The following is a 144,179-nucleotide window of genomic DNA, read 5'->3' as shown; positions in this document are numbered from 1 at the left end:
AGACTCCCGAGTAGCTGGGACTACAGGCACCCACCACCACGCCCAGCTAATTTTTGTATTTTTAGTAGAGACGGGGTTTCACCATATTCGTCAGGCTGGTCTCGAACTCCTGACTTCAGGTGATCCGCCAACCTCGACCTCCCAAAGTGCTGAGATGACAGCTGTGAACCACTGCACCCGGTCTAAGCCTTCACTTTCTAGCATAACTCACAAATTGTATAATTTTGAGAAGACAATCAGACATATATACTTAGTTTTCAGCTCAGTGGCTATCCAATCACTAGAAATTTCTTTCCATCTACCCCAGCTCAGATCTGCCCAACACCAGCTCTATTTCCTCTTGAAAGACATACAGATTATTTGAAGAATCTGTATTTCTTTCCATCATATCTCTGTGTCCAGGACTAGGAGAGGGGCCTCCATCTGTGCATGGCTGGTTGATAAGGTGGGAGGCAGCAGTTTCTTGGCTTCTGCCTCAGATTAAGTCTTTAAAGATGAAGATGGCCTAGAGATACATCTGAAAGCCAGAGGATAACCCCAGCTTTGAGCAGTGATGGGTGATCTATATGCTCTATAGAAGTAGCCCAGTGGCCCAGGAATGGACTCAGCTTCCAGATCTAGTGAATGCTCAGAGATGGGCAAGCCCTGAGGTCCAGTCTATGGTTAGCAAGAATGTGGAGAGAAGAGAGCTATTCCCATGGAGACAGTTTGAGAGGCATAGCTGTGGGATCTAAGAAACAGCTGGGAGTTGGGTATTCAATGTCCACAGAAAAAAACATGACTGAGACTTAGAAGTGGGGAGAGGAGGGAAAGACAGGTGACTGGTTTCCATGGCAACAGAAAAGAAAGCAGAACTTCCACCAATCACTTTGGGGGTGAGATTAGTTGAGGGCAAATTGTAAAGCAGGTGACCCATGCCCAGCATGGAATCGGGGGAAGTAGATCACCTAATGGAAATGTAGAATGGTTTCAGCATTGTAAAAATAACAGCAGGGCATGGTCAAAAGGGGAAAGCCAAAATTGGGACTTTCAGGCATACTTGAGATTTATGTGTTCTTGGAAGGAATCCAGGTGTGTCTGGATTCTTTACGGTGCCATGGAAGACAGGTGGCAAAGTAGCCAAGAGGTTGCCACAGCTAGGGTGAAAGGGTGGATCACCCATTCTGAAAGTGGGCCTGAAAGTGCAGGGTGGGTCAAAAGGAGCAAACCACTGGAGATGAACTAAGGCAAGAGAATGTGCCATGAGTTCATGAGTCTTAAACCTCAGCATTAGATATCAACAAGATGGCTAAGGAGAGAGACTGGAAAGACCAGAAAAGCAAGAGAGCTTCTCAAAGAGCCTGTGGATATGTGTTCAAGGACCCTTTTTACCAATCAGACAACTGCAGCTCATCTTGTCCTCAGAGGGCATCCAAAGGGAGTGAAGAAGGAAATCTGAACAATGGGGCATATATCCAAAACAGGTAGAACCAGAGAAGAGATCATTTAAATTTGAAAATATTGAGATAAACTAACTGGCAAATTCAAGATTTGTTTCCATAGTTCCTAGAGGCCAGTAGGGTGCCAGAGCAGGAATAGATCAATTTTAGGGGAGAAAGTGCATTCATTTGAGTCAGGTCTTAGGTGTTCAATTTCAGGACATGTGTTGCCTTTACCAGACATTCAACACTGCAAGAACTGGGACTTTGTTTTCCTCACATAACAGGCACATATCAGGCACTCAACATTTGCTGAATACATAAAATGAATGAATAAATAAATGACTCATTCTAGAATAGCAAAGCCTAGGTTTTAATTATTATGAGTGTGCTATCTCACTGATTTTCCTAAGATTTAAAAATGTGCTCTGAAAATAAATTTTTTTTTGCTTTACACAACATATCTGGGATAATTTAAACTAAGAAACTCTTTGGCAGGGAGAATCAGGAGATCCTGATAGCTCTTTGCTATTCCTCAAGCCAAAGAAGTCAGAAAAGTCCAGTCTAAGCCTAATTTAAAAGAAGGTCTTTGCAAAGACTGCTTAAGTAGAGCTTCCCAAGGACCCTTGGGCAGGTTGCCTCTTTCCCAATACAACATTGTAGCACTTCTCTCTCCATCTTCCGCCAACCATAGGGCAGAAAAAGGATCATCTGTCTCCTTTGATGTTCTAAAAAAGGTTGATGTCTGACTGGAAGTTCTTCTCTGCCCAAACATCAAAATTCTAAACATATTTTCAATTTTCCCACATACAGCCTGATTTACAGGAAAGCTGAAATATGTTCCAGATCTGGAGACATATTTGATTAATGGATATAATGAACATTGTTGGCTGCCATCTATTCTCACCTTTCTCCTTCAGAACAGGACCCAGATTTTATTCAATATCTCACTCTCCCTCATGTAACTCAAGCACCCCTAAAGCAAGCTGGCCTATGCCCTTAGCTCCAGGGTAGATCTGATGGTCTAAGGCAGTGATTCTCAACTTGGGGGTGATTTTTGTTCCCCAGAGATATTTGGCAATGCCTAAAATGTGACATTTTTGAGTGTCACAATGTGGGGTGAGGCATTTAGTGGGTAGAGGTCAGAAATGCTGCTAAGCCTCCTACCGTGCACAAGACAACCCCCAACAAAGAATTATCCAACCCAAAAAGAGAATAGTCCTGAGGTAGAGAAACACTGGTTTAAGGGTTATGGCATCCCCCTGACAAGGGACTGATTTAAGAAGAAGCCTTTTGAGTTAGGAAGAGAAAAAGCAAGATGCCTGCCAAGAGACACCAGACATTCAGAACCCCACCTCAGCAAGAAAGGACCAAGGCAGTAACTACAGAGCTAAGATTTGAATGGAGTGTAGAAGGGAAAGTGCTAGAGTGCAGCGGGGGAGTAGAGGTACAGTTGTGGTGATTAGAAGTGCAGGAGGGCAGCATGGAGGCACCAGGACTCTGCAGCCCCATCTCCTCCACATGGATCACATCTGCCTGGAGTCAGAAGAGACTCCGCATTGTAGGGGAAAGTCAAGGACAAGAGCCCCACCTATCCCCATTGCTGCCACAAACACCCACAAGTCCTTACATCAGAAGAATCTCACAATCCTTGCAAGCCCTGAATCCAGTTTGGAAAGCTGGTGGGAATTCACACAACTGCACTACCCCAGATGAGTAGGATAAGGTGTGCACCACCCAAACACTCACCCACTGTGAGCCAAGCTGCTGTAGCATAGCACTATCTTGAAACCAGAGCCCCCTCTGGAGTGGTCCCTACTCTGGGGTCCAGTAGCCACTGCTGCTCTCCAGCACTGGGGCTCCATCCTCATTCCACCAAGCCCACATAGGTGGCTGAATGTAACAACCCTAGCTGTACAGACCATGGTCCCAAGATCAGCTGTGACTCTGGTTCTGTGCAACAGGGTAACAAAGTCCCCCTACCCTCACCAAACTTCCGGCTGGAGGAACAGTTGGTCGGCACCATCCAGGGCAAATCTACCCTTGAAGTGGCCAAATCACTGCCAGTTACCCAAGCCTCCAAAAATCCAATATATCCTTGGGCCAGAGGGATGCCTATGTACATGTGTGCAGAACCTGGCAAAGCTGCACTGCCATCACCACAAACTCTCTCATCGTAGGCCACTGAGAAACACAAACACTACTAGTGTGGATTACACCTGAGTAAATTACACAGACTACACTACTGGATCAACCTTAGACCAAGGCCAATACACCACACCAAACCAACACTCTAAGACCCATTCGTCTGAACAAGTCTTTTCATACAAAGCCTACTCTGTGAAATACAATGAGGCTTCTTTTCCTTAAGAGGCAAAGAAATCAACGTAAGGGCACATCAACCATGAAAAAGCAAGGAAACATGTCACCACCAAAGGAAAATAATAATTCTCCAGTAACAGGCTCCAATCATAAGGAAATACATGAAATGCCAGAAAAGAATTCCAAATAATAATCTTAAAGAAATTCAATGAGATATAAGAGAATACAGATAGACAGTTCAACAAAATTTGGAAAACAATTTAGTATTTGAATAAGAAATTCAGCAAAGAGATATATATCACGTAAAAGACCCAAACAGAAATCCTGTAGCAAAAGAATTAAATGAATAAGAGAGCTTCAACAATAGACTAGACTGAGAAGAGGAAAGAATTTTTGAACTGGAAGACAAGACTTTTGAAATAACACAGGTATACCAAAAGGAAAAAAAAAATACTAAAAGAATAAAGAAAGCCTACAGGATTTATGCAACACCACTAAGTAAACAAATACACATGTTGTTGACATTCTAGAAGGAGAAGGGAAGGAAAAAGATGAGAAAAACATACTTAATAAAATAATAGCAGAAAACTTCCCAAGTCTTGGGAGTAAGATAGACATCCAGGTTCAAGAAGCTCAAACAACCCCGAATATATTTAATCCAGACAGGTTTTCTCTGAGGCACATTATACTCAAATTGTCAAAAGTCAAAAACATAAAAAGAATTTTAAAAGCAACAAGAGAAAAGCATCAAGTCAAGTATAAGGGAATCTCCACTAGACTAACAGTGAATTTGTCTGCAGAAACCTTTCAGGCCAGGAGAGAACAGGATGATATATTCAAAGTCCTGAAGGATAAACTATTGGCCAAGAATATTATACACAGCAAAGTTTTCCTTCAAAAAGGATGGAGAACTAAAATTTTTCACAGACAAGCAAAATCTAAGGGAATTCATCACCACTAGACCAAACTTACAAGGAATGCTCAAGAGACTCTTACATCTGGAAGTGAAAAGAAGATAACCACTGTCATAAAAACATACAAAACTATAAAATTCACTGGTAAAGCCAATAAGCAAAGGAAAAACAGAAAGGAATCAAACCTTATCAGTACAGAAAATCACCCAACCACAAAAATAAACCACATGAGAAGTAGTTAAGAAAGGATTTACAAAACAACCAGGAAACAATCAATAAAAGGGCAGGATTAAGTCTTTACCTATCAACAATAAGCTTGAATATAATGAATTAAGTTCCCCATTTAAAAGATATAGACTGGCTAAATGTATTTTTTAAAACCCAATGCCCAACCCTATGCTGCTACAGGAAACTCACTTCACTTATAAAGACACACATAGAATAAAAGTGAAGAGATGAAAAAAGATATTCCATGAAAATGAAAACAAAAGTGAGCAAGAGTAGCTACATTTATATCAGACAACATAGACTTAAAGTTAAAAGTTGTAAGAAGAAACAAAGATGACCATTAGATAATAATAGAAACATCAATTCAGCACAATAATATGACAATTTTAAATATACATACACCCAACACTGGAGCACCCAGATATATAAGGGAAATATTATTAGATTTAAAGAGAGAGATAGACTGTAATGCAATAATAGTTGAGGACCTCAACACCCCACACTTAACATTGGAAAGATCATCTAGACAGAAAAGCAACAAAGAAGCGTCAGATTTAAACAGCGCCACAGACCAAATGCACCTGAGAGACATTTACAGTACATTTTACTCAACAGCTGTAGAATACATATTCTTATTAGCACATGGAACATTCTCCAGGATTAACCATATGTTAGGACATAAAACAACAAAAAAGTCTCTTAAAAAATTGTAATCAAAATCATATCAAGGCTGGGCCAGGTGTGGTGGCTCACACCTGTAATCCCAGCACTTTCAGAGGCCAAGGCAGGTGGATCACTTGAGGTCAGGAGTTCAAGACCAGCCTGGCCAACATGGGGAAATCGTGTCTCTACTAAAAATTCAAAAATTAGCCAGGCGTGATGGCAGGCACCTGTAATCTCAGCTTCTAGGAAGGCTGAGGCAGGAGAATTGCTTCAACTCAAGAGGTTGGAGGTTGCGGTGAGCCAAGATCGGGCCACTGTACTCCAGCCTGGGTGACAGAGTGAAACTCTGTCTCAAACAACAACAACAACAAAATCATATAAAAGCTGGGTGCAGTGGCTCACACCTATAATCCCAGTACTTTGGGAGGCCCAGGTGGGCAGATCACCTGAGGTCAGGAGTTCAAGACCAGCCTGGCCAACATGGTGAAATCCAATCTCTACTAAAAAATACAAACATTAGCTGGGCATGGTGGCATACACCTGTAATCCCAGCTATTCAGGAGGCTGAGGCAGGAGAATTGCTTGAACCCCAGAGGCAGAGGTTTCAGTGAGCCAAAATCATGCCACTGCACTGCAGCCTGGGTGCAGAGACCAGCTCAGTTGTGGAGACCCTAATCCAGCGGCGCTAGAGGAATTAAAGACACACACACAGAAATATAGGGTGTGGAGTGGGAAATCAGGGGGCTGACAGCCTTCAGAGCTGAGAGCCACAAACAGAGTTTTACCCACATATTTATTGACAGCAAGCCAGTGATAAGCATTGTTTCTATAGATTATAGATTAACTAAAATGGGAAACAAATGGATAGGCCAAAACAAAGGGATGAGTCTGGCTAGTTATCTGCAGCAGGAACCTGTCCTTAAGGCACAGATCACTCATGCTATTGTTTGTGGCTTAGGAACACTTTAAGTGGTTTTCCACCCTGGGTGGGCCAGGTGTTCCTTGCCCTCATTTTGGTAAACCCACAACCTTCAGCGTGGGCATCATGGCCATCACAAACATGTCACAGTGCTGCAGAGATTTTGTTTATGGCCAGTTTTGGGGGCAGTTTATAGCCAGATTTGGGGGCCTGTTCCCAACACTGGGTGACAGCATAAGACTCTGTGTCAAAAAAAAAAAAAATCATATCAGGTATCTTATCTGACCACACTGTAACAAAACTAGGCATCAACCACAAGGGGAACATTTAAAATTATACAAATATATAAAAATTAAGCCACATGCTCCCAAATGGCCGGTGGATCGAAGAAGAAATTAACCAGGAAATCAAAACAATTCCTTGAAGCAAATAAAACTGGAAACACAACATATCACTCTTTTCCATGGATCCTCAGAGGCATTCAGCTGCTTCAAGATGAAGCTGAGCATCTCCTTCCCAGTCACTGACTGCCAGAAACTCATTGAAAAGAACACAAACTTTGTACTTTTTATGAGAAGCCTATGGCCACAGAAGTTGCTGCTGACTCTCTGGGTGAAGAATGGAAGGGTTATGTGGTCCAAATCAGCAGTGGGAATGACAAACTAGGTTTCCTCATGAAGGACGGTGTCATGACCCATGGCCATGTCCACCTGCTACTGAGTAAGGTCCTGTTACAGATCAAGGAGAACTGGAGAAAGAAAGAAAGAAGATCAGTTTGTGGTTGCATTGTGGATGCCAATCTGAGCATTCTCAACTTGGTTATTGTAAAAAAAAGGAGAAAAAGATATTCCTGGACTGACTGATACTATGGTGTCTCGTCACCTGGGGCTCAAAAGAGCTAGCAGAATCTTCAAACTTTTCAATCTCTCTAAAGAAAATGATGTCTGCCAGTATGTTGTAAGAAAGCCCTTAAACAAAGAAAGTGAGAAACCTAGGATCAAAGCACCCAAGATTCAGCATCTTGTTACTCCACGTGTCCTGCAGCACAAACGGTGGTGTATTGCTCTGAAGAAGCAGCGTACTAAGAAAAATAAGGAAGAGGCTGCAGAATATGCTAAACTTCCGTCCAAGAGTATGAAGGAGGCTAAAGAGAAGCCCCAGGAACAAACTGCCAAGAGACTCAGACTTTCCTGGCTGTGAGCTTCTGCTTCCAAATCTGAATCCAGTCAGAAATAAGATTTTTTGAGTAACAAATAAGATCAGACTCACATCTCTCTTGACTTTTCATTGATGATAGAAAACTACATAAATGAAGAGAGGGAAAGTTAGGTCATAGAAAATGGGGATATGTATATAGAAATCCAGTCGTGGATAAAATCAGATTGACTATTGTGTGGCAGCAGAAGACAAGTTCATGATAAAGGGATTCTTTTGGGGGGATGGGTGGCTCAGGAAGGGATTCTGAGCATAAGACATCTGCCTCTTCAGAAAGGCATGGAACTTAGGGGAAATAAATGAGAAGGACTATTAATCTTTTTTATATAGTTTATTTTGAGGAATATCGCTCTTTTAAAACTAAACACAGTTTAATACATGAAATTGCCCTTGTGAAGATGAACATGTGTTTTTTTAGAAAAGCTAACTTTTAAGGCATAGTTTTAGTGGATAGCATGTTAAAATACTTCAGGAAGCTTTGTAAACTGGTGCAAATTTGCTTTAACAAAGCTTTTCAAGTCAAAAACGAAAGAAAGAAAGAAAGAAAGAAAAAGAAAGAAAGAAAGAGAGAGAGAGAGAAAGAAAGAAAGAAGAAAGAAAGAAAAAGAAGAAAGAGAAAGAAAAAGAAAGAAAGAAAGAAAATAAAAGAAAGAAAAAGAAGAAAAAAGGAAGGAAAGAAGGAAGGAAGGAAGGGGAAGTGAAGGAAGGTAAGAAAGAAGAAAAGGAAAGAAAGAAGAAAAGAAAGGAAAGAAAGAAAGAAAGAAAGAAAGAAAGAAAGAAAGAAAGAAAGAAAGAAGGAAGGAAAGAAAGGCAGGCAGCAGGCAGGCAAGCAACATATCAAAACTTGGCTGCACACAGTGGCTAACACCTGTAATCCCTCACTTTGGGAGTTTGTTGCAGGCGGATCACGGGGTTAGGAGTTCGAGACCAGCCTGGCTAACACGGTGAAACCCCATCTCTACTAAAAACACACACACAAAATTTAGCCAGGTGTGGTGGCAGGTGCTGGTAATTCCAGCTACTTGGGAGGCTGAGGCAGGAGAATTGCTTGAACCTGGGAGGCGGAGGTTGCAGTGAACCGAGATTATGCCACTGCACTCTAGCCTAGGTAACAGAGCAAGATTCCATCTCAAAAAACAAAACAAAACAAAAAAAACAAAAATCAAACAAACAAAAGAAAACCTTATGGGACCCAGCAAAAGCAGTATTAAGAGGCAAGTTTATAGCAGTAATGCCTACATCTAAAAACTAGAAAGATTTCTAAGATTTCTAATAAACCACCTAATGGCACCTCAAGGAACTAGAAAAGCAAGAACCCAAAATTAGTAGAAGGAAAGAAATAACCAAACCCCAAATTAGTAGAAGGAAAGAAATAATAAAGAACAGAGCAGAAATAAACAAAATGGAGACAAAACACACACACACACACACACACACACACACACACAAAAGACAAATGAAACAAAAAGTTTGATTTTTGAAAAGATAACCAAAATCAATAAAATATTAGACTAAGAAAAAAAGAGAGAAGATCCAAATACATAAAATCAAAAGCCAAAAATGAAGATATTGTAATGGATACCACAGAAATACAAAGACTCATTAGCGACAACTATGCACAATGATGTGCCAATAAATTAGAAAGCCTAGAGGAAATGGATAAATTCCTGCACACATACAACCTACCGAGAAGAAATAGAAAACCCGAACAAATCAATAACAAGTAATGAGATTGAATCACTAATAAAAAGTATTTCAACAAAGAAAAGTCCAGGACCAGATGGCTTTACTGCTGAGTTCTACCAAACCTTTAAAGAATTTTTTTTTTTTTGAAACATAGTCTTGCTCTGTTGCCCAGGTCTGAGTGCAATGGTGTGGTCCCAGCTCACTGCAATCTCTGCCTCTCAGATTCAAGTGATTCTCCTGTCTCAGCTTCCTGAGTAGCTGGGACTACAGGCGCATGCCACCACACCCAGCGTATTTTTGTATTTTTAGAAGAGATGGGGTTTTGCCATGTTGGCCAGCCTGGTCTTGAATTCCTGACCTCAGGTGATCTGCCCTTCTCAGCCTCCCAAAGTGCTGGGATTACAGGAGTGAGCCACTGCACCCGGCCAAACCTTTAAATGATTAATACCAATTTTTCTTATACTCCAAAATGTTGAAGCAGAGAGAATTCTTCTTAACTCATTCTATGAGGCCAGCATGACCCTGATTCCAGAATCAACACAATAAACAAAGAAAATTACAGGCCAGTATCTCTGATGACCACAGACACAAACATCTTCAACAAAATACTAGCAAACCAAATCCAATAACATATCAAAAAGATAATATGCAGTGATCACACGGAATGTATTCCAGGAAAGGAAAAATGGTTCAACATATCCATATCAATAAATGTTATATATTGCATCAATAGAATTAAGGACAATAAGCATATTATCATCTCAATAGATGCAAAACAAGCTTCTGATAAAACACAACATCCCTTCAAGATTAAAACGCTTAATAAATTAGGTATAGAAAGAAAGTACCTCAGCATAATGAAGGGTATATAAGGCAACCCTCAGCTAACATCTCACTGAATAGGAAAAGCTAAAAGATTTTCCTCTAAGAATTGGAACAAGTCAAAGTTGCCAGCCGGGCATAGTGGCTCACACCTGTAGTCTCAGCACTTTAGGAGGCTGAGGCAGGCAGATCACTTGAGCCCAGGAGTTTGAGACCAGCCTGGCCAACATGGTGAAATCCTGTCTCTACTAAAAATACAAAAAATTAGCCAGGTGTGCTGGTGCACCTGTAGTCCCAGCTGCTTGGGAGGCTGAGGCACAAGAATTGCTTGAACCCAGGAGGCAGAGGTTGCAGTGAGCTGAGATTGGGCCACTGCACTCCAGCCTGGGTGACAGAGTGAGACTCTATCTCAAAAAAAAATAAAAATAAAAATAAAAGACAAAGTTGCTCACTTTGATCACTGTTATTCAACATAGTACTGGAAGTCCTAGCCAGAGCAATAAGGCAAGAAAAAGAAATAAAGGGCATCCAAGTGGGAAAGGAGAAAATCAGATTGTTCCTGTTTAAAGACACCATGATTTTACATATAGAAAAACCTAAAGATTCTACCAAAAAACTTCGCACTGATAAACAAATTTAGTACAGTTGTAAGATAAAAAATTAATATACAAAAATCAGTGGTGCTCCTATATATGAAAAATTAAATAGTTGATAAAGAAATCAAGAAGGCAATCCAATTTATGACAGCTATAAAATGAAATAAAATACCTGGGTATAAATTTAACCAAGGAAGCAAAAGACCTCTATAAGGAATACAAAGCACTGATGAAAAAAATTGAAGAGGATACCAAAAAAATGGAAAGACAGCCGGGTGCAGTGGCTCACTCCTATAATTCCAGCACTTTGGTAGGCCGAGGCAAGCAGAACACTTGAGTCCAGGAGTTCCAGACCAGTCTGGACAACATAGTAAGAATCTATCTCACAAAAACTACAAAAATTAGCTAAGTATGATGGCACATGCCTGTATTCCCAGCTACTGGAGAGACTGAGGTGGGAGGATCACTTGAGCCCAGGAGGGAGAGATTACAGTGAGCCAAGATTGCACCACTGCACTCCAGACTGCAGCCTAGGTGACAGAGTGTTACCCCATCTCAAAAAAAAAAAAAGGAAAGCTGTCTCAAGCTCATGGATTGAAAGGATTAATATTCTTAAAATGACAGTACTCTCCCAAGTAATCTACAGAATAAGTGCAATTGCTATTAAAATAACAATGACCTTCTTTACAGAAATAGAAAAAAAATCCTAAAATTTGTATGGAACCACAGAAGACCCCAAGTAGCCAAAGCAATCCTGAGCGAAAGAAAAAAGCTGGAGTCATCACACTACCAGACCTCAAAATACACTACAAACCTGGAGTAATCAAAGCAGCATGATACTGGCATGAAACAGACACATAGGCCAACAGAACAAAACTAGAGAACTCCCAAATTAGTCCACATATCTACAGCCAACTGATTTTTAACAGGTGCTAAGAACGCTCATGGGGGAAGGGACAGTCTCTAAAAAATGTGTCTTGATAAACTAGATATGCATATAGAGAAGAATGAAACTAGATCCCCACCTCTCACTCTATACAAAAGTCAACTGAACATGGATCAAAGACCTAAATGTAAAACCCGAAACAATACTACTACTAGAAGAAAACATAGGAAAAATGCTTCATGACATTGGTCTGGGAGAAGATTTTATGAATAAGACCTCAAAAGCATAGGATAAAAAGCAAAAATAAGCAAATAGAATTATATCAAACTAAAAAGCTTCTGCACAGCAAGGGAAACAATCAACAGAGTGAAAAGACAACCTACAGAATGAGAGAAAAGATGTGCACACTACTCATCTGACAGGAAATTAATATGCAGAATATACAAGGAACTGAAATATCACAATAGCAAAATAACAAATAATCTGATTTTAAAATGGGCAAATAATAGATATAGACACTTCTCAGAAGAAGACATACAAATGGCCAAATCCAACACATATATGAAAAATGCTCAATATCACCAATCATCAAGGAAATGTAAATCAAAACCACAGTGAGGTATTCTCTCACCCCAATTAGGATGACAATTTCAAAAAGACAAAAAACAACAAATGCTGGTGAGGATGCAGAGAGGGAATTTTTCTTTCTTTCCTTTTTTTTTTTTTCAGAGATGGAATCTCACTGTGTTGCCCAGGATGGTCTCAAATTCCTGGACTCAAGTGATCCTCCTGCCTCGACCTCCCGAAGTCCTGGGATTATAGGGATGAGTCACCGCACCTAGCCAAGAAAAGGGCACACTGTTGGTGAGAATGCAACCTTTACAGCCACTATGGAGACCAGTATGGAGCTCCCTTTAAAAATGACAAATAGGCCGGGCGAGGTGGCTCAAGCCTGTAATCCCAGCACTTTGGGAGGCCGAGACAGGCGGATCACAAGGTCAGGAGATCGAGACCATCCTGGCTAACATGGTGAAACCCCGTCTCTATTAAAAATACAAAAAACTAGCCGGGCGAGGTGGCGGGCGCCTGTAGTCCCAGCTACTCGGGAGGCTGAGGCAGGAGAATGGCGTGAACCCGGGAGGCGGAGCTTGCAGTGAGCTGAGATCCGGCCACTGCACTCCAGCCTGGGTGACAGAGCGAAACTCCGCCTCAAAAACAAAACAAAACAAAAAAAAATGACAAATAGGACCGGGAATGGTCGCTCACACCTGTAATCCCAGCACTTTGGGAGGCCGAGGTGGGTGGATCACCTGAGGTCAGGAGTTCGAGACCAGCCTGGCCAACAGGGTGAAACCCCATTTCTATTAAAAATACAAAAATTAGCTGGGCATGGTGGTGTGTGCCTGTAATCCCAGCTACTTGAGAGGCTGATACAGGAGAATCGCTTGAACCCAGGAGGCAGAGGTTCCAGGGAGCTGAGATGGCACCATTACATTCCAGCCTGGGTGACAAGAGGGAAATTCTGTCTCAAAAAAAGATAAATGGAACTATTGTATGATCCAGCAATCCTACTACTGGGAAGTTATCCAAGGAAAAGAAAATCTTCACATAGAAGAGAAATTGGCCTCCACCTATTTATTGCAGCACTATTCACAATAGCCAAGATATGGAATCAACCTAGGTGTCCAGTAAAATAAACATATAAAGAAAATGTGGTTTATATACCTCATGAAATACTAGGTTCTGGAGGACATACAGGTTAACCCAATAGGCAAATCTCTGCCCTTGTGGAATTTATATTTTAGTGGAAAATAAAATAAAAGACAGGAAATAAATAACAATAATAAATAGCTAAATGATGTGTCAGGTAACAAGGTATATATAGCTCTATAAAACTGTCAACTTGAAATAACCAAAAGAATTAGAATTCAGTTTGAATGAGTTTATTCCAGCAAAAAAACTGGGAATAGCCATCCTGGAAATACAGACTGCAGAAAAATGAAGTCAGTGCTCCAAAATTAAAAGAAATTTAACAGGATCAAAACTGTTCCTTATAAACTTTATCAAATTAATCAGTGAAAAGGGGAGAGGGAGAAATGAAAACAAACCAAGCTTGCAGCACATTCAGCATTAATTATTAGGTCAGCTTGTTCTCTGACCTGTTTCCTCATAGTTGTTTACTGCCTACTGCACCGGAATCACACAAACTCTGTCACAAGATTATACTTCCCCTTAACTGTACTAGAGATAGCAACTTAAGCATTGTGAAATATTGTTTTCCATTTGAGATATTCTTTCAGACCCTGCATACTGAAACTACTGATGCCAGCTGGTCTGTAGGATTCTATGAGAAGCTGACTCACCAACGAATGAAGTTTCCACATCCTGATGATTTCATCCCCTTACCACAATGAATGAACAGCCACAATTTTCCAGCCCCTTGCCCTCCACAATCTCCTTAAAAATCCCAGTCCAGAACTCCCCAGAGGATATGGATTTGAGGATTCCTCTTGCCTTTCTACTTGGCTGCCCTGCAATCATTAAACTCTTTCTCTGCTGCAAACCATGCTGTCTCAGTGTATTGGTCTATTACTATGTAGCAGGCATACGAACTTGGTGTTCCTGTAACAATATTGTAATATTTTCTTTGTTGAAATTTATTACTGGGCATGGTGGCTCACCCCTGTAATCCCAGCACTTTGGGAGGCAGTGGTGGGTGGATCACCTGAGGTCAAGGGTCTGAGACCAGCCTGGCTAACATGATGACACCCCAGCTCTACTAAAAATACAAAAAAAAAATAACTGGGCATGGTGGTGGGTGCCTGTAATCCCAGCTACTTGGAAGGCTGAGGCAGGAGAATCACTTGAACCTGGGAGGCAGAGGCTGCAGTGGGTGAGATCGTGCCATTGCACTCCAGCCTGGGCAGCAAGAGTGAAACTCTGTCTCAAAAAGAAAAAAGAGAAGACAAGAGAAAGGGGGAGAGAGAGAGAGAGAGAAAGAAAAGAAAGAGAAAGAAAGATTATTTTTATGTATTTTTTTTTAAACAGGATCTCACTCTGTCACCCAGTCTGGAGTTCAGTGGCATAATCAGGTTCACTGCAGCCTTGACCTCCCAGGCTCAAGTGATCCTCCCACCTCAGCTACCCAAAGTGGGACTATGGGTGTATGACACCACACCTGGCTAATTTTTGTATTTTTTGCTAAATTTTGTATTTTGGGGTTTCATCATGTTGGTCTAGAACTCCTGGACTCAAGTGACCTGACTGCCTCAGCCTCCCAAAGTGCTGGGATTACAGATGTGAGCCAGGGCTGTGCCCAGCCAGGATTAAAAGATTTTTCCCTCCCCTCCCTTCCCCTTTCCTTCCCTTCCTTCTCTTCCAGACATAGTCTCACTCTGTTGCCTAGATCTGAGTGCTGTGGCATGACCATAGCCCATTTCAGCCTTGAACTCCTGAGGTGGGAGAGCTCAAGCAATCCTCCCAGTTAAGCCTCCTGAGTAGCTGGTACCACAGGCACATGCCACATCTGGTTAATTTTAGAATTTTTTTGTAGAGACGGGAGTCTTACTGTTAGATATGAGTCCTAAATTTCTTTTCAAAGAATCAATATGTCAGTATGTTCAATTCTTTGCCTTCTACTTTTAAACTTAACTTCCTCATAAAGCAAACTTTTTCAATTACCTGCTCCACCCTGACTCATTCCGATTACTTACTCCACCCTGACTCATTCTGATTACCTGCTCTGTCATAACCGTTTTTCCCACCAAACCAGTCACCCCATCACTCTCTTTAAATTACCCAATTGGAATTAGTTTAGCCTGTGTGGTCTAACCCTAGCCAATTGGGGGAGGACATAGCAGCAGGGGCCACTTGCATCAGGGATAAGAATTCCTTCCCCTCCCTTGTCCAAGTGTGCACTCACCATTGCTCTATCTGTGAGGGTACACCCTTCTATAGAAGTACCTTACCTTCCTGAGAATCAAAAAGAAAATTTTATATTCGAGTGCTATTTCTTTTGTCGCACCAAAACTTTACATATAACAATTTGGGGGCTTGCCTGTGATTACATTCCCCTCCGGGGCTGGCCTCTGGTTCTCTCTCAAGAGGAGGAGCACCCTGCCCACTTGAGATGATTTCAGGGGTGAGAAATCAAGACCCACCCAGTGCAAGGAATAACCCTAGCTCTCAGCAACGCAGGGGACAAAAAAAAAAAGCCAGCCACCAAGCTTAAAGGATCCTCACATACTGCAGCAGTGACTCTGTGCACAGATCAAGGAAGGAGAAGCCACGGGAGCCGGTAAAGTATTTCCTTGGTGGTCAGGACTAAGGTAAGAAAGCCGCGGGGAGTGGGCAGGGGGCAGTGAAGTACTCCTTTGTCAGGGTAGCGTAGAGGTTAAAAAGAGGCAAGACATCCCCGCTGTGGGGGATTGAACCTCACACGAACCTCCAGTAGTACAAAAGGCAAGAAATTTCCAGTGGGGAAATTGAGCCTATCCCAAAAGGCAAGAAATTGCCAGTGGGGGATATTGAGCCTCACCCCACAAGGTGAAAAATTTCCAGCAAGGGAAATTGAAACTTGAACCTTACCCCAAAACCATCAAGATGAGAAATACGCCAAGTAAGACAGGGAGCAAAGGGGATAAAGATGGTAACAAAGATAGCCCCCCAGATAGCCCCCTAGGTCTCATGCTAAAACACTGGAAGGATAATGAAAGGACTGAATATAGAAAAAAGCAACAAATGATAAAATATTGCTGTTTTATTTGGACTCAGGGACCCATCTTCAAACTCTCAATCTTCTGGCCAAAGTTTGTGTCGAATGAGAATGTAACGTGTCAGCTTCTAATCCAATATGTTAATGATAAAGGTCCAGTGTCTCAAGGAGAACTAGGCTATGCCCTTTGTTGGAGGCAAGGACCAGCCCTCCTTTTTCCCTTAAATAGGGAAGAACCCAATCCAGCACCTCAAAATGAAAAGTCAGAGGAACCAGCTGTCATGCCTAAAGACTCCAGTGCATGGGATCCCCTAGACTCAGTGTGCCCCAGTTAGTGTCCCCAATCTTTCCCCTCAGACAGCGCTGCCACCTCAGATCCCATTCCAATTCCCCCTCTACTCACGTTATCCTTCCTTCTTATAACTCTGACTCTTGGGAATTACCATCCCACCAGCCTGTTCCCTCCCAACGTAAAGACCCCTCTCTAAAAGAACCCCAGCCTCCATCTGGAGGACCAAGGTCCTCACCTACCAGACCCTCTAAAGAGTATGGAGGAGCAGGGTTAAGGAATCCCATAACTAAGAGGGAGGAAGGACAAGATAGGTGCTATAGATGTGGAAGAACAGATCACTTCAAATGAGGATGTCCCAAACTAAGAAAGGAAAAAGAAGCCCTTCCACTCATGACTTTGGAGGAAGAATAGGGGGTTCAGAGGCTCTCTCTTTTATCTTGAGTCCCACCAGGAGCCCTTGATAAATTTGGAGGTTGGACCTAAATATGAACTTATCACCTTTTTAGTCAACTCAGGGACTGCCTGCTCCCCTGTTTGTTTCCCTCCCATCTAATGTTGTCTCCTTCTCAGAGGAACTTTTAGTCTCTGGGGTAAAAGGGGAAGGATTTAGAGCAAAAATTTTAGAAAGCACAGAAGTTAGATACCAGGATCATTAGCTTATATTCCGTTCTTGTTAATCCCTGAAGCAAGAACTAATTTACTGGGGAGGGATTTAATGTTCAAGTTAGGCATAGGTCTACAAGTCAGCCCAAGAGGATTCCTCACCTCATTAAACCTACTCACCACTACAGATGAAAGATAGATTAATCCTAATATCTGGTCCAAAGAAGAAAACCGACGGAAACTCCAAGTCCCTCTGATCCACATCAAGCTAAAAATCCTGGGAGAAGTAGTAAGAAGGAAGCAATACCCTATTCCCCTAGAAGGTAGGATAGGGTTAAAACCTATAATCAAAGGGTTTATGAAGGATGGGCTTCTTGAGCCCTGTATGTCCTATAACACCCCAGTACTACCAGTCCATATAATCATCAATGGTTTACTGTAATAGATTTGAAGGATGCTTTTTGGGCATTTCCCCTCGCTGAAGATAGCCGAGATATATTTGCTTTTGAGTGGGAGGACCCCCACTCAGGGCTCCCCTAATCTTTTCGGCCACATTTTAGAACAAGTACTAGAAAAAGCTGTCATCCTAGAACAAATATGCCTTCCAGAACAAATATGCCTTCTTCAGTACACGGACGACATTCTCATATCTGGTGAAGATATAGAGGAGGTGACTTCTCTACACATATTCTTAACCATCTGCAGTTTGAGAGACTACGAGTCTCAAAAAGAAAGCTTCTGTATGTAGAGCCAGAAGTTAAATATTTAGGCCAATTAATAAGTGCCGACAAGTGAAGCATACGGCCTGAACGAATCGAGGAGAATCATGTCAGCAACTTTTTAGGGTTAGTCGGATACTGCCGCTTATGGATTGACTCATATGCACTGCACAGTAAACTGTTATATCAAAAACTTGCCCAGGAGAAGCCTAACCATCTCCCGTGGACTTCTGAGGAAGCTGATCAAGTCAAGAAGCCAAAGGAAAGGCTCATAACTGCCCCTGTTTTAGCCTTACCCTCCCTAGAAAAGCCATTCCACATTTCTGTTAATGTGGACAGTGCGGTAGTTTTAGGAGTGCTCACTCAAGAACACGGAGGCCGCCGGCAGCCCCTAGCCTTCCTATCAAAGGTCTTAGGCCCAGTCACTTATGGATGGCCTCAATGCATCGCGGCTACGGCAATACTAGTCAAGGAAAGCAGAAAGTTAACCTTTGGAGGAAAATTGACAGTAAGCAAGCCTCACCAAGTTAGAACTATCTTAAACCAAAGAGCAGGGAGATGGCTTACTGACGCGAGAATCTTTAAGTATGAGGCCATTCTGTTAGAAAAGGATGATTTAACATTGACCACTGATAATTCACTCAACCCAGCAAGTTTCCTGACAAGAAATCCAAATCTAAGGAAAGAACATACATGTTTAGATTTAATTGATTACCATGCAAAGGTTTGACCAGACGCAGGAGAAACCCCCTTCCAGACTGGACGGCACTTATTCATAGATGGTTCCTCCGGGTGACTGAGGGAAAAAGACACAATGGGTATTCAGTGATTGATGGAGAAACTCCCGTAGAAATGGAGTCAGGAAAATTGCCCAATACTTGGTCTGCTCAAACGTGTGAGCTGTTTGCACTCAGCCAAGCCTTAAAGTACTTACAGAACCATGAAGGAACCATCTGTACCAATTCTGAGTTAATTTGGACTAAACAAGATCTTATTAACAGCAAAGGATAATTGAAATCCCAGACTTACAAGGTTTTCAACAAAAGTAAAGTTTGCTAAAAGTTAACAGTGTCACATGTATTATCCTAACTTCTCATCTTGTGGCCTTAGGCTGTCTAGTCCACAGACATCAAGGAAGTTTGCTTTGGAAAAGAATGGTTATCATCTTTGGGGAAAAAAAGGAGGGAGGGTGGGAGGAGAATTTATGTAAAAAGAATGTTATATGGTAAATTCTTGTCCTAAAATAAATTAACTGGTTGTTTAAAGAAAGGGACATTTGCAACAAGTCAGAAAGTTGAGGCATGTCAACCAATTGTCTGTGAAAGTCGTGAAAAAAAATGTGTGTTATAAAAGGAAATTTATGCAAGAAATGTTGTATAATGTCACAGTAATTAGGCCTCCTGAATGTAAAACTATTGAAGAAACAGTTTATGTTCAAGGTGTATAAGGAAAGTAAAATATACTTTTAGTAAAAGGATTATAAGGAGGCATAAGAATGTGGATTTTTACTTACATTAAAAGGTTAAAAAAAAACAACTTTGTTTTGAAGGTTTAAGCAAGTTTTAAAATGTTAATTATAAAGGAAATTCTGTGTGTAAACATATTGGCTAAAGTTAAAAGGATATCATCCAGTTTTTCTGTGAACTGGATATTAAAATAAAAACACAATAGATTTTTCTTAAAGCACTAACCTGCTCTTTAACAAAAATTATAAAAGGTTAAAAAGAGTCTATAAAAATCTTACCTTATGGTTAGACGTTAAAATTAGATAAATATGTCTACATGATTTTATTAAAATTGATTGCAACATTAATAACACACTAATACAAAGGTGAAATTTAGCTTATCAGGTATAAAAATCATACAGGAAGCGTTGTCAAATATAAAATGGTGTTTGACTTTCTTTGGTCTAAAAACAAATAAAAATAGGTGCCAAAGGAAATTTCTCAGTAAGAAGACACCAAGGACTATAAAATCCACTGCTGATGTCCCCACATTTAAAACAAAAGATGAATTTCTTAGAAATCATTTACTTCGTTTATCTTCCACTTTCCTTTCCCTCAAAACTAAAGTCTTTTAGCACAGGTACCACTCCTGGAATCTCCGGTAAACCAGCACCAGCCTGAGGATCATGTTCTCATCAAAGGGTGGAAAGAAGGAAAACTTGAGCCACCTGGGAAGGACCCTACCTTGTGCTGCTAACCACCGAGACTGCTGTTCGTACAGCAGAAAGAGGAGGGACACATCACACCTGAGTCAAGAAAGCACTGGCTGGGCTCACGCCTGTAATCCCAGCACTTTGGGAGGCCAAGGTGGGCAGATCACGAGGTCAGGAGATCAAGACCATCCTAGCTAACACAGGGAAACCCCATCTCTACTAAAAATACAAAAAAAAAAAAAAAAAATTAGCCAGGTGTGGTGGTGGGTGCCTGCAGTCCTGGCTACTTGGGAGGCTGAGGCAGGAGAATGGTGTGAACCCTGGAGGTGGAGCTTGCAGTGAGCCAAGTTCCTGCCACTGCACTCTAGCCTGGGCAACAGAGCGAGACTCTGTCTCAAAAAAAAAAAAAAAAAAAAGAAAAAAAAAACAAAGCGCCAAAACCCCCTCCAGAGTCGTGGGCCATGGTCCCAGGGGAAAACGCTACCAAACTAAAGCTAAGAACAATTTAACTCCCTCTCATCTATTCAATTACTCTTGCTTCTTTCCTCGCTCTATTGCTGACCATCTAGTTATAACATAAGCAAGTCAATTTTGCCTCAAACTATTGCATTTGATACTTGCTTTGTTATGGGGACTTGCCAAGTCAAAGACAGCTATGAGGACTTGCCAAGTCAAAGACAGCTCTCTACTTCAGAAAAGTACCTCTGTCTCTCCTGACTCTCCCCAGACTGGGTCTTAGTAAATTGGGACCATTTAATCTGGGGAGATTTCAATAAAGACCCCAGTGCCAACCAGGAGTCTTGCCCCCGATGTAGAGCTTTCATGCCATAGTTCATCCAACGTTCTGTGGAACACTGAAGAGCAAGGATGGACTGCCCCAACTGGTTTTTGTAATTTCCTAAAACCATGCATTCATTTTACTAGAGGATCATAAAAGTTAAACACTTAAAACAAACTTTGGCAATTAAGACAGGATACCAAGATGCAAATGCCTAGTTGGACTGGATCAAATATTCCGTCCACACATTAAACAAAAGCAATTGTTATGCTTGTGCGCACGGCAGGCCAGAGGCCCAGACTGTCCCCTTTCCACTAGGGTGATCCTCCAGTCGACCATGAGTAGGCTGCATGGTAGCTCTTTTCCAGGATTCTACAGCCTGGAGTAATAAGTTGTGCCAAGCTCTCTCTCTGCTATACCCCAAAGTCTGGCACCCTGCGGGTCAGCCCCCAAGGGCCATCCAGCTTCCATCTCCCAACACTAAGTTCACTTCATGTCTCTCACGACAGGGAGGAAACTTAGCATTCCTTGGAGACCTGAAGGGATGCAGTGAGCTTAAGAATTTTCAAGAGCTTATCAATCAGTCAGCCCTTATTCATCCCCGAGCAGATGTCTGGTGGTATTGTGATGGACCTTTACTGGACACTCTGCCAATAACTGAAGTGGTACTTGTGCTTTAGTTCAATTGGCTATCCCTTTTGCCAAGGCATTTCATCAACCGGAGGAAGGAAAAATAAGACATCATAAAGCGAGGGAAGCCCCTTATGGGTCTTTCAACTCTCATTTAGACACAATTAGAGTCCCATGGGGAATACCAGATCAATTTAAAGCCTGAAATCAAATAGCTGCAGGATTTGAGTCAATATTTTGGTAGGTGACAATAAAAATGTAGATTGGATAAATTACATCTACTACAACCAACAGCGATTTATTAACTACACTAGAGATGTTGTTAAAGGAATAGCTGAACAATTAGAGGATACTAGCCAGATGGCTTGGGAAAATAGGCTAGCCTTAGACATGATATTAACAGAAAGAGGAGGAGTTTGCATCATGATTAAAACTCAATGTTGCACCTTCCTCCCAAACAACACTGCCCCTAATGGAAGTAGAACAAAGACATTGTAAGGTCTGATTGCTCTATCCAATGAGTTAGCCAGCAACTCAGGGGTAAATGACCCCTTTACAGGACGGCTAGAAAAGTGGTTTGGTAAATGGAAAGCAATAATAGTCTCAATTCTTACTTCCTTCGCAGCCATAATAGGTGTACTTACTTTTGTTGGGTGCTGTGTCACACCATGCATCGGTGGGTTGACGCAGAGGCTCATAAAAATGGCACTTACTTGGCCGGGCGCGGTGGCTCAAGCCTGTAATCCCAGCACTTTGGGAGGCCGAGACAGGCGGATCACGAGGTCAGGAGATCGAGACCATCCTGGCTAACATGGTGAAACCCCGTCTCTACTAAAAATACAAAAAAAACTAGCCGGGCGAGGTGGCGGGCACCTGTAGTCCCAGCTACTCGGGAGGCTGAGGCAGGAGAATGGCGTGAACCCAGGAGGCAGAGCTTGCAGTGAGCCGAGATTGCACCACTGCACTCCAGTCTGGGCGACAGAGCGAGACTCCGCCTAAAAAAAAAAAAAAAAAAAAAAAAAAAAAAATGGCACTTACTAAAACCCCCCTTAACTATCCTCCACCTTATCCAGAGAAGCTTCTTCTTTTGGAAAATCAAGCAAAACAACTAAGCCAAGGCATGTGAAAAAAAGTTTGAAAAGAAAGCTATAAGGAAATACAAGGGGAGGGGTTGTTGGATATGAGTCCTAAATTTCTTTTCAAAGAATCAATATGTCAATATGTTCAATTCTTTGCCTTCTACTTTTAAACTTAACTTCCTCATATAGCAAACTTTTTTGATTACTTACTCCACCCTGACTCATTCCGATTACCTGCTCTGTCGTAACCATTTTTCCCGCCAAACCCCTCACCCCATCACTCTCTTTAAATTAGCCACTCGGAATTAGTTTAGCCTGTGCGGTCTAACCCTAGCCAATAAGAGAACGACACAGCAGCAGGGGCCACGTGCGTCAGGGATAAGAATTCCTTCCCCTCCCTTGTCCACGTGTGCGCTCACCATTGCTCCATCTGTAAGGGCACACCCTTCTATAGAAGTACCTTGCCTTCCTGAGAATCAAAAAGAAAATTTTATATTCAAGTGCTATTTCTTTTGTGGCACCGAAACTTTATATATAACATCACTATGTTACTGAAGCTGGTCTCAAATTCCTGGGCTCAAGAAATCCTCCCACCTTGACCTCCCAAAGTGCTGGGATTATAGGGTAAACCACCATGCCCAGCCTATAAGCCACTGTGATGGCAAAATTTTCCATAGAAGGCTGATTTATGGGTTATAAATTAGTTATGGTTTGTTTTCCTTTCCATACAGCTTGTTTTCATTTTCTTCCCAACTTAAAAGTATATTTAATGTTCCTTCTTAGACAATGTGCTAGTCATAAGCCTTAGTGTGACAGAGTTAAGAGCAAAGGTAATCTATAATGAAGATCAACAGTCAAGAGGAAAGGGGTCTTCTCTGGAGCCCATTAGTCACTTATAACATTTTACAAAACCATATAGGTAAAGAAGAAGGTTAATCTATGATGAGAGAAACAAAGGCTACAGCTGCCTAGGTTATAGCTGCTTAGGTTACAGCTGCCTGTCAAGTGACTCAGGCTCCATAAGCATGTTCCTTTAAGGTTCAAAAAATTTAAAGTTCCAACAGTTTAGATTTTGAATTCTTTTTACAAGACAAAAAAATTCACCAGGTAAAATGTTAGATTACAATTTAAATGGGTGGACAGGGCTAGGTGTGGTGGCTCACGCTTATAATTCCAGAACTTTGGGAGGCAGAGGTGGGCAGATCACCTGAGTTCGGGAGTACAAGACCAGCCTGGCCAACATGGTGAAACCCCATCTCTACTAAAAATTCAAAAAAATTAGCTGGGCGTAGTGATGGGCACCTGTAATCCTAGCTACTCAGGAGGCTGAGGCACAAGAATCGCTTGAACCTGGGAGGTGGAGGTTGCAGTGAGCTGAGATCGCGCCACTGCACTCGAGCCTGGGCAACAGAGCAAGACTCCGTCTCAAAAAGATAAATAAATAATAAATAAATACATACATAAATAAATCGGTAGTCAGAAAAGGCTGCATTGAGAATGTGACCTTTCAGCAAAGACATGAAGGGAAAGAGGAAGTGACAAATATACATATCTAAGGGAACCTGTTTTAGGCTGAGGGAACACCCAGGGCAAAGCCCTGAGGCTTTGTGATGGAAGAATTGCAAGGCTAGCATAGCCAGGGTGCAATGTGCGTGTATGGGAGGGAGTGTAATGAAAAAAATAGTTTCCACTCTATTCTCACATTCAATGCAGCATACTTCTGTGACCAGATAAGTGGAGGTGGGTGATTTCCCCACATACCAAGTGTTGGAGCTTAGAAAATAATGCCCCAAGTTGTGGCACTTTGGCATGGCTGAGTACTTTTAAGGGGGAAATTGAAAGGGCTTAGAAATAAATGTTAGAACCAAGGGCTGTCTGATTTTCTCTTGCCTCACCCCACCACCCTCACCCATCTACAGGCAGGGAGGGACTTTCTCTAAACTTCCTTTACCTGATTAAGGGAAGTTTCTGCAGAAGAAATGCAATTGTCTTAGACCCCCTCCTTGGAATCTATACTAACTAGAGAAGATGAACTTGTGTCTCAGGAGAGCCCAGGACAATGTACCTGGACAGCCTTTTTGTTGTTGTTGTTTGTTTTTTTTCTAGACAGAGTCTCACTTTGTTGCCCAGGCTGGAGTACAGTAGTGCAATCACAGCTCACTGCAGCCTCGACCTCCCTGGTTTCAGGTGATCCTCCCACCTCAGTCTGCCGAGTAGCTGGAACTACAGGTGTGTGCCACCATGCCTGGTTAACCTTTTATATTTTTTGTAGAGATGGGGTTTTGCCGTGTTGCCCAGACATGTCTCAAATTCTTGGGCTCAAGTAATCCTCAGGCCTCAGCCTCCCAAAGTATTGGGGTTATAGGTGTGAGCCACCACATCTGATTGGACAGACTTTTCACCTTTTTTTTAAAACCACTTTTCTAGTCTGAAAGACTTTTTATCTGTATAATAAGAAAACTTTTGCTTGCCACACACTTACTCTACCATCACCTTTCAATGACTTTGGTCACCACCTCCCCATCAGAGGCCCTGGTTTCTTTCTGTATCTCAAGGTCCTACTTAAGCTTCAGCCATCTGGCCCTTCTTTGAGTTTCATACTTTGTTTGGCTCTCGCTAGCTTGCAAGTTGATAAATCGATATGTCTTTTCTCCTGTTAATCTGTCTATTGTCAGTTTGTTTTATAGATTCAAACCATCAAAACTTCTGAGGGTATAAATTTCCTTCTGCCTTTACAGAAGCGATTGTACCAACTTGGTGTCCTATAATTCATTTCAATTCTATCTACCTGGCAATAGTGTCAGATCCCACAGGTGAGGGCTCAGCCCTACAAGCTTGCCCCCACTTCAGATAGCAATCGTGAGTACAAGCCACCCATACTTCTGACTGACTGGTTTCTGAGGTTCCCGTGTCCCCAGTAGCCCAGAGAACTCAGGAAAACACGTTTACTGATTTATTATAAATGATATTATAAGGTATACAGATGACCAGCCAGATGAAGAGGTACACAGGGCAAGGTTGGGCAGCAGGGCACAGAGCTTCCATGCCCTCTCTAGGTGAGCCAATGTCCAGCACCTACATGTGTTCAACTATAGGGACTCTCATCAAATCCTTTTGTTCTTGATCTCCGGCCCCCTCCTCCCCTTCACAGAGGTCAGTTGGTGAAGCTCAAAGTTCTAACCCTCTATTCCTCCAATCACTTGGTCTTTCTGGTGATTAGCCCCCATGCTGAGGCTATGTAGGGCCCCCACCCTAAATCATCTCATTAGCATAAACTCAGGAGTTTAGGGGCTCACTATGAACACGGAAAGACACTTCTATCACTCAGGAAATTTCAAGGATTTTAAGAGCTCTATGACAGAAACTGGGGACAAAGGCCAAATCTATTTTATATTATACCACTGGGGTAAGAGGAATAAGGGCTGAGATCGGTAGGTAAAGGGAAAGGCCTTGAGCCATTGAAGGACTTTGGTTTTTACTCCCAGAGAAATTGGGAGCCAGTGAAGGGTTTTGAGGGGGAGCTCACTCTGGCTTTTAACATGCATTTTCTGGCTACTGTGTCAAGAGTAGATTGGAGGAGCCAGGCACAGTGGCTCATGCCTGTAATCCCAGCAATTTGGAAGGCCAAGGCGAATGCATCACCTGAGGTTGGGAGTTCGAGACCAGCCTGACCAACATGGAGAAACCCCATCTCTACTAAAAATACAAAATTAGCCAGGTGTGGTGGCTCATGCCTGTAATCCCAGCTACTCGGGGGACTGAGGTGGGAGAACTGCTCGAACCCAGGAGGCGGAGGTTGTGGTGAGTCGAGATCATGCCATTGCACTCCATCCTGGGCAACAAGAGCAAAACTCCATCTCAGAAAAAAAAAAAAAAAAGAGTAGATTGGAGGACAAGGTGGAAGCAAGTGATAGTGGTGAGCATCTGGCCGGAAGCAGAGAAAGTGGTGATAAGTTACTGGACTCCGGACAGGTTTGAAGGAGGAACCAACATAACTTGCTAACAACGTGGATAAAAACCACTGGCATTTAAGCATTAGAGCTCTAAAAACTGAAAACCAAACCAAACCAAACAAAATAAACCACTGGGGAAAAAATTAGGCTGATAAAACTATGAATATAATTCCTGTATTTCTGACTCCATGGCTGTATAGAAAAAAAGCACTGAGTTTGTTAAAAGTTGACTTGTCAAGATGTACTACAATGTTAATTTCAAGATAGAATTACAAGAATGTCAAGATATATTACATGTATTACAATGTTAATTTCAAGATAGAATCACAAGAATTTCAAGATGTATTACATGTATTACAATGTTAATTTCAAGATAGAATCACAAGAATATCAAGACGTATTACATGTATTACAATGTAAATTTCAAGATAGAATTACAAGAATGTCAAGATGTATTACATGTAGTACAATGTTAATTTCAAGATAGAATTAGAAGAATGTCAAGATGTAGTACATGTATTACAATGTTAATTTCAAGATAGAATCACAAGAATTTCAAGATGTATTACAATGTTAAGCTCAAGATAGAAAATACATTGTAACATATGGAGCAGTGTTAATGTCCTCTAAGCATAGCTTAACAGTAAAGAGCAGCCTTTGCCACATTTCTGCTCCAGGTTGTTGGAAATATGTCAAGACCATGAAGCAATCACCACAAAGATTCTGAGAAACTCATTAATCCTTCCAGTGACATCCAAAGAAAAATCAAACCAAAATTTCCAACCAGATTGTAAGGATTCCTAGGACCAACTTAAATATCCATTACAGCATAATATGGACAGAAAAAGGTATATTCTGTTGTCAATATATTTTGATTAGCACTGCATCTTATTTTAGAGACCCTGATTTGGCCTCAAGACAAATCTTAAAAGCAACTATTAGAATAAAAGAAGTTGGGCTTTGGGAAAGACGTTGAAGAAAATGCAAATTTAAAACGTTTTATTTTTTAAATTTATTTTTGAGAGAGACGGTATTGCCCTGTTGCCAAGCCTGGAGTGTGGTGGCACCAACATAGTTTACTGCAGCCTCCAACTCTTGGGCTTAAGGTATCGTCCTACCTCAGCCTCCAGGGTTGCTGAGACTACAAGCAGGAGCCAAAGTGCCTGGCAAAAATATTTTAAATCCGACCAGGCGTGGTGGCTTACACCTGTAATCCCAGCACTTTGGGAGGCCGAGGCAGGTGGATCACTTGAGGTCAGGAGTTCAAGACCAGCCTGGCCAACATGGTGATACCCCCCCCCTACTAAAAATACAAAAATTAACCAGGCATGGTGGTGCATGTCTGCTACTAGGGAGGCTGGGGCAGGATAATCACTTGAACCTGGGAGGCAGAGGATGGAGAGAGCCAAGATCGCACCACTGCAGTCCAGCCTGGGCAACACAGTAAGACTCTGTCTCAAAAAAAAAAAAAAAAAAAATTAAATCCTTAGAAAGATGTATCCTCTGCTGCTACTCTAGAACTCTAGGTGGAAGCAGAGGTTGCAGTGAGTGGAGATCATGCCACTGCACTCCAGCCTGGGCAACAGAGTGACACTCCATCTCAAAAAAAATAAATAAATAAAGGTATTTAAATCCTTAAAAAGATGCGTCCTCTAGTGCTACTTTAGAACTCTAGGTGGAGGCAGATTTCTAAACCAGTTCTTTTGTACAGGAATTACTGGTTTGGGTGGGGCGTGGTGACGCTGCTGTCTCAGAATTAATGTAATCATGCATCATCACACTCCCTTTTGGACTCTATATTTTCAAGGCCACTGTCCTGCCTGTTGAAGAGATTATCAGTTTGATCCTCATGTATTTTCAGAATCAAAGTATCTAAGTAAGGAATTATATAAAAGTTGTAGGAATGTGTTTTACATCACTTTTAATATAGCCACATGGTTAATAACAGCCTCATATTCAGGGTTTGGATTGCAGCAGTGCCATTTACTTCACTGCAAGTGCTAAACGTCCTCATCTTTAAAAGTGGGATAATGATATAGTCTTCCTGAAGTTGTGAGGATTGTAGAAGTTAAGGCTGTGTATGGTGGATCACCCCTGTCATCCCACCACTTTGGGAGGCCAAGGTGGGAGGATGCTCGAGGCCAGGAATTGGAAAGCAGCCTGAGCAACATAGGAGACCCCTGTCTCTACAAAAATAAATAAAATAAAGGAGTTAGTATTTGTAAAGCCTTCACAACAGTTACTGGCGCTTTGCGTGTTATTATTTTAAGGCCATTGCCCCATAGGACCTGATAGCTTTCTATTTACATGCTTTAAAAAAGCAGAGAAATGGAAACTCGATTTTCCCAACGCTCCCTAATTTCACTAGTTGCTTGATGCTTTTCAAAGCATTTAGAACACTGCAAACAGCAAGGAAGGTCATACAGTAAAGAAATAAATAAAAAGCAACACCGAGTTCGAGGTGTGCGTTCTTCAAAAATTCGAATTGAACGCTCCCTGGTCACCCCTTGCCATTACACATATTCTTCGAAATGTACTAATTTTTTTTTTTTTTTTTTTTTTTTTAAGTAAAAGTAATCCTTACACAACCTAAGAAAAAAGCAGAGCATTTTCCTTGACCACTTTGAGATCTGGGTGAGCAGTGGATGTTTAAATGCTGGCATTTCTACAAGGTCGGCAATTAAGAATTCACGAAAACATGAATCACTCCGAATTATCAGAAAAACACTAAGAGCGCTAGGAGGCCTCGGAGCCTTTACTCCCCCTAGAAGCAACCGGTGAGCACCCTGGGGCAAAGCCGAGGTCCCGAGCGCTGGGAAGGCGGCTGTGCCCGACCGCCGGCTCCGCGTCCCTCTCTGGGTGCATAAGTCTGGGCTCCCGCGCCTCTCCCGAGCATTCAGCGCCCCGAGCAGAGAGGGTAACCAGAGGAGCGTCGAAGCCCGGAGAGAGAAGGAGCAGGCGCTGCTCTGGTAAGAAGCTCGGGCCTCGCCCCCGCGCGCTGGCGAACCGGCTATCCAGCGAGCCAGTAATCCGCCCGCGCTAAAGGGCGCACCCGGGTCCCAGACCCGAGGCCCGACACCTAGAGGGAGTACGCTGGGGTACCGGACTGGACAGGCCAGGCGGGGCCAGGCGCGGGAGGCGGGGCCAGGCGCGGGAGGCGGGGCCAGGCAGGGAGGCGGGGCCAGGCAGGGAGGCGGGGCCGGAGCGTGGGCGGGGCACCGCGGGGCGGGGCGCGGCGCGGCGCGCGTTTCCGGTGTGCGCGGCGGAGCGCTAGGGCGGGGGCACAGTCGGCTCCCAATCGCGCACAATGAGACAGCGCTGAGCGCCGGAAGTGGGGCCGAAGGAAAACACGGAGAGGGAGCCCGGCCGGGATAGGAAGAAGCTGGGGACCGCGGCGAAGGTGGTGAGTGCTCCTGGGCGCCTTCTCCCAACGTCCCTGCCAGACTCGCCTCCGGGCTGATTCTCCAGTTGGTTTCCTGGACTCCAGAGTAGTGGTCCGGCCTGGCCCCGGAGGTACGTTGGTTCCATCCCCCGCCGGCTTCCTCGCACCAGTTTGGGTGACCGAGGAACCCCCAGGCCGGCAGAGACTGAGCTCTCGGGTTCGAGTCCGTGTTTTCACTTTTTGTCAGACTGCGGGCGCAGAAGATGGGATTTGGGTCAAGACATTCGGCTCTGGCCCCTTGGCTGGCCGGGGGAACCCTGGAACCCCATGGAGACAGCAGGTCACTTCCTGCTTCCTGGTCCCCACGGTGGCTTCTTGGCCAGGAGTGCAGGGACGCCTCCTCTTTCTCCACGTCGGTCTCAAAAGGGTGGAAACTAAGGCAGATCGGTGGTGGAGCGGTCAGATGGGGATTGAAGAGGAGTGTCATTCCTCAGGGAATTGCTGTTCCTGACAAAACCAAACTTGTTTGGGGTTGGAGAATGGGGATTGAGGAGGTTAGCTGGAGTTGTCCCTTGATCGGAAACCCAGCCCCTTTGATTACAGCTGCACCTTGGTCGGAAGCCCAACCCCTCCGTAACCTAAGCGCTCAAAGCCGGTCTGTCCAGAGTAGTGGTGGGGAAGGGACGGAAAATTGGAGTTGAAAGATGTAGTACTCCGTTCACGTAAAGTTTCAGTGTATAACACTTACAAGTAATTGCCAACTTAAAAAAAAAAAAAGACTGTTTCGGTAGTTTAGTAATAATATTGCCTAGGGATGAGGTTTTCTTTGAAGAGAAACGCTTTGTTACAGAGGAAAAAGCCCACCATACTTGGTTTGAGTAATACTCTACTATGCTACCGTTCTGGAACCTATAGACCTTCTCTTAGTCACAGATTTAATCTTCATGCTAAATAGTAAGTATTAATTTTCATGAAGACTTAGAGGACCAAGCCTCCCAACCTCTAGAGTATGGCACTGATTATTAAGAATGTGATAGAATTTTTACTTTAAAAAAATAGGGAAAGAGTTTCACAGGCTTTGGGCATCTGTACGATAAATGTGTTATTTTGTATACTTGTATGATATCTTGTTATACAGTTTGATATTTTCCCACAATGCCTTCTTTCAGGTGCAAAGTAAGAAAATTGAAGTCAAAGACCATGGGAGATACAGCAAAACCTTATTTCGCGAAGCGCACTAAAGACCGGGGGACTATGGATGATGATGACTTCAGAAGGGGTCACCCCCAACAAGATTATTTAATAATAGATGACCATGCTAAAGGCCATGGCAGTAAGATGGAAAAGGGCCTTCAAAAAAAAAAGATAACACCAGGGAACTATGGGAATACCCCCAGAAAAGGACCATGTGCTGTTTCCAGCAATCCATATGCATTTAAAAACCCAATCTACAGTCAACCTGCTTGGATGAATGACAACCACAAAGATCAGAGTAAGAGATGGCTGTCTGATGAACATACTGGTAATTCAGACAACTGGAGAGAATTCAAACCTGGACCTAGAATTCCTATTATAAACCGACAAAGAAAAGACTCCTTTCAGGAAAATGAAGACGGTTATCGGTGGCAAGACACAAGAGGCTGCAGAACTGTGAGACGACTGTTTCATAAAGACCTAACAAGCCTAGAAACCACGTCAGAAATGGAAGCAGGAAGTCCTGGTAATGTTTTCCAACTTGTCAGATCACAGCCTCAGAGTCAGCAATGTCTTATTCTTTTTCATCCAAATGAATTTTGTTACTTTCAGCAATTTTGTTTCAGTTTTTCATAGTTTCTGTTTTAAGAAGTGGTCACTTAGTGTGATTATTTTAAGGATTGTAATCATGATGTTTGGGCAGCTTCAACACATTTCACATGTTGATCCCTTTAAAAGTTTACTTTGCCCCAAGGCTCATTTTACTGAAGTAAACATGTTTTCTGTAACGTGTTTTTTATGGAAGAGGGTAGCTATATGCCCCAGGGGACCATATCGTAATTGCTCAGTGGTTTTTGTGTTTTCAAAATTATGATTATAATTTTGTATTTGAATAATTAATGTGTTCATAATATGACAGAATATAGAGGTTGTTTTTTAAAAAAAACTTACTTGTTGATGTAAAAACACAGTATACACTGTGTATATCTCCTGCCACAGGAGATATATCTTTTGGGTGTAGTGTCAGTGTCCCGAGATGGATAATCTGAGATCTTTGTTTTTCAAAAGGGATCATGACAAACAGGTTGAGAAACAAGTTTAGAAAGTCAGACATAGATTCAAGCTTTGCTGTTTAGTTTCAGTAAGACCAAAACTAATTTCTCAGTGCCCTCACATGCTTGGTTAATTGCCCCAAAGGGATAATAAGGAGGTAATATGTTTTTCTAAAAGTAAAAAGTAGGTTTTGTCCATGTGGCAATGATTTCTACAAACAGGAAGGTTATTTTTATCTAATGGGTAATATTTACTGAAATGAAATAAAGTCACAAATTGGATGGAAAAAAATGAAACTATCATAGTTGGAAACATGGACTTGTAAGTTTATTGACTGAAAGCATTTTTTAGTGGTCGTACAGAATGTGCTTCAAACTGGCCAGCACTGTTAAATAAATTTTTTTAGTTTAAATGCATTCAGGGAATATGGACACTTTCTAGATCGCCCAATGCCTTTTCTCTTCATGTTTTCTCACAGTGGCCAGTTCATACACAGGTTACCTATAAGGCGTTTGAGTTTGTGTCCCATGCATATGAATACTTAAAAGCAAAAAGGTTGTCTTTTATTTTTATAAGGTCTTAGGATAAAAATGAAAGTCTCAAGCACTTACTGATATTAAATGGGGGGAAATGTGCTATTTGATATTTTTTTCTTTTTTCGTAGATTCTTCTAGTTGTCAGATCCATTTATTTATTTTTTATTTTATTTTGTGTTTTGAGATGGAGTCTGGCTGTGTCACCCAGGCTGGAGTACAGTGGCGCGATCTTGGCTCACTGCAACCTCCGCCTCCCGGGTTCAAGCGATTCTCCTGTCTCATCCCCCAGAGTAGCTGGGACTAGAGGGGCATGCCACCACACCCGGCTAATTTTTGTATTTTTTATAGAGACAGGGTTTCACCATGTTGGCCAGACTGGTCTCGAACTCCTAACCTCCGGTAATCTACCCACCTTGGCCTCCCAAAATGCTGGGATTACAGGTGTGAGCCACCGCACTCGGCCTGATTTTTTTTTTTTCTTTGAGACATTCTTGCTGTGTCACCCAGGCTGGAGTGCAGTGATGTGACCTCCTGTCACTACACCCCCTGCCTCCCAGGATCAAGCAATTCTCAAGTCAGCCTCCCGAGTAGCTGGGACTACAGGTGCACACCACCATGCCCAGCTGATTTTTCTATTTTTTAAATAGAGATAGGGTTTCTCCCTGTTGGCCAGGCTGGTCTTGAACTCCTGACCTCGAGTGATCCACCCGCCTCGGCTTTCCAAAGTGCTGGGATTACAGGCGTGAGCTACCGCGCCTGGCCCTCAGATATTTTTAAATTGGAAAATTAAGAGTATATATCAATATCAAGTAGCAGAAACAGAATGAAGTGTTATAAAGGCGTTAAGTAGTAGGGAGACACAAAACTTAAATCTTTAAGCTAGGAATAGCTTAAAAGAATTATCTGATGCAGCACTCTGTTGTGATATATCAAAGATGGAATCACAATTTTACAAATCAGGCAGCTGCAACTCGGAGAGGTTAAATTTACACGGACCTGTTTATGCAGAGCAGTAAATGAGGAAGTAGAACTAAAATTGGGGACTCTGCTACTCTGGCCATTAACTCACCCTCGCTGGACCTGAAATCCTGACGGCGGAGCCGAACATTTCTTGATAATTTCTGGGCTTTTAATTTGTGTTTTTCTTTGTTAAAAATTGTGTCTATTTAAGTGTTTCTGTATTACTGTGTCTAGGTGGGATATGGGCATTTAATTTTGTTACCTGTAGGCGGTCTTGTAGAAGTTGATCTTGAAAACCATTTTACTTTATTATTATCATTATTATTATTTTTGAGACGGAGTCTCACTCTGTCATCCAGGCTGGAGTGCAGTGGTGCAATCTTGGCTCACTGCAGCCTCCATCTCCCAGGTTCAAGCAATTCTCCTGCCTCAGCCTCCTGAGTAGCTGTGACTACAGGCATGCACCACCACACCCGGCTAATTTTTGTGTTTTTAGTAGAGTCAGGGTTTCAGCATGTTGGCCAGGGCTAGTCTCGATCTCCTGACCTCCTGAACTGCCTGCCTTGACCTCCCAAAGTGTTGGGAGTACAGGTGTGAGCCACCGCACCCAGCTGAAAAGCATTTTAAAAAGAAAGTTTATCAAAAATTTGCAGCTACACATTAAAAGGAACTATTTGCTGACCACGGAAACTTATGTTTTCTTATTTTATTTGTATTCTTATAAAAGCAACTAAAGAAGTTGCCTTTAAGTGTATTTGAATAAGAAATTAATTTTGCTATCTTTTTATTGGAGGTAATTCAAAAGCTTGCATGCTTTCCCTGTATGGCACACAGGTATATGCTTTCACAGTTATTAAGTAAAGAGTTATTCAGTTTCTGTCCCTTGAAAATCTTCATATAGGAAGTATTAAGCTTTGGTATAGCATTATTTACTTTAGAGAGATTCAACTGAAAGTATAAACTAAAAAGGATCTCATTAAAAGATTGAAATTTCTTTATCAAAATTGTGTCTTAATAAGGAAGGGTCTTATTCAACAATGTGAGAAGATATAATGGAAATTATAATACATTTGCTTTTTGTTTTCCCCTCAATACAGTACTACCTTCTGTTTTTTTCAGCTCTACATTACTGCCCCTACTTTAGTCCCTCAAATGTCCTAGATTGCCAATTTAATGTATTTGGGACATTGCCATTAATGATCTTAGCTGGAAAGCATCCACTCAAATACACATATCCTTTGTGAACCATATACAAATAAAATATGGGAAACTTGGAATGCTGAATATAGGGAACTCTTATTACAATAAATCTGAGGTAAGCCAGGTAGTCTTCCTCCAAGTAATTATGAGAATTTTTCTTTTTCTCTTTTGTTTTTTTTGAGATGGAGTTTCACTCTTGTCAACCAGGCTGGAGCGCAATAGTGCGATCTTGGCTCACCGCAGCCTCCCAAGTTCAAACAATTCTCCTTTCTTGGCCTCCCAAGTAGCTGGGATTACAGGTGCCTGCCACCACACCCAGCAAATTTTTGTATTTTTAGTAGGGACGGGGTTTCACCATGTTGGCCAGGATGGTCTCGAACTCCCAACCTCAGGTGATCTGCCTGCCTCAGCCTCCCAAAGTGCTGAGATTACAGGCATGAACTGTCACACCTGGCCGACAATTTTTCATCGGTACCTAGCTTTACCCTCCAAGCGTCCCTCTGGTGAGATTTTGACAGTTTTTACCACACATGCCTGTGAAACTAGGTTTAGAAGGTTATATTGCCTTTCAGTGCTAGTCCACTCCAGATGTGAATGCGTATGTTCCAAGAAGGGATTTTAGTAATTTCTCTCCAGTTTTTATGTTGTTAGTTAGAAGGCTGAATTTCAGGATTTCATCCTTATTTTGTTTGTTTGTTTTATAGACAGAGTTTCACTTTGTCACCCCGGCTGAAGTACAATGGTGCAATCATTGACTCACCGCAGCCTCACCTCCTAGGCTTAAGCAGTCCTTCCATCTCAGCCTCCCAAGTAGCTGGGACCACAGGAGTGAGTCATCTTGCCTGGCTAATTTTTTTCATTTTTGCTAGAGATGACATCTCACTGTGTTGCCCAGGCTGGTCTTGAACTCCTGAGCTCAAGCAGTCCCTCCCACCTCAGCCTCCCAAAGCCTCCCAAAGTGGAATTACAGGCATGACCCACTGCACCTGGCCCCATCCATATTTTAATCTGTATTTTCAGTCCCTTTGATTTAGCCATGTGTTCTTGGAGAAGTTATTCTCTTGAATTAGCATTGTCCCCATCTGTACGATGGGGACAATATTAGTATTAGCAGGATTGCTGTAGGGATTAAATGAGGCAGTACATATAAAGTGCTTTACATCTATTGCGTAATAAGATACACCATCGTGGTAGCTGCCGTTATCTGACAGAATTTCTAAAGCCATCCACTTCTGTTTAAAAGCAGTAGGAGTTAATTGTGGTCTTTGGAGGAAGAGAGAAGTTACTCTTTCTAGAAAATGACAGCAAATATAGTTATATGGAGAAGCCTTTGTGACCAGAAGAGAGGAAGAGTTTAAAAAAGGAATTCGGTTCCCTATCACTTACTGGCTTGCGAACTAACAGGGGCTTTTCTAAAGCGTATTGCAATGTTATTTTAAATTTGTAATGAGTTTTTGCCTAAGAAACCTGTAATAAACACTGAAGTTAGATGCAACTTTTTTCGATAATGTTTACTAAATGAGCATGGATATATCTCTAAGTAAAAGAAATGCTTATCTGAAAAAAAAATTGTTTTCGACCAGAAATGCAGGCCCTAAAAGATTATAATAATTTAATTGGGAGTGGGGGGTATTAAAAAGGAAGTATTAAGTTAGCCCAAGGTAGCCTGATTTTCTGTTGAAACGACAACTTAGCTTTTAGTATTTTATTTGTTCAGTGCATTTTGATGGAGTTTTTGAAACTGCTTTTCCAACACTGTAATTTTTGTAATTTTCTCGTATTATGGAAGTTGTTTGCAGAGTTAATTTTGTGATTGTCACCTCAGGTAGTTTTAGCACAGTGCTTGCTTCCTATCCTTTAGAGCTCTCAGCAAGCTTTTTAAAAATTAGAGGTCCTATAAAATTTCCTTTTCAGCCAGCCAGTTCGTTGTAATTGCCATACTAGTAGTCATGAGTTCCTCTGAAAACTTGATGGAGGAATTACTTCATGTAGGGCGTTTCAGTAAGTTTATATTTCCAAGCACTAATGTGTTACTAATAGTTTCATTTTTTAAAGCTCGATATAAGTTATCAGAACTATCTAAAGCAATTTTTTATCGTTTAATCCCACAATCACTTTAACAAGTTGAAAAGTTGTAGCTTTTAAAAAGGAACAGGATTTCTTTTTCATTATAAGGATTATAGAACTAATAGCAGAGTTTATAAACAAATGTACTTAGAGAAAACTTTTGTTTCAATTGCCAGTTGTTTTTTTCCTTTGAAATATGCTCAGCATACAGGCCGTTCAAAGAAGCTAAAATGAAAGTAAAGGTAAAATGAGAGATAGTTGTCCTTAGTAAATAAAATTTTGGCTTGGACTTCTTCATATTAATGGAGGTACCCAGCTTATGTGTTGTCGAAGTCTAAATTTGCAACTAAATGATTGATTTTTCACTCCAGATGAGGATATAATTGATTTCTGAGTTGTCCAGGGGTACATTGTCCATTTTGCCTTATTGAGATTGTTCACTTACAGAAGATGAAAGCAAATGTGGATGGTTTTAATGAGAATAATAGGTGTACTTACAGATGTTATGGAATATATAAGATATATTTACAATATGTATTGTAATATATTAAATATAATAGAATTATACATATACTTGCCTGTAATTTTTCTGTTGCTTTACTATGCTCAGCAGTATACCAGGAAGAGATAATAAAAATCAAATTATATGACTGAAGTAGAATTCTTTTAAGTTTTCCAAAAAGATGATTTTTATGGATTAATGTCTGCAGGTGATGCACTCACTGAATACAGTATTCAAGCATGTTGTCCATGGGACGCTACCTTTCCTTCTGCTCTGCATTCAGATGGGATTTATTCTCTCACATGATTTAATACATATGTAAGGTCTGCTTTTTACTCAGGAGTAGCATTATTTAATATTGCCGATAATATTTCTCCCCCAACTGAAGAAAACAAGAAGCAGAGGTCCAGACCTAGGAAGCCACGGAAGACTAGAAATGAGGAAAATGAGCAGGATGGAGACTTGGAAGGCCCTGTGATCGACGAGTCTGTGCTTTCAACGAAGGAGCTGCTAGGCTTACAGCAGGCTGAGGAGAGACTGAAGAGAGACTGCATTGACAGGCTCAAAAGGGTAACATCCTTATATATATATTTATTGGTTAGAATCCTGGTTTTGGCCTCAATTTTGTTATTAATTGAGTATGCATGCTGTGATCAATTAGATATCCTACTTTGGTTATCAGTATTTAAGCACTACAAGTTAAAAGTGATATCCAGTGTGATTCAATAGGATTAGGAGTCATTGCTATTGTACCTAAAATGACTGTTAGGGTAGTGATAAAGGGAACAATGACAGTAGCAATTTTAAAAGTGAAGAAGCCAGGCACAGTGGCGTTCCTGTAGCCCCAATTACCTGCGAGGCTGAGGTAAGAGGATTGCTTGAGTTCAGGAGTTTGGGGCTGTAGTATGCTCTAATAGCATCTGTGAATAGCCAGTTCACTCCAGCTTGGGCAACATAGTGAAACTCCTGTCTCTTTAGAGAAAAGAAATTGAAGGGGAAATCATTTCCTGGCTGATTTTGTTTATCTGAATATTTGGTTTTACTACTTATGTCTCTCTAAATAAATCTCTTCAAATTATAGCGACCACGAAACTACCCTGCAGCCAAGTACACCTGCAGACTCTGTGATGTTTTAATTGAATCCATTGCATTTGCCCATAAGCATATCAAGGAGAAGAGGCACAAGAAAAACATTAAGGTAAATTGAATGTAACCCAAACAAGTCTGCTTACCTGTGAGTTGTTATTACTTGTCATCTCTGTGGCTTTTTTCTCCTTAAGGCTATGATATTGATAACTTTACTGCTTTATTTATTGGATATATTTGAGCCAAAATACATAATACTGGTCATATGTATTTACTGGTTAATTTTGTGAATTTCCTTAAGGGCAGCATCAGGATATATGAAGTCATTGATAGGACCCAGGTATATGTCCTTATACTAGTATTAAAGCAAACAGTGTTTGTAAGTGCTCTTTTTAATATTCTTTCCTTACACTTTCTCCTTATGCCCGCCTATCCTCTGTTATCACTGATCCACATTATGTGCAAAAGGAAGTATGTATATGTTTGATAGGATGAAAAATAACACAGCTAAGATGAGAAGGGAGGGCTAAGAAAAAGAAAACTCTATAGGGCGTTGTCTTCATGAATGGTAGAAGGTAAAATTACGTGTAAGTCATTTTTAATCTCAACATTTGATCTTAAAAGGAGAAGCAAGAGGAAGAGTTGCTCACTACGTTACCCCCACCAACACCCTCCCAGATAAATGCAGTTGGCATTGCCATTGACAAAGTGGTACAGGAATTTGGCTTACACAATGAGAACTTGGAACAGAGGCTAGAAATTAAACGTATCATGGAAAATGTGTTCCAACACAAGTTACCAGGTATTTTCTAGATTTGTTTTTCTATTTAACTACCTAAATTTATTCATTCATTTCTCCTACCAGTAGTAATTTTCACCAAATAAAAATTTATTTCCCATGTCATGAAGCTCTCATGTTTTCTGTTTTTTTTTGTTTTTTGTTTTCCCTAGCTTTCCCCAAGGTAACAAGGACTTTCATATGCATTGTCATTCCATTATCAATTTTACCCTGTGTGCGAACTTTAAGTTGAATGCCCCGCATTATTGGGACACTATGGGACTCTTGTGTATATATTTGTTTGCCTTTCTACTCATCTAAATTGACACCATATTTTGAGTTAAAATCAAGAGAAGTATCCTGAAGTTATTTTCAGGTTATTCATGTCAAAAAAAAAACAAAGATTTTATTTAACTGTACTTAAAAGAATTGCAGCATCTAAAATGAACTTTGAAAACCAGTTTTAATAAATTTGTATTGGATTTTATGCACTGTTGAGTTGATTTTCCAAGTTATGTTTGTCTTCTGCCTGTTTTTAACTTTAGACCTTTGGCATGATAGGGAGGGGGGACAACTATTTGGAGTGTATTATATGAAAATTTAAGGTCAGATATGCTCAATACCTGACACAACTGCTGTCAATCCTTGATAGCAGCAAACCCCACCCCACATCGTCCCCCAACCCCCACTGGCCATTCGTATTTAGGTAAATGGTTGGAATAGCTTAATCATTCTCAGTCCTTGCTGTGCATCAGAATTACCTGTGAAATCATGGACAACTATTTTTACGAAGCTCGACAAGTGATTCTGATCCACAGCTAGGGTTGGAATCATTATTTGTGTTTTGTCACCTTATAAATCTTGAAACTATTTGTTCTACTGAAAGATCATACATATAGTATTTGTAGCAGATATACTTTCATAAGAATAAGGGAAAATCCTCTTTCCGCCATCTTTCCGCGCAGCCACAATGGTGCGCATGAACGTCCTGGCTGATGCTCTCAAGAGCATCAACAATGCCGAAAAGAGAGGCAAACGCCAGGTGCTTATTAGGCCGTGCTCCAAAGTCATCGTCCGGTTTCTCACTGTGATGATGAAGCATGGTTACATTGGCGAACTTGAAATCATTGATGATCACAGAGCTGGAAAAATTGTTGTGAACCTTACAGGCAGGCTAAACAAGTGTGGAGTGATCAGCCCCAGATTTGATGTGCAACTCAAAGATCTAGAAAAATGGCAGAATAACCTGCTTCCATCCCGCCAGTTTGGTTTCGTTGTACTGACGACCTCAGCTGGCATCATGGACCATGAAGAAGCAAGACGGAAACACACAGGAGGGAAAATCCTGGGATTCTTTTTCTAGGGATGTAACACATACATTTACAAATAAAATGCCTCATGGACTCTGAAAAAAAAAAAAAAGAATAAGGGAAAATAATCTCATTTTATTATATAGGTATTTCCTAAAAAGTCAATCGTAATTTTGATGATTTTTACTGTAAAATTTCATGTAAAAATGAAGGTACTTTGTGTGGAAAACTGCTAAAACCCAGCGAAATCACTCGAAGTTTAGCAAACCTTAAACAAACAAGAAAACCAACCCCTGATGAGAAAGGATACTATTTTGACATCATAGTAAAACATTGAAAATAAATACTATAATATAGATAGTGCACATATACACATACGTCTTCCTCTGAAGAGTGAAGTGCCTGCTGCCTAGCATTTTAAATTATATCAGTGATGTTGTAATTATTATTATTATTATTATTTTTTTTTTTTTTTTTTTTTTTTTTTTTTTGAGACGGAGTCTCGCTCTGTGGCCCAGGCTGGAGTGCAGTGGCCGGATCTCAGCTCACTGCAAGCTCCGCCTCCCGGGTTTACGCCATTCTCCTGCCTCAGCCTCCCACTGTAGCTGGGACTACAGGCGCTTGCCTCGTTGCCCGGCTAGTTTTTTTTTTTTTGTATTTTTTAGTAGAGACGGGTTTCACCCTATTAGCCAGGATGGTCTTGATCTCCTGACCTCGTGATCCGCCCGTCTCGGCCTCCCAAAGTGCTGGGATTACAGGCTTGAGCCACCGCGCCCGGCTGTAATTATTTTTCAAAAGTTTATCTATAGGGATTATGTTGTAGCAAATGCTTTTTGTTCATATTGAGAAATTAATATTAAATATGTCAAAAGATTATTTTTATTATTGTTTTAGTGAAATGTCTTTATAGTAAATTACACCTATGTGTGCATTCTAAAAGGTGAAAAGAAACGTTTGCGTTAGCTCTTGAATATACTATCAGGTTTATAAATTTAAACAAAGGCATTCTTTTTCAACTGGCACATTTTAAAAATTATTTTAAATAGTATTTTCTTCATAAAATGTGACATTTAGATAATAGTATTTTCTTCATAAAATACATGATAATGTAGCAATTTGATGTTTTACAACTGACATGAAGAGTGGCTGTTAAGCTAAATCATAGTTGATGCAGCTTTCCCTGTTAAATTCAGTGAAGAGCAAAGAGCTACCGATTCCTATCCTTTGTTTATGCTAGTCTTGAATACAAGTTTGCTTTTTTGTGTAATTTTAATTGATGCTTCTGTTTCTGAAATAGCAGTGTTTGGTTACAACTTTTGAGAAGTTCTACTGTATTTATGACATTTATTTATTTATTCATTTATTTGTTTATTTTTTAGATTGTTCCCTAAGATTATATGGGTCATCCTGTAGCAGATTGGGTTTCAAAAATTCGGATGTAAACATTGACATCCAATTTCCAGCCATTGTAAGTACAAAATGAAATGCTGGCATTTTCAGAGTGGTATGGAAATTCTTTCTTGCAAATGTAAACTATGAATATATTTTAGATATTTGAAGATATTTTAAGTGTAATGACAGCATCTGCTTGCCTTCAGTTTCAGAGCTTTTTTTTTTAATACTCTGCAAATTATCATACTTATTTTAGTCTGTGGATCTTTTATACATCCAACACTGGTTTTTCAACCACGTGCACCTGATGGGGGTGTTTAGGTTCTGTTACTTAAAAAGAGTAAATCTTCTTGATAAAATCAACTTTCCAGTGGCAGAAAGGGAATTCAGATTTTAAACAGTATAGATATTTAAACATTTATGATCTGAAAGCTTAATTATCTCTGGAGTTTCCTCTTTTTGTATACCTATGTTATTAGAATAATTAGGCTTTTAAAGAATCACACCTAGCCTGGATTTCTGGTTTAAGCATGATTTAAAAGTATGTTGATGAGTTAGAATTTTAAAACTGGAGTGTAGCTGGACACGGCACAGTTCTGTATTCCCAGCTACTCTGGAGGTTGAGGCAGGAGGATCACGAGCCCAGGAGTTCAAAGGTGTAGTTAGCTGTGACTGCACTTGAGAATTGCATGAGCCTGGGCAGCATAGTGAGACCCTATCTCTTTAAAAAAAAAAAAGAAAAGAAAAGAAAAAACCAGAAGGCACTTTAGTAGATTATCCGTTTCTCTACTGGTAGTTCCCACAGGCCTGTTTATAGATGATCTGTTTGCAGTTATTTGGGTTGCTTGTTAAAAGTCCATATTCTGAGCTGGGTGCAGTGGCTTAACCCTCTAATCCCAGCTACTCGGGAGGCTGAGGTCAGAGGATTACTTGAGCCCAGGAGTTCATGAACAGCCTGGCCAGCCCCACCTCTCTCAAAACAAAGTCCAGATTCTGGAGCCCCAGAGATTCTATTTTACAACCTCTTACTTCTTTCTATACCTGACTGCTATAGCTACCTGGTAAACTACCCAGTAGACTGTTTTTTAAGCTTACATTCTGATCAGTGATTTACCAGCCATAGCAGTTATTTTATTTTGATCTGGTGTCATTAATTCATTTAGCAAATATTCACTAATCCCATTTGTATGGCAGACATACTAGGTTATAAAGGACAAAACAGAGATGGTTCCTCTTTATGGAACTCATCTAGTAAAGGAGATTAGTAATTACCTTGTAATTATAGTGAGAGCTGTGCAGGTAAAGGTTCAGGGATAGAAAATGGCAAGGGCTGGGCAGAGATACAGCAGTCATGAAGGCCTCTTTGAAGAGGGAACATTTAAGCTGAGCTCTAAAAGATGAAAAGGAGCCTGCAGGAGAGGGGGAAACAGGGAGGAAAAGAGTTTCGGGCAGAGGGAGCAGCATTTGCAAATACCCGAAATCAATAAAGAACTTGGCATATTCAAGGAGCTAAAAGAAAGGTTGTGTAAGTGTGGTGAGGGGACCGAGAAAAAGAAGAGCAGGAGATGAGGATGGCAAGGTAGGCTGGGCTTGACTTGCAGAATTGTATAGACCGAGGTAATTAAAGAATTTGGTTTTGACCGAAGGGCAGTAAGAAGTCATTGAGAGTTGTAAGGATACAGTTGATGATTTTAAATGGTTCTGGTTCCAATGCAAAACAAGGATTTTAAAAAGAAATGCAAGACTGACTCCAGAACCAGTAAGCTATCTGTTGCAATGGTATTAGAGTGAGAGGTAATATTGTTAGTTTGACAAACTTCCAGCTACCACTTTGAGACTTGTTGAGAGGCAAATTACATCAATAATTAATCAGGAGTTAGTTGTGTAGTAGGTCTCTTGCCCACATTCATCTTCATTTGGTGTTGATCTGTCTGTCTTTGACTGACATATGCAAACAGCATAGTGAGCAATTACTTTGGTAGCAATGTGCATTTCTCATTTAGAAAGGAATTTGGGGAATTTCGGATGAGTCTTATATCAGTGAAGCAAAATCACTTAGGAATAATTTCATGTATTCATTGATTTATTTCCTAGATGTCTCAGCCAGATGTCCTCTTACTTGTTCAAGATTGTTTAAAGAACAGTGGTAAGGCCAAATTCCACATTTTAAAATTTTTATGTTTATAATTTGGATATATCCTATCTCTCAAACTTTGAAAATAGCAAGGCATGCTTTTAAAATTATTTTTATGGGTAATATCCAAAGCAAAAAGCAAAGCAAATGCCCATGAATTATTAACTAAAGTCCTGTTAGTAGTTCTACTATGCAGAATAACCATTTCATAAGTAAAGCTTTTAGCTTGATGACATCGTCACTATTTATAAAGATTAAATGAGTCCTAGATGTGACTAAGAAATGCAAAATATGTAAAATGTACTCTTGAGGGTAAAACTAAAGGATAATCTGTTTTTATCAATGATTAAAATCAATATTCTATCAACAGTGAATAGGTGTAACCCAACCCTGATTAATGAATCCGCAGTTGTGCCCATTTAGGTTTATCAGTTGTCTAATATAATGTCCAGCTTGGGGCTTTATGGCTTTTTGTGTTTTACATAGTCCTCATGAAACTGTGTCATCTCTTGAATTAGTCATCCCCATCTTCCTTGTTTTGGTTAAATTTTGTCTTCAATCAATACATATTTCGACACTGAATATTTTAGTAGCTTTTACAGCAACTTTGTTTTTAAATGTATTACCTTTATTTCTAATTGTTATCCATGTAACATTTGGATTTTCTGATCCGATGATGTAGTCACTTCTAATGAAACATTCACTTTACAAACTAAGGATTTTATATTAATGTGATAACTTGGTTTTTGAATATAATATTTTTTCCTTTTCAAGTTATTTCAGAGCATTATTTAGTAGTGGTCTTTCAAAAGACTCACAGCTAAGGGACAACTGGTACTTGTACTTTATCTGGTTCTGCTTTTAAACAAAGCTTTGATTAACCCACTTAATATTTTTTTTCTTCTTTCCTCAGACTCTTTTATTGATGTCGATGCAGACTTCCATGCTAGGGTGCCAGTGGTGGTGTGCAGAGAAAAGCAAAGGTCTCATTTCTTTAAGATGTTTATTTATTAACTATCAACTCACCAAAAGCACAAGTTCTTTACTACATCCAATTTTTAAAATTATAAGCTTTTTATTTGGTTATCACACATGGTTCCTACTAACATTCTCCCTATACTTTTGGCATTTGATATGAAGGGGGAAAATCCTATTTTAAAAATATTAAAATGACTTAAAAGAAAAAATATAGGAAGGAAGCATTTCAGTCCATTTCAACTTGTTAAAAAACAGCCTTATTAAATGGTTACTTGCTGTAATCACCTGTATTTGCCATCCTTTTTAGCAGCATTTATGGCAGTGCTGAGTAACAGTGTGACCTCTCGGGTTTATCTCTCTCCCTCCCTCTGTTTGAAAGTATTACTGTCACTACTGTAAATGGGTGGTTTATGGGCTGTAATGATTGTTCATTAGGCACATTCCTCCAGCTCTCGGGAAAACACTCTTTTATTGTTACAGAGATGAATCATGCTCCCATTTGAAACATTTTATAATATTTTCCTTATTTGCATTTCCCCCAAAAAAATAATTTTAATATTTGAAAACAGAATTATGGATCTGAAAAATAAAGTTTACTCAGAAAATAGCCACGATATCTTTTTTGTAAAGAAAACTTACTTTACTAAATGACCCATAAAGATGTAGTAAGTTTTTTTCACTTTTAAGCTTTTTCTTTTTGAAGTATTTATTATCCATGTATATTAGTTGTTGGCATAAAAGACACTTTCAGACCTGTATAACACTTTTTTCTTTTTTTCTTTCCCATCCTCATCCCTCACCTCTCACCAGTGGTCTTCTGTGTAAAGTGAGCGCAGGAAATGAAAATGCTTGTCTAACAACAAAGCATTTAACTGCCCTTGGAAAACTAGAACCAAAGCTGGTTCCTTTGGTGATTGCATTTAGGTACTGGGCAAAGGTAGGCTTGAGTTCTTTATGCATGAATATATTCTACATATAGTGTAAGCAGTATGCTTTAATTTTTACTTAATTTAATCTTCAGTGTTCAAATGCAAATTTATAGACATCAAAAGAGAAGGGCATCTGAATTTTGCAATAGAAACATGTACAGACAGAAGATTCAGTGTTTCTATTTCACTTTAACAGTATTGCTCAAAAGATCAAAATGATTTATAGGGCTTATTAAAAATCAGATTTGTGGGTCAAATCTCAGAGGATAAGGCCCAGGAACTTATATTTTAACTAGTTTACCACAGTGGTTGTTAGGCAAAGGAAAGTTGAGCTAAAGCTTCTCATATCATATCCAATAACATACAGAGAGACTGCAAAAAATAGAAGATACTCTCTGATCTTGTTTACATTTCCATAATGTTTTAAATATATTTCAATTAAAATACTCAAACAGAAGATTTAACATTCTCCCAAAATGTAAGGTTGAGTCATGATTATAAAATTGAGATTCTGTCGCTTGAACCTGGGAAGTAGAGGTTGCAGTGAGCCGAGATTGCGCCACTGCACTCCACCCTGGGTGACACAGCAAGACTCTGTCTCAAAAAAAAAAAAAAATTGAGATTCTGTGTATGTGCTTTTAGAGATAAGCAAAAGCTTTACTGATTCAGGTATATCAATAACAATAGATACTTCCTGTTTCTTGGATCCTGAATGAACAAAGGATTTCCCACTCTTCACTGGGTAAATTATAATTATAATATGCTATCCTTTGAAAACCACCACCTGCTTCATCACTAAGTAGAATGTGCCTTTTTAGTTGTTATTTCCATTAGTGATGATGAGTTTGTCCACATTCTCTCCCCACACCAACCTTTGTGACCAAAGCATGCATATGCAAGACGCTATGGGTTAGGGTAAGAGGACCATTCAACTGGTTTACATTTGTAACTGAACAAATATTTTTAATTCATTAACATGTATTCTAACCAAATGAATGAATTGACCATGTATATCAAAAAATAAAATAGGAAATAATATTTTAGGGCCATCCACAAGTGAGTATGGTTAACAGGATTAAATATTTGAAATTGAAACTATCACTTAAAACCACAATATGTGGTTGCTGCAAAAGTATAAGGAAGTTGTATATTTTATAACTGCTATTTTCGTCTGAAGAATTACCGTAAATCATGTAATAAACAAGAATGAGGTTACAGGTTTTAGGCCAAATCGTGTAAATGACAAATTCATACAAAAAGAATGCTTAACTTTCTTTTCTCTTGTTTGTAGCTTTGCAGTATAGATCGCCCTGAAGAAGGAGGTCTGCCACCTTATGTGTTTGCCCTGATGGCCATTTTCTTTCTTCAGCAGAGGAAAGAACCCCTTTTGCCTGTATATCTAGGATCATGGGTATCAAACATTTTTTTGCTTATATATCTGAACTGATTTTATTACAGGTCCACAATTAAATTTTACGTAATTTCAAAATCTAGACACCTAACCAGAACTGATAAGGATTTATTTATTCTACTAGTGTGAATACTCATACCTTTCACTGCTGAAATACTAATGTGTTTGATTTCAGTATGCTGCCCTGTAACCTGCTTAGGGATATTATTACCTTTCTAGACTGCAGAATCTCTTAATTTTTGAAATATGTATGGTCCTGAGACGAACAAGAGACTGTGACCCTGTAAATTTACCATTTGGTACATTCTTTTTTTGGGTACAGTTTTCTAAATTGATACTTGAATTTACATATCACCTCCAGACAGACAGACTGTGGGAAGCATTTGGTACACTGTAACTTACTTTCTAATCTATTTCTCCCCGTAACCTGTAAAAAAAAAAAAAAATATATATATATATATATATATATACACACACACACACATACATATATATATATATATAAACATTGAGATTGCTACCTGTACCACAAGTTGCAGAACCTAATAGTCATCTCTTGAATAATATTTTAACATTATTTTTAAGATGAATTAGAATTCATGTGATCACTCTTTCTTTCTGGATAAATTAATGTTGAGTTGATTTGTTCAAATAAGATTTAAGAAGAGACCATCTGAAAGAGTCAAAATGATATTACCTCATCCTCTTAGAAACCTTATTTTTAATCCCTTGGTATTACCTTGATATACTTTTATGTGTAGAAAGACTCCCATTTTATAGAAAGACCCCTTAGTGAAAAGCTTACTTTGACACATTGGCTATTGTAACTACGTTTCTTAATGCACACAGGTTTCTCTCATCATTTAAGGAGTTCTTAACAATGGGTACACATCAAAAAATATATTTAAAGAGAATTTTTTCCTTATACTTAATAAGCTGAAATTAAGCAGGGACTTTTATCTACCAGGCCCTGGGAGTAAAGACTGAAGTAGAATAACTCACTTGTAAAACTATCCTGGCATAAGGGATTATTGCATGCTGTGTATCCTGGTAACCTAAAGGTAGTTCTCTTTGTGCCTGTAGTATTGAAATGAGAGAATTCAGAGCCATGAGAGGGTATCTCTACCAGACTACTGTCCTGGTAGAAAAAAGAGCAAGAGAACAAAGTCAACCCTTAGTTGATAAATAACTCTTTCCAGCACACCCAAGTAGGAATCTGTGAAAGTCTTTGAAGTTTTCCTTTCACCTTGATCTAGGAGAGACAGAAATTTAGGATAGGATCAAATCAGTTGGACTCCTGCACCTAAAAAAACCCTGAAACAAGTTGGATAAGTTGCCTTACTCGCTACCGTCTTACTGAGTGAGATCTGCTTTTTCATGTGTCTTGATCTTCTGTAAGTAGTCATCTGTCATTAACATGAGAATGCAGGAAAAAGAAAAATCTCTTCTGGTGATGAGATTCTCCTAAGGATACCTCAGGGTAGTATGGATACCCTTTCCTATGGCCAGCATATTATTTCCTTGTCAGTGATACTGGAAACTCTCTAAAGTGATACTCAATTTGATTTTGATTGGATCATTTGTTTATTCATAATTTAATGACAAAAGCAGGTATGTGGTGATCAAACACTGGATTGAAATCGTTGGATCCGTTAAGGCACGCTACCACCTGAACCAAAATGATCCTGTCGTTTTCAGCATTTTAAACTAGTTGGGAAGTGAAGAGAAAGGAACTAATATTTATTAAGTATCTTTATGCTAGATATTTTACATACATTATTTCTGCAGAAAATCCAATGAGGTCCTCATAATTATGTACGTGAAAGTATCTAAAGGTTAATTCCTTCAAAATATTTAAAGCACTGTGTATACTAGTCATTGTAGTAGTCCCTGAAGTACAAAGATAGACAAGACCAAATTCCCTGTCAAGAAGTTTAGTGTATTGTGCATGTGTTTTCTGATCTGTCTTTTCACAGATCTTTTAGTCATTCTGTCCCAGCCTACCCAGATCTCTTCCATGTTGGAGACTCCAAGCCTCTCTGACCTTTATTCCCAATCAAAAATCCCATTTTATTGTCCTTAAATCTTGATATGATTGAGGTTAATCATAGTGAGTTGTGAATGAAGAATAATTTTATATTATACAAACCTAGTCCTTAGCAGATATTCATACTTTAGAGATGCCAGATAATATAGTAGAAAAAAGGGTAATTTTCAGGTTTAACAGCACTGGGACTCATCTCCGTTTTGCCACTCACATCCTTGAGCAAGTTATTTAATCTCTGAGCCTCAGTGTCATACTGAACCTTAAATGAAATAATGAATGTAAAACTCCTGAAACAAGGAAGGAGAACAAATGTTATAGTCCTTTTCTTCTTCAGTAGAAAGTCAAGTTCTACTTATGGTGTGGAAGTGTGAACTCCTAATCAAGTGATCCTTCTGCAGATAACCACTATAAACTCTGGGCAAAACACAGAAACAACAGCATGAATATCCTGCAGGCTGAACAAATGCTAACAGGCTTTAGAGGGGAGTCAAAACTTGGAGCAAATGACCAACACAGAGTGAGTCTCCTGTTTTTCTGTAGCTCTACCCCTCAGGGCAGCTCTGATTTAAAACAAAAATCAGTCCTCTTCCTGGCCAGGTGAACCAGGGCCACCAGCAGATAAGGGGTACAGGAGGAGGAACTGAAAGGAAAGATAACAGAAGTGGAACCCTTAAAACCCTTAAAAAGAACCCTGAGTATAAAAACTCAGGATGTCTCTGGCCAACTCCTGAACCAGTTTAGTTTGGCATGAAAGGAACCCAGAAGTCGTCACTCTCATCCTCATAAGAAAAAAAAGACTGAACAAACAGAAAATCAACAGTCCTTTTTGGATCCATCAGATAGTTGATGTCATGGGCAAACCACTGCCCCCAAAATTAGAGAGCAGGGTAATACAGTGAAGCACAGCTTACCAGAGCAGAAGGCCAGGAGCGGAATCCTGCCACTGAAGCCAATACTAGGGTAGAAAAATTTTAAGTGTAATTGACAAATTTCCCAAGGCTCAGTTTGGACAAGCTTGAGGGTTAAAAATTTGTCCCATGCTTAGGAGGGCCTCCTCAGACTTTTGTGTGAGTTATACCTCCAGGAATCCCACTAAGTTCTGAGGGTAAAGACCTGAGAAAAATCTCCCAGTGCTTCTGGCAGGATGAGAGGAAAGGTAGCCATTTAGAAATAATGTCCAGAGCATTCTTTTATTATTGAAAGCCTGCCCTCCAGAGGTACTATTTCACTGAAGCCTAACCACCTTGGGTTTTACTAGCCAGGAGAAGGGAGGTACCTAACTCCACCCCTCTAGCCTTCCTTTCTCATCTAAGTAGGGGTGGTAGTAGGAGGACTGGGAAATGCTTACGAAGGTCACAGTCTAGGGGCACAGGCTCACTAAAAGACTGAGACCTAATCTTAGGACTGTACAGTGTTTCCCTCTCCAGGAATCACAAGGTCTGAACTGCAAGGCTCAGACCTTTTGTAAGAAGTCTTTAGGGAAACACAAAGGCAACAAGGGAGACGAAACAAGGACACCAGAGGAAGTTGCAGCCACAACAGCTGCAGGAAACAGCAAACATCCTAATTCCTAGCCAGATAAACAAAACCTCGTCCTAAAAGCCTGTTTACCCAGTACATCATGTCCAGCTTTCAACAAAAAATTACAAAGCATGCTAAATGGCAAAAAGCACAGTTTGAAGAGACAGCATGTATCAGAACTTAACTTGGATATGACAGAAATGTTGAAATTGTCAGACCAGTAATTTAAAATAGTAATATGCTAAAAGCTGTAATGGAAAAAATGGACAACATGCAAGAATAAATGGGTAATATAAGCTGAGAAGTGAAAACTCTAAAAAGATTTAAAAGGAAATGCTAGAAATCCAAAAAATTGTAACAGAAATGAATAATGCCTTTGGTCTCATTAGTCGACTAGACATAGCCAGGAAAAATCAGTGAATTTGAAGTGATAGCAACAGAAAATTCTCAAACTGAAAAGTAGAGAGGAAAAAGGAGGAGAATACCTAAGAACTGGGTCAGTTAGTCAAGATTGAAACGTATGTATAATGGGAAGACCAGCAGGAGAAGAAAGAGAAAAAAGAACAGAAGAAATAGTTGAAGGACTAATGACTGAGAATTTTTCAAAATTTTAATGCCAGACTCCTAAACCAGGCCTGTGTGGGGCAGACTGAATATAGTTAGGAGCCAAGGTTTAAAGAACTGATCCAAGATCTGAGCCACAGTGTACTGGAGGTGGGATAATTTCCAGTTTGCCTAAACAAGTTAATCACCTGCTGCTAAAACAAAAACACTTTTTGGAGTAAAATAAATGATTCAAAATTTTAATAATATAATATTTACAATGTCTAAAATACAATCCAAAATTGCTAAAAAAGAGTCAAGAAAGTGAGACCTACTCTCAAAGGAGAAGAAAATGAACAAAGGCAAACTCCAAGATGACCCAGATGCAACCGTCAAAGACGTTAAAGCAGTTATTATAGCTGTGCTTCATGACAGAGGAAATAATGCACTTGGAATAAATGAAGAGATAGGAAATGTCAGCTAGAGAAGTAGGAAATACTCAAAGAACCAAATGGAAATTTTGTCTGAGTGGACAAACAGAAAACACTCAAATGTTAGACCTAAAACCAGTGATATCAGTAATCACCTTAAATGTTGATAGACTAAATATCCCCACTGAGTAGATTACCAGAATTTGTTTATTTATTTTTAACTTTCAGGTTCAAGGTACACGTGCAGGCTTGTTATACAGGTAAACTCATGTCACGGGTTTGTTGGACAGATTATTTTATCACTCAGGTACTAAGCCTAGTTCCCAATAGTTTTTTTTTTTTTTTTTTTGCTCCTCTCCCTCCTTCTACCTTTAACCTTCAAGTAGGCCTCAGTGTCCATTGTTCCCTTCTTTGTGTCCATGAATTCTCATTATTTAGCTCCCATGTATAAGTGAGAACTTGTGATATTTAGTATTTGGTTTTTTGTTCCTGCGTTAGCTTGCTAAGGGTAATGGCCTCCAGCTCCATCCATGTTCCTGCAAAAGACATGATCTTGGTTTTTTTATGGCTGCATAGTATTCCACGGTGTATATGTACCATAGTTTCTTTATCCAGTATATCACTGATAGGCATTTAGGTTGATTCCACATCTTTGCTGTTGTGAATAGTGCTGCAGTCAACATTCGCATGCATGTGTCTTTATGGTAGAATGATTTCTATTTCTCTGGGTATATACTCAGAAATGGGATTCCTGGGTTGAATGGTAGTTCTGCTTTTAGCTCTTTGAGGAAAGTGTTTCCTTTTTGCCACAACCTTGCCAGCATCTGTTTTTTTTTTTTTTTACTTTTTAATAGTAGCCATTCTGACTGGTGTGAGATGATATCTCATTGTGGTTTTGATTTGTGTTTCTGTAATGATTGGTGATGTTGAGCTTTTTGCATATGCTTGTTGGCCGCATGTGTGTCTTCTTCAGAAAAGCGTCTGCTCATGCCCTTAGTGCAAACTTTTTAAAGGGGTTGTTTCTTTTTTCCTTGTAAATTTGTTAAGTTCTTTATAGATGCTGGATATTAGACCTTTGATGTATGGTGTGCAAAAATTGTCTCCCATTCTGTAGGTTATCTGTTTGCTCTGTTGACAGGGCTGTGCAGAAGTTCTTCATTTTAACTAGATCCCTTTCGGAATGAATTTTAAAAGCAAGACTATATTCTGTCTGGAAGAAATAAATTAAAATGTAAAGACTTATAGGTTAAAAGTAAATGGATGGCAAAAGATATAAGTTGTAACCAAACGAGAGAGGCTGTGTTAATATCAGGTGAGATGGATTTCAAGCGAACAAAACATGCCAAAGACAAAAGGGACATTTTATTAGGGTAGGGTCAATTCATTGGGAAGACCAAACAGTCGTAAATGTTTGCACCTATTAAGAGAGCACCAAAATACATGAAGTAAAAACTGGTGGAATCTATTCTACCATGAGACGAGGAGACTTTAACAGCCTTCATCAACTGACTGTGTTAGCTAAACAAAAAATCAGTATAGGCAGTATAAACTGATAGACAATACCGACTGCCTTGACCTAATTGATATTGATAAAATACTACACCCAAAAACTGGATAATACATATTTTTTTCAAGTCCATATGGTACATTCATCAAGGTAGACTACATGCTGGTTCTTTTTGTTTTTTTGATTTAAGAAACAAGATTCCACTGTGTTGCCCAGGCTGGTCTCAAATTCCTGGGCTCAAGTGATCCTTCTGTCTTGGCCTCCCAGAGGAAGGCCTATGCTGGTTCTTAAAATAAGTCATAGTACATTTGAAAGGATTCCATAGATTAAGGAGGAATTCAAGTGGGAAATTATAACATATTTTGAACTAAATAATAATAAAAATATAAGATATCTTAGCTTGGCATAGTGGCACACACCCTAGTCCCAGCTACTCAGGAGGCTGAGGTGAGAGGATTGCTTGAGCCCAGGAGGTCGAGGCTGCAGTGAGCTATGATCACACCACTGCACTCCAGTCTAGACAACAGAGCAAGACCCCATCTCAAAAAAAAAAAAAAAAAAAAATGCAAGATATATAAAATTTGTCAGATGCAGCTAAAATAGTGTGCATAGGGCAAGTTTTAGATTTAAATGCTTAAATTCAAAAAGGAAGGTCTTCAGTGACCTAAAGGTCCACCTCAAAAAGCTGGAAACCAAACTGGGTCAAAGACCTAAATGTAAAAGTTAAAAACTCTGAAACTCCCAGAAGAAAACCTGGGGAAAAACCTTTTCAGAAAGGATTTCTTAAAATACTACAAGCATAAACCATATCAATAAAGAAGAACATTAAGAAATTAAACTTTATCGCATTCTAAAACTGCAGCTCTTCAGAAAACATCACTAAATAAATAAAAGGCAAGCTACCCAGTTGAGAAAAATCTTGAATACATACATCCAACCAAGAAACAATCACTATGCCTAATATTTTCAAAGTGTTTTCTGTGGAAGACTAGTTCAGTCTGTCAACAAATCTTTACTGAGCAGTTACCATGGCCAGGCACTAACAATTCTGGGGGTTACTGTTAAAAGTGGTGAACGGGGCCAGGCATGGTGGCTCATGCCTGTAATCCCAGCACTTTGGGAGGCCAAGGCTGGTGGATCACCTGAGGTCAGGAGTTCGAGACCAGCCTGGCCAACGTGGTGAAACCCCATCTCTAAAAAAGAGATTTATATATCTCTAAAAAAAAATATAAGAATTAGCCAGGCATGGTGGCAGGCACCTGTAATCCCAGCTACTTGGGAGGCTGAGGCAGGAGAATTGCTTCAACCCAGGAGGTAGAGGTTGCAGTGAGCCAAGATCGTGCCACTGCACTCCAGCCTGGGCGACAGAGTGAGACTCTGCCTCAGGAAAAAAAAAGGAAGTGGTGAACAAAACATAATCCTTGCCTTTGAATTTATACATCCACTGGGGGCAAGAGACTAATAAATGTATATGCAGTGGTGGTACTTTCTCTGAGGAAAAATAAACCAGGGTAAGGAGGACAGAGAATTATAAATGTGGAGCTCCTTAGAGAAAATGTTTGAGCAGAGCTGAATCAAGTGAGGAAGAATGAGTCATACTCTCTGTCACTTTGTTAGGGGGAAGAGCATTTTAAGCAGAGGGAATACCAGGTGTCATCTCTGAGTCAAGAAGATAGAAGAATCAGAGAAGTAGAAAAGGGCCAGGTTACTCAGGCCCTGGAAAGGAATGCATGAGTGATTAGAAGGATCACTCTTCTAAACCAATGAAGTAGCCCATTTGGTATAAAAATACATTTGGGAAATGTGATGTCACATCCATACTCCATCCCATATTATTTTGTTCATTAAACTGTTTTTTGTTTGTTGTTTGTTTTTTGTTTTTGTTTTGAGATGGAGTTTCGCTCTTGTTGCCCAGGCTGGAGTGCAATGGCACCATTTCAGCTCACCACAACCTCTGCCTCCCAAGTTCAAGTGATTCTCCTGCCTCAGCCTCCCGAGTAGCTGGGATTACAGGCATGCACCACCACGCCCAGCTAATCTTGTATATTTAGTAGAGATGGGATTTCTCCATGTTGGTCAGGCTGATCTCGAACTCCCAACCTCAGGTGATCCGCCCACTTCGGCCTCCCAAAGTGCTAGGATTACAGGCCTGAGCCACCACACCTGGCCTGTTCATTAACCTGTTTTAAAGGCTGTGATGAATCCCATCATACAATGAAGAAACCTGTTCAGCTCTGTTTGACATTCCACGAGCTTTTTCAGCCGGACCATTTTCTTTTGCATTAACATTCATTAATAGCACATAAAATTTACATTGAAAATGTCCAGCATAACCAGAATTAATAGTATTTAAAATTATTTTCTAATTAACTGGATCTAGTTCTTGTAATTTTCATTTTCTAGCAATATGGTTGTATTTATTAAGCAGTTACTGTGTGCTGTATGCTACAAGCAGATACGTCTATCTGAGTGCCTTATGGTCATTCTTTAAATATCATAACCATCCCATGAAGGAAGTCCTAGTGTTACCCTTTTTAAAGGAACCTGAGGCCTACAGAGAGTAAGTACCTTACCCAAGATCGTACAGCTAGTATATGAAGGAGCTGAGATTTGGGACCAGGCAGTTTTACTTCAGAACCCATGACATCAGCCACTAGGCCATTTTGCCTACTCTTAGAATATTTACTGAGGAATTATTTCACAAAGTCACCATTCCTTTAGCAAATCAAAGCCTTGTTTTTTACTTTTAAAAATATTTTTAAATGTATAGATGCTAATTATATCTTTTGTATTTTTGAGGAGCTCTGAGTATTTTTTTTATTCCAAGATTAGTAGGCTATGTTTGATATAAAATTATTTCTATCTTATTTTAGCATGTGTCTAATTTTTCCTAGATTGAAGGATTCTCATTAAGCAAACTGGGGAATTTCAACCTTAAAGACATTGAAACAGATGTTGTGATCTGGGAATATACGGACAGTGCTGCAGGGGATACAGACACAGCCAAAGAAGAGGCATCGAGAGAAATGCCCATTAAAAGGGGACAGGTCTGTTCTCGTTTGTTTCTAGTTGTCAATTTCAATTGCCAATTGTGAAGTTTGTGGATTAGTCAGCCTTGTCTTCTTTCCTTAACTATCTTAACTATTTCATGGCTCTTTCGTTTGCCAGTCTATTTAGTACCTTGAATCAACAAGTAATGAGAAAAGGTTTAAAAAAAAGTTAGATCACTAAATCCACAGTTACTTATGTAGTTTCTTTGTGCCGGGTCCTTTGAAAGAGACTCAAAATTCAAAGGTAAATCCGTATCTATCCACAAAGAGCTTAGTCTTAGGTGGTATTATGAGGTTTAAATGTATGAAAGGTTAACTAGTTTTCAGTTACTAAAATTACAACGAATGCATATATGATTTAATGTACTGGTCCCATACTGTTGGGGGTGGGCAAGGGAATTTATGCACAAGAAAAGAATAGCCATTAGAATTTCAAACAAAAGTCTCTGCAATGTCATGATCCTAGTAATAAAATAAGATTCTCTCCCAATAGGTGAAAGACCCCTGATCTTCCCATTACCTTTTGGGGTAAATTGACAGTAATATCCACAAAATTCTTGGATTCGAATCCCAGCTCTATACAAACAAGTCATGTCACTCCTCCAGTTCATGTTTTACTCATGCCTAAAATGAGGAGTTAGTGGTGAATCAGATTTTCCAGTTGTGTTTTCTAGAATCCTTGAATACTGGGAGGAGGAGGAGAGTGGTGGTTCCACCCTACCCCTGCTGCCACCGGAACCACTTTTATCTGTTTCTTATTTGGAGTCTCTGTAGTGGAGAAGAGTATAGGCTGTGGAGCCAGAATATGTGAATTTGTATCCCAGCTCTCCCACTTCCCAGCTGTGTGTCCTTGGGCAAGTGACTTAGCCTTTCTGTGCACCAGTTTCCTCCCTACTCATGGGGATAATATTGGTACCCTCTCATAGGGTTACTTACAGAATGCTTAACTCAGTGCCAAGCATGTGGTGAGCACTCAGTAAATGTTAGCTGCTATTCTTACTTTATTTGAAAAAGAAAATGTTCTCTGCTTTAAAGAAAACCAGTTTAAGTTCCTGTAGTCTAGCTATTTCAAAGGTCTCTCCAGTTTCATGTTACGGTATTATCGAGTCATTTCAGTGAGATGCTTAAAAATCCTTTTTAATGCTGCTATGGATAAAGAGGTAAAATGGAATAATGCTTAAAATTTCTGGGGGGTTTATTTGTGTCCTCAAACTGTAGTGTTTGGGACCTAAACAACTTCCATTTTTAATCAGTTCTGCCTTGTAAAACCACCAGATGACTTTATATTACTTGACAGAACCTTTGTGGTTGAGAAAAATATACCACTGGTTTGAAGTTTAATAAAGTATGATTGGAGACAAATTTGTGCACCTTGGAGGAAATTACTTTTCTTCAGTGTGAATTGTAGGAAAAGTTATTGCTGTAAATCCATTTAATGCTTTATTTTTACATTTTTATGTTATTTGGAAAGATTAATCATGCTGCCACTTCTGAAATAAAGTGAGCTCCAGACACTATGGGGTTGCATATGGTGTGCACTGTACTGAGATCAGGAGACATTGAGACATTGTTCTCATTCGGCCGCTACCGGGCAGTGCAACCTTCTGACAAGCCATGGGCACTCGTGGGGCTTCAGTTCCTTCTCTTGTCATATACAGGAGTTGAACTAGATTACCTCTTAAGAGCATCTTACAGTTGTGACATTGTGTTTCAGTGATATATGGATTTCTTGTACTTAAAAAGGCTATACCTACGTGAAAAAATACAGAGAGCAACCAAGTCTGCCAGATGCTTTCCCTTGTTTCTGATTTAATCCTCATAACTATCCTGTGTTATAGGTGGTATCATCCCTACTCTGCAGATAATGATAGCGACCATTTTTTGAACACTGTGTGCCAGGCACTGTGCTAAGCACTTTACAGACACTATCTCACTCAGTCCTCCCAACAACCCTATGAGGTGGGTACTGTTATCCCCATTTTTCAGATGAGGAAACCCAGGCTTAGACAGATTATAGACCTTGACCCGGATCATACACGGCTAGTACATGGCAGAGTTTGGATTTCAAATCTCAGCTTGTCCCAATCCAAAGCCAGTTCTCTTAGCCACTGTGTTGTGCTACCAGTCTGAGAATGAAAAAGCTAAGTCACAGAGCAATTAAGAGATATGACGTGGCAGAATCTCTATTTGGGCCCGTATTTTCCCCTATCCTAAGTAATATGTACTTTCTAATATATTACATCACAGTTATGTTCCAACTTGTCAGAAGTCTGTAACTGTAAAACCAGTGTCAATTTCTGATGGCAAGAGTTATTTGACTTTAAAAATCAGTTGCCACTGACAGAGTCAGTGTGCTTATGTAGCTTCTCAGGGCAGTTAGAGGAGTGTTTTTCCTTTTTCTCTATGCCTTTAGCTACTGTCCATTTTTGTGTGTCTGTGACTATAAAGGTGCCTCCAGCAGCAGTAACAGGAAGAGTTCAGTGCTGAGAATATTAGCAACCTATGCACAGTCCTCTCCACCTGTTATTAACAGTTCAAAATTAGGAGTGCTGTCTGGTTAAATAAAACCCATCTTGTCTATTCCTGTGATAATGACTGGATTATAGCATACTCTAATCCTAATAATGCAGTGAAGTAATGCTGTTTTACCACAAACAAAATAGAAGTTAGGATTGATTTATCTAGATGAATTGTCAGGCTTATATCTTTGTTAAGGTTTTCCAGATTTTTAAAATTTGATACTTGAATGATCTTTAATTTTCCAGATTGTACTTGCATCTGAAATAACCTGTATGTTTCTCTTTGCTATTAATAGGTGTCATTAATATTGGATATGAAACACCAGCCTTCAGTACCAGTTGGGCAGCTCTGGGTGGAATTGCTGCGATTCTATGCTTTAGAATTTAATGTGGCTGATTTAGTGATAAGTATTCGTGTCAAAGAATTGGTATCTCGGGAATTGAAGGATTGGCCCAAAAAGCGCATTGCCATTGAAGGTATCTCAAAATGTTTATCTTATTCCCCCCGACTCTTTTTTTTAAAGGGACCAGTCTAACAGCATGCTTTTTATTTCAGTCTCTTTTCAGCTCCCACAAGTAAGGTAGGCCTGCCCTCAAAGGGAAATAAATAGTTAGAATCTTGCATGTGTTACTGTGGGTCATTTCAAGGAATCAAACTGTTTTCACCCTGGGTTTTTAAAGTATAAACAACTTGAATAATGGCTGGCTGAGTCCTTGCTTTCTTTGTAGATTGCTTAACCACTTAAATGCCTAAAGTGTGTTTTTCACAGTGATGTGTAAATCCCCCTTTCCTCTTTACCATTCTCACCTCTAGATTTTTTAATTCAGTCCATTTGTGGATTGTTGAAGTTGTTTACTTTTGCAAAGGTGAGGACAATACTTTTTCTCGTCAAAAATGTCATTCTCCATTGGATTCCTCTCCAGTAGAGAGAATGAGTAGTTATTTTTGACATATCTACAGTAACATTTAGAACTTACTCATAAAAACACATTTTTAGTGAAGGCTCATTTAACTGAAATCACTTTATCAAAGACACACTGATGTGCCCTGTAGATACCATTAAATGAACTAGCTCTTCTCAGCTTTGCAAAGTCAGGAGGTTGAAACCCCTCTAGAAATCTTAATTCTCCTCCTTTAAATAATTTAAAGAACCTCCTAAATGGAATTCTCTTATTTTTGCTTGATTTTTTTTCAAGCTTTATGTTGCATAAGAGGGTTTTTTGCATTTTGCATAAATTCTGTGTGCAGTCATGGGGATCTCACATTTTTAAACCCTCCCCTGCAGTTTCTGTGGCTCAGCTCTTCTGGCCAATTGCCTAACCTGCTGGAGTTCTAGGGGAGGAGAAAAGATTGAGAGAAGTGGTGTCTCCTCCTGGTGCCTCCCTCTCGCCCCTGAAATTCAGTCCAGCCAATTCAGTGATGGGGCTTCCCAGGGCAGAAGAGTGGAGGTAAGCTCGATAAACCGCAGGGCCTGACTGAGTGGGGAGGCAGAGCACTCAGCAGCAGAGCCTTGTGGGAAGCTCTTCCTTCCCAAGGGCCTGAGAGCCACGCTGATAACATCTTTTCTACCTCCACAGTCACAGAGCACAGTAGGGAGAAGGGGTACTAGTTCTGAACAGAATGGCTTCCCTTCATAGAGCAGATGTTTCAGAAAATATTGCTTTTTGTTCTTAAACTCTATTTTCTTACTCCCCATCCCCAGTTTTTTTTTTTTTAAGCCTGTAAAATACAAGTTAAATTTTACTGTTGTTTGTTGTCTGTTTTTATCTGCAGCAGGCTAAGTTTTAAAACATGAAATACAGTAGTATATGAAGAGATGGATTTTTTCTTTTTTTTTTTTTTTATTACAGATCCCTACTCTGTTAAAAGAAATGTGGCAAGAACCCTAAATAGTCAACCTGTGTTTGAATATATACTTCACTGTTTAAGGACAACATACAAGTATTTTGCTCTTCCACACAAAGTTACAAAATCCAGCCTTCCAAAGCCTCTGAATGCAGTTACATGTGTTTCAGAAGTCATAAATCATGATCCAGATGTGCAAAGAAAAGATGATAAGCTTAAAAACTCAGTTTTGGCTCAAGGTCCTGGTGCTACCAGTTCAGCTGCAAATACCTGTAAGGTACAGCTACTTACTCTTAAAGAGACTGCTGAAAGCTTTGGAAGTCCACCAACAGAAGAAATGGGAAATGAACACATCAGGGTCCACCCTGAAGACTCAGACTGTATCCGAGCAGATGTTAACTATGATGATTACAAGGATGATAAAGTACACCATCAAGAAACAGGAAGGAAAAACGAGAAAGAGAAAGTTGGTAGGAAGGGCAAGCATCTGTTGGCTGTTGATCAGAAACGTGGAGAGCATGTTGTCTGTGGCAGCACACATAATAATGAGTCAGAGATCTCTTTGGATTTAGAAGGCTTCCAAAATCCTACAGCCAAGGAGTGTGAGGGACTTGCTACTTTAGATAACAAGGCTGATCTTGATGGAGAAATTGTAGAAGGTACTGAGGAACTAGAAGGCTCTCTAAACCACTTTACCCACTCAGTACAGGGCCAGATTTCAGAAATGATTCCCTCTGATGAAGAGGAGGAGGAAGACGAAGAAGAGGAGGAGGAAGAAGAACCTAGACTCACCGTTAACCAAAGGGAAGATGAAGATGGCATGGCTAATGAAGATGAATTAGACAACACCTACACGGGATCAGGGGATGAGGATGCCCTATCTGAAGAGGATGATGAGTTAGGCGACCCTGCTAAATATGAAGACGTGAAAGAATGTGGAAAACATGTAGAAGGAGCTCTCCTAGTGGAACTTAATAAAATAAGTCTTAAGGAAGAAAATGTATGTGAAGAAAATTCACCTGTGGATCAGTCTGATTTTTTTTATGAATTCAGTAAACTTATCTTCACCAAAGGAAAGGTAATCAGTACCACCACTAGTCATATATGGAACTAGGAGACTTTAAGGAATTTGAATGCATTTAATTTCAATTTTTATATACTAGGTGTTTTTCTATTTTGGTAGTGTTTAACAGGTTGGCCTTTCATTCTGATATGACTGCTCGCTCTCCTTTCCTCCTTAAGACTCATGAGAATTAGCAGAGGAAGGGAATGCTATTAGTAGTGAAAATAACTACCTCGTTCTCCTAATGATACCATAGGATGTCCCCAACTCTCAGATCATTTGAGTGGACACATGTTACATTTTCATTTCCTTTGGAAAGTGAATAGGAGACTTATGTACTTTTAAAACATGATTCCAGACTCCTTTATTTGGCAAATAAAGTGTTAAGTCTTGTTTTGCTTTGCCATATTCCTGCAGTCTCCTACGGTAGTGTGCAGTTTATGCAAACGAGAGGGTCATCTAAAGAAGGACTGTCCTGAAGACTTCAAAAGAATCCAGCTAGAACCTCTGCCACCGTTAACACCCAAGTTTTTAAATATCTTAGATCAAGTCTGTATCCAGTGTTATAGTAAGTTATTCACATTTCTTTTGATTTGTCAAAATATCAAATTGACATTTACTCGAGTCTTTAGAATCACTATCCTATTTAGGTCTCTAAACATTAATAGGGAACAAGTCTATTCCATTCTCCATTGTATCCACAAGTGTTCCATGTCATGTCTGTTCTGTTTGGGACATGCAATAATTGTCAAAGAAAGATGAGGAAAGATGCAGGGAGGATCTTTTTTATTTTTTATTTTTTTAATTTTTTGAGACAGGATCTCACTCTCTCACCCAGACTGGAGTGTAGCAGAGCAGTCATGAGTCACTGCAGCCTCGACCTCCCAGACTAAAGCGATCCTCTCACCTCAGCCTCCCAAGTAGCTGAGAGCACAGATGCATGCCACTATGCCTGACTAATGTTTTCATTATTTGTAGAGACACAGTTTCCCTGTGTTACCCAGGCTAGTCTTGAACTCCTGGGCTCAAGCAAGTGGAGGATCTTTTATTTTTCTTTTAATGTCAAGTGTCTTCTGTATTTTCTTTTATTAACAGCATAGTTGTTGCATCAAGATACATAGCAATCACAGCAGGTTTCTTTTTTTGGAGGGTGATAGGGAGACAGGGTCTTGCTCTGTCCACCAGACTGGAATGCTGTGGTGTGATATCAGCTCTCCACAGCCTCTAACTCCTGGGTTCAAGCAATTCTTCTGCCTCAGCCACCCAAGTAGCTGGTATTACAGGCGTGCATCACCACACCCAGCTCATTCTTACACTTTTTGTAGATACAGGGTTTCACCATGTTGGTCAGGCTGGTCTCAAACTCCTGACCTCAAGTGATTCACACAGCTCCATCTCCCAAAGAGCTAGGATTACAGACTTGAGCCATGGCACCCGACCAGCAGGTTTCTCTTTAAAGCTTAGTATTAAATATTAAATATCTTTCCCCATTTAAATTTTCCATTACTCTGCCAAGAAAAAAAATTTTTTTTTTTTTTTGTTTTGAGACAAAGTCTAGCCCTGTCACCCAGGCTGGAGTGCAGTGGTGCGATCTCAGCTCACTGCAGCCTCCGCCTCCTGGGTTCAAGCAGTTCTCCTGCCTCAACCTCCTGAGTAGCTGGGATTACAGTCGTGCACCACCATGCCCGGCTAATTTTTTTTTTTTTTTTTCTTTTTTTTAAGTAGAGATAGTGTTTCACCATATTGGCTAGGCAGGTCTCAAACTCCTGACCTCCAGTAATCCGCTCGCCTCGACCTCCCAAAGTGCTGGGATTACAGGCGTGAGCCACTGCGCCCGGCCAAAGTTTAAAATTCAAGTTACTTGAAGCCTGGACACACTTCCCTGGCTAGCTGGGCTGTGTAAAGGTTGGTGGCATTATTCCTCCTGCTGTGTAAGCAGATCCAGGCCCCAGAAAGAAGGGACCAGGTTCTATAATAGTTTTTGAAAAGTTTGCTACAAAAATGGATGGCCTGTTATAAGCCAGGATACAAAGTAAGGATGAGGATAAGGGAGAGACATTTTCTGAAGAGTCTCAGTTCATAATTTACCCAAAATGGTTGGAAGAGAGGGTAGAATCTCAATATGAATTTCAAAATACTGTCTCTGTGAGGGGCCAGAAGTTGCCTTGCTGAGGATCTTTGTAGGTCTTAAAATAAGAGTACTAGCATTTCCCAACTGGCATCCTTTGAAATGTTTTTCTAGATGCAGTGAATAATATTTCATCACCAGAAGTATACCCAGCCCAAGTAGGGAATAATGCTACACACTCCCTTCTCTCTTGGGGACGGTCGATCTCCTTTAGAGATTTCCAGGACACGTTAGCATAATGAAGGTATCTGAGAAATATTATTTCTAAAATTTGAACATAGAATACTTTTTGAGTAACACTAATTAATAGCCTACATAACAGCCCTTTAAGGAACACGAGTTTGGGGAAGCATTGGTGTAGAGAGGCTTAAAGTTTTACAAAAAGAAAACATTTAAAGGAGAGATGTTCAGCTGCTTAAAATGAAGGAGCTTGTTTCACATGGCTTCATCATAAGGTGTTCACCTGTGCCAGAAGACACGTGTTCTTAACCAGTGCTTTTTTTTTTTTTTTTTTGAAACTTTTTTTTTGGATATTATGAGCTGTGAAAAAACTAGGTTCTCCTTAGGGAAAAAAAATACATGCAAATGCTCACAAACTTTTAAATTCCCACTTTAATGGGGTAGGGATCCCTGAAGGCCCTTTCTGTAACCCTGGTGTCTTTCAGGAAGCCCAGGTGGAGATCCCTGTTTAAATTACTTTCCATTTCAAGAGCACTTCTTAGATTCTTTAAAAAGGGATATTTTAAATTTTACATTACTGTTAAAAAATTAGCCAGGTATGGTGGTACATGCCTGTAGTCCCAGCTACTCGGGAGGCTGAGGTGGGAGGATGGTTTGAGCCTGGGAGGCAGAGGTTGCAGTAAGCTAAGATCACACTACTTCACTGCAGCCTGGCCAACAGGGCCAGACCTTGTCTCAAAAATAAAAAACAAATTTTACCTTGTTAATGCTGTCTACTGAGAAGATACAACAATTTAGGAATTTTAAAATTTAAGCTTATAAGTTTTATTTTCTAAAAAATAATTTTTTTCAGCTTTTTCTAAGAGCGTCAAGTCTTATTTTGTCAATATGTCTGTTTATCTTTAAACAGAGGATTTTTCTCCAACAATTATAGAAGAACAGGCTCGTGAACATATTCGGCAAAACCTAGAAAGTTTCATAAGACAAGACTTTCCAGGTAAATGATTTATTTTTTATTTTTAAGAAAAGTACTGTGACTTTTCTTCCAAATGAGCTCTTGTGTTATAAGCACACTGATTTTGAGAATCAGGGTTTCCGTTGTTTTGTGATATACCCAGGATGGTCCTTGGTCTGCCAAATCATCGTTTACCAACAGAAACAGTATAGGGTTTATTCTAGCGAGTGCCTAGTGAGTTTCATTGAATGCTGTGTTTAGAGTCAAAGTTAAGCTTACATTATTAAATGTGTTGAGGTGATCTAACATTTTCCTTGAAATGTCTTTGCATTTAAGAATAAAGAAGCACCTGGTAATCTTTCTTGCCATATACAGCTTGTATGTAAGGGAAGCTTTGAGAGAAAAAGATTTTAGAATAAATGCCCAGTTAATCAGAGAGCGTAAGTGTGAGATTAACATAGGATAGTTAAACAACTGGGTATGTTTGATTCATGAGAGGGCCATTTTGATCAAAAATTAAATGTACTCAGGTAATTAGTTATTACTTTTCATATATCCCTAACAGGAACTAAATTGAGCCTGTTTGGCTCCTCCAAAAATGGATTTGGGTTCAAACAGAGTGACCTTGACGTCTGTATGACAATTAATGGACTTGAAACTGCTGAGGTACAGTGACCACATAAAACTTCCATTTGCTGTGGCAGTGTGATTTAACCAATCTAGACTGACATTACAGCTTGGTATTTTCCAAATTGATCAGGGCATACCATATAGAGTGTGCTGTTTGGCACAGTCTCTGGCCAAATACATTAAGAAGCTTAGAAAGGTTGTGAGGAATGTGAGGAGTAGAAAGGTTATACTTTCACCCTGTAGCAAAAAGTGGATTGGAAAGTGATGCCTGGGAATTCTACATAGCCAAACCAATCTCTCCAGTGTCCCATTGGCTTGGCTACTGTGCTGACTTGGATCACACACCCACATAAGGTTATCTGTAAAGTTTATTACCAGACAGGCAGTGTGGTAAATGATAAGAGTACTTAACCTTATAGTCCAGAGACCTGGATTTGAGACAAACTTGGTTTCATCAGTACCTAAACATGTGGTCTTTGGTAAATAATCGACAAAGTATAATATCTGTTCCTCCTGCCTCTGCTAATTTTTGTACACATTATCATGGATCATGTGGGTCAGGAGTCAACAAACGATGGCCCTTGGGCTAACTTCACCCCCTACTGCCTGTTTTTGTAAATAAAGTTTTATTGGAACAGAATCACACCCATTCAGAAATGTAATGTCTATGGCTGCTTTCACTTTGTAAGTGCAGAGTTTAGTAGTTGTAAGAGACCATATGGCACGCAAAGCAAAACAAGCTTGCCAGCCCCTGGGATATCTGAAGGCATTTATAAAATATAAAATGCTATATAAAGGTATAAAGTCTGGGAAGTGCTGAGTCCCTATTCTTTTAAATCCTTAACAGCAGTCCAAATGCTAGATATCCAAATGAATGATGCTGCTGTTGCTGAAGACCTTTTTGTACCTTTTCTTAGTTTCAAGTCTTTCTATTTTGAGAATGTATCTGATTTGGGAAAATAGTCAAAAGTGACCTAGCCTGAATTTGAATAAAGTATATAAGCAAGATTGGCTCAACATATGGAATGACCCTATCATACATCCTCAAGGTTTATTTATTTATTTACTTTTTTACATGACTTATAAACTAGTTTCGAGAGCATTTCTAAAGTAACATTCTAAGTATGTTTTGGGATTTTTATAACCATCAAAAAGGCATATGTTGATAGAGTCAGCCCAGATGTTTTAAAGAATGATTTATTTGAGATACTATTTGTATTTGCTGTATGACTTTAGTTATATACATTATAATTCTGGCTAGTCCTGTAGGGAAATAATTTGAGCTTAATTACTCTCCACAGCAATTCATCAACTCTTAAACTATAATGAAGGTCTACTTAGAATAAATGAGCTGGGGCACAGAAGCCTCCTCTTGTCTATTCTGGGACATGGGGTACATTCGAGTAATATTATGTGGAGGGGAAGAAATGAAGGTCCTTAGCCATGGTTCAGAGACTTTTTTGGAAGCCCTGGGTCCATAGACTTCCTGACTGAGTTTAGCCTTTGTTGCACACCCAAAAATAATTAGGAAGTAGTGTATTTAGTGGTTTTTGTGCCCTCAGGATATTTCATGTGAATACTGACTCTTAATACCCAACTAGAAAGGAAAAATATATATATAGACTGACTTGAAATTAATTACATTATTTCTGAAGGTAATGGAAACTTTAGCCAGTTTCAGAACCTGTCTTCCAGTTTTGGTTAAGATCTTTGTGCCTTCTTTGTTGCAGGGATTGGACTGTGTCAGAACTATTGAAGAATTAGCAAGAGTCCTCAGAAAACATTCAGGTACCTCTGTAAACTTTTTCTAAAAATATTTCTGACTTTTAATTAGTGTTTTATATAGTCTTCCCTCAGTATCCATGGGGTATTAGTTCCAGGCCCACCCATCGCCCCTCACCCCTCCCTTCCCCAGCAAATAAAAAAAATCCCTAGATACTCAAGTTCCTTATATAAAATGGCAGATATACCTAATGTAAATGACGAGTTAATGGGTGCAGCACACCAATATGGCACATGTATACATATGTAACAAACGTTGTGCACATGTCACCTAGAGAAAGTATAATAAAAAAATAAAATAAAATGGCATAGTATTTGCATATAACCTATATACATCCTTCCATATACTTTTAGTCATCTCTACTGTTATGCTGTATTTTTTATTTGTCTTATTTTTTATTGTTGTATCGTTAGTTTTTTTTATTAGTTGCTTTTTTCCCTCAAATATTTTTGGTTTGTGTTTGATTGGATATGGGGATGCAGGACCGACAGACATGAAAGGCCAATTGTCTTTAGAGTTTACTAATGCCATGAAGCAGTATAGTGGCTCATTCATAGAAGAATTGCAATATTCATGTCTTTTTAAAATCTTGTATGCTCAAGTATGAAAGACTGAGGAATTGGTGATAATTTATGTGCATATTGTTGCCTAGCTCAGTTTTATTTCAAGACAAAGCCTACACCAGACAGGCAAGAAAGTGTGTAAATTCTTTTCCTTTGTTGGCATTGTATAAGTCAAAGTGTAGGAGTTGCTGATGGGGTGAAGTGTCAAGAAAGGCACCCCAAACTGGGCTTGTGGGTTGCATTTGCAGCTGTTCTGCTCAACAAGCTGTGTGTGACCGTGAACAAGTCCTTCACTTGAAGTGATCTCTTTTTTTTAAGAAATTGGATCTTGCTAGGTTGTCCAGGCTAGTCTCTGAACTCCTGGACTCAAGTGATCCTCCTGCCTTGGCCTCCCAAAGTGCTGGGATTACAGGTGTGAGCCACTATGCCTGGCCTGATCTCTTTTTTTCATTGATAAATTGAGAAAACTGAACTGGGTAATTTCTAGAGTATTTACAGCTATAAAATGTATAGATTTTGTAAACCATGCACAGAATTGAAATGCTATTAACATACCCTTTTGTTGTCATGGCAGCTGTGGATACCGTTAACAGTGAAAAATCTTCTTTTAAAATGTAGTTCAGCAAACTTCTGTGCTAAGAACTGAGACTGAAAGTGAACAATATATGGCCCCTGTCCTCAGGAACTTAAAATCCATGGTCTGTCCATGAAAAGTTTTTGTACATTTTGGTTAGGAACAGACTTTAAGTCACAGCATGAATGTGCCCTGACACCTAGACACACACATACTTTTCTTTGGTCATTGAAGTAAACATTTCCATTAACTTGGGAATTCCACCTCTAAAGATCATGTGTTTTGTTTTGTTTTGTTTTGTTTTGTTTTGTTTGTTTTTGTTTTGAAGGTTGTGCAAAGAAACTAAAGTACTAAGTTAGCATGACTATTAATTTTTTAGTATTGAGCTAGATTTATAACTTTGTGTTTTGAAATAATTTAATTTCACATTTAAAGGAAAGCAGCAAAAGTTGCATAAAGAGTTCCACATATAGCTTTTATTCAGATCCACCAATTAACATTTTCCATATCTGATTCATCATTCCATCTTTTGCTTGCTCTCAATTTCTTCCTGTACCATTTGAGATTAAGCTGTAGACATTATGTCCTTTCCCCTAAATACCTCAGTATATATTTCCTAAGAAAGAACAATGTTAAAAACAGATCATTTTTAGATTAGAAATGACTTAGGCACACAGATGATGTATAATAATAATGGAATGCAGATTGCCTGGAACAAGAATTTCATAACAACTAGAGAGCTATGGTTGAAACTTCCTATCTTTCAAACAGTCTCCCCAGGTATTTTATTGGGTGCCTCCTATGTGCACAGCACTGTGTTGGATACTTAGGGATGGTGGAAAAGTTAAAAAATCTGTATGTTTTTCTTTTGAAAGCTTCCATATCTTAAGAGGTAAGGTAATCTTCCAAACTATGTAACAATGTAAGGTAATATTCAGTTAAATAACTTCTAAGGAGAGAATGTGGGAAAGAGTTGCACAGGGGAGGTTGATGGAAGAGATGGAGGTTGCTCTGATCTCGGATGATGGTGAATACGATTTGAAAAGGATGGGAAAAGAAATCATTTCTAAGTGCATAGATGTGAATGTGAGACTGTGGGATATTTTGGAGAGCAGTGAGAAGATTGGTACATTTGGAGATTTTCAAATGGGAAATATTAGGAAATAAGGTGAAGTCTGTAGATATTTGGAAACACGAGTTTCTTCAGGAGGGAAAGGACCCAATAAAAGCATAACATAAGGTTTTTAGGCAGCTGGTGTGGTGTTTTAGGGAAAGTATAATCTAGATGACAGGGCAGCAGGACCTCAGTCAGGGTGCCGCTGGTACTAACAGGAAAACGATATGAGAGATTCCAAGTGGGAAAATTTCCTAGATTTGGTACCTACGAGTAGGAAGTAAGGACTGAGGTTGATATCTGGGTATTTGAGAACCAGGAATATTTGCAGAGAACCACCTGTGTGGAAGTGTTTAGTTTGCCATGAACATATAATCTCCAAGAGTTAACATTCCAGAAAGCAATTAGAAATATGGGGTTGCCAGTCAGAATTGAAGATGAAAGTAAAACTGTTTTTTTGCGTTGAAAGCCTTGGAGAAAAAGAGAGAGATTGAGAGAAAGAGACTAGACAGAAATTAAGAAAAGAGACTGAAAAGGAACTGGGAAGATATGCTGTGAATAAATCCTAGACTTGGAAGTGTTATAATGATCAACAGTGTCAAATTCCAGAATGGGAAGGATATGAAGAAAAGGGCCCCTGTCTAATTTAGAGGTGGGATAGCAAATACTAGGTGGAGGTTCTGGAATCAGACTCTGGTTTTAAATTCTGTCTCCCCATTGCTGGCTGTGCAATCCCAGAAAGTCACTCAGCTTCATAACAAGCACTCAGTTCCTCATCTCTAAAGTGGAAATAACAATTCTATGGCATTTAAGTTTAAGAACGATAATACATTAAAGTGCAAAGCCTAGCATATTCTAAGTATTCAGCAAAATGAGCTTCCTTGCCCCCTTTCCCCATCAGATTGTTTCATTTCCTCTGTCTGCCACACAGATTTTTTTCCTGAAATGTCTTCTACCTACTTATTTTGTCCTGTGTTCTATGATATGATTACTATGTATCTGCTTTCTAGAAAGCAGATACTTAGCTCTCTCAGTAGAAGCTCAAACTCTGACATCTCAGAATGAGCTTATCTTTCGCTTTACTGCTTCCCTTCAGCAGCAACCAACTCCATTAATCTGCCCTTCCTTCTGAATCCTCTTTCATGGTTGTTGATATTGGCATCCTTGGAATCAACAAAACGGGTGAAATGATAATTAGCCTGACCCACACTAGGTTCAGTATAAGTTGGGAGTCAATCTTATCTAGATTTGAATTCCAGCTCCACAATTTACCAGCTGCATATTCCTAAGCTTGTGAATCTTTCTGGGTCTCTGTTTCCTCATCTTACAGATGAGGGTGATAAACCTAAGGATGTAATGTTCATAAAGGAGTCTTACATATCCCTGTCACACATTAGGTGCTCAGGAAGTGGTAGCGCTTACTCTTAAAGCCCTGATCCTCTCTTACTAGCTCTTGCTCCCCACCTAGTTACAGATGCTCTCAAACATGCCTTGCTTCTTCTGTGTATTCCCATGCCACCATGAAAATTCACACCCAGTTATTTTTCATAAGTGGTCACCCTGCCTCTATTCCTGGTGCCTCCAGTCTGTCCACTGCCAGGGGTATTGTCTAACTAGGTATGGTCAGTGATTCCTCCCAACTTAGACCAGTTCATTGGCTCCTCTTTGATTCTAAGGATAATTCTTAGCAAAATGTGTATGTTCTGTAGTTGGGCCCTTCCCAGTTTCTCCACCATCTCCTATGCCTCATATTCCATTCCCTCATGTTCATTCTGTAACCTATACAATTCTCTGGAACTTCCCTGAACATACCATTCTATTTCAGGCATCTACTCTTTTTGTGTACAGTTTGCCTTGCCTGGTAAATTCCCTCAACTGCCACTATTTTTGCTGGGTTTTCTCTCTTTTTCAAAGCTTAGCTCAGGCAATTTCCTCTCTCCTATTGAAATTAACTCCTATTAACTTCATAACTTCTAGCTTTAAGGTGAGTAACTTGTTTGGAGGATGATTGTCCCTTAGGCTTTTCTCCAAATTAGATATAGTCACATGGAGAGAATAGGTGGGAACCACATAGTTCAGACTCTGTAGTAGTTTCCTCTGTTTTGGTATTTGACTGACAGCCGTATACACATGCATGTACACACATGCACACATGTGTGTACATACGATCCAGTAAGTTCCCAGAGGGGAGTTACTGAGTCTTGTAGTTCTAGTATCAGTGTGTTTAATAAATGTAAACTTTGCCAGACTAATCTTCCCAGATGTTTGTTAATAATGGAATTCTTTGATGAGTCCTAATGAATGCAATGAAACAGGCCAAAGTTAGGTTTACACCATTTAATATTGAAACATTAACATAAGAGTGAGTTATATCTCCAGCTGCTGTGTTTAATGATAACATTTTATTTCCCAACTTAGGTCTGAGAAACATCTTACCTATTACAACAGCAAAGGTGCCAATTGTGAAGTTCTTCCATTTGAGAAGTGGTCTGGAAGTAGATATCAGTTTGTATAACACATTGGTAAGGTTTTTTTCAGGCTTTTTGTTTAGAGAGGTAAAGGGAACAAATGTCTCACCTTGCAGAAACCTCAAGTTAAAGAAGACATTCATTTCATCTTAGTCAATCTTTCAAGAGTTGTTATGCTTACTTGCTGTGAACCTGGCAGTGTTCTGAGGCTGAGAATTCAAAGATAATTCAGATATGTTTCAGGGATTTATAGGACCTGTCTGACCCTTTGGGGGTGTTTTTGCAGAGAGATCTTATGTCTACTGAAAGGGAACTGATTGTTTATTTCGCCAGCCCTTATTTTCTAGATGTTCAGACCAAGGACATACAAGAGCCATGAGGTCAGATATTACTTATAATTCTTTATTATTGTCTAGTAAGTTAATGAAGATTGTCTTTAGGGAAAAAAAGAAAAGGTTAATTTCAGTTGAAATGTATTCTTCCTAAAATGAATCACACTGTAAACCTATTTAGAATATTCCAGCTTAAAATCTTTTCATCTAGGCTCGCCTGGTGGTTCATGCTTGTAGTCCCAGCACTTTGGGAGGCTGATGGGGGAGGATCACTTGAGCCCAGGAGTTCATGACCAGCCTGGGCAACATAGTGAGGTTGCATCTCCATTATTTAAAACAACCACCACAAAAAAAAAAAAAAAAAAAAACCCTTTACACTTCATTGTTAGTCTTATAGTGTTATTTCCTTTTAACAGGCCCTTCATAACACAAGGCTTTTATCTGCTTATTCCGCCATTGATCCCAGAGTGAAGTATTTGTGCTATACCATGAAAGTATTTACAAAGGTGAGTATGCTTCCTATTGTGACTTATCAGGAAATTTCATTGCATCTTTAAACACTGTTGAAAACATAAATCTATTTTTTAATGAACTGTAGTCATGTGAAATGCATCATGTAGCTATTTGGGAGACCCTATGAAGAAAGCTAAAATTTTGTTCTGAATTTTATACAATGACCTGAACTTGCGTGTAGCCAACTGTCCACTGCTTTGCTAGGTTGGATTGGTTTTGCCTTTGAAAATGTGATTTTTATATTAGTCCTCAACATATGCACTTTACTTTTAGTGATAATAGAATGGATGCAAAGTTAGCAGAAAACAGACTTTTCCTTTATTCTTTGTTTTCCTTCCGTCTAGATGTGTGATATTGGTGATGCATCTAGAGGCAGCTTATCATCATATGCATATACTCTTATGGTGCTATATTTTCTCCAGCAGAGGAATCCACCGGTCATTCCTGTCCTTCAAGAGGTATTAGTGAATGAAATTGTATTTCTTCTCTGGAAAACTGGGTGCTCTCTGAGCCTTTCTCCTCCTCTAAAATTCTGTGGTTCTGTAGTTAATTTTTTACCTATTTTCCTAGAAGTTTTTGTATCAATGCATTAAGTTTGTAATCCATACTAATAGTTTAAAAATTAATTTCAGATATACAAAGGTGAAAAGAAACCTGAAATATTTGTTGATGGCTGGAATATTTATTTTTTTGATCAAATAGATGAACTGGTACGTATTTTAAGAGTAAAGATTTTCCTATATCTTTGACTAAAAATTAGCTATACTACAGTGTAGATGGCCAACAACTATTTTATTGCTTGTTTTATTTATTTATCTTATGATAGTAAAAAAAAAATAGTGTTTACAGATGTTTTCTTTGATGTGAAAATATTTTTACTAAGCCAAGTGAATTTCTAGGGACTATATTTAGTATTTCTTTAATGCCTAATAATTCCAAGTGGTTAAGTAACTTTATTCCAAGTGAATATTTGTTCTATGGTTTTTGTACCCAGAGTTTAGAAAGACTTTCACTGAGCTAAAGAGATCTAATAACCTACGTATCACCAAGGCTCTTAGAATCTATTTCTGGATCCTCCGACTAACGTGTCCTGAGACTTGACACTGAAAACTCTGAGCTCTTCTATCTCCAAGTCGTAAAGATTAAAAGTTGTATAATTGAGCTCTAGTTAATTAGAAATAAATCCAAATTTACTCCCGAAGATACAAATGAATATTGATATTAACACTTCACTAAAGACCATGGTATCCCTTGTTCCCTTCTATTTCTAGCCTGCCTATTGGCCAGAATGTGGAAAAAATACCGAATCTGTTGGGCAGTTATGGTTGGGCCTTCTTCGTTTCTACACGGAGGAATTTGATTTTAAAGAACACGTTATTAGCATCAGGAGAAAAAGTCTGCTTACAACTTTTAAGAAACAGTGGACCTCAAAATACATTGTTATTGAAGGTACGAATACAATTAAACTTGAAGTTGAATAGATGATAGAGCTTAAACTATAAGGACATTGTTCTTCCTCCTTGCAAAGCTCTTCCAGCTGCTTGGGGTGTGCAGTGCCCCAGTCTCATTGTCCATACCAGGCCAACTTGTCTCTTTCCAGCCTAAAGATTTGTTTTTAAATGACTGAAGCCATTTCACCGTGACAAATTTTTTTACTATTGTTGGACACATAACATACTGAAGAATAAGGCAGCAGTAGTGATAAGGCAGCTTCAAGAAAGTGAGACTTTTACAACCTTCCTGTTGGAGAGTTTGAAGAGTGCCACTAAGTGAATTTTCAAGATCTTCATTCGCTATTGATGGAGTTCACCTATAAGTAATTGTATATAAATTTTGACATTTATTTTGACCATATGGAAGCCTTTTCTTTTTCTATTTTTTTATTTTTTGAGATGGAATTTTGCTCTTGTTGCCCAGGCTGGAGTGCAGTAGTGCTATCTCAGCTCACTGCAACCTCTGCCTCCCAGGTTCAAGCAATTCTCCTGCCTCAGCCACCTGAGTAGCTGGGATTACAGGCGCCCGCCACCACAACTAGCTAAATTTTTGTACTTCTAGTAGAGATGGGGTTTCACCATGTTGGCCAGGCTGGTCTCGAACTCCTGACCTCAGGTGATCACCCACCTCGGCCTCCCAAAGTGCTCAGATTACAGGCGTGAGCCACTGCGCCTGGCCACCTTTTCTTTTTCTGTTAAAGGTAGTGATCTGTTGGAGCCATTGATGCTAATAGTTGATTGTTTATTTCCAATTTGTGGGATTCTTATTTTGAGACAAAATGGAATTTAAATGCCTTAATTGAGAAATGACCTAAGAAATATTTTTTTAATTTTAATGAGATTTTTAAATTTTTAAATATATTTGTATCACATAAATAATATGGACTATTCTAAGTTGTGGTTTTATTATTATTTCTGCATATTGGCAGTAGTAAGATACAGTGAACTTTTGTAAAATGAAATTCAGATCACCATGGGTTACAAATACAGTTTTGATTTTTTAAAATCTCGTGTGTCAAACACATAGAACTTTTGACTTACTCCTTTTCGTTATCACTGCAGTTCTTATCATCTGTCACTTATTAAGGTATTCCTTTTTTTTTTTCTTAAGACAGTTTCGCTCTGTCTTCCAGGCTGGAGTACAATGGCGCTATCTTGGCTCACTGCAACCTCCACCTCCCTGGTTCAAGTGATTCTCGTGCCTCAGCCTCCCGAGTAGCTGGGATTACAGGCATGCGCCACCACGCCTGGCTAATTTTTTTTGTATTTTTAGTAGAGACGGGGTTTCACCTTGTTGGCTAGGCTAGTTTCAAACTCCTGACCTCAGGTGATCCGCCCACTTCCGCCTCCCAAAGTGCTGAGATTACAGGTGTGAGCCACCGCACCCAGCCTATTAATTCTTTTTTAAGTTTTGAAGGTTATTATTTTTTGCCTCTAATTTTTACATTACTTTCAGACAAGCTGTTAGTAATAGGCTAAACTAAAAAAGACTTCATTCATAATCATATAACCAGCTATTTCAGAATTGAGGCATTTCAGTGGTGATAGTAGTCATTTGCTTTTGTTTTTGTGGGGGACGGAGTCTCACTGTGTTGCCCAGGCTGGAGTGTAATGGCGGGATCTCAGGTCACTGCACCCTTTGCCTCCTGGGTTCACATTCCTGGGTTCTCCTGTCATCAGCCTCCAGAGTAGCTGGGACTACAGGCACACGCCACCATGCCTGGCTGATTTTTGTATTTTTAGTAGAGACAGTGTTTCACCATGTTGGCCAGTCTGGTCTCGAACTCTTGACCTCAGTTGATTAGCCCACCTCAGCCTCCCAAAGTGCTGGGATTACAGGCGTGAGCCACAGCACCCAACCAGTAGTAGTTTCTTTAACTGCACAGTAGCTAATATTGTAGTATCTCCACTACACCAAGCAAATAACCAAAAATACACATACGCATATAAAAATCACTTGAAGAAAGAATGACCAAACTGATGAAGGTAACCTTCTCATAGCAGTGATTATTGCAGGGTTAAGCTGAAGGAAGAGTCCTATACTTTGATAAACTTAGTCTCAATCTCAATATGGTACACCTGTTACTGTTCACTAGCAGCGTAACTGGCTAGTGGAAGATGCCTCTTTTTACTTTTTTACTTCTCTTGTGTATACTATATCCATGCAGTCCTTCATTTTCTCAATAAGAGGATTCCCGAAAAAAGGTCATCGCTTTTTTCTCTTTGCCTTCTTGAATATTGTTTTAGGGATGTAAAAAATAGAAGTTAGATATCTACACATAATGTCTAAATTATGAATCATTATGGGTATGTATTATTTTAGATCACTTATAAAACAGTATCTGGATTTAGAAATAGTGCTTTTAACCCCATTTATTTCATGAGACAGTTTATTCAGACCTCTCATACATCTTTGACATTAGCACTGTTTTCATCATTCCTACCATTTTCTGGGTTATTTAACAAACAGTATTCCAAAACCCATCATATATACAGCTATCTAAGATGTTTGAGATGCAGACATAGAAGATCAAATGAGAGTCTGTATTAAGCTTTTACTGGAAATTGCATCCTGAAATCCAGGTAGCCAATGGCATGCCACTGGGACAGATGTATATTTCTGTGTGTTTTATCTTAAAAGTGTGTTTTGTAATCTCCATGATGAATTATTTTCTAAAGTGATCTTTAAGAAACTTGTTACATAGTGGGAACATTTAGTGCTAAAAGTGTTATAAATTTATTTATAACTTCTATATACATCCAAAACTAGTGTCATTAAGTAGTATCAGGCTAATGTGTCTTCTGCAAACAGTATTTTGTTCAAAAATAGGCAGCCGGTCGTAACATAAAGAGCTTTATAATGATTTAAATATAAAGCAGTACCCTCTATTCTGATGAACACTGTAGTGGAAAGACTTGCTTATGTTTAGGAATATGTATTGCTTAGCTTTATTACAACTTTTAAGCTCATTTAACAGGTGTCATTTAAAACTTTTTTTTGCACTTCTTTTCTGTGATGTGAATTTAAAACTTATTAATGATAAGCAAAGTAGATGATATCCTTGTCTTGTTTTATGAACTTATTGCGTGAATAGTGGCATTTTCTATTTGATTACCTTATTTGCTCTTAAATTTTTTTGCCTAGATCCCTTTGATTTGAATCATAATCTTGGAGCTGGATTATCAAGGAAAAGTAAGTTACTTCATTTGTCAATTTTATTTTTTATTTTACTTATTTATTTACTTTTATAACAGAGACAGGGTCTTGCTTTTGTTGCCCAGGTTGGTCTCAAACTCCTGGGCTCGAGCAGTCCCCCTACCCCAGCCTCCCAGAGTGCTAGAATAACAGGCCCCACCAGGCCCAGGTAGTTTGTCATTTGTAATACAATCTCTTTTCCTTTTAGCCCACCTCATTGAGTTCTTACTCTTCTTTTTAGTGACAAATTTTATAATGAAAGCTTTTATCAATGGTAGAAGAGTATTTGGTATTCCTGTCAAGGGATTTCCAAAGGACTACCCCTCAAAAATGGTAAGTGTCTGTTGGAAATACAAAAAAAAAAAAAAAAGTGCCTAATTTGTACACATCACTTCAGTAGTAATTTAAATATTTAGAAAGTCGGTGAGTCGAGCCAAAATAAATGACTATAGTACAGAATAATTCCCAGAGCCCCCCTTTTTCTTAAACATCCCTGGGTAAAGGCCATCAGAATAGAGAGAAATAGCAAGAATTGGAGTTTGGGTGGAAAAATTATTAATTTTGCTGCTGCTGCTTTTCCTTGTAACATGGCACCAGGGAAACATGTACCAGTTCTAGAGCAACTTCGAAAACAGAAAGAAAGTAAAGCTACACTCTAACGCCTGAGGTAGCTTCCTAATAGAGAAGATGGATTTAAGGTTGTTCCATTCTTGTTCTCCTCTTTGATACCTTTTTTTTTTTTCCTGGTTATCTGCGCTAGCCTTCATAGGTGCATTGCTGTTCTGCCAGCATTTGGCTGGATGCCGGCCTTGGCCAAGCCCAGTTTGTACATATCTAGAATCTAGATTTTCCAATCTGCTTGCAAAAAGTAGTAAATCTTCTGCTGGGACTAGGGGGATAACAGTGCTTCCTGTAGCAGACAGGTATCTCTTCTCATATAACTTGATACTCGAGTTTTTAAGGAACCACATTTATTGAAAACAAAGCAAAATTATGTCAAAAAAATAACTTCAGTGAGAGAAAAATAGCTAGGGACTAGATGGTCTTGTTAAGAATAATGTTATGTTTTTCTGCATTAATTTCCTTATAAAGACTTTTAAATGTTATTTTTAATTGACATATAATTTAGGGAGCACAACGTGATGATTTGATACATGTATATGGAATGATGAAATCAAGTTAATTAACATATATATATCACCTCACCACTTTTTGTGGGGAGACATTTGAGATTTACTCCTAATTATCTTGAAGTATGCACTGTTATTGACTATAGTCACCCTGCTGTGCTTATTCCTCCTGTCTATCTGAAACTATGTACCCTTTGACCAACAACCCCCATTCCCTCTCTCCTCCCAGTGAAGACTTTTAAAATTTAGCATAAGTGTATTGTTTTATAGGCACATTCAGTGTTTGATTACATCTGTACATCTGGTTTTTGCTAGATATTGATGTGGCTTCTACACCAGTGCTTCTGAAACTTGTTAGAACAAATCACCTGAGGATTTTGTTAAAGTGCAGATTCTGATTCAGCAAGTCTAAGATCAGGCTCAAGACTGCTTTTCCAGCGAGCTCCCTGGGGATGCTCATGTTGCTGGCCTCCCCCTTAATTTTAGTACAAAGAGGCTACAGGCTAGACCATTGTCTTTCCTTTGTTCCGTTATTTTTCCTTCGGTAGCCACAACTAAGCAAAGTAGCAACACAGTTTTTTTTTTCTTTTCCTCAATATAATCTGTGTGATGCAAATCATGTTTCTCAATTCATTAGGTTTTAGCCTTTTCATTTGACGAGGAGACAAAGCCTTTGTACCTGGCCTCAACTCCCTCCCACATCCTGGGAAAACTGACTCACAGGGATGTGTAATCCGCTTCTTTAGAAGTGTGATTAAACCTTTTAGGGTTATGGCTCATGAGCGCTCTGCATGACTAAAAGGAATAAACAAAAATGGATTTAGTTAAAACTATCCTGAGTTAGACCTTGATGGTTTTAGATTTTGTTTGGAATTAAGCAGTATAAATAATATTTATTAAAAGTAATGTTATATCAACATTGAATTGTAAGATGACTGTTTAATATCTGGTTAGTTTTGTGTTCCGATCTCACATGAATAGTTCAGACTTTTATATATTTATGTTCTTCTAGGAATACTTTTTTGATCCAGATGTGTTAACTGAAGGAGAGCTGGCCCCAAATGATAGATGTTGTCGAATTTGTGGGAAAATCGGACACTTTATGAAAGACTGTCCTATGAGGAGAAAGTAAGTAAATGTTCAAAAGGGGTGGTTGTGTTTTTATTTTCTTAAATGTCCCAATTTTTAAATGAGGTACTATTATAACAAAGAAAATACACTTGTGTGAAATCCAGCAGTTTTCAGATACATTTAAGTTTTTTATTTTATTTTTTAATGAAATGAAGTGATTTAAAACATGACTTTAGGCCAGGTGCGGTGGTTCACGCCTGTAATCCCAGCACTTTGGGAGGCCGAGGCGAGTGGATCACCTGAGGTCAGGAGTTCAAGACCAGCCTTGCCAACATGGCGAAAAGAGGAAACAAAAATTCTTCCTTTTTACAGTAGTGAGAAGTTCAGAATCATTTCAGTCAGTGAACAAAGGAGCTCCTTCAGGAGCTCAGTGATGTTTCTAATGTACAGTACCTGTTCAGCACGTTGGGATTTATATTCACAAACAGTTCACTGGATTTTAACACTCTTTGTTTGTATTCCACTTAACCCTTAATAATTGTTGTAAGTAAGCCACGCAGTTTAGTCACCATGATTTCTTCTGGTGGCGTTTATGGGGAGGCAAGAGAAACATGTTTTTGCTTGCTTGCCTGGGACACGTTGTTTTGGTGGTGTTTTTAACTGTACAGTAATGGTGTAGTGGTAACAGTAATGGTGTTTTTAACTGTACAGTAATGGTGTAGTGGTAACAGTAATGGTGTTTTTAACTGTACAGTAATGGTGTTTTTAACTGCACAGCAAATGGTGTAGTGGTGTACAGTAATGGTGTTTTTAACTGTACAGTAATGTAGTGGTAACAGTAATGGTGTTTTTAACTGTACAGTAATGGTGTAGTGGTGGTGTTTTTAACTGTACAGTAATGATGTTTTTAACTGTATAGTAATGGTGTAGTGGTGGTGTTTTTAACTGTACAGTAATATTTTGAAACGTGGTGCTCAAATTAGGTTACCATCTGGAATTTGAGAAGCCTTTTTTTTCAGTCCTTTTTTTCATTACTCAAAAATCAGTGATTATTAGGACAAGGGAGAAATGATTTTGACATTTTGAGAACATAAATCTTATAACCATTGTTCCTTTGTGAATTTAAGCCTTCACATCTAAAATTTCCAGTGCCTAGTAAAGAAAGAATGCTAATGTGCCAGAAAGGCCATTCAAGAAATCACTCCGAGTATGATTTGCCTTTCATTACATCAGTGTCAAAGTAGGCATTCAGCCACGGAGTGCCACTCACTGCAGTTACTGGTTTCACAGCAGTAGAGCAGCTTTGAAAATGAAAAAGAAAAACTGCACCCTTAATCCCTGAGGAGACATCTTAATAGAGAAGATGGATTTTCATTTAGGTTCTTGCTTTTCCTTTTAAACTTTCTATTCCTGGTTATCTCTTAAATCTAGAATTGCCTTAGTATTTTGGGAATTGCCTTAATATTTTGTTAGGCTTCTGTTTAGATTTTTGCTACTAATATGATGTCTTCTACAGAGTGAGACGGCGGCGAGATCAGGAAGATGCCCTGAACCAAAGATACCCTGAGAACAAGGAGAAAAGAAGCAAAGAGGACAAAGAAATTCACAACAAATACACAGAAAGGGAGGTGTCAACAAAAGAAGATAAGCCCATACAGTGCACACCTCAGAAAGCCAAGCCAGTGCGGGCAGCTGCTGACCTGGGGAGGGAGAAGATCCTCAGACCACCAGTGGAAAAATGGAAGAGACAGGATGACAAAGACTTAAGAGAAAAACGTTGTTTTATTTGTGGAAGAGAAGGGCACATTAAAAAGGAATGCCCACAGTTTAAAGGCTCTTCAGGTATGGACACCTATCATACCTTGATGTTTGCTCTAACATCTCAAGGGAAATCTCCTTTTTAGAGCTCTTTACTATTTTAGTTATCTTCTTTATCAATATATTTACTCAAAAAAGATCTTGTTTTCAAGAAAGTAAAATCCCTTCCCCCTCCTTTAATGTTGATCCTCCATATATCTTATTCCTGGCTTTATTTAGAGTCTTACAAGAGTCATTTGGTGAACTTTTCTAAGATTATCAGTGAGGTGAAAGTGCAGTCATCTCTGGTACCTGCAAATGTAACCTCAGTGACCAGAAAAGAAGCTGCAACTTGAGCTTTGCTACTTGGTATATGTACTTGTGAAATCAAATCACGGGGGTGGCGGTAGCTAGAGTTATCTCAGGACACCATGCTCTGTGCGCAGGTGAGCCACACACAGGCACCTGCATAGAAAAGGGAACAGAAAGAAATAGGCTGCATAGTTAGCAGTGGGTATATCTGCAGAGGGGAATTATGGACGATTTCTTTCTGTAGATTTTGTTATTTTGATTTTCTACAAGTGAGCATGATTATTCTTATGATGAAGAAAATATCTATTAGCCATCATTAGTACAACACCATCCCCAAATCTGGCCGCTTTGAGTTGTTAAATACAAATTGGCCATTTTTGCTAAATGGGTGAAATGTCTATTGTGGGCACCTTTTAAGCAGACTACTAACTATAAGGGTACCTTGTGTGTGTATAATAAGTAATGATTTACAAAACAATTTACCTTCTCACTTCCCAGAACTGTGCAAGTGATGAAATTTGATGAGCTTAGAAAAGAAATCTTGGGAAGTAATTTTTTTCTATTTAAGTAGTCAATCCTGTCGCTATCCTCGGTTGTATATATATGTTTGTGGACACCATAAACTGTCAGCTGCTTTACAGTTTCCTTAAAATACTCCATGTGTATAGTTCTTGGAACGAGAATACCTCTCTTCTATTTTATTTTATCATATTCAGCAATATAGTGTATCTTTTTTTGAGACAGGAGATTTTTAGATCATACCCTTTCTTTTTTAAAGGAGCTTTATATGAAAATAAAAATATTTAAAATTTTTTATCTATTATTTTTAGAGTAGGGTTTAAATGTTTATGAAAGATCCAGCTTTAGCTGCTCACATGGGACATATACCAGAATAAAGTGATTTTCTTGTCTTGTTTTAAGAGGAAAATGTATTTAAAAGAAATTACAATAATAGTTGCTAATGTTCATTGAACATTCATGATGAGTTAGGCAGTATTTTAAGTACATTACATGGATAATTTTTACAACAGCTTCATTAAATGCATTAATATCTGCAGTTTTATGGGTAAGGAAACTGTAAATAGTATAGATAAGTTTTAACTAGTATTCCCAGAATTATTCCCAAAATTACTGGAAGCCTGTGTTGATTACTCATGACTGAAACATTATGACAGTCTTCCTCTTTGGTACAACGAAGTGGAGAATTTGCCCCAGCTTTGATGAATTTCTGTTTTCTTGCTAGCAGCAAGTTTTAAGTTGTTTACTAGGGAAGCTCTCACAACAGTTAGAACAGTGAATTTGGCAGCCTATGGGGGACAGCAGCAACTCAAAAAGAGGGGGGAGTCTGGGTGGCAGGGGGATTATCAAGCATAAGGAAGAGCACTTATCTGGAAATGTGGTCCCTTTCGATTGCAGTCCTGACACATTGAAGTTAGTAGTCATATTTTAAACGTGAAATGACAGTGGAGGCATGGAGATAGATACAGGGAATTTCCCTTGGTGGCAGTTAAAAAATAATTAGTTGCTTCTTCCTGTCTAAAACTTACGCTGCTCTCTCTTGTTTCTTCAGATATATTGCTCCTTTGTCCACACAATATACTGAGTGGAGCTTCTGTCACACCAACAGACAGTCTCTCTGAAAATCTGAAAACAGGGCTACTGCTTTCAGTGTAAAGTAGGGACAAAAAGTGCTAATTTCTTTTTTAGGAATGTCTAAATCAGATTGTATGTTTGGATCCCCCTCACCTGTACCATTGAAACCAATTGGTCCATTTGTTCAGGTAAACTGAGAAGGAGGTGTGTCTGTCATCTGTTCACTCAGGAGATGCTCCCTGAATGCTCTCAGCTCTGTGCCAGGTCCTTGGCGCCATGCTGGCAGCCCGGGCCCTCCTTCCTGTGGCTGACCTGCAGCATTCTTTCTGTCTGTGCCGCGTGGGTGTGGTGCGTGGTGAGGCTTGCTGGGCACCGGATGGCAGGGCCGCGTTTCAGAACTCCTGCATACGGTCTCGCTTTTCAGTTAACTTGCAAAATTCTGCCACCCACATGCCTTATTTCAGCTCTCCTTGGATGTGGTTTCGGTTTTAAGGCTGTTTCAGATGCTCTTCCTTTCCATTTTGTAAACCAGTCTATTTCATTTTTTAGGCAGTGCTTTTACATGAAGACAAAAAGAAACAAAAAACAACAATATTTTTGAGTCCCCAGTCAGGTATGTGGGTTTTAAAAGAAACAAACGTGTGTTATTTTATTTAGTGCGTACTTGACCACATGCCTTTTGAGATTCTTTCTCTGAATACATGCTTTTAACAGGGATTGGACATCAGAATGACTTGGGGGAACTTTAAAACATACAGTTGCCCATCCTCTACCTTTATTTCCTAAAGCCCATTCTTCAGTGGGTAAGCATGGGCCTGTGTGTTTTGTAAATTCCAAGTGGTGTTTATACCACCCACGAGTGGCAACCAGAGTCTTCAATTATTTGTTCCAGTCCCATGCTTTTTGTTGCTGCTGTCTTGCCTGCAGTGTTTTCTCCTCCTGGAGAGTATTTGCCACACACAAAGTAAAGAAAAAAAATAAGCTTAGCCTGAACTCCACTGTTACCTCTCAGCTACTTCATTTATTCATTCTTTCAACAAATAGTTATCCAGCCGCTCCCTCCCTTTCTAAGTTCGGGACACCGGCCTCAACACTGAAGATACGGCGGTGAATAAGCAAAGCCCCTTCTCTCATTTACTCTGCATCCTTCTCAGAAGAGGGTAGACAATAAAGAGATACAGAGATAATATGTCATGTGGTGGCAAATGCTAGGAAGAAATAACAAAACAAGGAAAGGGAAAGAGAGTGGTTGGCTAAGGAGGCAGCCTCTCTGGTAAAGTAACATTTAAGCAAAGAATCAAATGAAACAAAGGGGCCAGTCCGGGGAAATTGGTGTTAGACTGGCAAACTCAGAGATGGAAACAGGTGTCGTCCTACAGCATCACTGAGGCAGTGTGGCAGGAGTGGAACAGGATTGGAAACTTGAGACAGAGAAGAAATTTGAAAAAAAAAAAAAACAGAGTGGAGCAGGCAGGAGGGTGAGTGAGTGGTGGAGGTGGAGGTAAAGTCAGAGGGTGGATAGATCTGGATTATGAAGCACCTTCAGCAGTGGTAGTGACTGTTTTTGTTGGTTTTTTTGCCCCTTTAAGTGAAATGAGAGAGTATTTTCGGGTTTTGAGCCAAGGAGTGATATTATCTGAATCCTGTTTTAAAAGGCTCATTATGGCTGCTGTGTGGAGGCAGGGTAGCTACTTAGAAACCAACCCACCTCAGCCTCCCCATTTATAGAGATGGGGTCTCACTATGTTGCCCAGACTGGTCTTGAACTCCTGGCCTCATGTGATCCTCCCACCTTGGCCTCCGAAAATACCAAAATGATAGATATGAGCCACCACATCTGGCCATAAGCTTCAGCCTTGAGCAGACACTTTCTAAACACTTTATTTAGGAAAAAAAAAACTAATTCTTGCATAGCCACGGTGTTCATTTTGCTGAGAATAATGTAGCATAGTGTTGACAATTATGTGGGTGTAATTTCTAGCTTTGTGATTCTGAGAGACTGCCTTATCCTCCATATGCCTCAGTTTCCTCATGTGTAAAAAGGGGTTAATAATAATACCTGACAGGGATGTTGAGAAATCCATGTAAAAGTACTTAGAACAGTGCCTGCATGTAGTGAGAGCGGAGAAAAGGTTCGTGGTGGTGATTGCATTGATGTTATTATTCCTTCAGGGTATCACCAAGTCTTCCAGTGCCAGCATTGTTCAATTGAGAGAGAAATATAGATGCTAGGCATATACCTAGAAATGGCATTGACAATAAGTTATGATTTCTGTAATTATCTTCTGAGTAAAAAACCTGCATATTTATAAATCTTTTGAGCAACTGAAAAAAAGTATTAACTTAAATTTACTACAGGAAAAATGTATTGCAATAATTATGTTACTTATACCAGAAAAAATTACGTTACTTTATACCAGACAAAAGAAAACATTTATAGGTGGTTAAAATCTATCCTATCCAATAAATTGGACTCTTCCAAGTAAGTGTATGACAGATGATATAACTGTTTAGTTTATCCGTGATATGTGTATTCAAATTATTTATGTTGTTATAAATGTGAACTGTATCTCACCTGTAAGTAGTGTTAATTTCCCCACAGCTCTTCCTTTCTGTAGTACTAAGTATGTCTTTGGGCCACTGGTAGTTTCTCAAGAGAGCATGTTGATACGGACAGCCCCCCTACTCCCATATATGGTGTATTGACCTTAGGCAAGAGATGTGGTTTCTCTGAGCTCCAGATGTGTCATCTATAAAATTGGTGTTAACACCGTTTATCTCATAGGGTGCTAAGAAGATTAAGTACCACCCAGAGCAGGCACTCAGTCAAGTTCTCTTTCCTCTTGTGATACCTACCCCCATCCTTTCCTCTAGTTCTTTCCTCCCAAAGGAGATCATAGTAGATAGAAAATCCTGTGAATGTCCTTGCTCTTTGTTGTTACCTCCCTCCGCCCCATCCCCCCACACACAATGCCTTAGATATGCAGTAGGTTTTATTGATTAGAGGTGAACTTATTTGGAAGGAATAAAAAGACAAAGCAGGAGAATGGTCAAGAACATGAGTTTTAGAGTGAGACACTTGCGTTTTGAAATCCAGCCCAACCATTTACTAGTTGTATGACCTCTGTCAAGTTATGCAACCTCTGTGTGCCTCAGTTTCCTTTTTGGTCAATTGGTGCTAACACCTCCAGGACAATTGTAAGGATTACCTTCATGTAGATAAAGCACTTAACACAGCATCGACACATCTCATCACTCAATAAATTATCACTGCCCTTTGTTACTGTGGTTAGCAAACACTTGCTGTAATTTATCTCTTCTAACTTGGAGGACAAATAAATAATGGAAATTTTTAACAAAAGTATGTAGAGATTGTGGTACCATAGCGATAAACTGATTTTTATGCTTAAGTTAATTACTCTGGTTTGTGTATGACAGTTTATTCAGTATGAGAATCTCAGAAAACTAATGTTCTTTTTTATTCCTTAATCTTCCTACCCTTTTTTTGGTAAAGAAAATTACCAAAAAAAAAAAAAAAAAAAAAAAAAAACTACCTCTGTCTTTTTATTTATTCCATTTTAATCTCATGGCTTGGAATCTGAGAAATTGGAGTTGCTGGAAGAGATTGGTGGATGTCTTTTTGCTGTCATGGTGATGTATTCTTTTACAGCGTTTATCATTGACCAGAATTTTAAAGCCTGCTTATTTTAAAAAACAAAAACCAGTGATCTTTATGAAAATAAGTTTAAAATAATAGAAATACTTTTTAAAATAGTGTGGGGAGAGCTCATTGTCAGTGAATATAGATCATTATGTTGATACCCTTTTTTGGATATTCTAGTGTATTAATATACCATTGTTTATTTAATCATGTCTTATTAATGGACTGGCTGTTTTCACATATTTGATATATCATGTGTCTTCACAGCTTGTGCTTGCATATTCTTTCCCACAATATTGGAAATCCACATATTTCCTTGTACATTTTTAAAGTTGATATCTAAATCTTTCATTGTAGTTGCAAAGCATGTAATTTCTTGGGGGAGGGGGTCTGTAAATATTGACATTTTAAAATAAAACTTTTAAATCAGCCTTAAATGTATCAAATGAAGTATAAATATTATTGCCTTTTCATACCCACCATCATTTATATACAGCTCAGCTCTTCTTTAACAGGCAAAAATTATATATCATTTTCCTTTCCTCCTTGAATTCCTTTGTTGTACTTCTACAGAATTTCAGCATAAGATGATATATTTTGTTTGTTTGAACTTCTCCCTGAGATGATATATTTTTATTACACATTTTCAGATATTTTATTGAGTAGCTTATCATGCTTATCTGCAACAAAACTGACAGAGGCGACAAGCTAGACCCTGTCTATTTTCTATAAATTTTTAAGCTTTTTATTAAATCTCAAAGGATGAAAATGTCTTCTACATTGAGTTTTCACAATTAATAGAATATATAATTGATCAAAACAAATGTTACAAATTGTAATTAAAAATTACTTTTTATGTTTACTTACTGAAAACGACTTTTATTTGTAAGAAAGGTGAGATTTTTTCCCTATACGTTCATGTATCTTTGGGTCAATATTATTCACTGCATGAATGAAGCTGTTCCTTTTCTCTCCCTAATTGTTTTGTTTTTATAGTTGATAAAAATGGAAAAACCCCAATTTTTTTTTTTTTTTTTTTGAGGCGGAGTCTCGCTCTGTCGCCCGGGCTGGAGTGCTGTGGCCGGATCTCAGCTCACTGCAAGCTCCGCCTCCCAGGTTCACGCCATTCTCCTGCCTCAGCCTCCCAAGTAGCTGGGACTACAGGCGCCCACCACCTCGCCCTGCTAGTTTTTTGTATTTTTTTTTTAGTAGAGACGGGGTTTCACTGTGTTAGCCAGGATGGTCTCGATCTCCTGACCTCGTGATCTGCCCGTCTCGGCCTCCCAAAGTGCTGGGATTACAGGCTTGAGCCACCGCGCCCGGCCCCCAGTATTCTTTATGATGGCAAATTAAAAATAATAGAAATACTTTAAGAGTTTGGGAATAGAAGATACATTACAATAGTGCCACTCAATTATTTTGATTCCTTCTTAATTACATGACCAAAAATCACAGTGATGTCTCATCAAAAATTGTTTGTAATGATCATCCACTATCAGTGTAATTTTATGAAAGCTAAAAATTTGGATTTTAATTAGAGGCATTTACATTTACCACAGATACCAGCATTTTGTTTGCTTCTCCTCTTCTCTGGGTTTTTTTTTTTTTTTTTTTTTTTTTTTTTTTTTTTCTGCCTCGTGGCAATACACCACAGTAAGATTTGGCTGGTTAGGAGATACGCCTTTCTTTTGTAAAGTAGGTGAATAATTGTGAAAGGGGAGTTAGAAAGGATAGGTAGAGTGATTCCTGAAAACCAGCCTAAACCTTGACCACAAAGGCATTCACAGGCATATAATTTTTAAGAAAGAGTATATATGGAAGTTGAAGAGCTGGAAATTGACTCTCTCAAAACTATCCTTGTGGCCGGGCGCCATGGCTCACGCCTGTAATCCTAGCACTTTGGGATGCCAAGGCGGGCAGATCACCTGAGGTTGAGAATTCAAGACCAGCCTGGCCAACATGGTGAAACCCCATCTCTACTAAAAGTGCAAATTTAGTCAGGTGTACTGGTGTGCACCTATAATCCCACCTACTCGGGAGGCTGAGGGCAGGAGAATCACTTGAACCCAGGAGGTGGAGGCTGCAGTGAGCCGAGATCAAGCCACATGCCCTGTCAGGTAGGCTCAGGAACCCATGGACCCAGGTTGAAAGAGCACCGTTTACATAAAACACTCTAATGAATATTCACATATTTGTCTAGTGAATATTCACAATAGTCACATATTGTTATTTCATCAGGATAAATTCCCACTCATAAGAATGATAGGTTTAAAAGTATATACATTTTGACAGTGATGCCAATATTCCCAAATTGTGATTGTTGACAATCCCGGAGAGTCAGTGACATTGTTTCCCATACCCCGACTTCATTGGGATAGTCTTTTTTTCATTTTACACCTGCTTGAATTCCTATTATTACCATTGAACTTTACCTTTTTTTTTTTTTTTTTACACGATTTCGTCTATCTTTCTTTATCTTTATGTCTTTGTACTTTTGTATTGGAGTATTCTTGACACGCTCTCACTGTTGCCCCGGCTGGAGGGCAGTGGCTCAATTACAACTCCCTACAGCCTTGAACTCTCAAGCGATCCTCCTACCTCAGTCTCCTGAGTAGCTGGGACCACACGCTAGTGACACCACACTCAGCTGATTGTTAAAATTGTTTTGTAGTGACGGAGTCTCACCATGTTGCCCAGGCTCGTCTTGAACTCTTGGGCTTACATGATCCTCTCTCCTCAGTTTCCAGAAGTACTGGGATTACAGGCATGAGCCACTCTACCCGGCCCAGTTTATTATTCTTTTAACCTCACTTATATGTGTTTGCCATACAGATGAATATTTGTTTTAATAGTGTGATCTAGCCAACTTTTGCATGGTTTCATATGATACCAAATTTTATAAATGTCATGTTATTCCTCTATATTATATAAAAATTAATTCATGTGTTATTTCTAGTACTTTTGTTTTTTTACATGCAAATATTTTATATTCAGGTATAGTGAACATTTTTCAGATATAATAGATTACATGTTTAAATGCTACCGTAGTAAAACTACTAGTACTGTACTTAGCAAAGGGTGTAACATTTTGGGAAAAATAGAAACAGGGGCAAGTAGCAGTATAACAATAACTAACTTACCTTCTAGAGAATTGGCATTGTTTTTCCATTTTTTTTTGTTTGTTTGTTTTCTTTTAGAAGGGTCTCACTCTGTCACCCAGGTAGGAGTGCAGTGGCACAATCACAGCTCACTGCAGCCTCGAACTCCTGGGCTCAAGTGATCCTCCCACCTCAGCCTCCCAAGTAGCTCACAGGCATGAGCCACCGTGCCATGCCTGGCTCAATCTTTTTTTTTTTAAATGAAAGATCTGTCACTGAGGTGGTGGAAGTGCCTTGAGTACCATCACCAAGATCGTTTCCTCTGTCATGTCCCTCTCAGCCCTAGAAACATCCATTATGATGAGGTTAAGTCTCCTAGTTTCCTCCCTTTTTTTTTTTTTTTTTTTTGAGACAAAGTATCCCTCTGTCACCTAGGCTGGAGTGTAGTGGTGTGGTCTCTGCTCACTGCAACCTGCACCTCCTAGCTTCCAGTGATTCTCCTGCCTCAGCCTTCCGGGTAGCTGGGATTATAGGTGTGAGCCACTGCGCCCAGCACCTTCTGGTTCATTTTCTTGTACTCTTCCATATGTATTCCTTAACATATGTTTCTCCTTGGTGAATTTTTAAATTTAAATGGCATACCATAATATATAATAAGAATGTCCTACAAACCGGGGATGGTGATGCGGGCATGCAGTCTCGGCCACTCAGGAGGCTGAGGCAGGAGGATGGCTTGAGCCCAGGAGATCTGACACTGTAGTATGCAATGATAGCACCTGTGAGTAGTCACTGCACTGCACTCCAGATGGGGCAACAAACTAGACCCCATCTGTTTTAAAATTTTTATATGTTGCTGTTTTTAGATTTGGGGTTTTTTCTTTGCAGTATTCCACCCTGTGAATACAAAATATTCTATGTATTTATTACCCAGTTTTAGGTTGTATTCAATATTCTGCTGTTATAAACAGTGCTATAGTGAACATCCTTGTAGAAGTCCCCTTGAGCATGTGCGAGAGATTCTTTAGGGTTTGTGTATCTACAGGTCAAATCGTTAGGTCATAGCTTGCTTATGTGCATTTTAGTTAGATTCTATCAGATTACCCTTGTATTGGCTGAAATAATTAGAACTCACACCAGCAGTGTGTGGGTCATTTCTTTATATCCTTTCAAACACTTGATTTTTTTTTTCAGAATTTTCATTTTTGCAAATATGATGGATGAGAACTACTTATGGTGTTGTTCTCATGTGTATTTGTATGACTGGTGATGCAAGGGGCCCTTTTACTTTTTTTCTTTTTTGTTTTTGAGATGGAGTTTCGCTCTTGTTGCACAGGCTGGAGTGCAATGGCGCGATCTCGGCTCACCGCAACCTCTGCCTTCTGGATTCCAGCGATTCTCCTGCCTCCTGTCTCCTGAGTAGCTGGAATTACAGACACTTACCACAACACCCGGCTAATTTTCATATTTTTAGTAGAGACAGGGTTTCACCATGTTGGCCAGGCTGGCCTCGAACTCCTGACCTCAAGTGATCTGCCCATCTCAGCCTCCCAAAGTGCTGGGATTACAGGCCCTTCTTACGTATTTATTGGCCATTTGGAGTTCCTCTTCTGTGAATTGTCTGTTCAAATCATTTGTCCATTCTCCCATTAAATTATCATTTCCTTAATAATTTTTAAAGCTTCTTCATTTATTCTGAATACTGCTCTTTTATTATTGCATAAATTTCAAGTGTCTATCTGCAGTATATCTTCTGTTTCAACTTTTTGTGTGTCTTGCCATTCCAAAGTTTTTAATTTTGAAATAATCAAATTATTAGTTTTCCTTAATTCGTTTTCATCATCGTTTGGTTCATAATTTAGGGTCATCTTTAAGAAATTCTTCTCTAACCTGAGGTCATAAAGATATCCATCTCTATTTTCTTCTGACAGCTTTAAAACTTTGTTTTTTCTATTTAGTCCTTTAATCCATCCAGAGTTTATATGTGTATAGAGTAGGAGGTAGTGATGTGAGCATTTTTCCCTCTGGTGAAAAGCCTAATCTCTTTTTTTTTTTTTTTTTTTGAGATGGAGTCTTGCTCTGTCGCCCAGGCTGGAGTGCAATGGCATGATCTTGGCTTACTGCAACCTCCATTCCTGGGTTCAAGCAATTCTCCTGCCTCAGCCTCCTGAGTAGCTGGGACTACTGGTGCACCACTGCCATGTCCAGCTAATTTTTTTTCGTATTTTAGTCGAGACGAGGTTTCACCGTGTTGCCCAGGCTGGTCTCAAACTACTGAGCTCAGGTAGTCTGCCCACCTTGGCCTCCCAAAGTGCTAGGATTACAGGTGTGAGCCACCGTGCCTGGCTGAAAAACTTAATCTCAATACTTTGTGCAGTTCACAATATCGAAGATGGGTGCCTATAGACAAATAGACGCTCTGTGGCATAAATAATACAGTGGTAGAACAATAGAGTACTTCGTTTCTTCCTGACTGAAATTTCTTTCTGAATTCCCTGGCTGATATTTTTCATTGTGAGTCGATTATCTAGATGTTCTGCTTTGAAAAGTATGTGTTTAGGGAATGTTTTTATTTGCGTACTTACTATGTTTGCTATGGAAAATTTAGAAAGTATTGTTAAGTAAAATGAAGAAAATAAAAACCATCTAAACTCCCTCCATTCTAGCATTAACTACTATTTAGGTTTTGGGGATAACGTTTTCCTGTCTTTTTACATTAATGTAATAATAGTTCACATTTATTAAGCATTTTCTATGTGCCAAGTACTATTCCAGTTGCTTTACATGTATTCATCTGATCTTCACAATAACTTCGAGGGGCAGGTATTACTGTCCTCATTTTACAGAGAAAGAAAATGAGGCATCAAATACATGATTGGTGGGGTGTTTTTTAGTTTTTTGAAAATACTATTTATATAGTTTTATACCTTGTTTTTTCATATTAGTTATCCTTCTGTGTATACCTAATATTCTATTATGTGCACAGTTCCTCATATTGTAAGTTTGGGACTTTTAAGTTCTTTGCATTGTTAAATTGTAAGGTTTTTATGAATATTTCTTTAGCAGAATTTCTACCCACCTTCTCCTGATCTTCTTCCTCCTAATAATTTGGTAACCAAAAATTGATAGTTTTAATTTGCATTTCATTGATTACCCCGATATTGAATTTTTTCATATACTTATGCCATTTTTTTTCCTATTTTGTATATTACCTTTTCATTACCTAGTTGTCTATTGGTGTTCATTCTTTTATCTGTTGACTTATAAGTTCATTAAATGTGGTAGTGTGCTTAGGAAACTCTTACCCTACCCCAGGATTACCTAAATACTCACTATTTCTTATGCTCTGACTTTCTTTTAGTTACATTTAATTCTGTAGTTCACTTGGAAATGGGTAGAGAAGAAGGATATGGTGTGAGGAGGGAAACTACCTTCCTTCTTTGCCTCCAAAATTACTTATTTGACATAATACAGTTACCGAATAATTCATACTTTGCCCCATTGGTTTGAAATGCAAACTTCATTACTTTGTTACATATAATCACCAAGAATTTCTCAGGTCTCTTAAGTTTTTTCATTGATCTATTTGTTCAGACTCCAGAACAAAATTTAGTAACTATTCCGTGGTATTGGTTTTAATCAGTAATCCTCATTCATGTCCTCCACCTGCAAATATAAATTTCCTTTTTTCCTTTTATATCAATAAGTTATTGCTATAATGATTACCATCCACAGCTTTGTATCTGCAGAGTAATGATCTAAGATAATTATTTCTGGTCAGATAATTCTTTGCAATCTGTTGTGTTTGGTTGCAGATGAAGATACTGAATTATACAAGGCAGAACCTTAGGTTTGTCTGGTGCTCTGTACCAGCATGGAAATAGTGAATATGTAAATGTATTAAAATGAGATCACTCTAGGAACCTGTCTGCATTCAGAAAGAATTTTGACTAAGCTTATATTCAATCAATCATCTGCATATATACTTTTTAATATCTAGTCTTACTACTTGATTCTAAACAAGTGACCAATTTTAGTATGAAGCTTTTGTGACTAATTAATAAGTAATTTTATGGCTTTTGTCATAAAATGAGGCTTGTTTCATTTATATTGGGTTTTGTTTCTTCCCCTCCTCTAGGTAGCCTTTCCAGTAAATATATGACTCAGGGAAAAGCCTCAGCGAAGAGGACCCAGCAGGAATCATGAGGGAAGGAAAATGCAGCACTCTAAATGACCACTCAGGCGTTCCTATTCACTCGGAAAATTAGGTTCATTTCACAGGACACAGCAGCGTAGATCAGGCTTCAACTTAACATTTAAGGGAAATGTCAGATTTTTTTTTAATTTAATGAAATTGTTAATGAGGAAGAATTTTTAATATAGTCTTATCCACCACCCATCCCCATAGATTTAAGGATTTTAAAAGAAAGCCATGATGTATGTATTTAAGCCAGGTTAAAAGAAAAAATGTAACTATGGACCGGTATTCAATGAATACAGTTTCATGGTTTTTAATTCTTTCAAAGCACATTAAAAATGGTGTGCTGATAAACCCCAAGTAAATTAACCCTTTTTCCGTATAAATCCATTTTTTGTTTTGAAGAGGGGAAATTATATTTATTGTTGTTTACTGAATCCTTGTGTGAAAGCATATCAAATATGTATGAACTGCTACTGCTGTACTTCCGATTTACAGACATCATTTTATTGCTATTTGTAGACGTGATAACATGAACATGAGTACCTATTTATGTGGGCCTTCAGTGGATGAGAAGTGCCACTCAGGTCTCTGGGGTCTCCCTCTCTAATTTTAAGTAAACTGACATATAACTACTATGCTTATCAAAATGAAGTAAGGAAAACAGGTAGTCCTGTTTGCCACTAAAAACATTTTCAAAGGAAAAATAAAATGAAAGTACTTTTTACTTTTTATGATATTCAGAAATTAGGATGAAGAACTTTTAAAAAATTCCTGAAGATCAAAGAAGTGATCTCTGCCAGTCCCAAGTGTGGTTGGTGTCATTCTGGGTCTGACTGGAGCCCTCCTGGACTGTTTCTTTAATTTCAAAAGCCCTGAAGACATAGTACCTGGTCAGAACTATGCCTCGGTTTATTTATCCTTTTGAAATAAAATCAAAATTTCAACCTGTAATTTTATCTACATTATTTTCTAGTGGAAGATTCCTAAATTTCCTGGAAAAAAAAAAAAAAAGATCAAGGAGTGAGGACATTGGGAATGACAGTAAGAGGAGTTTAACGAAAAAGAAGAAAGGATAAATACACTGCTCTAAGATAGTAGACAGAGTTCCCTTTGACTTGTACCCTTGCAGTCATTGGTGTGTGTGAACATCCAGTGTGTTCCAGGCTCTGGGAACGTGTACATTTGTTATTATAAAAGGCACAGATGGGAGTGGGGGGGGGCGGGGAATTTGTAGGCAGGGAGGCGCAGGGGGTGCTTACTGGGCAAACATTCCGGATGTTCGAAGATTCAGAAGACGCATATCCCTGTGCCCTTCTTTTTTAAAAAATTATTTGAAGACAGTCACAGCTAAGACAAATCATATCAAAATTAAAGACTTCAGAATTTGGAGGCCATGGTAGAAAGAATTAGTGATCATTCCCTACTCATTTTGAACGCAAACTAATGAATGACGCAACCTGGGCTGATGCTGCTCTACGTGACTGTCCTCAGCTGCCCCCCTTCTGGTTTCTTCTCTTTAACTCACGCATGAAAGTCGACTAGGCTTACAATGCTTGTCACACTTTTCTTTGAGAAGCCCATTGATGCTGTTCTGTTGTTTTCTGGCATTATAGCAGAAGACACGTCTAAGACCAGGCTAATTTTTGTTCTCTTGTAGGTTTTGTTTTTCTGCCTGGGTGCTTCTGTTTTTTTTTATCCCTGTAATTCAGAAAGAAAATTACCTCAGTATAGAAATACATCTATCCAGCAACTTCATGCTAGCAAAACTTCAAGTTTAATCTCTACATGACTGGCTTAATTTTTACTGTCACTCTGGTGCTTCCTGTTTCTAATAATGGATTTTCTTATTGCACTTCTAATTTTCTGGAATTTACCTCACTGACCTTCCTTTACCTCTCATTTCCTTAATTTCCTTATATTCTCTTCCTTTTCACAGGAGCCATGTTTTCTTGTATACCTTTAAGGATGTTAAAAGTTTCCTACATTTTAATCTGATCCTTATGGTAGCTTCTGCCCAAAGTACTGGGTCTTTTGTTTGATTTTCAGTTCCTCACAGTGGATCCCTGGGTCAATGAGCAGTATTTACCAGAAGGCCTGCAAAATGGATTGCCCTTGATTCTTTACTTGGATGTGGTCACAGCCCCATCTTGCTGCCCCAGCTGGGATACTGAAACATCTGCTCTTTGCTAAGTCCATTGGCCTAGCTGTCTTTCAGGTGCAGCCAGCTTATCTGTCTTCAGCTCTACAAATGCCCCATTACCAAGGTTCTCCTTGCCACCTTCTGTCAGGAACAAAAATATGAAATCTCTTTAGTATAGCAGTGGTCCAGTGGCCCCAACCTATGGTGTTTAAAACTTGCTCAGCTGGGTGCAGTGGCTCACGCCTGTAATCCCAGCACTTTTTGGGAGGCCGAGGTGGGCAGATCACTTGAGGTCAGGAGTTCAAGACCAGCCTGGCCAACATGGCAAAACCCCGTCTCTGCTAAAAATACAAAAATTAGCCGGGCTTGATAGTGGGTGCCTGAAATCCCAGCTACTCGGGAGGCTGAGGCAGAAGAATCACTTGAACCTGGGAGGTGGAGGTTGCAGTGAGCCGAGATGGCACCACTGCACTCCAGCGTCAGTGACAGAGCAAAACTCTCTCTCAAACAACAACAACAAAAACTCCTGCTCAATGTGTGCAGGATCAGCAGTGTGCAAAAATGTTTTTAAATGTTCTTAGATAACTTCAGTGTATTTTTCTTCTTGAAATATGTTTGACAAATGGCTTTTTTTTCTTTTTTCTTTCATGAGTGGAAAAGATCCTGGATACATCAATAGATTCCAGTGTTACAGGCAAAAATATATACACACACACGTTGAAAACAGAATTTAACAAACCCCTGTAAAACTGTAAAGCCCTCAGTAGTTTTTTCTTTGGAAGCAGGCATATTTGGACAGCAGCAGTCAAGAACTTCACAGACTTTCCACTGAATGGAACTCTAGACTCAGACAAGGCCTGGCCTACCTCGTTTTCCAGCTGTGTGGCAGTCCCCTAATCTCAGGCAGTTCGGTCTCCATTCCTATAAAATGGAAACCATACTTGGCTTTCCACAGAGTTGTGATATCAAGTGAGGTCTTACCAGGAAAACACTTTTTTAAATGTCTAGAACTATGAAACTAATGCCTGAAGTGCAGAGTGAGACAGTTCACTATTGTAAGTTCTGTCACATATTAGTGGAAATCTAAAAGTGGTTACAGCTTGTAACTCCTTTGACACTTACCACACCCACCTCATTTTGACACCACAGGACAGCTGCTGTTCTGAGATAAGCTCACATACTGCTTAAATAATCGTGAAATTTATTCTAACAGCTTATTTCAGGGACTTGTGCCAATTTCAAGTGATATTAGAAACTAACAAGTAGATCATGTGACTGAATGCTTATGTGCAAAACAACTAACCAAGTTAAAAACTGAATAGTAGGGTTTTTCTTTTTTGTTTGTTTTTGTTAAATAGTGGGTATTAAATAGAGGAAAGAAGTCTGTTAAACATACACAGGATCCTGAATCAGAAAATTGAGGACTAGATTTTTTCAATAGTGTCTAATGCTCTCTACTAAAATCCTTGAGTTTCAGCATCTGTAAAACTGCCATGCCTGTGCTTCTGCCCTGTTCAGCTCAAAGCTGTGAGGCTAGTATGAGATAATATAATATGCTCATGGGGTGTTCTGAATCTTGTAAAGTGCTGCGCAACTGTGTAATGTGTCAATAATTGAAAAAAAAAAAAAAGACATGACATCTTTTATTTTTATTAAATTTTATTTTTAGGGCTGCTTTAGGTTCACAGCAAAGGTAAGCAGAAAGAAGTGAGCTGCATGTATCCCTTGTTTCCACACGTGTCCCACTGTCACTCTGCACCCCACTACACTTGTTACCATCTTAAACCTACATGGACACATCATTAGCTCTCAGTGCCCATAGTTTACCTTAGGGTTCGCTCTTGGTGGTGCACATTGTGTGGATTTTGACAAGTGCATAATGATATCTTATCTACCATTATAGTAGTTTCACAATACATGGCATCTTTAAATACTCATTAACAATTACCATTTGAGTGAGGCTGTGTGCCTTGTACCCCTCTAAGGACTTCTCCTGTCATTTAATCTTCACAATATCTGTAGGAGGGAGGATATGAGATCCCAAACCCCCAGGGAGTCAAAGATGAAGGCCAAGAAACAAACCCACCACACTACCACCTCTCTATGCCCCTCCCTCCCTTCCTTCCTCCCTCCCATCCTGTTTTTAGTTTCTTTGAAGACACAATCTCGCTCTGTCACCCAGGCTGGGGTGCAGTGGCACGATCTCGGCCCACTGCAACCTCCGCCTCCCAGGTAGCTGGGATTACAGGTGCCCGCAACCACGCAAGGCTAATTTTTGTATTTTTAGTAGAGACGGGGTTTGACCGTGTTGGCCAGGCTGGTCTCGAACTCCTGATCTCAAGTAATCTGCCCGTCTCAGTCTCCCAAAGTGCTGGGATTACATGTGTGAGCCACCGTGCCTGGCCCCCAGTTTCGTTTCGTTTCTTTTTTCCTTTTCTTTTTTCTCTCCTTCCTTCCTGCCTTCTCTCTCTCTTTCTCTCTTCCTTCCTTCCTTTTCTTTCTTTTCTCTCTCTCTCTCTTTCTTTCTTGAGATAGAGTCTCACTCCCTTACCCAGGATGGAGTGCAGTGGCACGATTTCAGCTCACTGCAACCTCCGCCTCCCAGGTTCAAGCGATTCTCCTGCCTCAGCCTCCTGAGTAGCTGGGATGACAGGTGTACACAACCACACCCGGCTAATTTTTGTATTTTTAGCAGAGATGGGGGTCTCACCATGTTGGCCACCCTGGTCTCGAACTCTTGACCTCAGGTGATCTGCCCGCCTCGGCCTCACAAAGTGTTGGGATTACAGGCGTGAGCCACGCGCCCGGCCCCCAGTTTCTTTATGTGCAGATAAGGCTTAGGGAAAAAAAAAAAAAAAAAGCATCCTCTTACTGTCAATGCGATTGCATTTCTGTAGCAGGAAGTCAGAAGTACTTGATGGAATTCTGAACTCTCCTTTCGGAACCTGCAGGAGATCAAAGATAAACTGGGCTTTAAAAAATGTTTCACTTATTAGTTCTTTCCACATCCAAACACTGCGAATCTGTCCTCCCCAGGACTGCTCCATAGACCCCCTCCTGCCCTTTTCCCTTCACTTCTAGCACTTCAATGACAAATGCCACCTGCCTTGATGTCCTCCTCTTTTCATCTGCTAACCCTGTCCTGCCAGGATCTCATTCTTCCCTGGCCCTTTACCTGGCTTCCTGTGTATGCCCGGGTACCGCGCCTGTGCACAGTGTCTGGTGCTCAGGAATATTGCATCAAAGCAGAATTAAGCCCCTGAGCAGCCAGGACAAGGTCTGAAAACACGTGTTAAATCCAGTAATTGTTGCTCGCTATAAATGTGACTATTCACAGTGCTGTCCAGTCACATCTTCAAGTAAGGTTGGGTTCCCAGTTCAGCACCAGAATGAAAACTGCATTAGTCACCACCCTTCAGCATCCCCAGCAGTACAGCACGCTGGGGAAAAGGGTGAGGGGTGGAGATTTATTATACAGTTCTGCGGTAACGCCCTGCTCTTAAGAACTGCCTAGCTGGACCACAAAAGAAGAATGAAAATGGATGTAGATGTCTGGCATCGGAACGATCACTCTGCAGTTGAGAGCATAAGCTCCCCGTGCAGGGTTGACATGCGTCCTTAAGCGTCACCGCCTATGATGATGTTTGTCACGGTGAGTATTTAAGCAGGGGGTGACGCTGCACTTTGCCCGGGGGCAGGTGGCGAAGCTACGCGCATCCGGGGTCAGCTCATCTGAGGTAAATGCTCCCGCCCTCCCTCCCGCCAGCTCCCCGACGTCGCACCGACTCCGTCCCCGGCGGTGACGACATTCCTCCCGGGTCCTGCGCCCCGCAGCGTGGTAACCCCACGGCAGGCGATCGCGCGCAATCCAGCTGGTAGCACCCCGGCGTTGAGCGGCAAAACCCCGCCCCGAGCGGCTTGCCCCGCCCCCTGCCCGTCACTCACTCAACCCACCCAATAGTGGCGTTGGGGCGGGGCTAGGCCTGAGGGAGCCGTGCGCCGAAGCTTGTGGCGTCAATGCGCCCGCCGTGTCCATGGAGAGAGGCTGAGGTGGCCGATCTCCGGCCCGAGGCACCGGGGCGCCGGGACGGCGAAGATGTCGGCTTCCTTAGTCCGGGCAACTGTCCGGGCTGTGAGCAAGAGGAAGCTGCAGCCCACCCGGGCAGCCCTCACCCTGGTGAGTGCTCGCGGTGCGCGGTGGGGCCCGTGACATTGCCCGTGTCCGCCCCGTGCAAGGGGAGGTCACTGCGGTCGGGAGCAGGGCCGCAGGGGCGCGGACACGTCAGACCTCGGGGCTGCCCCGACCTGCAGCACAGCCTCGCCGCCCCTTCCCCTTCGGCCCCTCTTTGCAACGATAAACAAGTCCCGGGCGGGGCTGCTCCCTGGTCCCCGGAAACTACGTTTCCCGGCAGGCCGCGCGGCAACCGCGTGCGGGCCGGAGGGGAGCCCGGGGCTGGGCGTCCCCGGGGGCCGATCGCTTCCACGCTCCAGTGGGCCTTCGCTGTTCGGCCCCTCCGGTTGACCAGAGGCTGAACGTGCCCGGTGCCGGGGGTGCCCGATGGTGGCCCAGAGTCCTATCCTGGAGGTGCGTGGGGTGGGGAGGGACGAGGTTTGCCGAAGGACCGCTGTGTCAGGGCGACAGCGTTCGCAGAGGGCGAGCACAGCGGCAACAAAGCCCCCTGCTGCTGCCGAGGTCACGGCCGCGCCGCGCAAAGCGTTACTTACCGGTGTCCTGGGTGTTTGAGGCCTTTGAAACTCCCTCTGTGCCTCCAGCAAGCCTAGGCTCTTAGGACAAAAGATGATTTCCCGGAGTGAGTTTAAAGCGTTTTCTGGGTGAAAGGTCAAACACTCAGGGCACCAGAGTACAGCCATTGATTACTTAGAGGATTCAGTGAGCTCGGTGTTCCAGCCGCACCGTGCAGTTTTTTAGTGGAAGGAAAATCCAATAACATAAAATTAGCCCCTTTAAAGGGTTCGGTGCCATTTAAGACATTCACAGTGTCGTGCAACCATCACTTCTATCTAGTTCCAAAATATTTTCACCCCAAAAGAAAAACTTATGATCACGTTCCTACATACACTCCCCTCTTAGTTAAGGAGACGACTTCATGCAACCATTGACTTAGAGACTGGAAAAAAAGCGATTTAAATTGATTCATGGATTCTTTTGCATGTAATGCCAAAAGGGCCTATTACCAGAAAATAAGTTTGTAGCAGAGTAGAAGAAAATTGTGATCAAGTGAGAGAATTTATTTTTATAATCAATTTTTTAGGCCTTTGATGTTACTCTGATTATATATGGTACTACTAGTGTACTGATTACATATCATTCTATATTACCTCTTTTCTGTAGGAGCAAGCAAATTTTCATACACCATGGGATGTAGAATTAAACAAGGTTTTAAGAACTAGAGGGCACAACTCCATTCTTTGTGTCTCTTTCAATCTCAGTAAGAGTTATTCAGAATTCTTCCACTGGTAATGGTAGATCCAGGAAGAGCCAGAAGGTTCAGGAACAGTTTTTACCTTCTATTTTTTGCTTTTTAGCAACCCTATTAACTGATTTTTTTTTTTTTTTTTTTTTTTTTTTTTTTGGAGACAGGGTCTCACTTTGTCTCCCAGGCTGTAGTTCAGTGGTGCAATCCTGGCACACTACAGCCTCAACCTCCTGGGTCCAAGCGATCCTCCCACCTCAGGCTCCCAAGTCTCTGGGACCACCGCTGTGCACCATCATGCATGCACCTAGGGTCTCCCTGAGTTGGCCAGGCTGGTCTCAAACTCCTGGGCTCAAGCAGTCCACCAGCTCAGGCTCCCAGTGTGCAGGGATTACAGGTGTGAGCCACCATGCCTGGCCCTGATGTCTTTCTCCATCACCATTTGACATGTTACCTTTTCCTTCAGAATTTCTTTTTTTTTTTTTTTTTTTCTTTTTTTGAGACGGTGTCTCGCTAGGTCCCCGGGCTGGAGTGCCGTGGTGTGATCTGGGCTCACTGCAACCTCCACCTCCTGAGTTCAAGCAACTCTCTGCCTCAGCCTCCCGAGTAGCTGGGATTACAGACGTCCACCACCATGCCTGGCTTATTTATTTATTTATTTATTTATTTATTTTGTATTTTTAGTAGAGATGGGGTTTCACCATCCTGACCAGGCTGGTGTTGGACTTCTGACCTCGTGATCCACCCACCTCAACCTCCCAAAGTGCTGGGATCACAGGCATGAGCCACGGTGCCCGGCCCTTCCTTCAGGACTTCTGAGTCAGTCCCTTCCTCTCCATTCCTAGTCATTTAGAAAGATCTGCTGTGTTTCAGGACAAATGAATGAGTTATACAGTTCCCAGCCTACAGGGACACAGTCGCAGGCCAAGCCTTTGCCACCTCTTTGGTCTCTCTCCACACTTGCTCCCCTCTGCTTCAGTACATGTTATCATAGCAGTTCTCAGTTCACAGGGTTGCCGTGTTGCCTGACTCAGCTGTTCTGGTTAACTTGCAGGAGTCTACTGTCTGAACTCTGTCGTCCTACTTACAGTATGGCTGACTTGAGAAGCTCTTTTCTCTGTGGTCTTAGAAGCTGTACCAGAGAGAAGGCACATCAGTGCTGTTTTCCGCACAGTCTGTGTTGGTGGGCTTGCAGTCATTTTAGTTCCAGCATTCGTGCCCTAGTCAGGACACTATGACATGTATTGCTCTTTGTGCATAGTTTAACATCAGCATGTATCATCAAGTGCAAAAATATTGATGCAGTCAAAGGCCTAATGAGTGGAGACAGATAAGAGCAAACAAAAGTATACGTAATTTAGTAAAACTGATCGGAAGAGATAAATGTTACTTGGGTCTAATAAGTGGAGACAGATAAGAACAAACAAAAGTATACCTAATTCAGTAAAACTGATCAGAAGGGATACATGTTACCTGGATATATAAATTTTTATATTAGTAATTTGACATGTTGCAACATTTGAAAAGTGCTGTGTCTGTGGATTCTACCAGATGTCAGCAAAAGGCTAGGAAAAGTAATTGATAATATAACACAGTTCAGTGCTGTCAGTATCAGATTATCTACATCTTCCCTATTTGCCTACATATCTAGAAATTGACAAGTGGAATTGAACTTGCAGGAGCCAGATGTGATTAAAGAATTGAAGAGTAAATGCTGCCCTGCTTGCAGACAGATTTATTTCCATCATTGTACAAGTCAGAGCAACCCTAATTTGTAGGTTTGGGGTGGGTCACAGCTGTGCATTAAAACTCAATCAAGTTCTGTGAGAGAATGATGATGCTGTGAGAGAATGATGATGCACAGCCACGATCATTCTTGATGAATTCATTGTGTACAGAAGGTGCCTTAGGGCTTCACTTTCTATTGGAGTCCGGTTGAGAAGCTAGGAAATGCTTAATGCTCAGTAAGGAAGTGTGTGTTAGTTCACTGAACTAGAACCAGGAGTCCTTTTGAACAGTGACCAAGCACTAAGATTTCTGTCCGAAGGCAATTTGGGAAATACTACACAAGAAGCACTGGAAGTAGCCTAGCAATCTAACAGTGAAAGAATGGTTAAGTACATGAGAATAGATCTTGTTGGTGAAGGATGTAGTCTGTGTAAATTATGATTTTTTTAAGTTTTAGAGTGAAGGGGTGGCCTGCCCCTCCACACTTGTGGGTGTTTCTCGTTAGGTGGAAACGAAAGACTTGAGAAAAGGAATAAAACACAGAGACAAAGTGTAGAGAAAGAAAAGCGGGGCCCAGGGGACCAACGCCGGCACCGGCCTCTGAGTTCCCTTAGTATTTATTGAGAATTATCTTAGTCATTAAAAGGATAAGGGAGTGGCTGGACAATAGGATTATTGTAGGGAGGAAATCGGCAGTAAGACATATGAAAAAATCCTTGTAATATGACTAAGTTTAAAGGAAAATGCTGTGCCACATCTCCATAAACCTTTTAGCAGTATTGCTCCAGCAAGTCCCACCTTATTCCTAAAGGCGGTTTCTCCTCACTCAGTAAACAAGGCACACAATGGGTATTACCCGGAGATGTTCCATTGCCCAGGGAGGGGCAGGAGACAAATGTTTTTCTCTTTCTTGAGATTTAAGAGAGTGGTGATGACTTTTAACCACAAGCAGCCTTTAGGCACTTGTTTAACAAAGCACATTCTGCACAGCCCAAAATCCTTTTAACCTTAAATCACCTTCGCACATGTCTCTTGCAAGGACAAAGTTGAAGGTAAGGTCACAGATTAACAGCATCTCAAATACAGAACTAAATGGAGTCTTTTATGTCTACTTCCTTCTATATAGACATGGTAACAAGCTGATCTCTCGTTCTTTTCCCCACATTAGAGTTGTAACTCTTCATTCTTTGACTTATGCTGTGCACATTATTTAATCTTTAATACCTAAATCACAATAGCAGGAATAAAAAGATGATACATTTAAACCATTAAACACTTAGAAGGTGTTCAGTAAATGGTGAATATATTTTTATTACCATGTATGAAATGAAAAAAAATTGTTAAATTGTTTAAATGGAGGCTACAAAATTATGTATATATGCCATAATTACAAACCTTTTTCTTTTTAGAGACAGGATCTTCCTCTGTCACCCAGGCTCATATGCAGTGGCATGATCATGGCTCACTGCAGCCTCAAACTCTGGGCTCAAGCAATCCTTTCACCTCAGCCTCCCAAGTAACTGGGACTACAGGCACATGTCACCATGCCTGCTAATTTTTTTTTTAAAATTAAATTTTTTTAAAATTTATTGTAGAGACAGGGTCTTGCTCTGTTGCCCAGGCTGGTCTCAAACTCCTGGCCTGAAGCCATCCTCCCACCTTGGTCTCCCAAAGTGCTGGCATTACAGGCATGAGCCACCACACCTGGCCTACAAATATATATGTGTGTGTGTGTGTGTGTGTATATATAAAATATTTGTATATTATATGTGTTTTGGGTGTGTGTATACACACATACACAAATAACAAAAGACAAAAGAAAAACAACACTCTAATGCCAGCCATGGCTGTTAAACAATGGGTTTAATAAAATACACTATACTTGTTCACTGGCTCTCTTTATTTACCGTCTTTTGTTCCCCCAGAAAATTGATATTTGACATTAAAATGCCATGTTTGTAATGAAATTAAAATAAGTTGTTGGCACGTGTTTAGTACGCATAATCACAGAGTTAACTTTGGGTTTTAATTTAATTTTGTTTTCTTAAACAGCAAAAAATGAAATTTGCCTGGGGAGTTACTTAAAGAAATACAGGATTGAGAATGAAAAGTTTCCTACAAGGATTAGAAAGTGTATTGCTATGAAGTAGTGATAAAACATTCATCTACAGTGCCTTTTCCCATAATTTTAACAGCAGAAAAATCTTGGAAATATTTATGTTTTTTAATTAGGCCAAAATATCTTACCTCAAAGATAACCTCTTACTTTAAGTCATATTCCTGTGATTTGCATTCAGGAAGCTCTTAAATTTTAAAACATGGGCCAAGTCTCAGGTAAGTTATAGTCATTAATAGTACATAAATTTCTTGAGAATTACATGTTCTTAGTACTGGGAAGTGCACTGGTACTGGCGTTCTGCGAGGCCCTGCAGCATGCTGTGTAGTTGAAGATTTTATGCTGTTTCCCTCATGAATTTTCCCTAAGCACAAAGGTGCCAGAGTATGTAGACTTAAAGCAGGGTAGGATTCTCAGCCTCTCCCTGATACTGAGACACAGAAAGTACTTTTTATAGCTCAATTTTTTTTAAGTCCCAGCTGTTCCCTGTTTAACGACTCTCACTGGTTCTGAAAATCAGATCAGTCACTTTGAAAGTCTTAAGAACCTTTTCCCTTGGTTGAGTACTCACCTGGGTTATCCATCATTAGTAACACCCTCCCAATGAAGTAGGTTTGGTTTTGATCTGAGACAGGAAAATTAAGACACATGTTTAGTTCCTGTAACAGCAGCTTCCCAGGCACACAGGTTCCTGTTGAATGTTACTTTTCCCTTAAAGAGCCCTTCAGTATAAGATGTAAACATGAGCAACTTTGTGATAAGTAGACCAATCCACACGAATTGCTTTCATTTACTGTATTTAAGTGTTTCCTGCTAAAAGTTGAGAAAATAAGAAAATAGATGACTTTGTAAAACCAAATTAGATAATTTAGAAAATCACTTGGAGATAAAAAAAAATTATATATTTGGGGCTGGTAAACGGAGTAGTGTGACAGACATGTTTGTTTTGTTTAGATCATGCAACGGTGTGGCCGTCTGTGCCTTTGATCTACTCACATTAAATCAAGACCACGTTTAAGATTTTAGTTCCAGCAGGTATTTTCCATGGCTATGCTTTTTGTTTTTTGTTTTTTTGGAGACAGAGTCTCACTCTGTTTCCCAGGCTGGAGTGCAGCAGCAGGATCTCGGCTTACTGCAACCTCCGCCTCCCGGGTTCAAGCGATTCTCGTGCCTCAGCCTCCTGAATAACTGGGATTACAGGCACGTGCCACCATCCTCAGCTAATTTTTGTATTTTTAATAGGGACAGGGATTTCACCATGTTGGCCAGGCTGGTCTCAAACTCCTGACCTCAAGTGATCCTTCCACCTCAGCCTCCCAAAATGCTGGGAATATAGGCATGAGCCACCACGCCCAGCCAAACTATGCCTTTTTAAAAGAAACTTACAGAAAGCTATTTTTATTTGACAGTAAATGATTAATTTCTTCAGCATGCACACAGGAAAATATTGTGAAAATTTACAAGTGGTTGATAAGAAAGCTAGCTTTTATTGACAGTCATTTAGAACAGGGGTCCCCAGTCCCTGTGGTACAGACTGGTACTGGTCCATGGCCTGTTAGGAACAGGGCCTCACAGCAGGAGGTGAGAGCAGCAGACTAGCCAAGCATTACCACCTAAGCAAGCTCCACCTCCCGTCAGATCATCAGCGGCATTAGAGTCTCATAGGAGTGTCAACCCTAGTGTGAACTGCAGGTGTGAGAAGCTAGTTTGTGTGCTCCTTATGAGAATAATGCCTGATGATCTGTCACTGTCTCCCATCACCCCTAGATGGGACCATCTAGTTGCAGAAAAACAAGCCCAGGGCCCCCACTGATTGTACATTTTGATGAGTTGTATAATTATTTCATTATATATTACAATATAATAATAGAAATAAAGTGCACAATAAATGTAGTGCACTTGAATCATCCAGAAGCCATTCCCCTTATCCGTGGGAAAATTGTCTTCCTCGAAACCAGTCCTTGATGCCAAAAACATTTGGGACCACTGATTTAGAAGGGTAATGAGCACTTTTAAAAATAATAACTATTTTTATAACTATTTAAAGTTGGTATTCTGTGACTCAAAAAACAAAAACAAAACCATAATCCTGCTCTTTCCGTTTTCTCCTTCCGCCCTGCGTTGTAGGACTGCTTGCCTCCTTTTCTGATAGAACCATGGGAAAAGGCCTTTAGAGGCCACCTACTGGCAGTGGTTTGTTTGTTTACAGTGACATGCAATAAGAAATGTGTATACACAGATAGTATATATTAATAACTGAATTAAAAGTTTTACTAAACAGTATTCACTTTAAGTGCAGTGCATTGTTTTCTATTTTAAATTTTTAAGACATGTTGGTCTTCACATTCTTAATTACTTTCATGCCCTTCTAAACTGGGTCTATACTGTGTTTAAACGTGCTCATCTAGCTGAACGCCCACCCCGACAGGGCAGGAGAGTACACTCTAGGGCCATCCATTGGGCTGGCTCCTCCAGGTGTCCGTCCAGGCCTCAGTTTACTACCAAGTCTTAGGTCATAATATCTAGACTTTGAGACTTCAGAAGCAGTCTCAACGACTTGACTATACAGTAAAATGTCAGTACAAAGAACTGAAGGGCCTGCAGAGCACTGCCAGCTAGAGGAGCTGATAAAGTAGGAGGGACACACGTAATCTCTTCATTATGATGTACTCTCATCATCATCATAATGCTTGGCTTTTTTGTGCCTGACTATCCTGAATGCTTTTCATGAGTTTAAATATTTAATCCTCGCAAGAATCCTGAGGTGGAGAAACTATTATCCCTGTTTCATCAGGGTGACTACCGTGGAGGCCCAGCTAGGAAGTGGGCCAGGAATGCTGGAGAACAGCCTCCTTCCCAAGGAAGTGGAGTTGGTAATGGCGACCTGTTTCACACAAACTCTGATGCCTTTCTCATTTTGAGGTCCACTGAGCTATGTGAAACAGCATTTCTCCTGGGAAACAGCTCCTCCTTGTTCTTATTTCTGTTATTGACTAGCTTAGTTTTCTTCATCTAGATCTCCTGAGATGCTGGTTTAATCCACGTTGGAAAAAATCGGTGTGAGCATTTGGTGGGACTGGTGCAAGAAGCACACCCTGGGTTATTTTATGCTGGTAACACTGTTTCCTCAAGCTATGCATTTTGATGGTTTAGAAAAAGATTGTGAGTAAGAAAAAAAAAAAAGCGTAGGACGAATAATCAACAGGAAAAACACCTGAAGGTTGGCCTTCCCAGTGAGATATTTGATTCCTTCATTGGCTCTTTGTCGTAGGCAACATGCTGGTTGCTGGGCATAGAGTTGGTGCACAAAATAGATGCTGCCCAGAAAAATAGCATTTGTGATATGAGTGAATAGCACCTTAGAGAGAAGGACAGGGAACCAACCTGAACTGAGGAGCAAGATTAAAAGGATGTTGCTAGCAGATATTTTTTAAAATAAAGAGGGTATTTTGAATTCAGTATAGTTAGTGTATTTCTATATAAAGTCCATAAGGTAACCTGGGAAGAATGGAACATAAAGTTGTCACATGAATTTGCTAAAAACAGACTTACGAAGACTGATAAATAAGAGGCTTTGAAGAACAAGTTTTGTAGCTAAAAACATCATTTTCTTTTTTTCAGACACCTTCAGCAGTAAACAAGATAAAACAACTTCTTAAAGATAAGCCTGAGCATGTAAGTAAAACCAGTTAATGATTCAGTAAAAACCCGAAGCTGTATTTCAAAGTAAATTTATCCTGTGATATACAGTATTATTTCATTTAGGGGTTTTTATTTAAAAGGTAAAATATACTCAGGATTTTTTAAAAATTCAAATAATACAAAAGGGCATTTAACTAAAAGGAAGTCATTCTTTCTTCCAAGGAGCAACCTCTTTGGTGTCCTTCCAGGAGTAATGTATACATTTGAAGTGGCTGGACCTGATTTTCTCAGCCTCCTCACAGTTGACACTTGAGGACAGATTGTAGAATGTTTGACAGCATCTCTGGCCTCTGTCCACTAGATACCAGTAGTAACCCTTCTTTGCCACAACAAAGAATCCACATATGTGGAACCCACCAATACGGAAAGGTGACTGTATGTATAGAGTAAAAGTATTGTGAGTACTGTTTCACCAGCAGTTCCTGATTCTACAAAGCTTTGGTTGCCACAACCAAAGATGTCTCCCTGAGGGCAACCACTGGCCTAGACTGGGCTTGTTATTCTTGTGTGTGTCTCTTCCTACCATAAATGTTTTCATTACACTTTGCTTTTTACCCTTAATAATGTGGCTTGAAGATATTTCCATATCATTGTGTAATGATCTGCCTCCCTTTCTTGCCTGCATGTAGAGTATATTCCATTGAACAAGTTCGATTTCTTTAACCAGTGCCCATGTTAAAGGGTCGTTTTCATTCAGTGCTGCCACAAACACCGTTCAGCAACTATTTAGTGGCTGCAGTGTGTCAGGCTCATTGTTCTAGACCTGTAAGCATGGCTTAGTTCACCTACATAGGATCCATTCCTATATATAGAATTGTTGAGCTAGGAGTGTGTGTATCATCTTAATTGTACGTTGTTAGTTGCTGATGGAATGCTGTAAATCATTTCAAGTAATGGACTATCAATATTTAATAATTAGACTGTGGAGTGATATCTGGTTTCTGTTGTTAACCTACGTTAGAATGTAATGGAAGTTCTCAAACCTGCCTTTTAAAATTATTAAATTTCAGAGGATATCAGTGTTCTGATTCAATTTGGATAGACCAATGACTAGAGTACACATTGGCCTAATGAAAACAAGAATTTAGCTTTGCAGAATCAGGAACTGCTGGTGAAATAGTACTTACAATACTTTTACTGTATACAGTCACCTCTCCGTATCTGTGGGTTCGGCATACATGGATTCAGTCAACCGCAGGTCAAAAATATTTGGGAAAAAAATAGAAGGTTGCATCTGTATTAAACATGTACAGACTTTTATTCTCCAAACAATACAGTATAACAACTATTTATGTAGCATTACATTATTAGGTATTCAAGTCATCCAGAAGTTATTTAAAGGACATGGGAAGATGTGTATAAGTTATATACAAATACTGTGCCATTTGCATAAGGGACTTGAGTGTCTGCAGATTTTTGTATACTCAGGTAGTCCTGGAACCAATTTTCCACACATACTGCGGGATGACTATTTAAATGACTATTTAAATGAAAAAGCAGATCAGCCCTAAGACCGAGAACTCAGGTAGATATTGTTTGAAAATTGCATTAATGTAAACATCGATATTTTTAAAGTGCTGTTTGGTCGCTTTTTTAAACTTCTTTTGTCTGTATTGACTGCAGTCTTTTGCTTTCTGGTGTTTGAGACTGTACACAAGTCTGCACTAGAATTCAGATCCCATGTAGAGAGAGGATTGCCAGGTGATGGACTGTGAACCCTGGTGAATCCTAAGGAAACATTTCAGAGTATATCTCACAGAACAAGGTAGAGCAAAAACATTTTAGATAAAGTCCCAGGCTGGACAGGGTGGCTCCTGCCTTGTAATCCCAATGCTTTGAGAGGCCGAGGTGGAAGCGTTGTTTGAGTCCAGGAGTTCGAGACGAGCCTGGGCTGCATAGTGAGACCCTGTGCTACGAAAAGTAAAAGAAAGTCCATTTTGGTGTGGGGAGGCTACTGTCACTTTATTAGTATAATTGTTTAATCTGTACTACTTTAAAACTAAGTTTATATTTTCACTTCTTTTTCAGGTAGGTGTAAAAGTTGGTGTCCGAACCAGGGGCTGTAATGGCCTTTCTTATACTCTAGAATATACAAAGACAAAAGGAGATTCTGATGAAGAAGTTATTCAAGATGGTGAGTTTTTAACCAACATTTTTTGGGCACGTTGTTTTGCCTAAAATTGTTAGCCTTGCACAGCACAAAGTAAAAAATAAGGATAGTAGCAGGAATTATGTAAATAATGCTCACTGTGTGTGTAGGCGTTGTTTGATGGAATTTCATGTATTAACTGATGTATACACAACGCTGAATGAGGGTGGTACCATATTATCCCTGTTTTTCTGATGAAGAAACTGAGGCACAGAGGGGTTAAATAGTTTAAGGTCATAGTAAGTGGCCTAGTAAAGTTCTTTCCAGAGACTGTGCTCTTAGTAACTAATTGGTAAATTATTCTATAAGCTTGTTTTAACTATGAAAGATCATTGTTATGTCCAAAAGGGAACCAACCTTAAACCTCACAGTGAGCCGAGAGTTTCTGTGTAAGCAGCAGTTTTATATCTGTGTCAAATAAGTACAAGTTGGGTATTCCAACCCAAACATCTGAAATCTGAAACACTCCCAAATTCAAAACTTTCAAAGTGGGTGCCAGCATGACACTCAGAGGAACTGCTCATGGGAGCTTTTTGGATTTGGGATGCTCAGGCAGTAAGTATAATGCAGATACAGTCACACATCACTTAACATTGGAGATACATTCGGAGAAATGTGACATTAGACAAATACCCTGGGGTGTACTTACACAAACCCAGATGGCAGAGCCTACCACATGCCTCGGCTAGATGATATAACCTATTGCTCCTAGGCTTCAAACCTGTACTGCATGTGACTGTCCTGAATACTGTGCACAGTTCTAACACAATGGTATTTGTGTAAACATACCTAAACAAAGAAAAAGTGTAGTGAAATTTCACTGTAAAAGATCAAATGTGGTCGGGTATGTTAACACAAGCCTGTTGTCCCAGCTATTCAGGAGATTGAGGCAAGAGGATTCCTTGAGCACAGGAGTTCAAGATTGTAGTGTACTGGCCAGGCGTGGTGGCTCACCCCTGTAATCCCAGCACTTTGGGAGGCCAAGGTGGATGGATCACGAGGTCAGGAGTTCACGACCAGCCTGGCCAACATGGTGAAACCCCGTCTCTAATGAAAATACAAAAAATTAGCCAGTGTGGTGGCGCACACCTGTAGTCCCAGCTACTGGGAGGCTGAGGCAGAAGAATCGCTTGAACCCTGGGAGGCAGAAGTTGCAGTGAGCCGAGACCATGCCATTGCACTCCAGCCTGGGTGACAAAGCGAGACTCCATCTCAAAAAAAAAAAGAGAGATTGTAGTGCACTTTGTTCATACCTGTGAATAGCCACTGCCCTTCATCCTGGGCGACATAGCAAGACCTCCGTCTCTTAAAAAAAAAATGAAGAAGGAGAAGAAAATAAAACACGGTACACCTGTATGTGGCACTTACCATGCATGGAGCTTGCAGGACTGGAAGTTGTCCGTGTGAGTCAGTGAGTGAGTAGGGGAGTGGTCAGTGAATGTGAAAGCCTAGGACAGTACTTTGTAGTACTATAGACCTTATAAACCTTGTACATTTAGTCTTCAGTAATAAATTAACCTTAATTTACTGAAACTTTTTTACTTTGTAAGCTTTGCGATTTTTTTTTAACTTTTTGACTCTTTTGTAATAACATTAACTTGAAACATACATTGTACAAATGTACAAAAATTTTTTATGTCCTTATTCTGTAAGCTTTTCCCTATTTTTCATTTTTTTCTTTCTTCTTCTTTTTTTTTTTCTCTTTATAAACGTTTTAATTAAAAACTAAGACACAAACATGCGTATTAGCTTAGGCCTCCACAGGGTCAGGGTCATCAGTATCCGTGTCTTCCACCTCGTCCTCTCGTCCCATTGCCATCAGGAGCAGTAACACTCATGGAGTTGTCATCTTCTCTGATAACGATGCCTTCTTCTGGATACCTCCTGAAGACCTTCCTTAGGCTGTTTCACAGTTAACTTTTTTTCCTAAGTAGAAGTACGCTCTAAAATAACAATTAAAAGTATAGTATAGTATAGTAAATACATAAAGCAGTAACATAACCATTTATTATCATTATCAAGTATTATGCAGTGTGCATAATTGAACATGCTTAGACTTTTATCCGACTAGTAGTGCAGGTTTGTTTATACCAGCATCACCACAAACACCTGAGTAATGGGTTGTCTTGTGATATTATGGTGGCTGCAGCATTGCTAGGCAGTAGGAATTTTCAGCTCCATTATAATCCTTTTTTTTTTTTTTGAGACAGAGTCTTGCTCTCTTGCCCAGGCTGGAGTGCAGTGGTGTGATCTCGGCTTGCTGCTGCGACCTCCGCCTCCCGGGTTCAAGCGATCCTCCCACCTCAGCCTCCCAAGTAGCTGGGATTGTGGCGCCCACCACCATGCCTGGTTCATTTTTGTATTTTTAGTGGAGCTGTATTATCAACTCATGTTTTTGAGGAATCCTGTATTTCCAATTTTTATTAAAAACTATTTAATTATAATTAAATTTAATTTATAATTAAAAGTATTTAATTATATTTACCACTGCCCCCTTCTTCCATCCTCTAATCTGTTAAAACCTATCTAAAATAAATAATTTATCTTGTCATTGGAAGTATGCACTTAGCTTGCAGTTCTTACCTCCATGGGAGAATGAGGCCTAGATTCCTAAGTGTGCTTTCTTATTAAACTAAAGTTACTAATCAATAAAGACCTTTTAAAAATATATTATTTTGAAAATTATAACACATTATAAACCTTAAGATTCTCATCTTAAAGAAAAGGTGACTTAATTACATATTGTTTATATTTAGCTAATGGCTCGATTTCTTATAAAGAAGAAAGTTTTTTGTTTTGTTTTGTTTTTTTTGTTTGTTTTTTGAGAGAGTCTTGCTCTCTTACCCAGGCTGGAGAGCAGTGGCACAATTATGGCTCACTGTAGCCTCTGTCTCCCCGGCTCAAGCAATCCTCCCACCTCAGCCTCCTGAGTAGCTGGGACTACAGGCACCCACCACTGTGCCCAGCTAATTTTTGTATTTTTAGTGGAGACAGGGTTTTGCCATGTTTCCCAGACTAGAAAGCTTTCTTAAACTGATTGTATTTGTTGGCTGGGCACTGTGACTCACACCTGTAATCCCAGCACTTTGGGAGGCCAAGGTGGGAGGATTACTTGAGCCCAGGAATGCAAGACCAGCTTGAGCCACATGGTGAAACCCTGACTCTAAAAAAATACAAAAATTAGCTGGTCCTGGTGGTGTGTGCCTGTAATCCTGTGGGAGGATCACTTGAGCCTGGGAGGCGGAGCTTGTGGTGAGCCATGATCATGCTACTGCACTCCAGCCGGGGTGACAGAGCGAGACTCTGTGTCAAAAAAAAGATTGTGTTTACAAAGATGCTGACCTCTACCTGTGTAACTACTAGGGAATAGTACCTGTTTTCCATCCCATAACCAGAAAAAACTATTGTTGTACTGATTGATCTTACTAAAATAGCCCCATTGTATCGCAGTCCTTTGTATATCTTTAAGCTTAAATCCGTGTATCTAGTGTATAGATGTTATTACAGAATTTTCATAAATTTTTTTTCGTTTCATAAAACTCACTGAGAATATACACTTTCTTCACGTTGCAAACTGGAAAAATGAGTGAAGTGTAGTGAAAGGTAAATTCTCATTTTGCATAAAATTGTCATGGGATACTTACATAAAATTCTCCCCTAATGTGATTGTTTGTGACATAAATTCGTGTGTGGGAAAGAAAGGGCAGACAGGAAACTGAATGCTTAATTCCTTAAGGAAATAATTTAAAATGTTCAAAGCTTCCTGTTTGACTTTTGTTGATAGTCACTATTTAAAGTTCACTTGTGCTTTGAATCAGCGAGTTCCATAAGGCTCCTGGCTTTATATGACACATGCTTTCTTTTCCCCAAGGAGTCAGAGTATTCATCGAAAAGAAAGCACAGCTAACACTTTTAGGAACAGAAATGGACTATGTTGAAGACAAATTATCCAGTGAGTTTGTGTTCAATAACCCAAACATCAAAGGGACTTGTGGCTGTGGAGAAAGCTTTAATATTTGAAATCTCAGGACTCTTCTGGCCGTAGGTTCCAGGAAAGCTCGTGGAATCCTTGTTGCTCACTGCGGAAATTGTGTGACTGTCACATGCTGGAAAATAAAGTGATACATCTTGAAAATGAAGCCAGTGTGTTGGATTCCAGAAGAAATGATATTTGTATTCTCTATAGGGGACAGAAAGTGAGAAGCCATCACTCTCTTTGGATCATGTAGGTCTCTTGCATCCTTTGTTTTAGAACCAGTTTCATTAAAGTTGCCTTCCTGGGCACCTGTTTATCCATTTCCTGAACTGTGTGCACTCCTTAGATCGCTATTGAATGGCTTGAACATCCCTCAACATTTCTGCCAACCAGATCGGCGACTCCAAAAATCCGAGACAGGACACCCTGACTGCTGGTAGTAACATGGTAGTGCATTGTTTTTCCCACCCAAACTTAACATAGCCTTTTTATACACTTTTATGAAAAATTTCATTGTCAGATGCCTCATTGCGTACCCTTTAATAGTACCAGGCAAAGATTTTCTTCAACTATAGTACAGATTAGTTCTGAGTGATGGTATCAAAAAGTGAGAAAGACGCCATCCATTTGTTTTTTAATCCATTTCTTTTGCCACCCTATATGTCTGTTCAGAGAGGGGATCTCAAGCTGACTTTGATTCTTTTAGTTGAGGAGTCTCTTAAAGCCACCTAGCCCACCTCCCTCAATTCCCTATGTGAGGGAGCAAAACCCCAGAGAAGCCAAAGGGCTCCTGTCCACTCCAGTTCCACAGGCCGGGGAGAGTAGGGACTCGACCCCCCACCCCCTTCCTTGTAGGTGACACATGCTCTGTCCTCTGAGGCAGTCAGTGAAGGCAAATGGTCTGACTTCTCTATGTGGCCAACATTTTGATAGAATTTCTTTATAATTTGATAGAGATTATATTATTTTTATTTTACTTTGAGTGGGAAGAATTTTAAAACCTTTTTATGTGAATTACCATCTTGTTTCTTTCACCTTTGAAACAGTGGATTGTAGCAGAGACGTTGTAGCAACCCAGAGTTATGCTTTTGGAATGTGGTCCTCACTGTGCAGGAGAACATGGGGATCCTTTGTTAAAATTCCCAGTGTGCATACACTTCCTGGTTCCTCCGTCCAGTTGCTAAAGTTCTTAGTATTTTAGCCCAACATTTTTATCACCTACTTTTCTTGAAAAGTGTTCCTTTTGTCACTTAGTTACTGATTTTCCTGGGTTTGACATATTAAGTATTCTATGAGATGATATATATGCTTTTTTTGAAAGCTGATTCTCATGAATTCAAAGCTGAGTTCGTTTCTTTTATTCACTAAAGTAGCTGGCACAAAACACATAAACCTAGAGCGGTAGTTTTATGTAAATGCTCATGAGTTTGTATCGATAATATAATTGTTGATCCACTCATAATTTGTGCAATACTGTATGTATGTAGACATTGAGTTGTCAATTAAAGAAAATGTGGCCTCTTTGTGATCATAAAATTGCCTTGTTGAGGGGAGAGGGTTTGGGACAGCAGCTGCTAAAGCCAATAAAAAAATGACTGTCTTTTCTGCCGAGGCTGCCTGTCACCAGGCGTCTTCTCTGCCTAACACTGTTTATTCCAGAGTCCGAGCTGCCGATTCTCCACACAGCCCTGGAGAGACCATCTCAGGTGGCTCTCCTCTCCCTGGCTTTGCTAGCCAGGCTTTCCTCCTTGTCCTCCCCCTGTGAGGTCATCCGCCCCCCTGGGCGGCTTCCTCGTGTCCTCAGGACGAGAGCATTATCGCTACCTGGAGCGCTTTTCCCTCTGGCGTCTGAGTTTTTTATAGGAACCTCCTCCAAGAAGGTTCTCAACTGTTCACTCAGGCACAGTAGTGAGCACTGACTCTGTTAGCCCTGAGGTTTCGCAGCTCATTAGAGACAGTCCCAACCTCAGAGAGCTTGAAGCCGACAAATGAAACACCAAATGAAACACCAACGGAGAGCATCGATGGCCGTGGTAAGTGTTGTGAGCAGCTGGCGGTGATTGCTTCCTCACTGCATGCCTGGAAGTGTTCTAATACACATCATCATCTCAGCGATCTGAGAACGCAGGTCTGACTACTGTCTTTCTCGTAGATGAACCAAAACCCAGCTTAAATAAAATAGCTAAGGTAACACTAAGTGGCCGAGTCAGAATGGCGCCCCGTGCCTATGACTCCAGATGCTGTGCTCCTAGCTGTTAGGCCATACTGCATGTCCTGATGGAACGAACAGAGTGTGCTTCTAAAAAGGTATCCTACAGGTTATGGCCCCTGCACCTAGTTGAGAGATTTGGGGAAGAGGAAAGACAGTGAATGGTACTAAAGAGGGTTGAAAAAACACAGAGGGCATGGTCTCACTCATAGGTGGGAACTAAACAATGAGAACACTTGGACACAGGGAAGGGAACATCACACACCAGGTCCTGTCGTGGGGAGGGGGGTGGGGGAAGGGACAGCATTAGGAGATATACCTAATGTAAATGATGAGTTGATGGGTGCAGCACACCAACACGGCACATGTATACATATGTAACAAACCTGCTCGTTGTGCACATGTACCCTAGAACTTATAATAATAATAATAATAATAATAATAAAATTAAAAACACAGGGAAGCCAAGCACTCAGGAGAATGAGGCCCGGAGAGGAGCATGAAGGCTGAAGGGTGAGGTAGACGCCTGGGGCATTTGGGCTTTCTGCAAGTTCTGTAGGCCTTGGGGCCACTGAAAGTGTTTAGGGCCACTCATTAGAAAATTGCATTTAGAAGTGTCACCATGGCCTGGACTAGGCTGGCTGATGAGGACAGGAGGAAGCTACTGCAAAGCCCGCTATAATAGGACCTGAGCAGGGACCCATGTGAGGAAGGCTTAGGAGGCAGAAAGGATGGTACTCTATGTGTAGCCCAACCTCATCAGCCAGTGTTTTGTGACTCATTTCTATTTGTACAGGCAGTACTTGTACTGTTCCTTGGTTTTGGTTCTTGTCTCTTGTATAATATTGAAAGGTTCTTGGAGACAGGAATACAATTGCTGCTTTAATGTTCATTTAGCATTGGGCAGGTCAGAATTATTTTTGCAAAATGGCTCCATCCTACGGCCATGGCATACCATGTCACGCAAGCCTGAGCCCTCACTAGGAAGGTTCTGTCTGTTGCACCACATTCGTCCACACTCTGCTCACAAACACTGGTCGTTGTGTTAGGCCATTTGGCAGTGCCCCTGGATGATGGGTAGGCCAGCAGATCTGTCGCATAGCAGCAGATCTCAGGCTTTTCACAATCAGTTATAAGCCCACTCTTCCACATCAGGATGCTAAATTGAATGGATCAGGCCATCAGGACAGAGGCCTGCTGTGCTCCATTGTTGCAGGGCTCCTCCCAGCCCTCTGTCAATGGACCCACCAGAATGATGTTATTTCTCAAACAGGAAAGGGTTGGGAACAATCCCTACAAGATCAGATGTCCCTAAGATTTCTGGTATTTCCTAGGTTTCACTCAGCAGGAAATACCAAAAAAAAAAAAAAAAAAAAAAAAAAAAAAAGGCCTTTCTTGTCATGTTTTGATACCTGAGAAATCAGGAAATGGAAAAGCCTGTGTTAAGCTGAGCTGTAAGCAACATCAGTGTCTCATTTCAGCCTTAGAGCAGACAGGACATGGGCCAGAGGCAGCATCAACCCAGAATAAACCCAAATACAGCTCACCTGAGCTCAGTGCAGGCTGGGAGGCTGGCCTGGAAAGGTGTAGGTTTGGGGTGAGATGGGCCTGGATTTGAATCGTGGTTCCTGTCATTTTGTAGCCATGTAACCTTCTGTAGAACAATCTCAGAACTGAGGGGGATGTGATGAGCTAACTACACATAAATGGCATCCTGCTAAGAGTAGACGTTTCTTACGTTGTAGTTCTCGTCCCTTTTAGCCATTTTCTTGTGCCAAAAGGGATAGTATGCTAATGGGCTATCAAAGCAAGAGCTTAGGGAAAGACTTTCAACACAGGGAGTTATTGTCCCATATTCAAATCTGGGGGAAATTTGCTGTATTTCCCTCAAATGACCACAGTAACTTCTTTGAAAAGAACCATAAATTAATTGCAAATACAACCATACAGAGAAATGTCATTCTCTTAGTGGCTGATTAACTTAGACAAACCTGCCTTAATCGAGGAGCTGTTTTGAAAAGCTCATTCCCCAGTAGGAACTCAGTCTCCTGGACCCGGGTGGGTCTCATCAGACAAGAGAGGTAGGAGAGAGGGAGGTGCACCCTAGCCTCAGCCTCTATTGAAATACAGAGCCGTGTGGTCACTGTGGGCGCACTTCCTCCCTCGCTGCTGTGCAGTGTTCAGGGAAGGCTTCATTTCACGCCCACCTTTAGTGGGGCAAGGGCTCTGTACCAGTGGTACTGAGCTTAAAACTAGCCTACTTCGACAGCCTTGGTGGGTTACTGCTTTCACTTCCACTAGCTAGTGATTCCCAAACTTTTCATTATGAAGTGCCCATTTATTGGGCCAGGTGTGTTGGCTCACACCTGTAATCCCAGCACTTTGGTGTTGGCTCACACCTGTAATCCCAGCACTTTGGGAGGCAAAAGTGGGCAGATGGCTTGAGCCCAGGAGTTCAAGACCAGCCTGGCAACGTGGCAAAACCCCGTCTCTACAAAAAAAATTAAAAAATTAGCCGGCCGTGGTGGTACATGCCTGTAGTTCCAGCTACTTGGGAGGCCAAGGTGGGAGGATCACTGGAGCCCAGGAGGCAGAGGTTGCAGTGAGCCAAAATTGTGCTACTGCACTCCAGCCTGGATGGCAGAGCAAGACCCTGTCTCAAAAAAATAGAATAAAAAATAAAGTACTCGTTTATTGTTCTCCATGGATTCTATGTCTTGAAGCAGTCCTCAAACTTTAAGGTGCAAGTCAGTCACCTGGGGGTCTTATTAAAAAGCAGATTCTTGGCTGGGAGCAGTAGGTAGCTCACACTTGTAATGCAGCACTTTGGGAGGCTGCGGCAGGTGGATTGCTTGAGGTCAGGAGTTCGAGACCAGTTTGGCCAACATGGCAAAACCCCGTTTCTACAAAAAATACACAAAAATTAGCCAGGCATGATGGTGGGCGCCTGTGGTCCCAGCTACTCAGGAAGCTGAGGCAGGAGAATCACTTGAACCCGGGAGGTGGGGAGGTTGCAATGAGCCGAGATGGCGCCACTGCACTCCAGCCTGGGTGACAGAGCAAAACTCTGTCTCAAGGAAAAAAAAAAAAAAAAAGCAGATTCTATAACAAAGGTCCAGGGTAGAGCCTGAGATTCTGCGTCGGTAGCAAAGGCCCGAGTGAAGCCAGTGCCGTTGCTCTGCAGGCCACCTTTGAATGGCAGGCTTTTGAAATATTTTCTTATTGGAAGAATCTTCTGTATTTCTTAAATTGTGCTTAAAATTATTAACTTTCTTGTACATCCATGTTCATAACAGCATCATTCACAATAGCCAAAAGGTAGGAACAACCCAGGTGTCCATTGACTGGGGACAAGGGGTGAGAAATTAATTTCATGGACACAGATTCAGTTGGAAAAGACGAAAAAGCTCTGGAGATGGAAGGCGGTGCCCGTGGTACAATGTGAATGTACTGAATGTCACAGAATTGTGTACCTAAAACGTGTTAACATGGTAAGTTTCATGTTATGGATATGTTGCCAGTGTTCACAAGTTGTTAACTCAATTAGACTAAATACCCAGTAGATTGCATTCTGGGGAAATGGCTGTTTCAGGAAAATTTTCAGTGATTGCCACAAGGACCTCCCAGGGGTGGGGATGGAGTCTGGAGCACAGCTGCATGGCCCAGCGAGAGAATTTGCACGGCCAAGCAGCCCCCGGTCCACTTCTCCCCATAGCTGGCCAGGTGCAAAGAACATAGCTCTACCTCCTATTTATTATCTCCCTCAATTTCTTACTTGCACTTTGCCCATGTCTATAGAAGGAAAAACTTGACTGATCAGAAATTATATTCACGGCACCTGTAGTCCCAGCTACTCGGGAGGCTGAGGCAGGAGAATGGCGTGAACCTGGGAGGCGGAGCTTGCAGTGAGCCGAGCTCGCGCCACTGCACTCCAGCCTGGGTGACAGAGCAAGACTCCATTTCAAAAAAAAGAAAAGAAATGATATTCACGCCAGTCTGGGCAACATGGGGAAACCCCATCTCTACAGAAGAATACATAAATTAATCAGGTGTGGAGGCATGCACCTGGGGTCCCAGCCACAGACTGAGGCAGAAAAAAAAAAAATTGCATTCACAATTCAGCTACTCAGCTACTCAATGTTCACTCTTTAAAAATGCCTTTCCATCGTCCTCCACCATCTTCCCACCTATTATTCTCCCATCCCCCACCAAGCAGCAAGATAATTCTCCTTCGCTTAGTGTCATATAGCTGTTTATGTGACCTTGAGGATGTCCACATGTCACAATGGACAGTCACTTACTCAACACTAAGCAATGACATGCTAGGAGTGGGGCTGGGCCTTGGGGCCGCCGGAGGAATGAGACTCAGCCTCTGCCCTGGGAGTGCAGAGACAAGACAGATATGACCAGGTGAAGAGACTAAGACAAGTGGTAAGTGCAACTACAGCCATAGCCACAGGGCACTGCGAGACCACAGAGCAGCGAAAGCTAAGCCAGCCTAGGCTTGGCAAGGAGGCGTGGAGTGAGGTGGGCAATGGCCAGGGTGGGAAGACCAGAGCTGAGAGGTGAGATGGGGTTTGGGTTTATCTTTACTAATAAGGATGAGGAGCCTGTTTCATCTTCCTCCAGGCAGGTCACAGAAGCTGGAACCCAGTTGATCATGCCGAGCCTGCAGACGCCCTCATCCCTTCCAGCCTTCAACACTGATAGCCCTGCCATCTCTCCCCAGCCTCTGTGCCTTCATCCTCCCCATGTTCCCATGGATGCTTGGTCCTGACTTTGCACCCCTCCCTCACACCCAGTGTCCTTTCTCTTTCCTCTGCCACTTGGGAGGCTGAGTGGGAGGATCACCTGAGCCCAGGAGGCTGAGGCTGCAGTGACTGGTGTTCACGCCACTGCACTCCAGCTGGGGTGATAGAGTGAGAAAAACGACAACACTGCTCTGTATGATACTATAAAAGTGGATATATGTAATTGCACATTGTGGCATCTCATAGAATGCCCAACACCAAGAATGGACCCTAATGTAAACTGTGAAGTATGGGCTTTAGTTAATAACCATGCGTTGATATTGGCTCATCACGTATAACAAATGTACCACACAAACATACGTAGTGAAGAAAAGGGGAAGCTGTGTGTATGGTGCAGGGAAGGCGGGGTGTGGGAACACTGTACCTTCTAACCAATTCTAAAATTGCTCTAAAAATTAAGTATATTAATTTTTTTTAAAAGTTTCGTTAAATTAGCAATATAATAGTTGCTTACCCAAGAAAATTCAGGTGTTCAAATATTGCGTTTTAGAGCAATTATTTCCAGATGTGAGGGTGATCTGGCTGCAACATCTGTCACCCCACTGATGGCCAGGGTTAATTTGTCTGATCTGGCTGGCGAGGTGGGTGTCCCCTTCCTTCCTCATCACTCCACGCGTCCCTCCAGACGCTGCGGACGACCTTCCCCAATAGAGGAGGGCCGTTCTTTGGCCAAGGGTATATGAGTAGATGCATGCCCCTGCTAGAACCTCCCAACAAGCTCTCTAAAAGTAATTACTTCAAAGGAGGGATTGAGAGTTTCATTCTCTATGACAGAGTTAATTTTTCCTTTTTTTTTTTAATAAAGGTTGTCCTTAATAGTTGAGTGTGCACAGCTATAAAACCCAGACAAAGTAATCTGGCCTCTGCATCTAATATCTGCTCAGGATTGATGAGCTCTCCCCCCCGCCCCATGTTAGCACAAGATGGGTTGTTTGAGCTGCCCACACGGCTCATTCCCTGAAGCATCGTGACAGGACACTGTCACCTTTGTCATCCATTGTGTTGGTATATAAATGCACTCAACTGATCTGTTCCTGGCCAAGACCACAGACTTTTCCACTCTCTCTGAGGAGCTAAGTCTGATTGTCATATTTTCGGTTCTGATTATTATATCAGTAGTAGCAAATTGCCTTCGCCGTCAATCAATCGTGTTGTCAATTCACCCTCTGACAACGAGAGCAGAAGGCCTAAAATGACTGAGCGCCTACTCTGTGCCGACTGCCATGCCAGACAAGCGGCTCCCCTGGGAAGACAGCTAGACTCAAGGGTAAGAAATCAAGGGAATCAACCAGGAAAGCCCATTAGGCATTTTGGGGAAAGACCAGGCAGGAGCTGATGAAGTCTAGATGAAAAGTGACAGCTGAGAGAACTGAAAAAGGGGCAGATGTTGTCTTGTTTGGCTTGATGGAGCCTCCAGCTGATTCCAAGTGAAAGCCAGGAGGGAGGAGTTTAAAAGGCCTGCCGTTCTGCAGGGGAATCTTCAGGTTCCTACAGGCTCTCATCTCCTCACCAAGGAGTCTGCTCACTTAGACCAGCACTCCCAAAGCATGGAACCCAGTAATCGCTGCAGTGAGCCCAGATGCTTTGGGGTTTCAGAGGAAAAGGCACTGTGTTGGCCTAAAGGAAGAAGCCGAGGCAAAAATTAATGTAAGTAGAGAGCTTATGTGAGCCAAGTTTGAGGACTGCAACCCTGGGGACATTGATTCAAGTTGCCCAGAATATATGCTCCAATCTGCAATTATAAGTGGGTTTTTAAAGGGAAAGAAGAAGGGGTAGTTCTAAAGTTGTTTACCAAGTGTTTACATTGGTTCATTAAAATACCGTAAGCTTTTTTCTTCTTCTTGTTGAGACGAGGTTTCCTTGTGTTACCCAGGCTGGTCTTGAATTCCTGTACTCAAGTGATCTCTCACCTCAGCCTCCCATGTAGCTGGGATTACAGGTGCATGCCACGGCGACTCAAAATAGCATAAGCGATTGATTGGCTACACGTTGTTCTTTGTATCACAGATTCCAGAAACATGAAGATATGGGTGAGGGTCACATTGTGCAACTCAGCATTTTAGGTAATTTATCAGCTAGTCTGGAAACTACAAGGAATAAAAGAAAAATACAAAATACCTTTAAACAATTAACCCTGTGCGTAGGGTTAATGAGACTCTCCTGTCTCTCTGATAAATTTTGCATTCCTCAGATTCTTCCGACTGCTCTGAGCTACTTTCCTTTCCCAAGTGAAACAGTTGTAGTCACACTTCATAAATTGAAAATGTAGCAAAGTAATGATTTCCCAGAAATCTCATTTTGTTCCTAATAGCCCCTGCGTATTTAAATGTTGAGCATTTTCCACGAAGATGATATTAATCAAATGTTCTTAAATAACATTCAATTAACAGGATACAGTTCATTCTGGTTAATATATGTTTCACAACATTTGCTTATTTCTGTTTAGTAAATCTACAGTCTTTATCATTGCTATTGGGTCATATTAGATTGAATCAGTGGCTCAAAAGTATTCATTGAAACCTAAAATAATGATGGAGACAGTAGTGGATGTTCCACACATCAGAATCATCTATGAACACACATAGTGCTCATGATTCCAGAATGATGTGGGATGGCAACCAGGACTCACTACGTCAAGCAAATCTGCAGGTGTGATGATCTTACAGCGGCAGCTGAAAAGTGAAAGTGAGTAAGAAGTGCCACAATGAACATCTGAAAAACGTGTTAGATTAAATCAAAGTTCTCCTTCCCCAAGTCCCCTGAGCAAAGTATAAGACCTGGCCAGGGACCGGGTGCAGTGGCTCACGCCTGTAATCCCAGCGCTTTGGGAGGCCCAGGTGGGCAGATCACGAGGTCAGGAGATCAAGACCATCCTGGCTAACACAGTGAAAACCCATCTCTACTAAAAAATACAAAAAATTAGCCAGGTGTAGTGGTGGGCACCTGTAGTCCCAGCTACTCAGGAGGTTGAGGCAGGAGAATGGTGTGAACCTGAGAGGCAGAGCTTGCAGTGAGCTGAGATAGTGCCACTGCACTCCCACCTGGGCAACAGAGCGTGACTCCATCTCCAAAAAAAAAAAAAAAAGCAAGAAAACAACGACAACAACAAAAACCTGGCCAGATGAGGGCTTGTTAAGGCTCATAAAACAATACCCCTGCAGGAGCAAAGGGAAAAATGTCCTCTTTGCTCTCTGAAGGTTTGCTGAAAAAAAAAATAACTCACAAAAGGCAGATTTATTGGAGAAAAGGAGTACGAATTTTATAATGTGCACATAGGAAAGAACCACAGAGAGATTACTCCAAACACTCAGTGGGGGTACAGAAGCTTCCATACCATCTTGAGGTTACCAACAGAACGGGAGCTCAGAGAACGGCCCAAAACAAGTTATGGTGGTAAATCAGGTTATGGTGCATGACAGCTTATGGCGGGGAGAGAAGAGGAGGCCTGGCTAGCAAAGGTGGTCTTGCTATGTAGATGAAACCTCACAGGTAGCAGCCTTCAGAAAGAATAGATGGTAAGTGTTTCCGACCTTCAAAGGTGTCAACCTCTCAGTTAATCTTTCCTAGATCAAACAAGGCTCAGAAGTAAGCCAGGCTGCATCAAGGCAGATTCCGTACAGATGCAAATCTCCCCACGAAAGACAGCTTTGCAGGGCTACTTCTGTTTGCTGGCTCTCCGAACAGACACCTCAAAATATATCAAAGAAGGATATTTTGGGGGTAAAACTGTTTTTATTTCTGTCAGTCCTACTTTGAAACTTTAAAAAACTCTCACGTATTAAAAGCCATGTTCATGGCTTTACAGAGATTTGGGTTGGAAGTTGTTAGAGATAGGCAAAGGAGTGGGAAAAATTTGGGACAAACGAAAAAGCAAATTTAAATATATTGTCCATATATTCTTGAATTAGTCTCTTATTTCTTTTTCTTTCTTTTCTTTTCTTTTCTTTTTTTTTGAGACAGGGTCTCTGTCTTTCAGGTTGGAGTGCAGTGGTGTGATCTTGGCTCACTGCACCCTCCACCTCCTGGGTTCAAGCCATTCTCCCACCTAAGCCTCCTGAGTAGCTGGGACTACAGGCGTGCATCACCATGCCCAGCTAATTTTTGTATTTTTGATAGAGATGGGGTTTCACCATGTTTACCAGGCTGACTGGCTGGTCTCAAACTCCTGGCCTCAGGTGATCCACCCATCTTGGCCTTCCAAAGTGCTGGGATTACAAGTGTGAGTCACTGTGCCCGCCCAAATCTCTTGGTTCTGAGAATAGATCAGTTCAGTGAAACCATTTTCTCCCATTCCAGAAGTTGGCATTGCAGATGGGCTAGGCTTCTCTATACTATGCAGGTAAACAGATCTTTAATAAGAGGCATTTCTATGGAAGAAAAACAAAGATTAACATCTGGAATGTTCTATCTATAAACTAGTTGTTCTAATCTAAACTCTGTCTCTACTAAAAATACAAAAATGAGCTGGTTGTGGTGGCACACACTTGGAATCCCAGCTACTTGGAAAGCTGAGGCAGGAAGATCACTTGAACCCAGGAGGCAGAGGTTGCAGTGAGCCAAGATGGCGCCATTGCACCCCAGCGTCGGCAACAGAGTGAGACTCCATCTCAAAACAAAACAAAAAAGACCAAATAACCACAGCATGAGACCAACAGAATCTGTCTCCGAATCTGTCTCGTCTTCCCTCTTCTCCCCATCTCCTGTCTCTCTCTCTCGTGTGTGTGTGTGTAGTTTACCTAAAAGCTAAAGAAAAACCTTTTACTATCTCTTGTTAATACTACCTGGAAATCTTGTTTAAAAGAGGAAACTGAATTTTGCCTTTGCATCAGTGTATTATTAAGGCTAAAACTAACTTTAATAAAACCTGATAAACAGATCCATTCAATTGTAATCAGTTTTGACCACACATGATAAGATTTTCATAAACCTTTAACCTCTTACAATTTTTTTATTCTTTCTTTCCCCAGTTTTTTATTTCCATTTAGGTTTATCTATTTTTTATTCCTTTAATTAAAAAAAAGACTTTCAAAACCTCTAAACTGACAAAATTATATTCCCTTTAACAAAAACCACATTCTCATGATGTTGTATAATTTTTTTCCAAAACCACATTCTACTTTTCTTATTACACTTTGTATTCAAAATTGTTTATCTTATACTTGGTAGTTTTAGTTTATATATATATTAATTGCGATGTTAACTCTTAGAAAACCTAGAAAGTAAGCAATTTTAACTGTTAGTCACATACTAACAATTTATGATACACATTTTATTATTTTTAGAAATATAGGCTTTCTAACGAAACAGTATTTCAGTGTGAAACAGGACATATTTACTAACAGATCTAAATAAGTTTCATTTCTCTAAAATAGGAAGCCAAAATTATAGGAGCGTAAACTCATATTTAATCATTAACATCTTGGCATTATATCATATTTGGATATCATCTAGATACTTAATGAATATCCATTATTTAATTTAGCTTAGCAAAACTCTAGGAGTTTTTATTACCAAAAAGATTTGATAAAACTTTTCTAAGTAAACATATTCTAAAAAACAATTATTATTAAACATTTGGCCAGCTGCAGTGGCTCACACCTGTAGTCCCAACTACTTGGGAGGGTGAGGCAGGAGGATTGCTTGAGCCCAGGAGTTTGAGGCTGCTATGAGCTATGGCTACATCTATGAATAGCCACTTCACTCCACCCTGGTCAAAATAGCAGGACTCTGTCTCTTAATAAAAAAGGAAGATTAGGCTGGGCACGGTGGCTCACGCCTGTAATCTCAGCACTTTGGGAGGCTGAGGTGGGAGGATCATGAGGTCAGGAGATCGAGACCATCCTGGCTAACGCAGTGAAACCCCATCTCTACTAAAAATATAAAAAATTAGCCAGGCGTGGTGGCGGCGCCTGTAGTCCCAGCTACTTGGGAGGCTGAGGCAGGAGAATGGCGTGAACCCGGGAGGCGGAGCTTGCAGTGAGCCGAGATCGCGCCACTGCACTCCAGACTGGGCGACTGAGCAAGACTCTGTCTCAAAAAAAAAGGAAGATTAAAAATTTGTACACCCTTTTCACAATTCATTTTCAACTACCCTTCTGAGAGTAGAGGAGAAGCTTTCCCTTTGTTCCCACAACACCACTGAAACTTCTGATTTATTAAATAAACAAACACAGTAACATTCTAATAAACCAGTAGAGTTTCTCTGTAACAAAAACAACAAAGAATTACTTTCTAGGACAAAACTGATTGATTTCATTATTAAACAGAGTAAAGACAAAAGTGTCTAATACGTTATTCAAATTACTTACTTATTGAAACACAAAGAGATACATGTTACATTATTGTAAAGAATCATAAACCTGGCTACAGAGTTAATCATATATGTTATACTTAGAGAAAAATACAATGAGCTATTGGCCAAACAGCTTTGTCAAAGATCTTATTGTACAAATATGGTACTGTTGGGGTTCAGAAGCCAATACCCCAGAATATGGCCCTTTGACATGCTGAATGGAAGAAGCCTCAAGGCCTCTGTGGCCTTTCCCATGTCCTGTCTCTCAATTCTGTATCACCTTCCAAAGCACAGGCTACAGTTGTTCTCTGAAGTTCCCTTACCTGCCTGGAGTCCAGATTTGCCAAAAAAAACTATTACCTCTAAGTCCTGTCCCTGAGTTCTCATTAACTGAACTCATAGCACATGAAGAAAGACCTTCTCTCAAGAGCAAAAGAAAAACAAAGTTTAAAAAGAAAAAATACATTGAAGTCTGTCAACACACTTGGACCGACTTTTGTCAGAAACCATTGTCTGCTCTGTGTGTCCAACAGACTCTGTCCCAGGCCATTGTACGTTCTTCAAGCCCATAGAATTCCACCCTCTTAAATCTTTTACTATCCCCGTAAAATCATCCACACTGCTCCATCACCCTTGCCCCCCAGAAGATGAACATATAACCATTTGTACCCCATTAAGTGGGAGGATAATCACTGTGATTTTCCTCCTATGTACTCTAGTAAATTTCTATGCCATTTCTCCTATCAATCTGCCTTTCGTCCGTTGATTTTTCAGCTTAACTTCAGAGAGCAAAGGGGAAGTTGACCAGGTGCAGTGGCTCATGCCTGTAATCCCAGCACTGTGGGAAGCTGAGGTCAGGAGTTCGAGAGCAGCCTGGTCAACATGGCGAAACCCCGTCTCTATTAAAAATATAAAAAGTAGCCGGGCATGATGGCAGGCGCCTGTAATCCCAGCTACTCTGGAGGCTGAGGCAGAAGAATCGCTTGAACCCGGGAGGCGGAGGTTGCAGTGAGCCGAGATCGTGCCACTGCACTCCAGCCTGGGCAACAGAGAGAGACTCTGTCTCAAAACAAACAAAAAGTAGAAAAAACAAATAATTTGTGCAAATAAATGAATAATAAGTGCAACCTCTACCCTCAGTGCAGAGAAATGGAAATCTCCGGGGAATCCTACCAGCTCAGGAAAAACCTAAAGATACTCATCACATCAAGGGACCCTCCCCCAAAGGATTCACCCAAAGTCTGTGAGTCCCAACAACGTGTGCAGAGCCTCCCGCCAGCTTTTTAGCATTTCACTCTCACTGAGCAGACGACCAATGATCCCCAGACCGTCAGAGGACTGCCTTTATAATGGAAGGTAGGAGCCAAAACAAACAGGGACAAAAAAGAGAGAGAGACTATGTTGGCAGAAGAAAACTTCAAAAGAACAATCAGAGTATCATTGAGGGATAAGAGAAGATAATTTTGCATCATGAAATGTGAATGAATGACAGGAAAAGGAACACTTGGGATAAAAACAGCTCTTTTTCAATCATCTTCTTCTTTATTTATTTAGAAAGGGTCTCACTCTGTTGTCCAGGCTGGTGTGGAGAGGCATGATCATGGCTCACTACAGCCTCAGTCTCCAGGGCTCAATGGATCCTCCCACCTTAGCCTCACATGTAGCTGGGACTACGGGTGCACCACTATGCCTGGCTAAGTTTTGCGTTTTTTGTAGAGACAGGTTTTTGCCATGTTACCCAGGCTGGTCTCAAAATCCTGGGCTCAAGCCATCCACCCGCTTCAGCCTCCCAAAGTGTTGAGATTACAGCTGTGAGCCACCATGCCCAGCCTAAAAACAACTCTTATAAGCTAAGTGAATGAAAACAAAATAGGAAGGTTAGAAGATAAAGCAGAGGAATGTGCACAAGAAAACAATGAAAAAGACAGCCTGGCAACCTGGTGAAAAAAAAAAAAGCGAGAGAGAGAGCAAAAAGACAGAGTATTCATTGTACCCCAAAGAGTTCTGCTTTGATCTACTCCTGAGATTTGATACTTGGCCATAGGGAGCAAAAATTACAAAAAATACAAAAAATGTAGAGCAGTGCCGTTCCCTGACTGCATTTTGGCTGGATTGCTGTCTCTGGCCCACTGTGGAGTCCTACCAGATGTCCCAACAGTGGTGCTGTTATCCAGGACTAAGTCAAGACTTTGCCCTTTGGCTTCCCCAAAGAGACTCGTGTGAACTCGCAGGAAGTGGAAGCCAGATGGCGACCTGCCTCTGTGCAGATCTCCATCCCCTGGGAGCCTGCATCTAGCTTGGGAAACACTGCTTTCCCTTTCATCCACGTCTTGCTACTCCATTTTCTTTCTTTTTTTTTTTTTTTTTTTTTTTTTTTTTGAGACGGAGTCTCGCTCTGTCACCCAAGCTGGAGTGCAGTGGCCGGATCTCAGCTCACTGCAAGCTCCGCCTCCCGGGTTTACGCCATTCTCCTGCCTCAGCCTCCCGAGTAGCTGGACTACAGGCGCCCGCCACCTCGCCCGGCTAGTTTTTTGTATTTTTTTATTAGAGACGGGGTTTCACCGTGTTAGCCAGGTTGATCTCGATCTCCTGACCTTGTGATCCGCCCGCCTCGGCCTCCCAAAGTGCTGGGATTACAGACTTAAGCCACCGCGCCCGGCTGCTACTCCATTTTCAAAAGTAAATACTGTCATGATAGGAACATGTAAATCAATAGCAAAACTACAGAAATAACAAGACAGTGATGCCCATAGAACTGAGAATGGGGTAGCCTGTGGTTGGAGGGAGGGGATTCACTTGGAGATGGCCATCCGGAGGTCTCATGATACTGTCTGTTAACCTATTGGTGAGTGCATTTTTATTATTTGTTGCTTGTATTTTTATTATTTAAAAATAACACATATACATTTTATACCCTGTTTTCATGCTCAAGACAATTAGATGTTGAGAGAAAAGTAGTACTTGTTAAGGTTTTTGAAATGCAAATGAGATTTTTTTTTTTTTTAATTATTTCATGTGTTAATCCACGAGTCCAGTTTGGCTGCCTTAAGTGGCTGCTTGCGGCACCGAGGGTCTTCACCAAGTAATCATGACCTTCTATAGCCTGACCCTGCTTGTCAGGACTGAAAAGTCTGTACTATTAATGTGGAAGATGCCTTGTCAGGCTGTCTTTGGTAGTCCGGACTGTAGTACAATGGTTGCACTGCAGAGGGCTTCACTTTTTCCAAATCCTTAGTAAACTCCTTCACCCCTCAGTGACAGAAATCAATGGCATGCGATTGAGTGTCCTTTAAAATTACATTCAAATGCTGCAAGAGAACCTGAAAAAAATCTTTCCAAGTCAAAAAATTTATTTTTGTTGGATTGGATTTATTATCTCTTTGCCAAGCTGTCCTCAGCTGAGATGATCAACTGCTCAGCGGATGAATGTGACATGGCAGTGAGAGGAGACTTCAGAGGGAAATCACCCCGTAATGTTTGCTTTTGTAGAGAACTCGGTGACATGTTTGTCACATAAGTAAATTGTAAGCCACCTGGCAGGGCCACCAAACACTAGCTGTCACTGCAGGAGACTTATAACTGGGAGCTGAGGTTTTGTAAATTAATAGAAATAAGGTGAAAAGAAAGCTGTGGGATGTGGAAACTGACAAACTGACCCAGTGCCCAAGTATCATCAGGATTCCTTAGGGGAAAACAGGAATGTGAGCATCTCCTGTCGCTCACAGGAAAGCATCATTTGTAAAGTCATGTGTTTACTTTGAGAATTGTGATAAATCTTTTCTTTTTACTTGCCTGGAATTCTGTGCTGATGCCCTGAATAGATCAATTAGAGTGATTTGCAGGCAAGTAAAAAAGAAAACCTAATTCCAGGTGACACTAAAAATAGGAAGCATATACCTTCAGAGCAGCTTTATTCACCATCCCGAAGAGGTGAAAGCTACTCAATTTTCCCTCCACAGATGAACAGATAAACAAAATGAGGTGTGCAACCCACCGTGGAGTATTACTCTATAACGTGGATGAACCCGGAGGATATCGTACTAAGTGAAATAAGCCAGTCCCCAAAAAACCAATACTGTATGATTTCACTAATATGAGGGTCCTAGAGTAGTCACACTCACAGACAGAACACAGAATGGTGGCTGCCAGGGTTTAGGGGGAAGGGAGAAGTGGGAGTTTTTCAGTGAGTATAACATTTCAGTTTTACAAGACGAAAGGCTTCTGGAGATTCGTTACACAATGATGCACATGCAGTTAACACTACTGAATACTACACTTACAAATGGTTAAGATGGTGAATTTTGTGGTATGTATTTTACCATGATTAAAAATAAAATTTTTAAAAGGGAGATGTGGCTGGGCACGGTGACTCATGCCTGTAATCCCAGCACTTTGGGAGACCAAGGTGGGTGGATCACCTGACGTCAGGAGTTCAAGACCAGCCTGGCCAACATGGCGAAACCCCATCCCTACTAAAAACACAAAAATTAGTTGGTTGTGGTGGCAGGCACCTGTAATCCCAGCTACTCAGGAGACTGAGGCAGGAGAATCTCTTGAACCTGGGAGGCGGAGATTGCAGTGAGCTGGGATTGTGCCATTGCACTCCAGCCTGGGCAACAAGAGTGAAACTCCGTCTCAAAAAGAGAGGTGTAAGTTTGAGGAGAAATCTATAGGATGCTTTTGTTTACATAAAGTTCAAACACATGCAGAAATGACAATATAGTATGTTGTCAGGGATGCATGCACATGTGAAAAATGGAAATAAAAAAGAATGCTAAACACAAAATTCAGGACAGTGGTTATCCCTGGGACTAGGGAGGGAGAAAGATGGAACTGAGGATGGAGACAGAAGGCTTCAGTGGTGTTCCCGACACTCTTCATCTGGGTTTGGGGCTCACAGACCTTTAAAATTATTCATTCACCAAGAAAGAAAACACTCCCATTTAAACTCTGACATGCTCTGTAATCACTTAAAATTTTTATTTTATATGTACTTTGTTTTAGAGAAGAAGAGCTCTTTTAGATTTATTTAGGCATTGATTTTTATCATACATCCACTGCCCCAGTGTCTATCATGACCACTACTAAATCAGTATTATCTTTGAGATCAGCATTGTCCAATAGAAATAGAATGCAGGCCGGGCGCGGTGGCTCAAGCCTGTAATCCCAGCACTTTGGGAGGCCGAGACGGGCGGATCACGAGGTCAGGAGATCGAGACCATCCTGGCTAACACGGTGAAACCCCGTCTCTACTAAAAAATACAAAAACTAGCCAGGCGAGGTAGCAGGCGCCTGTAGTCCCAGCTACTCCGGGAGGTTGAGGCAGGAGAATGGCGTGAACCCGGGAGGCAGAGCTTGCAGTGAGCTGAGATCCGGCCACTGCACTCCAGCCTGGGGGACAGAGCGAGACTGCGTCTCAAAAAAAAAAAAAAAGAAAGAAATAGAATGCAAGTCATTTATGTGATTTTAAATCTTCCAGATAGCCAGCTTAGAAAAGGTGAACGAGGCCAGCATAATGACTCACACCTGTAATCCCAGCACTATGAGAGACTGAGATGGGAGGATCACCTGAGGTCAGGAGTTTGAGACCAGCCAGGCAACAAAGCAAGACCCTGTCTCTACGAAAAAAAAAAAAAAATATTTTGAAAGAGAAAAGGTGAAAGATACAGGCAAAATTAATTTTAACACTATATTTTATTTAACTCAGTGTGTCTAAAATATTATCTTTTCTGTATCTAATTGATATGAAAATCCCTAAGGAGATACTTTTCATTCTGTTTTCATACTTCAGCACATGTCAATTTGGACTACTCACACTGCAAGCTCTCAGTAACCACATTTGGCTAGTGGTTACCATATTGGATGGTACAGATCTAGAAAGCACTTGAAACAGCAATTAAACTCAACTTGTACTCTCCATAATATGTGTGTATATAAGGTGAATGGATGGCCTTATGAACAGCTATGTCCAATTTCATGCAGATCTAGGTCATAGGAACTAGTCTGGAGGCCACTGGGCCAGCATCAACTGTGAGACCGATTGTTTGTGAGATGCAGCCTGCTTTTCAGAAATGTGAAAATGTGAAATTGATGCAATACGGTAGTTGCAAAGCAACTGTCTGTGAGTATGGAGACCAGCTGTTATTAGAAAAGCCTAATAACAATGTAGCCAGATGGTGCTGGAAGCCTGCAAGAAAGTGAATCTGAACTCGCAATGTTAGATTCGGGCGAGGTGGCTTGCTAAATGCAGTTTTGTCACCTGTTAGGTGGCTAGAGCCTGGGGGATCATAGTTAAGGGTCTGAGAGGCTGAGGTAGGAGAATTGTTTGAACCTGGGAGGCAGAGGTTGCGGTGAGCGGAGATCGTGCCATTGCACTCCAGCCTGGACAACAAGAGCGAAACTCTGTCTCAAAAAAAAAAAAAAAAAAAAAAAAAAAAAAAAAAAAAAAAAGCAGGGGTTTTAGGTGCTCTATGGCCGGAACTTGGGACAGAGACCAAACATATTTCAAATTATACCACAGTTGTTTCTGTTGTAGTGGAAGATTTATACTTGAACATCTAATTTATTCTCTATGATCATGTTGAATTCAGGAGGGAGAGAGAAAATCCCCTATGCTCACTTATCTATCTGGAAAATTATTCTCGAGAGTAGGAATTGCTTCAAATATTGTTTCATTTTCCCAAAGGGTCTGTCATGGGACTGAGTATAATAGTAACTCGACAGACACTTTCCATAGAGACTAATTTCTCCTCAAAACAGGAAGGCAGCCTGGTCTGCAACACATCATCGAAGGAACCCATGCTTTCTGTAGAAAACGAATCCAAATAGTGGAAAACATTCGAAATAGTAAAGTGCCAAAGCCCCGCTTTTGTGCCTTCCTGCTCAGTCCCTTCTATCAAGATGTGGCCTGCGGGGCCGGGCGTGGTGGTTCACGCCTGTAATCCCAACACTTTGGGAGGCCCAGGCGGGTGTATTACCTGAGGTCAGGAGTTCGAGACCAGCCTGGCCAACATGGTAAAATCCCATCTCTACTAAAAATACAAAAATTAGCCAGGTGTGGTGGTGGGTACCTGTAATCCCAGCTACTCAGGAGACCGAGGCAGGAGAATCACTTGAACCTGGGAGATGGAGATTGCCATGAGCCGAGACCACGCCACTGCACTCCACCCTGGGTGACAGAGTGAGACTCCATCGAAAAAAAGTGGTGTGCGTCCTTCCAGAGGATGCTCTGTGAATTCACAACTATGCATAGATTCTCACTTGATAGGCAAACGTGTTTTCTCTCCTACATAAAATACATATTTGGCTTCATTTTTTATATGGTGGGCTCATACTGTACAATTACTGTTAGCATGCATTCAGCATTTTTTTTTTTTTTTTTTTTTTTTTTTTTTTTTTTTTTTTTTGAGACGGAGTCTCGCTCTGTTGCCCAGGCTGGAGTACAGTGGCGCGATCTCGACTCACTGCAAGCTCCGCCTCCTGGGTTCACGCCATTCTCCTGCCTCAGCCTCCCGAGTAGCTGGGACTACAGGCGCCCACCACCATGCCCGGCTAATTTTTTGTATTTTTAGTCGAGACGGGGTTTCACTGTATTAGCCAGGATGGTCTCAATCTCCTGACCTCATGATCCACCTGTCTCGGCCTCCCAAAGTGCTGGGATTACAGGCGTGAGCCACCGCGCCCGGCGTATTCAGCATTTTTTGTTTGTTTGTTTGTTTGTTTGTTTGAGACTGAGTCTCGCTCTGCCACCCAGGCTGGAGTGCAGTGGCCGGATCTCAGCTCACTGCAAGCTCCGCCTCCCGGGTTTACGCCATTCTCCTGCCTCAGCCTCCCGAGTAGCTGGGACTACAGGCGCCCGCCTCGTCGCCCGGCTAGTTTTTTGTATTTTTAAGTAGAGACAGGGTTTCACCGTATTAGCCAGGATGGTCTCGATCTCCTGACCTCGTGATCCGCCCGTCTCGGCCTCCCAAAGTGCTGGGATTACAGGCTTGAGCCACCGCGCCCGGCCCCTCAGCATTTTTAATAAGTTTCTAATTGATAAATTATAAGCTGTACATGGCAGCCAGAGTGCTCCTTTAAGAGTAAATGTAAGTTAGAAAAACAAAACAAAACAAATCTGTGCCAACTACTCAGCTCAGCCTGCTGCACAAAGAAAGTCTTGTGGCAGAAGAAAAAACAAGAGTGTAAGCCAGATCCTGTCTTTCTTTGAGCCTGCAGTGGCTCCTCAGTTCCCTCTCTGCAAGGCCCTAAGAAGACAGGGCTCTCTTCCTTTCCCTCCTCTCTCCCTCTCTCCTGTTTCTCTTGCAACCTGCTCTTCCTCCAGCACATGGCCTTTGCCCTGGCTGGTCCTTCTGCCTGGAAGGTTCTCCCTCGTTTTTCTCAGGGCTCACTGTCACCTCTACAGGCTTTGGCTCAAATGTCACCTTCCCAGTGAGGTCAACCCAACCACCCTATTTGAAGTTGCAACCCTCCATCACCACACTCCCACTCCTCTTCACCCTGATCTCTCTGGTAACCTTCATTGCACTTAACAGCTTTCAAACTTATGAATTACACATGATGTTCTGTAAGTTCCCCTTTGCTGGCCTGTAAACTCCACAAGAGGCTGGGCATGGTGGCTCATGCCTGTAATCCCAGGACTTTGGGGGGCCGAGGCGGGAGGATCACTTGAGAACAGGAGTTCACGACCAGCTTGACCAACATGGTGAAGTCCCGTCTCTACTAAAAATAGAAAGATTAGCCAGGCATGGTGGTGGGGACCTGTAATCCCAGCTACTTGGGAGGTTGAGGCAGGAGCCTCGCTTGAACCCAGGAGGTGGAGGTTGCATGAACTGAGATCTTGCTGCTGTATTCTAGCCTGGGCGACAGAACGAGACTCCATCTCCAAAAAAAAAAAAAGAAAGAAAGAAAGAAATGTATGACTTTTCCTATAAAAACTTGGCTATGTAAGCCATCAAGGAGTTTGGTTCTTAAGCATGAGAACTGCCCAAGTCCCCTTACTTCGCCTCCTATAATACATGCCTCACTTACTCTTGCTACAATCATGATGTCAGTATTTGGCTTTGCTGTGCTCAGCAGACAGACCCAAGTTCAGTTTGATAACAATCTCCCTCCCACAACCAAAGCCATTCTTGGCACCCTGAAATAGATGGGGATCCCTCACCCGGAGAAAGGAGGCTGGGTGTCTCCCAGGCAGGCCAGCTCCAGGCAGGACCTGGAACACGCAGCCCTAGTTCTCTCCTGGCATCTCTTTCTCGTGCCGGCAGAAGCGCCTAGGGTGTGCTAAATGACAGGGCTGAAGTGGAAATCAGAACACGTTCTTGTAGAAATAGCATAAGGCAGCACTCATGCTGGACAGAGGTATGTATACTAGGTGGTGGACTTTCCATCATTAGTAGGAAAAGCAAAGGGGGCTGTCTGTATAAGCATAGAAAAAATAAGCTCAATATATAGGTTACCTGATGAAAGGGTTAATATGAGAAGGCAGAGGAGAGTGGGTAGGGGCACAAAAGAAAAGCAAATTAGGGCCAGGCCCAGTGGCTCACACCTGTGATCCCAGCACTTTGGGAGGCCAAGGCAGGCAGATCACGAGGTCAGGAGTTCGAAACCAGCCTGGCCAATATGGTGAAACCCTGTCTTTAGTAAAAACACAAAAATTAGCCAGGAGTGGTGGCGCACACCTATACAGCTACTCGGGAGGCTGAGGCAGAAGAATCGCTTGAACCCAGGAGTTGGAAGTTGCAATGAGCCAAGGTCGTGCCACTGCACTCTAGCCTGGGCAACAGAGGGAGACTCCATCTCAAAAAAAAAAAAAGAAAAAAAAAGAAAAGAAAATTAGTGCAGTTGCGGTGGCTCACATGTGTAATTCCACCACTTTGGGAGGCTGAGGTGGGTGGATCACTTGAAGTCAGGAGTTTAAGACCAGCCTGGCCAACATGGTGAAACCCTATCTCTACTAAAAATACAAACATTAGCCGGGCATGGTGGTGTGCACCTGTAGTCCCAGCTACCTGAGAGGCTGAGGTGGGAGAATCGCTTGAACCCGGGAGGCAGAGATTACAGTGAGCTGAGATAGTGCCACTGCACTCCAGCCTGGGTGACAGAGCAAGATTCTGTCCCAAAAAAAAAAAAAAGAAAAAGAGAAAAGCAAATTAAATTGCACTGAAAAATGTATGTGTGACAAGATCATATTTATCCACTATAGCATAATATATAAAACTGTGTGTTCTGATGTCAAACTACTGGTTTCATCTCAGATTTTTTACTTATTAGCTCTATTGTGCTAGGGAAGAGGCACTTACCCTGTCTGTGTTTCGATTTCTTCAAATGTAAAATGGGGATTATAATGGTACATGTGTCAGAAAGTTGTTGAGTGGATCAAATGGGATAAGACATTTAAGTTCTTAGAACCACATGATTATAAAGGCACATAGTAAATGTTCACAGAGTATCAGTTAGTATTCATAGCTCTTAGCAGTGGTCAGTATCATTGAGTTTGTGTGCACTGGTGCCTTCATTATAAGACACATAATGCTCAGGGCACTGAACTGCCCCACCATCGGGGTCTCTCACCCTGAGTGGTGCTGGGTGCATCCTGGGAAATTCTAACAGCCCAGATTCCCTTTTATACGTACCAGGCAGGTCCTTCTGTTAATACAGTTTTCCTTCAAGCAGATCACAATGTAACTGACTACATTTTTGTTTCCTTTAAAAGACAGCTTTATTTAGGTATAATTTACATAAGATAAAACTCACTCTTTTTAGCATACAATTCAATGATTTTTAGTAAATTCACAGAGTTGTTCAACCAACACCACGATCTAACTTGAGAACTTTTCTGTCATCCCCAAAAGAAACATGGTGCCCATTGGCACTCACTTCCCATTACCCCTCCAGCCCCAGGCAGGCTTTAAGTGTTTGCTGCTGAGCCCCAGTCCAGCCACCTTATTTGGACTCGCCTAAACCATAATTCCTCAGTGAAACATTACAAGCAATCTCCCATGATGTGTAATTTCTACAGACAGCTGCCTTCATCCATTTCTTTTTTTTTTTCTTTCAGCTGATTTGAAAATGTGTCTTTTTTAATTGCAAAAGTAATAAATCTTTATTGTACAATATATAAAAGTACAGAGTTGTAAGAAAGAAGAGACATATTTCTCATAATCTTACCACTAGATGGAACTGTTAACATTTTTCAGTGAATCTCATATATATATACACACACACTCATATATATGAGTATATATCTATATATACACACACACACACACATATATATATATATTTGAGACAGAGTCTCACTCTGTCACCAGGCTGGAGTGCAGTGGTGCAATCTCAGCTTACTGCAACCTCCTCCTCCCGGGTTCAAGCAATTCCTTTGTCTCAGCCTCCCAAGTAGCTGGGACTACCAGCATGCACTGCCACGCCTGGCAAATTTTTTTTTTTTTTTTTTTTTTTTTTTTTGAGACAGAGTCTCGCTCTGTCACCCAGGCTGGAGTGCAGTGGCACAGTCTCGCCTCACTGCAAGCTCTGCCTCCTGGGTTCATGCCACTCTCCTGCCTCAGCCTCCCCAGCAGCTGGAACTACAGGCACCTGCCACCACACCCGGCTAATTTTTTATATTTTTGGTAGAGACAGGGTTTCACCGTGTTAGCCAGGATAGGTCTCGATCTCCTGAACTCGTGATCCGCCCGCGTTGGCCTCCTAAAGTGCTGGGATGATAGGTGTGAGCCACCACCCTCGGCCCCCTTGCTAATTTTTTGTGTTTTAGTAGAGATGGGGTTTCACCATGTTGGCCAGGATGGTCTCAATCTCCTGACCTCGAGATCAGCTCTCTCTGGCCTCCAAAAGTGATGGGATTACAGGCGTGAGCCACCACATCCACCCCATATATGATTTTTTTTTACAAAAATAGAATTATATTATAGATAGTTTCTTATATCTTTTTGTTTAGTATAAATATTATTTTAAAATTTTCCTGTCATTAAATATTTCTGTACAGTTTTGTAATTTCCCCAAATTTGTTCAATTATGAGCCCCTCATTGGACATTATTTCTTATTTTTTTCTATTCTATATAATACCTTTTTTACATCTCTGGAGATCTATTTCAGCACACATCTCTGCCATTGGTTATACTAACATCTCTCATTCAACTTGGAATTACTTCTTTACTTACTGTGCTAATTCATGAAAGAAAAATTTAAAGATACTAGGGAAGTAAAAGTTCCACTGTAACCCATACTCTTAGGGACTACTGTTTGAGCAGTCCCACTCTTGGGGTATGTCCTTTCATAATTTAAAATGAATATATAAGCCTTCACTATAGGTATATTTTAAACAAAAACAAGATCATGTTCCAGGTATTTTGAAAATTTCCAGCTTTCTGTTACTGGTATCTAGCTTAACTCCACTGTCGTATAAGAACAGACATTGTATGATTTTCTATTCCTTTAAATTAATTCATGTGTGTTTTATGGCCCAGGGTCTGGTTTATCGTGGTGAATGTCCCATGTGGACTTGATCTTGAGAAGAATGTGTAATCTGCCATTGCTGGATGAAGTAGTAGTCTATAGATGTCAATTACATCCAGTTGGTTGAGGGGGCCGTTGAGTTCCACTTTGTCCTTACTGATACTCTGCCTGCTGGATCTGTCCATTTTTGATAGAGGGGTATTAAAGTCTCCAACTATAATAATGGATCCATCTATTTCTTCTTATACTTCAATCAGTTTTTGCCTCACATGGTTTACTTTGGGTTTTTTGTTTTGTTTTGTTTTTTGGTTTCTGGTTTTTTGAGACGGAATCTCTCTCTGTCACCCAGGTTGGAGTGCAGTGGTGTGATCTCCACTCACTGCAACCTCTGCCTCCAGGGTTCAACCTATTCTCCTGCCTCAGCCTCCCAAGTAGGTGGGACTAACTACAGGTGCCCGACACCACACCTGGCTAATTTTTTAAATGTGTTTTTAGTAGAGACAGGGTTTTGCCATACTGGCCAGGCTGGTCTCGAACTCCTCACCTGAGGTGATCTACCTACCTTGGCCTTCCAAAGTGCTGGGATTACAGGCATGAGCCACCATGCCTGGCTTGCCTCACATGTTTTGACACTTTGTTGTTAGGTGCATACATGTTACAAATTGTTATGTATTGACCCCTTTATCATTACCTAAAGCCCCTCCTCATCCCTGATAAATGTTCTTGCTTTGAAGTCTGCTCTGTCTGAAATCAATATAACTACTCCTGTATTCTTTTGATTAATAAGGATAATATCTCTTTCTCTATCTCTTTACTTTTGAGCTGTAAGAGTTCTTATACTTAAAGTGTGTTTCTGGCCAGGTACAGTGGCACACACATGTACTCCCACCTACTTGGGAGGCTGAGGCAGGAGAATTGCTTAAGCCTACGAGTTTGAAACCAGCCTGGGCAACATGGACCCCATCTCATTTAAAAAAGTAAATAACAAAGTATGTTTCTTGTAGACAACATATAATTAATTGGGTCTTCTTTTTGGTCCACTCTGACACTTTCTATTTCTAATTAGTGTATTTAGACCACTGACATTAAAAGTGATTGTGATGGGTTTGTATTAATATTTACCAAATGTTTTACTGTTTTTTATTTTTTGCCCTTGTTCCTTGTTTCTATTTTTGTCTTTCACACTTTCTGCCTTTTGTAGTTTTAACTGACCATTTTATATGATTCAATTTTTCTCCTTTCTTAGCATATCAATTATATTTCTTTTTTACTTTTTAGTGGTTGCCCTAGAGTTTGCAATATATGTTTACAACTAACCCAAGTCCACTTTTAAATTACACTGTACACCTTGCAGGCAGTGTGAGTACCTTATAACAACAAAATAATACTCCTAATTATTTCCTCTTGTTCTTTGTATCATTGTTGTCATTTGTTTCATTTTATAATAAGCTGTAATTGTTTGAATACATTCTTGCTATTATATTTTGTTTTGTTTTTTATTTAGAGACAGGTTCTCCCAATATTGCCCAGGCTGGCCTCAAACTCCTAGGTTTAAGCAATCCTCCTGCCTCCGCCTCCAAAAGTGCTGGAATTACAGGCATGAGCCACCTAGTGCAGCCTGCTATTATTATTTTGAACAAACTGTTATCTGTTTCACCAATTAAGAATAAGAAAAATAAACACTTTTATTTTAATCTTCATTTACTCCTTCTCTAATATGTTTCACTTCCTTATGTAGATCTGAGTTTCTTACCTACATAATTTTCCTTCTCTCTGAAGAACTTCTTTAACATTTCTTGCAAGGCAGGTCTACTGGCAACACATTCCCTCAATGTTTGCTTGCCTGAGAAAGTACCTCTCTTTTACTTTTTTTTTTTTTTCAGTTGGAGTCTCGCCCTGTCACCTAGGCTGGAGTGCAATGGCACAATCTCAGCTCACTGCAACCTCTGCCTCCCGTGTTCAAGTGATTCTCCTGCCTTAGCTGCCTGAGTAGCTGGGATTACAGGTGCATGCCACTATGCTGGCTAACTTTTTGTATTTTCAGTAGAGACAGGGTTTCACCATGTTGACCAGGCTGGTCTAGAACTCCTGACCTCGTGATCTACCTGCCTCAGCTTCCCAAAGAGCTGGGATTACAGGCGTGAGACACCATGCCTGGTCCTCTCTCTCTTTTACTCTTGAAGGATAATTTCACAGAATACAGAATTCTAGGTTGGTGTTTTTTTTTTTCTCTCAGCACTTGAACCATTTCATTCCATTCTCTGCTTCTTTGCATGCTTTTTGAGGAGAACTCGGAAGAGTTAATTTTATTTTGCTATTTATAGCA

The 144,179-nt window shown here is 40.5% G+C and overlaps 3 protein-coding genes and 2 pseudogenes across 13 annotated transcripts; 4 read left to right on the top strand and 1 right to left on the bottom strand.

Moving 5' to 3' along the window:
• The first annotated feature begins 6,959 nt into the window (after positions 1-6,959).
• On the top strand, positions 6,960-7,700 carry LOC104673698 (annotated as a pseudogene).
• A 22,173-nt stretch (positions 7,701-29,873) lies between these two features.
• Positions 29,874-95,774, top strand: TUT7 (terminal uridylyl transferase 7). 6 transcript variants are annotated; one of them, XM_030919298.1, is made up of 28 exons: positions 29,874-30,108; positions 31,147-31,697; positions 37,878-38,059; positions 38,571-38,687; positions 39,200-39,377; positions 42,043-42,131; positions 44,150-44,201; positions 45,103-45,172; positions 45,978-46,104; positions 47,388-47,507; positions 56,451-56,603; positions 59,422-59,602; positions 60,977-62,049; positions 62,452-62,602; positions 65,253-65,339; positions 65,863-65,963; positions 67,658-67,715; positions 72,380-72,483; positions 73,178-73,267; positions 73,619-73,732; positions 73,907-73,984; positions 74,546-74,723; positions 77,913-77,960; positions 78,205-78,296; positions 80,106-80,221; positions 81,681-82,006; positions 84,416-84,479; positions 94,761-94,897. In XM_030919298.1, exons 2-27 carry the CDS (start codon positions 31,178-31,180, stop codon positions 84,430-84,432), a joined length of 4,422 nt encoding a protein of 1,473 aa, XP_030775158.1. In that variant the 5' UTR covers positions 29,874-30,108; positions 31,147-31,177; the 3' UTR covers positions 84,433-84,479; positions 94,761-94,897. The 6 variants fall into 6 exon arrangements, with proteins under 6 accessions (XP_030775158.1, XP_010376100.1, XP_030775157.1 ...); XM_030919301.1 differs by lacking the exon at positions 84,416-84,479 and adding an exon at positions 60,412-60,574 and having other exon boundaries at positions 29,879-30,108; positions 94,761-95,774; XM_010377798.2 differs by lacking the exon at positions 84,416-84,479 and having other exon boundaries at positions 29,875-30,108; positions 94,761-95,774.
• On the top strand, positions 40,297-40,761 carry LOC104673671 (annotated as a pseudogene). Its single transcript, XR_004053928.1, has one exon. The product of XR_004053928.1 is annotated as a 40S ribosomal protein S15a pseudogene (transcript).
• LOC115893910 lies at positions 95,768-102,003 on the bottom strand. 3 transcript variants are annotated; one of them, XR_004053927.1, is made up of 3 exons: positions 100,746-100,862; positions 99,836-99,908; positions 95,768-96,521 (listed from the first exon to the last, which is right to left on the bottom strand). XR_004053927.1 is itself a non-coding variant. In XM_030919302.1 (2 exons), exon 1 carries the CDS (start codon positions 101,833-101,835, stop codon positions 101,206-101,208), a length of 630 nt encoding a protein of 209 aa, XP_030775162.1. In that variant the 5' UTR covers positions 101,836-102,003; the 3' UTR covers positions 99,490-99,908; positions 100,918-101,205. The 3 variants fall into 3 exon arrangements, 1 of the variants encoding a protein (XP_030775162.1); XR_004053926.1 differs by lacking the exon at positions 100,746-100,862 and adding an exon at positions 100,139-100,650; XM_030919302.1 differs by lacking the exons at positions 95,768-96,521; positions 100,746-100,862 and adding an exon at positions 100,918-102,003 and having other exon boundaries at positions 99,490-99,908.
• ISCA1 (iron-sulfur cluster assembly 1) lies at positions 100,764-117,605 on the top strand. Of its 3 annotated transcripts, none has more exons than XM_010377777.2 (4): positions 100,764-101,140; positions 109,864-109,917; positions 111,973-112,078; positions 115,965-117,605. In XM_010377777.2, exons 1-4 carry the CDS (start codon positions 101,060-101,062, stop codon positions 116,111-116,113), a joined length of 390 nt encoding a protein of 129 aa, XP_010376079.1. In that variant the 5' UTR covers positions 100,764-101,059; the 3' UTR covers positions 116,114-117,605. The 3 variants fall into 3 exon arrangements, with proteins under 3 accessions (XP_010376079.1, XP_030775165.1, XP_030775164.1); XM_030919305.1 differs by having other exon boundaries at positions 100,986-101,140; positions 116,139-117,605; XM_030919304.1 differs by lacking the exon at positions 115,965-117,605 and adding an exon at positions 114,304-115,245 and having other exon boundaries at positions 100,986-101,140.
• The last annotated feature ends 26,574 nt before the right edge of the window (positions 117,606-144,179 follow it).

Source organism: Rhinopithecus roxellana, chromosome 16, assembly GCF_007565055.1.
Source record: "Rhinopithecus roxellana isolate Shanxi Qingling chromosome 16, ASM756505v1, whole genome shotgun sequence".
Classification (NCBI taxonomy): domain Eukaryota; kingdom Metazoa; phylum Chordata; class Mammalia; order Primates; family Cercopithecidae; genus Rhinopithecus; species Rhinopithecus roxellana.
This window is presented reverse-complemented; position numbering and strand designations above follow the sequence as displayed.

Coding starts and splice junctions, on each gene's coding strand:
- TUT7 (XM_010377798.2), top strand. CDS start 31,178: ATGGGAGATACAGCAAAACCTTATTTCGCGAAGCGCACTAAAGACCGG. Junction 47,508..56,450: donor CTGTATATCTAGGATCATGG/GTATCAAACATT, acceptor AATTTTTCCTAG/ATTGAAGGATTCTCATTAAG. Junction 77,961..78,204: donor AGCTGGATTATCAAGGAAAA/GTAAGTTACTTC, acceptor TCTTCTTTTTAG/TGACAAATTTTATAATGAAA.
- ISCA1 (XM_030919304.1), top strand. CDS start 101,060: ATGTCGGCTTCCTTAGTCCGGGCAACTGTCCGGGCTGTGAGCAAGAGG. Junction 109,918..111,972: donor TTAAAGATAAGCCTGAGCAT/GTAAGTAAAACC, acceptor CTTCTTTTTCAG/GTAGGTGTAAAAGTTGGTGT. Junction 112,079..114,303: donor TGAAGAAGTTATTCAAGATG/GTGAGTTTTTAA, acceptor TTTTTGAGACAG/AGTCTTGCTCTCTTGCCCAG.
- LOC115893910 (XM_030919302.1), bottom strand. CDS start 101,835: ATGGCTGTACTCTGGTGCCCTGAGTGTTTGACCTTTCACCCAGAAAAC.